This window comes from Bufo gargarizans, chromosome 4 (genome assembly GCF_014858855.1).
Source record: "Bufo gargarizans isolate SCDJY-AF-19 chromosome 4, ASM1485885v1, whole genome shotgun sequence".
In the NCBI taxonomy this organism is placed as follows: Eukaryota; Metazoa; Chordata; class Amphibia; order Anura; family Bufonidae; genus Bufo; species Bufo gargarizans.
Genome location: NC_058083.1, coordinates 41,841,906 through 41,986,084, shown reverse-complemented (window position 1 = coordinate 41,986,084; position 144,179 = coordinate 41,841,906). Strand labels below are relative to the sequence as shown.

At 41.9% G+C, this 144,179-nt stretch overlaps 1 protein-coding gene across 2 annotated transcripts; it reads left to right on the top strand.

Annotated features, from left to right (window-relative positions):
- The first annotated feature begins 31,262 nt into the window (after window positions 1–31,262).
- GATA4 (GATA binding protein 4) lies at window positions 31,263–104,905 on the top strand. Of its 2 annotated transcripts, none has more exons than XM_044292164.1 (6): window positions 31,263–31,394; window positions 78,582–79,337; window positions 97,655–97,821; window positions 99,372–99,585; window positions 101,818–101,930; window positions 102,024–104,905. In XM_044292164.1, exons 2-6 carry the CDS (start codon window positions 78,815–78,817, stop codon window positions 102,174–102,176), a joined length of 1,170 nt encoding a protein of 389 aa, XP_044148099.1. In that variant the 5' UTR covers window positions 31,263–31,394; window positions 78,582–78,814; the 3' UTR covers window positions 102,177–104,905. The 2 variants fall into 2 exon arrangements, with proteins under 2 accessions (XP_044148099.1, XP_044148098.1); XM_044292163.1 differs by lacking the exon at window positions 31,263–31,394 and adding an exon at window positions 74,452–74,573.
- The last annotated feature ends 39,274 nt before the right edge of the window (window positions 104,906–144,179 follow it).

Here is a 144,179-nt window from a genome sequence, read left to right as displayed (position 1 = left end):
CTTCAACTGCTTCCTGAGTTGTGATAGGCAGAGCATGGACACGCCTCCTGAGCTGTGATAGGGAGAGCTGAAACACGCCCTCCTGAGCTGTGATAGGGAGAGCTGAAACACGCCCCCTGAGCTGTGATAGGGAGAGCTGAGACACGCCCCCTGAGCTGTGATAGGGAGAGCTGAGACACGCCCCCTGAGCTGTGATAGATAGAACATGGACACGCCACCCCCCCTAGCTGCAGCAGAAAAGCAACTCCCCTTGAGCTGTCAGCTTCATATAAACCTAGCAGAGCAATGAATGTGGAGATTTCTGGATCCATGTGAGGTACAGGGCTGGTTCTAGCTTTGTTAGAAAGAGATAGTCATGTACTATATCAGGGGCGGACTGACATCTCATGGGGCCTCTGGGCAATAGGAGATTATGGGGCCCCTGTGTCCCTGCCCACCCTCAAGCCACACACACACAGCCCCACCCACACATCGCGCTGCCCACATCACCTACACCTGGTACAGAATTTCTCTTCACTATGTTAAAAATAAATGTTTACAAATTTAAAAAGAATCATGCCCTCCACCACAACACAGATTTAGTGCATCGCATAGCTCCACAGCAGTACAACTCACAGTAATGTGTGATGTGCAAGTACATCGCAGAGCACCTCAGCAATAAAATGCATAGAAAAGTGCAGTGTGTGAGTATCGCAAGCTCTACGGCAATATAAGTCACAGGAATGTGCAGTGTGTGAGCGTATCATAGCCAACCCACGGCTTTCCCATAGGGAAGCATTGGGAGGCTATTGCGCATGCGTGGCTTCATAGAGATGCTTTGAATCAATGCTTTTCTATGAGGAGTGTTTAGCGTGAATGCCAGTGTTGCACGTTTTTTTCAGAAAAGTCAGTATTTACATTAAAAAGCTTGCAGAGACATGCTATAGACACCAGAACTACTATGTTTAGCTGTTGTGGTTCTGGTGACTATAGTGTCCCTTAATATAGAGGTAAAAAAAGAATCAGCACAAAAATATCAAATAAAATGGCTGTATCATTATTCTAAAAATTTAAAAAAGCACAACTTCTGACACAAATATACAGTATTTTGCAGATTACTTTCTTTTTGTTTTTTACAATTTGCAGATAGTACTGTACTATTTACCCCTCCATCCACCCCTCCCTCCCCCCTTCTTCTTTTATTATTCCAACCGGGTACAGTAAAATTCGGGCTGGGGCAGACTCTTGCCTCTACACATAACGCGAAGTGGCGACAGCCGTTTCGCTCTTACGCGCCTCTTCAGGCCACTGACCTCATCGCGTGAGCACGCGCAACTTTTAAGCGTCACTCCATGTGGTAGCCACAGCAACCCTTGACGCCATCTCTTATTAAAACAAAGTAACAATAAATTACACATAACGTTACAACTGATATGAACTGTCGGCATCATATAAACACGCTCAAATCGCATTTAAACCTGTAGCTGCAGTACGAGCCATCCATCTAGACTCCTTTTGTAGGCGATGCCTCTCTCCTCCTTGCGGCATACTTGGAACAAATTCGATATCTGCAAAGCTCAAACATTTGACGTCCCTTCCGTGAACATCGCAAACGTGCGTGATCAGCCTGGGGCAACCTTTTCCTATTCTTTTAGAATTGATGTGCCCCCTAAATCTCTCGTACAGCGGTCTGATTGTTTTGCCGATATAGAAAGTGCCGCGGCGGCACAAAATCGAGTAAATCACATAATTACTTTTACATGTAATGAATTGGGTCACTTTATGATGTATGCCTCCTAGGAAAACTAGGAATTTCTTTAGGTAGTTATATCCACAAAGCAAACAATTCCCGCATTTATAGTTCCCTGTAGGTCTTCTATCTGATAACCAATTACTACCCCGCTCTTTCCTATAGTGACTCCTCACAAGCTTGTCCCTAAGTGTGTGGCATCTATTTTCCACGTATTCTCTCAGACCCTCTTCATTCCTCAAAATGTCCCAGTTATTACAAATCACCTGTCTGATGGTGTCCGCCATAAGGCTGAATTTATACGAAAATGCAAATCTGCCTGTTCCTTCCTTAGTTCTCCTATAAGTCTTTGTCAGTAAACCCTCCTGCGTATATATTTCAGCTTTTTTCATAGCTTCATCCAACATATTTTCCGGGTACCCCCTATTCAATAGTCTGTCTTTTAATTCCTGGCCTTGTTTATCATACCCTTCTCTTGTGCTGTTAATTCTTCTTAGCAGGCATCGAATTCGTTCCAAGTATGCCGCAAGGAGTTGCGCTTAAAAGGTGCGCGTGCTCACGCAATGAGGCGCGTAAGTGCAAAACGGCCGTCGCCACTTCGCGTTCTGTGTAGAGGCAAGAGTCTGCCGAATTTTACTGTACCCGGTTGGAAGAATAAAATACATTTTTTACCGCAGTGGTGAGTGCCGCCTTTTTGTTTATCTACTCGTGCAACGTATGAATTTCCTTGTTTCTGAGGCTGAGCACCATAGTCCCCGCTGATATTGACATAGGAACCCACCATTTACCTGGAGACGTCGGCAGTGCCGCCCCCCTACTTTATTTTATCACACGTATATATACTTGGATTTTATGGGGCAGAGCACGCTGTGATCCTTTTGTCTTTATGTTTGTTGAATGATGGCATCCGAAGATACGGTACCCTGTCTGAACAAGGGCAGAGAAGGGGCGGACGCCTTTTTCACAGAGAGACACTTCTTTGAGCACGAAAGCTCTGGAAATTAAAGTTACACAGTTGGCGGATAAGGAGGTCCAACTTTTTTGGACTGTTAACTCCATTAGGTCCTATAAAGAGAGTGAGGGGGCTCCGCCTTTACAAAGATCTGATGCAATATGAGGACGATGAGACCTTCGTTACTAAATGGAAAGATCTACATGCGACTTTTTCCATGCAAATCCTGTAATTGGTCTTGCAAAGAGATGAATTAGAATACACTACAGTTAGTGAAGCTTTGAAAAAAGCAAAGGATGAATTAAAAAACGAGATTCACAGAAAGCCAATTACAATCGAATAAAAGGTTGGTAAATTACACAAGTTGAAATAAAAGAAAGGAAGAAAGATAAATTCCTAAGAGATAAATTGGATTATGATACTGGAAAAGTATTCGAGTGGAATAAGAAAAAGCAACGGAAAAGGAGCCCGCAAAGAAGGATGAGAAGCGACTTTTGGACTACGGATTCGGATTCAAGTGTGTCGGATGAGATGCCCGAGTGAACAGACACAAAAAAGAGACCCTTTAGAAGTAAGACCAGAAGAGGTGGAAGAAAGAAGAAATGTCAGAAAATCGTCACAAGTCTCTTGGAGACAATGAACTCTGCCTCGGATAATGTTTATAAGGCCTCATGCACATGACCGTTCTGTTTTTTTGCCGTCCGCAAACTGCGGATCCTCAAAACCCTGAATCCGCCCGTGTGCCTTCCTCAGTTTGCAGAACGGAACGGGCGGCCCATCGTAGACATGCCTATTCTTGTCTGCGAAACGGACAAGAATAGGACAGGCTATATTCTTTCTTCGGGGCCAGGGAACGGAGCAACGGATGGGGACAGCACACGGAGTGCTGTCCGCGTCTTTTGCGGCCCCATTGAAGTGAATGGGTCCGCACCCGAGACCTAAAGGGAACATTGTGAAGCTCACTGGGTGGGACTTGTCTCCGGATTGTATCTCCGCCCTGGGATACAGCCCGGTTGAACAGTTTGACACAGTGGGGTTCGAGATAGATTGATATAAATCCATAAGTAAGTTACAGCTGCGTAAGATATTCAATGAATTACACACACAAGACCCCCCCCCCCCCCCCCCCCCCCCCCCAAAACAGGGTGATATCCCTCTGACTACTAATTACCTGGGTTTAAATGTCTCAAAAAAAATATGATGAAACTGAGATTTTTGGCCTCGAATTTCTCACAGACTCCGAGCTGCGAGGTGGAATGGAGGAAGAGGAAGGAAGTAGGTTTAGTGTAGGTGTTAGGTCTGCTTATTGTCCCCCTTTGCCTGCTGGTAGTAGCATCGACATTTTTTACAAACGTGTGCTGAGGGACATCAGGGCTCTGGTGTATCTCAGGACGCAAAGGAATATCAGTAGTTGTGAAAAAGCAGCTTTAGGCTACTTTCACACTCGCGTTTGGTGCGGCTCAGTTTCGTCAGACGGACAACAAAACGCTGCAGGCAGCGTTTTAATGTCCGTCTCCAAAGCGGAATGGAAACGGAACGGAGGCAAACTGATACATGCTGAGTGGATCCTTTTCCATTCAGAATCCCTGAACGGATCTCACAAACAGAAAGCCAAAACGCCAGTGCGAATGTAGACTTACGCTGGCTTAGTAATAATAATGATGTTGTTGTAAAACTGGCGGACAAGGGGGGGGGGGGGGTTCTTACGACAAGAGAGTATTATGTACAGGAGTCTAATAGACAACTTGGGGATAGCCGAGTAAGTGAGTAACTTAGTAGTGACCCAACAGCAAGTATACAATCACAGCCTTAGGCCTCATGCACACGACAGTATTTTTTCACGGTCCGCAAAACGGGGTTCCGTTGTTCCGTGATCCGTTTCCGTTTTTGTTTCCGTGTGTCTTCCTTGATTTTTGGAGGATCACCAGACATGAAGGAAAGTGAAAAAAAATCTAAGTCAAGTTTGCCTTGCAAATGATAGGAAAAAAAAACGGATCACGGACACGGATGACAATCTTGTGTGCATCCGTGTTTTTTCACAGACCCATTGACTTGAATGGGTCCGCAAACCGTTTTCCGTGAAAAAAATAAGACAGGTCATATTTTTTTGACGGACTGAAAACACGGACGCGGATGACAAACGGTGCATTATCCAAGTTTTCAACGGACCCATTGAAAGTCAACAACGGTCGTGTGCATGAGGCCTTAAAGGCGTGTAGAGCGGCGCCCAGGGACCCCCCTGCACTTACTGGTATACCTGGGCGCCGCTCCGTTCTCCGGTAATTGCCTCCGGTATCTTTACAGTTAGGCTCCACCCAGGGGAACCTGCCGTCGGCTCATTCTCCAATGCTGCAGCGCTGGCCAATCACAGCGCTCAGCTCATAGCCTGAGAGAGAGCTGAGCGCTGTGATTGGCCAGCACTGCAGCATGGGAGAAGGAGGCGCCGGCAGGTTCCCCTGGGTGGAGCCTAACTGTAAAGATACCGGAGGAAATTACCGGAGAACGGAGCGGCGCCCAGGTATACCAGTAAGTGCAGGGGGGTCCCTGGGCGCCGCTCTACATGCCTGTATAGTTACTTTAGAAGTTTAATTCTAATGAAAGGTCCTCTTTAAGAAATGTTACAGATATATATATATATATCTGCAGATTTCCTGTCTAGTTATATGATAGAAAAACTTGTACCACTGTACCCCAAGAAGCCTGCGTGGCATTTTTTACCCAAAATCCACAAGTCACTGGCCCAACCCCCTGGCCGCCCTATTGTGGTCAGTGACTGAGCCTTTATCAAAATATATTGATTGGCTTTGGAGACCGCTTCTTAAAAAAGCCCCCGCGTGTCTGAGCGACACCAATAAATTTCTCCTGTCATTGAAGGATTTCCACTGGCAGGAGGGTTTCAATGTGGTGTCGCTGGATGTTGAAAGCTTGTACCCCCGCATACCACATATAGAGCTGTAATGGAAGTTTTAGGCAATACTGATAAGAGCGGTCTTCATCGCCAGTTTATCGAGGAAGCCTTGGAGTTTGTCCTTACCGACAATGCATTTTACTTTGGGGGTCAGTGGTACAAGCAGATTTACGGAACAGCGATGGGCACACCTGTTCTATGTACCTTTGCGAATATCTATTTCGCCACATTGGAGGGTAGATTTATATTCTCCACCAAGAACCCTTTCCTACGATAGATACAGCTCTTTTTGCGCTATGTGGATGATGTTTTCATAGTATGGTCGGGGACTTAAACCCAATGTAGTGAATTTGTGTCGTACCTAAACGAGTTTAATGACACGAACATGCGGTTTACATTGAATTACGGTGGTATGACGTTGGAGTTCCTTGATGTATTGGTGACTGTGGAGGGTGGTACTCTTATTACCAAGGGGTATCGCAAACCCACCGCCACCGATTCGCTATTGCACCACGATAGTTTGCGTCCACGTAGTGTGAAAAAGTCTGTTCCTTATGGGCAGAAGAATTAGCAGCACAAGAGAAGGGTATGATGAACAAGCCCAGGAATCAAAAGACAGATTATTGAATAGGGGGTTTACTGACAAAGACTTATAGGAAAACTAAGGAAGGAACAGGCAGATTTGCATTTTCGTTTAAATTCAGCCCTATGGAGGACACCATCAGACAGGTGATTTGTATTAATTGGGAAATTTTGAGGAATGAAGAGGGTCTGAGAGAATACGTGGAAAATAGACCGTTAGTAACGTTTAAAAGATGCCACACACTTAGGGACAAGCTTGTGAGGAGTCGCTATAGGGAAGAGCAAGTTAGTAATTGGTTATCAGATAGAAGACCTACAGGGAACTATAAATGCGGAAATTGTTCGTTTTGTGGATATAACTACCAAAAAGAAATTCCTAGTTTTCGGAGGCATACATCATAAAGTGACCCAATTCAATACATGTAAAAGTAATTTTGTGGTTTACTTAATTTTGTGCTGCCGTGGCAGTTTCTATATAGGCAAAACAATCAGACTGCTGTACGAGAGATTTAGGGAGCACATCAATTCTATAAGTACAGGAAAAGGTTGCCCCAGGCTGATCACTCACGTTCGCGATGTTCACGGAGGGGACGTCAAATGTTTGAGCTTTGCAGGTGTCGAATTTGTTCCAAGTATGCCGCAAGGAGGAGACAGGCATAGCCTACAAAAGGAGTCTAGATGGATCTCTCGTACTGCAGCTACAGGCCCTCTAGGTTTAAATGAAAGAAACGATTTGAGCGTTTGATGCCGACAGTTCATATCAGTTGTAATATTATGTGTCATTTACTGTTATTTTGTTTTAATAAGAGATGGCGTCAAGGGTTGCTGTGGCTACCACATGGAGTGACGTTTAAAAGGTGCCTGAAGAGGCGCATAAGCGCGAAACGGCCGTCGCCACTACGCGTTCTGTGTAGAGGCAAGAGTCCGCCCCAACCCGAATTTTACTGTACCCGGTTGGAAGAATAAAATAAGTTTTTTACCGCAGTGGTGAGTGCCGCCATTTTGTTTATCTACCCGTGCAATGTATGAACTTTCCTTGTTTCTGAGGCTGAGCACCATAGTCCCCGCTGAGAAGTCGGTGGTGCCGCCCCCCTAATTTATTCTATCACACTTAATTATACTAGTTATATTCTTGTACATAGGAGGCAGTATTAGAGTAATTATATTCTTGTACATAGGAGCAGTATTATAGTAGTTATATTCTTGTACATAGGAGCGGTATTATAGTAGTTATATTCTTGTACATAGGAGCAATATTATACAAACCGGATTCCCAAAAAGTTGGGACGCTATACAAATCGTGAATAAAAACTGAATGCAATGATGTGGAGGTGCCAACTTCTAATATTTTATTCAGAATAGAACATAAATCACGGAACAAAAGTTTAAACTGAGAAAATGTACCATTTTAAGGGAAAAATATGTTGAATCAGAATTTCATGGTGTCAACAAATCCCCAAAAAGTTGGGACAAGGCCATTTTCACCACTGTGTGGCATCTCCCCTTCTTCTTACAACACTCAACAGACGTCTGGGGACCGAGGAGACCAGTTTCTCAAGTTTAGAAATAGGAGTGCTCTCCCATTCTTGTCTAATACAGGCCTCTAACTGTTCAATCGTCTTGGGCCTTCTTTGTTGCACCTTCCTCTTTATGATGCGCCAAATGTTCTCTACAGGTGAAAGATCTGGACTGCAGACTGGCCATTTCAGTACCCGGATCCTTCTCCTACGCAGCCATGATGTTGTTATTGATGCAGAATGTGGTCTGGCATTATCTTGTTGAAAAATGCAGGGTCTTCCCTGAAAGAGATGACGTCTGGATGGGAGCATATGTTGTTCTAGAACCTGAATATATTTTTCTGCATTGATGGTGCCTTTCCAGACATGCAAGCTGCCCATGCCACACGCACTCATGCAACCCCATACCATCAGAGATGCAGGCTTCTGAACTGAGCGTTGATAACAACTTGGGTTGTCCTTGTCCTCTTTGGTCCGGATGACATGGCGTCCCAGATTTCTAAAAAGAACTTTGAATCGTGACTCGTCTGACCACAGAACAGTCTTCCATTTTGCCACACTCCATTTTAAATGATCCCTGGCCCAGTGAAAACGCCTGAGCTTGTGGATCTTGCTTAGAAATGGCTTCTTCTTTGCACTGTAGAGTTTCAGCTGGCAACGGCGGATGGCACGGTGGATTGTGTTCACTGACAATGGTTTCTGGAAGTATTCCTGAGCCCATTCTGGGATTTCCTTTACAGTAGCATTCCTGTTTGTGGTGCAGAGTCGTTTAAGGGCCCGGAGATCACGGGCATCCAGTATGGTTTTACGGCCTTGACCCTTACGCACAGAGATTGTTCCAGATTCTCTGAATCTTCGGATGATGTTATGCACAGTTGATGATGATAGATGCAAAGTCTTTGCAATTTTTCGCTGGGTAACACCTTTCTGATATTGCTCCACTATCTTTCTGCGCAACATTGTGGGAATTGGTGATCCTCTACCCATCTTGGCTTCTGAGAGACACTGCCGCTCTGAGAAGCTCTTTATACCCAATCATGCTGCCAATTGACCTAATTAGTGTTAATTGGTCTTCCAGCTCTTCGTTATGCTCAAATTTACCTTTTCCAGCCTCTTATTGCTACTTGTCCCAACTTTTTTGGGATTTGTTGACACTGTGAAAATTTGAATCAACGTATTTTTTCTTTAAAATGATAGATTTACTCGGATTAAACGTTTGATCTGTCATCTACGTTCTATTACAAATAAAATATTGACATTTGCCATCTCCACATCATTGCATTCAGTTTTTATTCACAATTTGTTTAGTGTCCCAACTTTTTTGGAATCCGGTTTGTACTAGTTTTTTTCTTGTACATAGGAGCAGTATTATAGTAGTTATATTCTTGTACATAGGAGCAGTATTATAGTAGTTATATTCTTGTACATAGGAGGCAGTATTATAGTAGTTATATTCTTGTACATAGGAGCAGTATTATAGTAGTTATATTCTTGTACATAGGAGGCAGTACTATAGTAGCTATATTCTTGTACTTAGGAGCAGTATTATAGTAGTTATTTTCTTGTACATAGGAGGCAGTATTATATTAGTTATATTCTTGTACATAGGAGCAGTATTATAGTAGATATATTCTTGTACATAGGAGCAGTATTATAGTAGTTATATTCTTGTACATAGGAGCAGTATTATAGTAGTTATATTCTTGCACATACGAGCAGTATTATAGTAGTTATATTCTTGTACATAGGAGGCAGTATTATAGTAGTTATATTCTTGTACATAGGAGCAGTATTATAGTAGTTATATTCTTGTACATAGGAGCAGTATTATAGTAGTTATATTCTTGTACATAGGAGCAGTATTATAGTAGTTATATTCTTGTACATAGGAGCAGTACTATAGTAGCTATATTCTTGTACTTAGGAGCAGTATTATAGTAGTTATTTTCTTGTACATAGGAGGCAGTATTATATTAGTTATATTCTTGTACATAGGAGCAGTATTATAGCAGATATATTCTTGTACATAGGAGCAGTATTATAGTAGTTATATTCTTGTACATAGGAGCAGTATTATAGTAGTTATATTCTTGCACATACGAGCAGTATTATAGTAGTTATATTCTTGTACATAGGAGGCAGTATTATAGTAGTTATATTCTTGTACATAGGAGCAGTATTATAGTAGTTATATTCTTGTACATAGGAGCAGTATTATAGTAGTTATATTCTTGTACATAGGAGGCAGTATTATAGTAATTATATTCTTGTACATAGGAGCAGTATTATAGTAGTTATATTCTTGTACATAGGAGGCAGTATTATAGTAGTTATATTCTTGTACATAGGAGCAGTATTATAGTAGTTATATTCTTGTACATAGGAGCAGTATTATATTACATTGGTCCCTTTAAGTTACAATATGAATTGGTTCCAGGTCGACCATTGTATGTTGAAACCATTGTAAGTTGAGTAATTGGTTCCAAAGCCCCGAAATGTCATCTAAGATAAGAGTAAATATAGATTTAAGAAAAATAAGCAGATTACTAAGACAGATAAAACAAGTCCTTACATGTAACAGTCAGGAATACCTGATAACTAGCAACTAATACAGCTGTTTTACTAGAGAAGTGGCCTTGATTGGTTGGATCTGAGTCGGAGGCATTGTATGTTGAGTCTAGTTTCAACTTACGATGGGTCAGAATAAACCATTGTATGTTAAAAATATTGGATCCTGAGGCCATTATATCTCGAGAGATCACTGTAGTTATATTCTTTTACATAGGAGCAGTATTATAGTAGTTATGTTTTTGTATATAGGAGGCAGTATTATAGTATATATAATTTTTTTTCATGGGAGCAGAATTATAGTAGTTATATTCTTGTACAGAGGAGCGGTGTTATAGTAGTTTTATTATTGTACATAAGAGCAGTATTATAGTAGTTATATTATTTTTCATAGGAGCAGTATTATAGTAGTTATATTCTTGTACACAGGAGGCAGTATTATAGTAGTTATATTCTTGCACAGAGAAGCAGTATTATAGTAGATATATTCTTATACATAGGAGGCAGTATTATAGTAGTTATATTATTGTACATAGAGGCAGTATTATAGTAGTTATATTCTTGTACATAGGAGGCAGTATTATAGTTGTTATATTCTTGTACAGAGGAGCAGTATTATAGTAGTTACATTCTTGTACATAGGAGGCAGTATTATAATAGTTATATTCTTGTACATAGAAGGAAGTATTATAGTAGTTATATTCTTGTACATAGGAGGCAGTATTATAGTAGTTATATTCTTGTATAGAGGAGCAGTATTATAGTAGTTATATTATTGTACATTGGAGCAGTATTATAGTAGTTATATTCTTGTACATAGGAGCAGTATTATACTGGTTATATTCTTGTACATAGGAGCAGTATTATAGTAGTTATATTCTTGTACATAGGAGGCAGTATTATAGTAGTTATATTCTTGTACATATGAGGCAGTATTCTAGTAGTTATATTCTTGTACATAGGAGCAGTATTATAGTAGTTATATTCTTGTACAGAGAAGCAGTATTATAGTAGATATATTCTTATACATAGGAGGCAGTATTAAAATAGATATATTCTTGTACATAGGAGGCAGTATTATAATAGTTATATTCTTGTACATAGGAGGAAGTATTATAGTAGTAATATTCTTGTACATAGGAGGCAGTATTATAGTAGTTATATTCTTGTATAGAGAAGCAGTATTATAATAGTTATATTCTTGTGCATAGGAGGCAGTATTATAATAGTTATATTCTTGTACATAGGAGGAAGTATTATAGTAGTTATATTCTTGTACATAGGAGGCAGTATTATAGTAGTTATATTCTTGTATAGAGGAGCAGTATTATAGTAGTTATATTATTGTACATTGGAGCAGTATTATAGTAGTTATATTCTTGTACATAGGAGCAGTATTATAGTAGTTATATTCTTGCACATACGAGCAGTATTATAGTAGTTATATTCTTGTACATAGGAGGCAGTATTATAGTAGTTATATTCTTGTACATAGGAGCAGTATTATAGTAGTTATATTCTTGTACATAGGAGGCAGTATTATAGTAGTTATATTCTTGTACATAGGAGGCAGTATTATAGTAGTTATATTCTTGTACATAGGAGCAGTATTATAGTAGTTATATTCTTGTACATAGGAGCAGTATTATAGTAGTTATATTCTTGTACATAGGAACAGTATTATAGTAGTTATATTCTTGTACATAGGAGGCAGTATTATAGTAGTTATATTCTTGTACATAGGAGGCAGTATTATAGTAGTTATATTCTTGTACATAGGAGCAGTATTATACTGGTTATATTCTTGTACATAGGAGCAGTATTATAATAGTTATATTCTTGTACATAGGAGGCAGTATTCTAGTAGTTATATTCTTGTACATAGGAGCAGTATTATAGTAGTTATATTCTTGTACATAGGAGCAGTATTATACTGGTTATATTCTTGTACATAGGAGCAGTATTATAGTAGTTATATTCTTGTACATAGGAGGCAGTATTATAGTAGTTATATTCTTGTACATAGGAGGCAGTATTATAGTAGTTATATTCTTGTACATAGGAGCAGTATTATAGTAGTTATATTCTTGTACATAGGAGGCAGTATTATAGTAGTTATATTCTTGTACATAGGAGCAGTATTATAGTAGTTATATTCTTGTACATAGGAGCAGTATTATAGCAGTTATATTCTTGTACATAGGAGCAGTATTATAGTAGTTATATCCTTGTACATAGGAGGCAGTATTATAGTAGATATATTCTTGTACATAGGAGGCAGTATTATAATAGTTATATTCTTGTACATAGGAGCAGTATTATAGTAGTTATATTCTTGTACATAGAGGCAGTATTATAGTAGTTATATTCTTGTACATATAGGCAGTACTGGTATAAAATGTATATTTTTATTGTCTTTATGTCTTTGATTTGTACTGTGAGGATATTAGTAAAGATTTGGAAAAAATTTAAAAATTCTAATCCAATAAACCCATGCAATGTATTGTTCCTTGTGGTATAATTTGCTTCTATTGCCCTTTGACCATCGCTGTTTTGTCATCGTACAGTTATATACCGTACTTTAGTCAGGTTGTAAAGTCTGCTTGAAACCAAAGGCCCATGAACTCTTAAAACATTACAACCTGACATTAATGAGGCAGTATCTGATCAGGTATGATATCAATGCTTCTATAACTTGAAGCACCATCCCATAAGTGATCGATTAGATAAGCGATAAGTAGAGCCTTCCAGTTAATCTCAATTTTTTTTCAAACTTTCTCTGTCTATTAATAAGTTCTTGAGGTTCTCCTGAAGTACCTAACAGAACTCCCCATATAGGTGACCGGTGATATCAGCACATGAGGACCACAGAGCAATTCCACCTTCAATTAGACATTAGTTGGTTCCTCCAAAGGGTTAAGAACCGGCTCACCCAATGCCGTTTTTGACATTTTGCAGCTAATATATAGAGATTGGATTGAAAAAGAGCAAAATTGTAAGCAATTTTTTCCCTCCTTTTAGCTAAAAAACCTGCACCAAAACTGAATGAACCTGGTTCTCAACATAGACAACCCCGATTATATTGAACGTCTGGGCAGAGAAGGCTTCCTTCTGCAAAATCAGCAATTTGTTAGGAGCTAGACCAGAGGACTGGCCTCCCATGTAATCATGCCAGATTGTGAACCACCTTTAAAGAGCTCAGAAACCATACAAATAGCTACAATACAGAAATAATGCACATTGTAACATCTTATTATAAAAATAACGCACATAATGATGTCGCAGTATCAGAATAATGCTCGCAGTGACATCTCAGTACAGAAATAATGCACATACTAATTTCATGGCATAATAATAATGGCAAATGAACATCAGTAATAACGTCCTTTTCTTTGGTCCCAGATTTCATTTCCCTTGCTCCCCTTTCATCATCCATACTTTCTACTTACGGCACTGCATCGAGTAAAGATGAGGCCTGATACCCTCTATCTAGGGCTTCATAATTCTAACATAGTAGGACCACAGAGCTTTTAAAGATGAAAATCAAAATTTTAAAGGTACACTTCCATCAGAAAGGGACATTTTTTCAAACTCAATATTCATAGAAAATATTTTTAGAATTTTGGGCAATTTTTTTAAAATTTCGGCAGTACCTTGCCAACGAAAATGAAATACAAAATTTTGTCCATCTTTAGTAGTCACTACAAATGATGAGGCCTCCTACATAGATAAATAATCCATTGTCAGTTTAATGCTACTGTGAGGGAAAAAATGTTAATTGCAGGGTAATCTGTATGATAATAGTAGGTGTAGAATTGGTCTAACAGTATGATAGTTCGGTTGTCGTCTTTAGAGGCCTATATAAAAATGCCCGCAGAAGGACATCGCATTGATTAGTCTAAAGCGCAATGCTCTAATAGAGTCACTACAGAGAGTCTCTCTCTGGTCGGAGTGACTGGTCTGACTGTGAGTTACAAAAGACGGTCTGCCATCCTCAAAGTGCAAACAAAGAGGAAGTTAAAGAGCCAGGACATGAAGCAGAATACATGGAGTGACATCAAAAAAATTATATCCAGAAAATAGTTCATCGGTTGTTTTCGGTTGTTTTTTTTTGTAAAAAAAATATTCACTTATAGTTTGTCAATATGTTAAAAAATAAAAAATTGATGGAAGTGTCCCTGTAACATTAAGTTGTCTAAAGTCTAAACATCTGTACTGAATAATATTCTAATATATCTTAAGAGTATCCAGAACTCAATTTTCCTGATACAGAGCTCCAAATCCTCTGCATAGTTAAAGCATGAAGCAATAAAATTCTAGCTGCCTACAGTCACCACTAGAGGGAGCACACAAGCTTACTGTATACTTCTTTAGTATTGATTCAGTGTATAATGAGCATGCAGTAAGCTCCTGGGCTCCTCCTAGTGGTGGCTGCAGACATGTACATTTTTACAATTTTTTGCTATGTCTATGCAAGGGATTTGGAGCTCTGCATCTGGAAAATGGAGCTCTAATGACTATAACATATATGTCAGGGAGTTAGCACAGAATTTTGGACCTAAAAAGCAATAAAATGGAATTCAGGCGCAGAAATTCACCTTAATAGAATGTAGCCCACGGACTTCATTCAGAGCCTTTAGAATACGGCCACCCGGTGATTTTGTAACACGTGACATGCGGTGTAGGAGGGTTACCATAGGAATGAATGGGGCTGTAACGCGACTCGCACATTTGCTGCAACTGCAACACGGGAATCTCAAAAACCAACCAACACTGCTGGATTTTTTGCAATCAGCGTGTCGCGGTCACAGAAATCATGCGAGTTGTCCTGCATCTCCATTCATTTACTATGGCAGCCCTAGCCCACTGCGATACCTGGTTGGACGACGCGTGTAGCCGTACCCTATTCCCAGTCCTCGTGGCATCCATAAAAGCGGCAGAGCTAAGGGAACCGTCGCATTGTCAGGACATCTGTGCAGGAGAAGTTATTTTTAGATCCTACAATCAACATCTCCTGGAGTAGAAGGTCTGCCAACGAAAAAAGGAGGTGCTGATAAGAAGCTGCACGCACATGTAACACGCTTGTGACTGCCAGGTAGACACCCGCATTCAAGGGCTTCCTGCAAATGCTTCAAACCTTCATTGCAGGGAGCAAGGTCGTGTTTCACTTCGTAGAGAAGCTACAACGCAGCAGATAAGAGCTTAAAGGGCCACTGCGCACAGATATGACCCATTGAAGAGGATCTGCTGAACAAAGCGACAGAACTGTACCGAAACAGTCAAATACACGACATGATACAATTCTGTGATGTGCTTGGAAAACTTTTAAACCGGTGACCAGGATCAACCGTATTACACAAGGGGTTGTCTTGTGAAAATCGGTTGTGGCATTCCAGAGAAATATTTTTTTCATTATTTTTGCAAATGAGGACTTCAGTGCACTGAGGGGTGGGGCCTAGCCCCTTGGTGAACCTCAGCTCCTTAGCTTTCCCAGAGCTGGTCACGTCCCTCAAGGCACTGAAGCCATAATTTGCATAAAGAATAAAAAGTCCTTGTTTCTCGGGAACGCCGCAACCAATTTTCACAAGACCGGTAAGATTTTGATCAGCAGGATAAACCCCTAGTGTAGTAAGATTAATCCTGGTGATGGGTGTAAACGTTTTCCAAGTATATCCCAGGGTTGTTCAATATTGCATAGTATACTGTCTATTGGTGCAATTCTTATGCTCTGTTCTCCTCCAGTGTATCAGTTCTGCACTGAGTGGGTTTTCAGAGAATTTTATACTGGTGCAGTATCTGATTCGACACCAGGAACCCCCACGATCAGCTCTTTGAGAAGGCACCAGAGCTCTCAGTAGCACCACAGCATTTTCACAGCTTGGCCTAATTCATGTGACGTCACATTTATTGGTCACACGGCCAATGGGGCTGAGCCACGATACCAAGCACAGCCACGATATCAAGCGGTGAGAAGGCTGCGGCACTACTGCGAGTGCCGGTGCCTTCTGAAACTGCAGATCGATGGCGGTCCCGGTGGTTGGACCACTACTGATCAGAAACTGGTGACCTATCCAGAGGATAAGTCATCACTATAAAAGTCTTGGAAAACCCCTTTAAATGCTACAGATTTACAAAAGTTCGGTGCCATCTTTTAGGGCATAATAGTAGTGGAAAAGAAAATCAGCCATGAGGTAGCATACGGAAGGGAAAGGAGAAGTGAATGCCAACAGTTTATGTCACCTGCACCATTTTAATACATTTGGCACATGTTTTGTAAACTTGTAAATTTTTGCTAACCGTGGCACTTTTGATGCCCAAGCCCTCCTCATGGCTGCTGGCCGGATACACAGTGATCTGATGCTCTAGTCATTAATTCATTTAGGAGCATTTGGTACTTATACACCTTACTGATGGCACTGTGTTATTTGGTTCTGCTGAGGCAGTATTTTTGGCTGAACTGTGGTATTTGCTTCTGCTACGGTGGTATTTTATGCTGCACTATGGTATTGTTGGCCCACCTATTTCTGTTGGACCTACTTAGTTGTGTTGGCTCACCTTCTGTTAAATTGGACCTACCTACAACATGAGGCCACTTTTTTTTTCCATGGCCACTTTAAGTTCCCAGTCGGGTTCAGTCTTTGGGAACCAGTAGGAAATGGGGCCCTGGGCAATTGTCCAGTTTTGTACCCCTTAAAAACTAGCCTGAATGGTCTCAAGAGTGAACCATTCCTGGTCTGCCATGGAGAGGTGCCTTGGATGTAGGTCTTTCTCACTCATAGGTTTCTTTAATTGCAGAAGCTACAAGCAACAAATTCTACACTAGTTATGTGATTGTGTCTAAACTTACCAATGCAAATCTTCTGATGAAGAAGACACACATGCCTAGTAAGACAGAGATTAAAACGTCAACTGCTTTATCCAGGACCTTATCTGCCAAATCAACAACTCTCTATACTTTTAATGTGAAATGTCATTAGGTGTTGTCTTTTTTTTCCAGGGACACTTTAACTTCCCAGTCCGCCTCTGGATAGGCTGCTCCCCCAAGTGTCATCACATATACATTAAATTGTAGGCCCCCACCGAAATGATGGTTTAACCAGCAATAATATAACCAGAAGAATCAAACCTATTAAACCAGTAATACTTTTTGTTAGGGTTGATCCTGTTAATTCAAATGCTACCTGTTTTGTGAAAATCGGTTGTGGCGTTTTGTGGACTACTTGGAGGATAGAATGACAATCTTAAAGCTTTGCAATGCTCAATGTTTTTGTTGTGGTCGAGACACAACATTCCCCAAAAAACTTTTGCCTCTTGTTAACCTACGGCCCAAATCCACCAGGATGGGAGTTTCACAGAGTGCCTCTCAATTTTGACTCATAGAGGATAGTCCTGATCACCAACTTTACGACGTCCATGTTCCCTATGGACAAATGGGCAACGGTTATCTTCATGAGACAATCCATTTAAACACAAAAAGGAATCAAGGCAAAAAATATTTTTTTTTTTTTATACGATTATAGTTTTAACATGCTGCGTACCAAAGTAGACAAGTCACAATATTCCTTTCAATCTTACTTTGGATCTATTGCAGCTTTTATCTAAGTGCTGTCTGTTAGTATTTTTGGGATGGTATCTGTTTTCTGTCGGTTAGCAATGACAAGGTTAAAAAAAGTTTATGACATTCCTAATAAGGTTCTCGTTAGTATGTTGTACATTTGCAGCCATACAAATTGGGATTACCAGAAATAGCCCCCGTACGTCAGTCCCACAGGACGGCTGATAGTTAACTTGTCCCCAGGTAGAGATGAAGACTCTGCGGCAGATAAGGCTTTTCTTTCTGTTTTGTCGTAGAAGCACATATCACCTTGAAGTCAGAGGAACGGAAAAGGATGAGATGAGGAAGTCTACACAGAAGGACAAGCAAGAAGCTTGGAACAAATTAAGAGACTGTTACAAAATTATCTGTTTCTCTAGTTTTACAATTTATGGGTATATATTTGAATAAAATGAGCAGTTTTGTTTTATTCTATAAACTACTGACAACATTTCTCCCAAATTTCAGATAAAATATTGTATTTCAGAGCTTTTTTTTAGGAAATGTCAACTGGTCAAAATAACCAAACAGTTATAGTAATATCGGACCTCAAATAATGCTTAGAGAACAAGCTCATACTCATTTTTAATAACACAGTATTATTTCAACTTAGATGGAGTCCAGAAATCAATATTTCAAGGAAAAACCCAGATTTTTTTAAATCCCATCTTTCATACATCTTGGCATGCTTTCCACCACTCTTTCAAGTTGCTGTTGGGTAACTATATGGCACTCCTGGCACTGAAATTCAAACAGATCTGCTTTCTTTGATGGCTTATGATTATCCATCTTCCTCTTGATCACATTCCAGAGGTTTTCATTGGGGTTCAGGTCTGGAGATTAGGGTGGCCATGACAGAGTGTTGAACTGGTGGTCCTTCATCCACACCTCGATAAAAATGGTTGTGTGACATGGGGCACTGTCCTGCTAAAGAAAAAAACTGTTGTCAGAGTTGGAGAACATTGTCAAAGCAGAAGGAAGCAAGTTTTCTTCTAGGATAACTTTGTATGTAGCTTGATTCATGTGTCCTTCACAAAGACAAATCTGCTGAATTCCAGCTGAAACACCCGCACATCATCAACGATCCTGCACCAACTTTCACAGTGGGTGCAAGACACTGTGGCTTGTAGGCCTCTCCAAGTCTACAGCTAATCACTACATGACCGGGTGTTGGGCAAAGCAAAAAATTGGACTCATCAGAGAAGATGACCATTCAGTCTTTATGGTCTTTTGCAAACTTTAGCCTGGCTCTTCTTTGCTTCTCATTGATGAGGGGCATTTTTTCCAGCTTTGCACAACTTCAGCCTCTAGAAGTCTGTTTCCAACCATCCTCTCTGTGCAGTGAGGATGTTGTTAAGAGAGATTCGAATGAGGTGGTGGTCATGCCGTCCAATAGAGAGTCCTTTCCACCTTCTGCCAGTGTGTAGCTTTGTTGTTTCCGATGTCCGCTATTTGATCTTGTTCTTATAAATTGCTTTCTTTGAAATTTTAAGGATGGAAGCAACCTGGCACTCACTGTATCCCTCAGTCAGAGCTAGAAACGCTAGAATTGAAACCTTCTTCTCCTCACTAAGAATGTTTCTTTTCAACTCCTTTGGTATGGTCTGTAGTTATTTTTTCATTACACTTATTTTTTAGGTACTACTAGCACTGCCTTTGCCATCTAGCTGGTTCTATAACAATTGAATAGTGATGACCACAGGAGCGTTTTCTATACTATTGTTTGGTAAATATGATTTGATTTGGGTGATAACCTAATCAGCACTTTAACAAGTATAAGTGCTTGAGATGGAATTTACCGAACACTGGAATGGAATGGCTGCCATACATGTGGAGATGCTGGTTAAAGAAAAAAAATGGTATGGTCTCTTATTTTTTTCCATTTTCTTTAGTCTACATGACCATAAGATAAGGATTGGAGCTTTCCATTATTGAGTTTTGTCGTTGTACCATTCTGTATCTTAATCACTTGTCAGTTCTGTTTTTAGTCTTAATGAGGTTATCCAATAACAGAAATACGCCTTACCCCCCCCCCCCCCCCCCCCCACACACACACACACACAATGTCCAGGCCCCTCCTATAGAGGACACTTACCTGGTCCCTGGAACCCGCATTCATCTGGATCGCTGAACAGCCACCACTGCATCTCCCAGTCGCGCGGATCAAAACATCCATTTTTTTTATTTTTTTTCATTTTATACTTTGTGTCCCTCATAAGGTCATAAAAGACATTTGGGGTGTTCTAGTTATATAAAGTTATGCCCTATCCACAGTATAGGAGATAATTATTAGCTCGGTTGGGGTCCTACCGCTGGTCCTGTACCCCATGGAGCTCAACGAAATGAAAGGTGCTGCCAGTCAGGAGCTGTACTTGGCTATCTCCGTAGCTCCCACAGAAATTAATGCACATAAACAAATGGCCACTCTGTTCATTTCACGTGCTTGGCTGAACTGAGCGAGTATAGATGGTGGAGTCGGGAAAGATAGTTGTCAGCAGCACAAGCGTTGAGGTGACAGCTACTGAAGATGTAAGGGCATCTTAAGTCACTGATCAATGGCAGAAGAAATCCAACCAAGTCATTCTTTATGAATCTAAAGAATGACCATTATTCAAGCAAAATTAAAATATGTAACATAGTCCCCTATCTACTATGTTCCACTGTTAACACTGGTGTCTCCTTATGTAGTAGAGGGGAATTTGGGCCTTCTGTATAAGGGCCAGGGTGTGACTGTTACTTTTGCAACTCCAATAGCTACAGTTCTTCTACTGGTTCTTCTCACTGGTTTCCTAACACATGGCCAAGCGTAGCATGCATGTATACAGGACGGTTGGAAGGAATCGCTGTCAGCCAATGAGTGTTTGACTGACAGCCACCTAAGATGTCGGGCCACCTCATTCTACCTTCTCTTACCTCACACTGAGCCTGTAGCCAGGATTCAGATAAGGAGAAGTGCATATTAAATTTGGCCATGCCCGCTCTTTGATTAGGAGTCAGAATGTAATGGCGTCAATCACATACCTTCTGGGGTTTGATTGCACAGAAGATTGGGCTGATAAGTAAAGTGTATGTCAACATTGCTGTGTTGTACCTGGGTGTTACCTGCTGTGATAGTCAGGTTATCTGCTGATCGCTCACATGGTTTTGTGAAGCCTTTATCTGCCCAGTAGGTGTGAAGCCGATAGTGGGCATAAGAATAAAACAATCTGAAAATTAAGGAGACACCGCAATTATCTAGATCATATAAGAAGTGCAAGGTAAGCCCCTATTACACTGCCGGATTACTGTTATAATGATCCCTAACGAGGGTTTGTATGAACGCTCGTTAGCGATCATCTGGCAGTGTAATACTTCTGCCGATTACCCGATGAGCGAGCAAACGATCGGGCAGACCGTGGTGTCTCATAACGATGGTGCTGCAACTCTCCCCCAACAGCAGATGACAGGCAAAAGAAGAGTAAGGCATGTTGGATTTCATCATGTCAATAAGATGGCAGCAGAGATGTCTAGCAGTGGTTTATTATTTCTTCCTATTAAAGAGGTTTTCCAAGAGTTTGATATTGACAACCTATCCTCAGAACGTCTGACTCCTGGCAACCCTACCGACACTCCGGTGACCTTCGTAGCCTCTTCCTAGGCCAATGATGTCACGTTCATTGGTCATGTGGCCTAAGAGCAGCTTAGTCTCATTCAAGTGAATGGGGCAGAGCTGCAATACCAAGCACGGCCACTATACGATGTATGGCACTGTGCATGGTAAGCTGTGAGGAGGCCTCCCAACTCTCCTTCAATGCCAGATGTCAGCCGAGATAAGTATCGGTCATATTGGATTTCAACTTGCCCAATACTTTTTTTCTTGGGGACAACATTCATACTCATTCCAGCCAAGGATATATTTTTAAGAAGGGATTAGGAGACATAGCTGTCTGGTTGAAACAGTTATTGGAGGTCCATAGTAAGCCTAAGATGCACTTGTCGAGATGGGGCAAACCCTTTAACAAAGGTTTATGTGACGGACCTGTCTATGGGTATAATTAACATGATCTGCTGCTGGAAAAGACCAGTGCTGTCAGAAATGTCCAACAAGGCAATGCAAGTATGAAGTTGTCAAGATTTTCTTGGATCTTAGAGATGCTGGCCAGATCTCTTGAGAGTTTAGTGATCTAACTATCTTCAACTAAGAAGAGTAAACATTTCACATGAACTGTACAGTTCTGGACGGTACGAGTTTATAGAAAGAAGCCTCAGACAATTTCAATGAACTTGTGGGTCATGTTACTGTTATTTTGATAATGGGCTTGTTAGGGCCAGGCCTGACCCCAGTGAAGTAAAAGTTCTATTTCGGTTCCTCGTTTATGATATACATGACGACTGTTTTCATTCTAGTTGCTATGAATTGTTTTCAATGCAGCATCCAGTTTGGTTGGTGGCTTAGGAACCAGTGCCCCACCAGCTGGTGACACCACTAGATCTCTATGCTACGGAGATGCTCGCTCTAGTGTAGAGGGGTTTGTGGTACTTATTGCTATGGACTGGCCAAGATGACTGGCTGATTAACCTGGTACTTAATGGAGACAGAAATTTCTATCTAGAAGTAGCATTTTGTGTCTAAGGATTGGTGGTGGTCAGTGTCGCCATAACTGTTGTCTACTGGCGCATGGTTGGAATGCAAGGTGAGGATTCCATCTGTGAAGATGCACAAAGGTCCAAAGAACAAATGTGCCCAGGACTGTGACTTTATGGTGCCCATGGAGTCCCTGTGTCTCCACAACACAGAGCTGTAGCCACTCTGCGTACCGCCATTAAGTGCCATTAGGTGTGTTAGGCTACATTCACATCTCTGGTAACCTGATCAGACAGGCTGAACTGCCAGAGAACAGCCTGCCGGACTTCACCGGATACGGCATTGCCCAATACCACCGTTCACCACCATATCCCATAAACTATAATGGGATCCGGTGGGGTTCTAGCTACTTTCTGGATTGATTGTCAGGTTTTGGCAACACAAAAAACTGTATGGAACCAATAGTTTTTGTCCAGATCCAGAAATAGTCTATGGAGTCCAGTGGGGAACAGTGGGCTGTTCTCTGCCGGATCGAAGATGTGAACATAGCCTTAATGAGGTAAATGGGCGTAGAAGGAAACGTTCTATGGGAGATTACCTCCATAATATGACATATAATGGAACATGCTACAAATTACACAAAAACAATATGGCTTCATAAACTTTTTAGGTGCTGTATTCTGACTCCCAAAAACCAAAGCTTTTATGGAGCCATATAATGGCTGTGTGTGTGAGGTCAAAACACTGAGCACCCGAGCACAATTGAGGTCAAAGGGAGAACCCGAGCATTAAACCAGGCACCCCCTGCTCTGAAGAGGGGAGGGTGTCTGGTTCATATGAAAAGGTCAGAAATTGATGGAAACACCACTGAAATTGTTTTTGGAACAGCATGGAGAAGATGTCTGGATGCAACTTGGACTCCCAGGTCGCTGCTAGGAACGATGTTCTCCGAGAAGTACGCCAATTTTACAGACTGACAATAATACGCACAAAACCGAAGATAAAATCTATTTTAGAGGAAAAATTGTTATAAACCATTCTTTTCTGTATATTTACTTGGATATAAAGTGCAAGTGGTGCCAAAAATTACAAGGAAGAGGCACTCCGATACAACCTGTATATCACATAAAAGAGGGCCTCATTCACATTGTGGTACAATTGTTTAGGTATTGGGACTCCTACACTCATAAAGCCTATGCACTAAGTCAAAGGGCTGCCACAAATTACAAGGAATCGGCACTCTAATACACCATTTATTACACATAAAGGAGGGCATCATACACACCCTTGAAAAATTATGATTGATGGCCTGCTGGTGACCCTCAAAAACATTAGGAGCAAGGGCCTGCTGGTGACCCTCTAAAACATAAGGGGCGAGGGCCTGCTGCTGATCTGACCATCTAATACATAAAGGGCGAGGGCCTGCTGCTGATCTGACCATCTAAAACATTAGGGGTGAGGGCCTGCTGCTGAGCTAACCATCGGAAAATTTATGGTTGGGGGTCTGCTGGTGAGCTGACTCTCTAAAACATTAGGGGCGAGTGCCTGCTGCTTATCTGACCATGGAAAAAATTATGGTTGAGGGCCTGCTACTGAGCTGACCATCAAAAAAATTATGGTTGAGGGCCTGCTGCTGAGCTGACCATTGAAAAAAGTATGGTTGAGGGCCTGCTGCTGAGCTGACCATCAAAACAATTATGGTTGAGGGCCTGCTGCTGAGCTGACCTTCTAAAACATTAGGGGCGATGGCCTGCTGCCGACCAGACCATCTAAAACATTATGGGTGAGGGTCTGCTGCTGAGCTGACCATTGAAAAAAGTATGGTTGAGGGCCTGCTGCTGAGCTGACCATCAAAACAATTATGGTTGAGGGCCTGCTGCTGAGCTGACCTTCTAAAACATTAGGGGCGATAGCCTGCTGCCGACCAGACCATCTAAAACATTATAGGTAAGGGCCTGCTGCTGAGCTGACGCTCTAAAACATTAGCGGCTAGTGCCTGCTGATGATCTGATCATCTAAAACATTAGGAGCAAGGGCCTGCTGCTGATCTGACCATGGAGAAAATTATGGGCAAGGGCCTGCTGCTGAGCTGACCATATAAAACATTAGGCGTAAGGGTCTGCTGCTGAGCTGACTCTCTAAAACATTAGGGGTGAGTGCCTGCTGCTGAGCTGACCATCGAAAAAATGATGGTTAAGGGCCTGCTGCTGATCTGACCATGGAAAAAAATTATGGTTGAGGGCCTGCTGCTGATCTGACCATGGAAAAAAATTATGGTTGAGGGCCTGCTGCTGAGCTGACCATATAAAACATTAGGGGTGAGGATCTGCTGCTGAGCTGACTCTCTAAAACATTAGGGGCGAGGGCCTGCTGCTGAGCTGACCATTTAAAACATTAGGGATGAGGATCTGCTGCTGAGCTGACTCTCTAAAACATTAGGGGTGAGTGCCTGCTGCTGAGCTGACCATCGAAAAAATGATGGTTAAGGGCCTGCTGCTGATCTGACCATGGAAAAAAATTATGGTTGAGGGCCTGCTGCTGAGCTGACCATATAAAACATTAGGGGTGAGGATCTGCTGCTGAGCTGACTCTCTAAAACATTAGGGGCGAGGGCCTGCTGCTGAGCTGACCATTTAAAACATTAGGGATGAGGATCTGCTGCTGAGCTGACTCTCTAAAACATTAGGGGCGAGAGCCTGCTGCTGAGCTGAACATCGAAAAAATTATGGTTGAGGGCCTGCTGCTGATCTGACCCTCTAAAACATTGGGAGTGAGGGCAGCCTAATAAGCATGTTGATATGATGGAGGAGGAGGACGAGAAAAGGAAGATTGAACCATATACCCTTTTTTGTGGTGGAAGGGGTGCATGGGAATACAGTGTATTCAATACACCATAAAATTCACATTTAAAGTGCCTTTATGTTCAGACGCTTTCCTCTGGTGGAGTAGAGAAGTCAGGGGCAATACAGGCCTTGTTCATTTTGATAAGAGTCAACCTCTCAGCATTTTCAGTTGACAATCGGATGCGCTTATCAGTTATTATGCCCCCAGCAGCACTAAATACCCGCTCTGACAAAATGCTGGCATAAAGTCAGCCATGTGTGCCAGAGTCCTAACAGACAAAACTTCGCTGTCCTCATCAGGAGGATGACTCTCAATCTACTCATTCTCTTCCTCCTCTTCGGCCCATCCACGCTGAACAGATGGAATAAACCTGCTGTGGGCACTACCTTCTGTAGCGGACGCAAACATCTCCTGCTCCTCCTCATCATCCAATTCACGCTGAGAAGACGAACGGAGGGTGGTCTGGCTATCACCCTGTGTACTGTCTTCCGCATTTACACCTCTTCCACATGCAAAGCGTCCTCCTTCATTGTGAGCAGCGAGCATTTGTGTAGACACAGAAGCGGGATGGTTACGCTTATAGTAGCATTATCACTGCTCACCTCACAGAGGTCACACATCCATGCCCACTCATTGCTTGTGAAGAGCGGAAGCTGACTGAAAAGGCGATGACCATGTTGCAGCTGGTATTCCACTACTGCCCTCTGCTGCTCACAAAGGCTGGCCAACATGTGGAATGTCGAGTTCCAGCGCGTTCTCATGTCGCACAACAGCCGGTGAGCTTGCAAGTTAAAGCGCTGCTGCAGCATTGCCAGACTGGTGGAAGCTGTCGTTGACACACAGGCACACACGTGGCACACCTTCACCAGTAGCTCAGGCAAATTGGGGTAGGTTTTGGGAAACCGCTGAACCACTAGGTTTAAGACGTGGGCTAGTCATGGTATGTGTGTGAGCTTGCCGAGCTCCAAAGCTGCCACCAAGTTATGGCCCTTATCAAACACAACCATGCCAGGTTCTAGGTTGAGTGGCGAGAGCCACAGCTCAGTCGGGTCCCTTATACCCTGCCACAGCTCTGCAACGGTGTGCTGTTTGTCACCTAAACATATTAGTTTCAGCTCGGCCTGTTGCTGCTTCCCCACTGCGGTGCTACACTGCTTCCAGCTACTGACTAATGGCTGACTGGTGCTGCAAGATGATAATTCAGAGGTGGAAGTGGAGGAGGAGGTGGAGGAGGAGAAAAGGGGGTTGCAGCCATTAATTTAGGTGGTGGGGGAAATCCTGATGGAAGTAGGGCCCGCAATCCTTGGCGTCGATAGCACCTGTGCCATCCCAGGCCCCACAACGTTCACCCAGTGTGCAGTCAGGGAAATGTAGCATCCCTGGCCACAAGCACTTGTCCATGTGGACCTTCCCAATAACTGCGTTGGTCAGGGCATGGGTGATGTTACGGGACACATGCTGGTGTAAGGCGGGGATGGCACACCGGGAAAAATAGTTGCGGCTGGGGACTGGGGCGGAAAGCCTCAGTGTCCACAAGCCTAAATGGCAACATTTCCAGGGCCAGCAATTTGGAAAGGTGCGCATTTAGTGCTATCGCCTGTGGGTGGGTGGCCGGGTATTTGCGCTTTCGTTCTAAGGCATGGGGTATGTACATCTGTACGCTGCACTGGGACACAGAAGTGGATGTGCTAGCTGATGGCGCTTGCGAAGGTCCAGGTGCAGGGCGGGAGGCATCCAGGCCTGCATCTTGGACAGGGAATTGCCCATCACGTAACACAGGGGAAGAGGAGGCAGTGGTGTGACCCGCAGACACTGATTGTGGACCCAGGCGTTTGGCCCACCTATTAGGGTGCCTTGATGCCATGTGGCGGATCATGCTGGTTGTGGCGAGGTTGCTAGTGTTCACGCACTTGCTCATTTTGGTACAGCACAGGCTGCAAATGACAATTCTTTTATCGTCCGCACTTTCCGCAAAAAAGCGACAGACTGCGGAACACCCACCCCTTGGCAAGGAAGATTGCCGCAAGGGGATGCCCTGGGGAACAGTTGTGGGCCTGTTTGGTGTGGCCCACCTTATCCCTTTTGCCACCCCACTGCCTCTTCCAGCCTGTTGCGGTGCTGCGGATCCCTACACCTCTGTACTGCTGTCCTCCCTCAGCTTGCCACTTCCCAGGTTGGGTCAGTGATTTCATCGTCCACGACCTCCTCTTCCACTTCCTCACTCTGGTCTTCCTCCGGACTTGTTGACCTAACAACAACCTCTCTTATTGACAACTGTGTCTCAGCCTCATCATCAACCTCTTGAGACAGTAATTGCCGTTGACTTGTTGGCAACTGTGTCTCATCATCATCATCCACCTTGTGAAACATTAATTGCAGTTCCCCACCGTCATCTTCTTGTGACTGTGGATGCTCAAGAGTTTGGGCATTGGTGCGCACAATCTCCTGATGTCCCTCTTCAAGTGGGCTTGGCGAGAGGCCCAAATCAAGAAATGGCGATGAAAAGAGCTCCTCGGAATATCCGAGTGTGGGATCACTTGTTTGGCAAGACTCTCCATGGTGGGAGGAAGGAGGATCTGGGTGAGGATTCTGTTGACCAGACTCTTGTCTTGTGGAAGACAGGGTGGTGCTTAACCGACTGGAAGCATTATCTGTTGCAATCCAACCGACCACCTGGTCGCACTGGTCTGACTTCGAGAGTGGTGTCCTGCGCCGCCCTGCAAACTGGGACATGAAGCTAGGTATCGTGGATGAGTGTGCTTCTTGTGCTCTTGCAGCAGGCACAGTTTCACTGCGCCCAGAAGCAAGGCCTCTGCGTGCACCATCAGCAGCACAGCCACTTCCCCGTCCCTTACTGCTCGCCTTCTGCATATTAAATGGTATATATGCTTGCAAGTATGTCACACATACACAGGTTTTGTAACTGTATGCGCAAATAAATTAAACTGAATGTCACTGATATTTAGGATGCGCAAACATTATACAGGAGATGTAGCGCAGGTAATGTTGCTGTCACCAGAGGCTAATAAAAAATTACAGGGAATGTCACAGCTACTTGGGATGTGCAAACGTTGTGCAGGAGGAAATGCTCGAAAACCCCAAACACTGTGGCTTGTTTATAACCGGGGCAGCAATTCCTCCGCATGTGATCCGTTGCTAACGGCAAATGCATACAATGGAGGATGTCGGCAGCGGACCACATGCATCACAAAAGCATCTTACACAAGATGGGATAATGTGTGGATGTTAATATAAAAATACATAAATCACTGCGAAAGGTGCACCACAATGATATGCAACTGACAACACTGGCTAATCCTGCAAGCTGATGTAAAGAGCTCAGACTTTAGCAAATGTATTCCTGTCAGGAACACATCAGAGCCCTTTTGCACCACCGTCAAGGTATCTCAGTGTGGCATAGGTTCTACCACCAGACTACCTACGGTGTGTGAACACGGTCTGAGAGGTGCTAAGATACAACCAGTGGTGTGCCTAGGGTTTGGCACCCGGGGCGGGTCTTTTCTCTGGCACAGCCCACCATTTTTTTTTTAAATTGTTCCTCCTTACAGTAGTATTGCCCTCATTGTACAACCTTCACAGTAGTTTTGTCTATATATGTGCCCTCTCATGGTAGTTATGCCCATATTGTACAACTTTCACAGTAGTTATGCCCACGTTGTGCCCCTTTAAAGTACTTATCCCTTCATTGTGCCCCTTCACAGTTGTAATGCCCTTTTTGTGCCTCCCTCACAGTAGTTATGCCCTCTCTGTGCCGATTTCAAAGTACTAATGCCCTATCTGTACCCCTTCACAGTTGTAATGCCCTCTCTGTGCCCCTTCAGAGTAGTTATGCCCTCACTGTGCCCCATAACAGTAATAATGCCCTCTTAGTGCCCTATAACAGTTATGCCCACTCACTTTACAAGAGTAATGCTTTCTGTGCCTCCTTTACAGTAGTAATGCCATCTGTGCTCCCTTCATAGTAGTAATGCCCATTGTGCACCTTCATAGTAGTAATGCCCATTGTGCCCCCTTAATAGTAGTAATGCCCATTGTGCCCCCTTCATAGTAATAATGCCCACTGTGCCTCCTTCACGGTAGTAATGCCCATTGTGCCCCCTTAATAGTAATAATGCCCACTGTGCCTCCTTCACAGCAGTAATGCCCATTGTGCCCACTTCATAGTTATAATTCCCATTGTATCCCATTTATAGTAGTAATGCCCATTGTGCCCCCTCCATAGTAGTAATGCCCATTGTGCCCCCCTAATACTAGTAATGCCCTTTGTAGTAGTATTGCCCTCTGTGCCCCCTTTGTAGTAGTAATAATGCCCTCTGTGCCCCCGTTGTAGTAGTAATAATGCCCTCTGTGCCCCTTTGTAGTATTAATGCCCCCTGTGCCCCCTTTGTAGTAATTGTGCCCTCTGTGCCCCATCCATGGTAGAAATACCCTCTGTGCCCCATCCATGGTAGAAATACCCTCTGTGCCCCATCCATGGTAGAAATGCCTTCTGTTAAATAAAAGAAAACACAGTACCTACTCACCTTGTCCCATTCCTGAAGCTCACAGTGCTCTATCCCTTACAGACACAGATCGCTCTGCAGTACAGTGTGGGCGGAGCTTATGCAGATTTCCATGCTGCAGGCTCCGCCCACACAGGCCGGTAGCGCGATCTGTGCCTGCAGGCTGAATGGTGGAGCGGGGAGAAGTCTTCCTGGTTCACCATTCAGTTCGGGAGAGACAGAGCGCAGGGAGCTGAGTGACAGGACCACAGCACCCTGTGCTCCAGCAATGAACGCTTCCATCTATATTGATTGTAGGTAGGAACCCATACCACACTGAGATACCTTGTCGATGGTGCAAAAAGGATCCGATGAGTTCCTGACAGGAATACATTGGCTAAAGTCTCAGTTCTTTATGTGGCTGTCACCAGCAGCGAAAAAATTAGACTGAATGTCACAGATATTTAGGATGTGCAAACGTTATACAGGAGATGTAGCGCAGGTAATGTCGCTGTCACCAGCGGCTAATAAAAAATTACAGGGAATATCACAGATATTTATGATGCGCACACTTTACACTGGAGATTTACCCCAGGTAACGTGACTGTCCGCAGCGGACACCATCTACGGAAAAAGTACACTGGATGTCACAGATATTTTTTCAGTATGCGCACACGTTAAACAGGGGATATAGCGCAGATAATGTCTCTGTCCGCAGCGTCTATGGAAAAGGTACACTGGATGTCACAGATATTTTTAGTATGCGCACACGTTAAACAGGAGATGTAGCGCAGATAATGTCGCTGTCCGCAGCGTCTATGGAAAAAGTACACTGGATGTCACAGATATTTTTAGTATGCGCACACGTTAAACAGGAGATGTAGCGCAGATAATGTCGCTGTCCGCAGCGTCTATGGAAAAAGTACACTGGATGTCACAGATATTTTTAGGATGCGCAAACGTTATACAGGAGATGTAGTGCAGGTAATGTCACTGTCCGCAGCGGACACCATTCACAGTTCCTCACAATCTACCCGTCTAAATGTGCCGCCGATCACAACAAGCAAAAAGCTCCTTCATCAGGTGATCCTGTCGTTCATGCAGGCACATAAATGATCGTTTCTGGGCAGCAGATTGTGCAGTTCAAACAGCGATCAGCTGCCCAAAGACAGTGCAGCTCTATGAGGGGGAGTGATCGTAATAGCGATCCTCCGTTCTCATACTGTGGAGGTGACCGCTGCATGTAACCGCGTGGTCTCCTTCAATAAACGAGCAGCTGAATGTCAGGAGGGAACGCTTCCTTCCCAACAATCGGCTTTAGCTTGCCCCATGTAAACCCGCCTTAATTCTGTACCTACAAAGCGGGCTTAAAATCTCAAAAGAAAAAAAAAGAAAAAAAACCTTACTAGGATGAATAAAGAGTTAGTGAATTAGAGGCTGGTAACGCAGAGCAGTTTTGTGAAACCCCCTAGAAGCTTGGAGGTTAATAAACCACTCTCTTATCTATTTTAATGTTATCAAATTCCAAGGGAAAGAGCTCAGGGCTGGGAGTTTGCTTTCTCAACTTCCATATGTTGCCACTCAGGAGCAAGCAGACCCCAGCACCGTGTGAATATTTGTCCCCGCAGTCAAAGGTATTGTGCACTTTGTCTTTTCTTTTCTGTATGAAAATGGTTATTGTGGTTGTTTTTGAAAAATTATGCCGGGCAAACAATGACAAGCAGCCATTTTACGGGGAGGAGGTAAAATTATAAAAAAATATATATATTATAAAAATAATAATATAAATAAGACAAACGAATATGAAAGAAAAGAAATAGTACCAGTAAAGCATTTCTAAAGCTGTGATAAAACATTTACAAAAATAGTCTTAAATTATATAAAAATATCTAAGAAAACATTAACAAAAAAAGCCTCTTCGAACTCTCAGAGGTGAATTTCTAGATCAAACATGTTACTATGAAATAGTATTATCATGATTAATTATATATGTGTTGAAAAGTCATTTCAATTGTGCTTCTCCTGTTTTTTTTTCTCATGTGAACAAGAAAAAAAATGAAAAAATCGTTTTAAAAAAATTACTATTTCTTCTTGAAATTGATATTTTTAAAAGTAATCAGCTATTGAAGAAATCTTGAGATTGGTTAGAATTGTTTGGTTCTGCTAGGTTTTTTTTGTTCATTTTTTTTATAAATGTCATAAATTATATTATTATACATTTGTATACAATGTAAGTACAGGATTCAAAATATAGACTTAATTATATTACATTAATATACTCAATGAATTTAATGTTTTAATTGAAGAAAATTTTTCAGGAAAAAAATATACATAGAGTTTTCTGCTTCAACAAAGAACAAAGGATACAGTAACGAAAGATAAAACTAATACTAAAGAATTTGAAGACTGCATTAGAACAAAAGAGAATATAATAGTATTAAAAAACGTAACTGTCAATCAATAACAACAAAATAATAATAATTAAGTGTAATGGTATAATAATAATATGCTAATGTATTAGTATAATATAATAGTAACCATAATAGTCTAATAATATAATGACTATACAATAAATTATTATAACAAGAACAATAACATCATAAATAATAATTAAATGTAATGGTATAATAATTTAATGCTAATGTATTAGTCTAATATAAAAATGACAATAATAAAAATATAATAGTATAATAATAATATAATGATAACATAATAATTTAATATAAAATGAACAATAGCTGTATAAAATTATAATAATATGGTAATGATGATGATGATGACAATATAATAATATCATTACTATGGTTTTTGAGTATTTCATATTCCCACTGTATGATTATTTTCATATAACCATGTAATATTATTTAGTCAGCATTATTTCAAATGTTTAATGTGAAGAAAAAAATTTTAATTGTAATTTTACTTTTAATTACTTATGATACATTACCAACTCATATATTTTAAAACATACTGTCACATTTCTTTCCAAAATTCCAAAATGTGGTAACTTTTTGCAGAGAAAGGGCATAAAAAATGTATTATAATATTAGAAAATAATAATTAATGAATGGTAGTTTGAATCAGAAGTGTTTATTAGCTCACAACTGTAGAGTACAGAACAAATAAGAGATAATGCAGATATCGGGACCTGTTAAGTTACCGTTAAGGAAAGTTCAGGTGTCCTTCACCCTTCCATGTATCTCTGGTTCAATATTTGTGAACTGACAAGCTCCACCAGGGGAGGATCCTTGACATTCAAGTAAAATTTCCTTTAGCATGAGAAGTTTTTGGTGGATTTTTTATTGAATGGGATACAATTGGTTGCATAAAATTGATATGAGACGTGATCCTTGTAGACCTTAGATGAAGTCATCAGACGAAGTGTAGCAGCACAACGGAAAAAAAGATAAATACCGTTCCTTTATGTGGTGGTGCCAGCCGTGTTTGAAGCCAGTCCAAAGCTCCCCCAAACATGAATAAACTTGTAAATAAACCGCAGCACTCTCTTGTCTTCAATATCCAAAGGTTTATTCCCCAATACAGTGCGATGTTTCGACCTGTGTGGTCTTTCTCAAGCAACAGGTTGGATATTGAAGACAAGAGAGTGCTGCGGTTTCTTTACAAGTTTATCCATCAGACGTTCCGACCACTGGAAAATATTTCATCTAAAAGATCTTACCATCTACATGCTACATAAAAATAAAGGGAACTCAAATAGTTGTGGCTTTAGTTTATGTTGGAAGAGACAAAAAAATCTTCACAGTTGAAAAACTAAATAGTGTCAAAGATCAATCATTATGGTCGCAAATAAAAAATTAATCCAATCAACACATCCCATGGAGGCAGACCATCCATGTGACTGTTATGGAGTCCTTGAAGAGAGGGCGTCCAATCCAGCCCCATTTATTTTGTCACAGGGGGGGGGGGAAGAACCGGTTCAGGACTCAGAAGGGTTTTCCAAAATCTGGCGTCATAAGGAGGAGCCCATTTTGATAACTGTTAGCATAAGAAAGTACAAGATTATGTTTTTGGAACACACTAAAATATATATTTAGGTGAAATTTCTGCATATTCTTGGTCAAAATCGGCAGAGAAATCTGCCTCGACAAATCCACATTAAATTATACAGATTTGTTGAATATTTGCCATTGTGGATTTTCCTGTGAAGAAAAAAGGTTTAAAATCATTTGCCAATTTTGCTGTGTATTTATTGGGTTTTAACTTTCCCATTAAAGCCAATAGGGAAAATCCACAAAAAAAGTGGATACATAAATTTCAAAATGTTGTACATTTTTTTTACAATCTCATCTGTGTTACTGCTACAAATGTCATACCATGTGGATGTACGCTTAAGGTGGATTTACATGGGCAGACGAGCAGCAGGTTCTTGGGAAGGAAGCGCTGCTTCCCGACAGATGGCTGCTTGTTAAGTGGAGGTGAAGTGCTGCATTTACATACAGTGATCTCCTCCACAGTATCAGGACGAGGGATTGCTATTGCGATACACCTGCATTGTTTCTGGGCAGCATATCACTGTTTAGACCAGAAAAGATCATTTTTGTGCCTACACTACCGATCGTCGGCGGCACATTTAGACGGGCAGATTGTCGGGAACGAGCGTTTGCAGGAACGTTCTTTCCCTACAATCTGCCAGATTACCTGCCCTTCTAAGTCCACCTTTAAAATAACCGACTCACTCAGCTTGTATGCTAATGGAGGGGGGGGTAACTAACAACTGAACAACTATCTATGGCGACAATAGGTTAAATGCCATTTAGACATAACAGTTTTGGCATAATAGCAGTAAGCAATGAATTCTGACTGAAACATGAATTATTACACCACATATTACATAATGCTACTAATATGTGCTACAGCTACATCATATCAGCAGGGCCAAAGGACAGAGATACAAAGAAGCCGCACTATAGTATTCATTTTCTGAAAGTGGACCTCTTGGCCTTTACTTTGGGATGCGTTTTCCTTCTCCCCACCCTTCTCGTTGGGATCCCTGCCCATTTTTGATAAAGAAAAAGGAAGGGAAAATTGAGATAAAATACACTTAAGTTAATAAGCCGTATCTGTGTGTAGGGACAGTTTTACACTAAGCATGCTGATGATGTGAACTGATCTTTGGGCAAGCCTAAGGCTGGGTTCACACCTGAGCGTTTTACAGCGCGTACGATCGCGCTGTAAAACGCCCGACGCCCCAAGAAGTACATAAGCTTCTTTGGGGTGTCTTGTCGCGCGTTCCCGTACATAGACTTCAGCGGGAACGCGTGACAATAGGTGTTCGCTTGTCTCTGTATGCGCGATTGCAAACGCCCGTACAATCGCGCATACAGAGGGCTCCATCGCGAACGCTCAGGTGTGAACCCAGCGTAAAGGTGCATTTGGAAACACCAATAATTGTCAGATTATCGGGAACGTCTGTTGCTGCAAACGGTTGTTCCCGATCATCTGGCCGTCTAAATGTGCCGCTGTTCATTGGGTGGTCCTGTTGCTCATGCAGGCACCACCAATCATGGCTTCTGAGCAGCAGATCTTGCTGTCTAAACATTGATCTGCTACTCGAAGCCATGATTCTGTATGAGGACCAGGGATCGCTATAGTCATGTAGCTTGTCATGTGTAAACAACTAGGTCAGAGCAACTCTAAAATGGCTGGTTTTGTGAGGATATTCCCTATTAATAGTGATTAGTACCTACCAAAAGGGGTCCAAGAAAGTACAACCAGAAACCAGTGAACGGGGGCGTCTAAGCTTTACTGAACCTTCCATTGCCTTGCTATGAAACATCTACTTAAAATATGCATAGTATCTGATCTTAAAATAACAGGAAGCTCACACTTTTTAGACTTTTGACCTCTAGAGAGAAGGCAAACCACAAGGCCAAAAAAACTGGTTAAACGCCATCTGCAACCAACATTCTTAATTGAAAACACCAGGGATGGAACTATAGTGGGCACTATTATCTCGTTCACAGGAAACCATGGCTGAAGAAGACTGCAACTCTTCTCAGACTTGGTGGTTGTCCTGATTAAATGTAAAGAGAGTGGTAAGTCACTGCTTAGGGATCATGCATCACCATGGGGTCTTTCTGTTCGACCGATAAGACAGGGGTCATTATTGTGCCCCATCTAAAGTAATTTTCGCCCCTTAGATAGCCTTTGAGACTCATTCAGCTGATATTTCACAAGATGCTACATCATTATATTTGACCCAGAGGCCTTTGCTTTTCACAACCTAACCCAGGAGAAGTAGTGTCCTATCAACCTATGTTAGACATTCAACCAGAGGCAAATCTGGAGAGAAGGCTCAGCAACAAAAAACAGGGTATCAATGGGGACCATACACATTAGATGAACTTTGGGACCAATCTCGGTGGGACCAACTGACCATTTATGCATAGAGGATCTCCTGACTACCTTTGGCTGGGTTTACATCTGCGTTGTGGCTCTAGCACTATAATCCGGTCACTGTATCCAGTGTACATGCCGGCTTTAAGCCAGACAAAAAATGTTACACACAAAAATTAGTATCCAGCCAAAAGTTGGAAAGTGTCTGGATTACCCCCGGATCCCATTACAGTGAATGAGGATCCGGCTGTGCCGGACACGGTGAACTCTGACAGTCTGCTCCTCCACCTGAGCAGACTGCCGGAGTTCACAGAGCAGATGTGAACCCAGGCTAAATGGCAGTTGTCAGTGGAAAGAAGGATTGGGCATGTTGGATGTCAACAAAGAGATCCGGTGTTCTCATGAAGATAATCCACTTTCAGAGGTGTCTGGCAGTGCCGTATTCCCCTCTTCCTATTTAGAGCGAGCTCAGACTTGGCCAAACTCAGCATGCATGTGTATGGGATGGTGCAACTGTTGGCCAAATGTTCATCCATCTAAGGTGTAGGGGCAGTTTTAGACACAGGGTTGCAGGAAATCCTAGCTATGATTAAGAACCAAACATATTATTACTATAGTGGTATGAAATGTCCTCTGTCTGTCAATATTGTCCATGTCCCAAGTGAAGAATCACCATCTACATCCTAGCAATTGAGATGAACCACTTTAAAACCACTTAAGATGACTGAAACCACAACTAACATAAAACCCTACAACATATTTCCCTGAAATCCAGCTGTAAACCTCTGTCAGATGGAGATTATGACTTAGTATGGTCTGGGAAGAGTAAGGGAGGAAGACCCAAGACAAAAAATCCTCCTCCAAGCAGATGAGTAATATCTCCTCATTCATCGGTGAGCGCTTAACGACTCTGCTTCATCTCTCAAATCATTCATAATGGTTTTATGTGTAAATAAAAGCGTCATGAGCAGCCAGGATTGGGTACAATTACCCTTTGCATGTTTTATTTGTACTTAAAGTGTCTTAAGGAGATTATTGAAGAGTTAACAAGTAATACGTCAAGTCTTACAGCAGCAAATCCCTTAACCTGCCCTTCACCTAAACAGAGAGTTCATCACAGTTGCAAGCAGTGCAGATACACAGAACAGCCTTGTATATTCTACTACGACTCTTATTTCAGTAGTAGAAATAAGTGCCCCCCTACTCGTAAAAGGTGACTTGTTAAAATAAATGCCTCCCCTATACCAACATTAGTTACTTCTTAAAGGGGATGTCCAGGAGTTAAAAAATAAAAGAAAGGAAACACCCTGAACGATTCCCCATTGCTCCTGGAGATGCCTGCTCAGCTAGTCACTGGCAGCCATGGTCACCCACCTCAGCCAATGATTGGTGGAGCTAACCTGATGAGACCAGACCTAGAAGCAGAGACCAGTGGGACAACCCCTTTGAGTCTTCTGTGTCTTCATTTGCTGTGCATGTAGTGTTCTCTGTTACCTGCTATTTCAGACTAGAGAGAGGCTGATTGGAGCCTCCTCCAATAGGTGCGATGATGTCATCAGAGTGGGCTGACCTGCTGTAAGAACGCCACCTAGGCCTTGATACCCAGCAGTTGCTGTAGGCCACCGCATTTACATATATGTGTGGGTGATATGAAATGGGTGGCCGACCAGATGGTTTCTGAAGCTGAACCAACAGCTTACAAGGGGTTGTTCTGAGGAGCGAGTATTTCATATTTCACCAACTTGCAGTTTATGTTTTTTTTTTTACTTTTTCTGGATCAACACTATTGGGCAGTAGGACAAACCATCTTCTACGGAAGAAGTCTATGCTTCACTGATAACCAGTTTTCGCATTTTCAAACACTTTCCAAAATCCAAAACTTGATTATTTTTTACATACCTGTATGAGGACTTTTTGATGGACGTTATATTTTTAATACTACCATTATATAGTATGACAACACCAAATGTATATAGGTATTTTTTTTTATATTTTACTACTTTTACAAAATAAAATAAAACTTTAGTAAAATACAACAGATAAATGAGTGCTTGTTTTTTGTACATGTGACTTTTTGATCTCTTTTTTAATATTTCTGTATTGCTGTGTATTGTGCCTGCAGCATCATTCTACTACACCCTGCCACTGATGGTAGGCCAAGAGGCCTTTACAAGGCTGCCATGACAACCCCTCAGATGAGGGGGCCGGTTCAGTGACAAAAGCATAGTTACCAACAGTCCCAAGTTTACAGGGACTATCCCTAATTTTCAAAGACATTCCCTGCAAATTCGGGCTGAAAATGGGTGGGACTTATGCATGTTTGGGAGCGGCCTCTATTGGTCCCTAATTTGCGGTAACCAATTACAGCACAGCTTTTATTTTCAGAAAGCACTACAATAAATCTGTGTTGTGATTGGTTTCTATGGCTGCCCATGGCAACCAATCACTATGCTTCTTTCATATTCCAAGAACACAATAGGAAATGATAGCTGAGCTGTGATTGGTTGCTATGGCTTCCCATAGCAACCCATCACAAGACAGCTTTCATTTGCCAAAAGCACTGCGATTGGTTGCTATAGGCAACAAAAACAATCATCTTTTTGGACAGTTTCTATAATTGTACCCCAATGTTTCCATCCTGTCTTCTTTTTTGGGCCTGCAGAGCATTGCTCTGTCTCCATCCTTCTTGGCGCTCGTCTCCATCCTCTCTTTGTTTTAGCTGGATTTTTCCATAATAACATCCAGGTTAGGGGAACATCATAATGGTCACTTTACTCTGCTTGCGGAGACTTGTCTGCCATGCTCTGGGGGGAGGGGGAGTCGTGGATCTTCTTGGAGAGATCTAGCTGATGTCGGCGGTTTTACTGGCAATGCCTACTTGGGATAAATATGCAAATTAGCTTGTCTCCGGAAAAAATGAAAACCCATCCTTTTAAGGCCTCATGCACACGACCGTTGTTGTGTTCCGTTCCGCAAAATGGGGTTCCGTTGTTCCGTGATCCGTTTCCGTTTTTGTTTCCGTGTGTCTTCCTTTATTTTTGGAGGATCACCAGACATGAAGGAAAGTAAAAAAAAGTCTAAGTCAAGTTTGCCATGCAAATGACAGGAAAAAAACGGAAGCGGATGACAATCTTGTGTGCCTCTGCGGTTTTTTTTTACGGTCCAATTGACTCGAATGGGTCCGCAAACCGTTTTCCGTGAAAAAAATAGGACAGGTTATATTTTTTGGACGGACTGGAACCACGGATCACGGACGCGGATGACAAACGGTGCATTAGCCGAGTTTTAAACGGACCTATTGAAAGTCAATGGGTCCGCAGAAAATCACAAAAAAACGGAACAATGGACACAGAATGAAACAACGGTCGTGTGCATGAGGCCTTAGGCTTCTTTCACACGACCGTATGACTTTTTCAGTGTTTTGCGGGCCGTTTTTCACTGATCCGTTGTTCCGTTTTTGTTTTTTTCATTGTGTTTCCGTTTCTGTTTCGTTTTTCCGTTCCGTTTTTCCGTATGGCATATACACTATACAGTAATTACATAGAAAAAATTGGGCTGGGCATAACATTTTCAATAGATGGTTCCGCAAAAACGGAACGGATACAGAAGACATATGGATGCATTTCTGTATGTGTTTTTTTTTGCGGACCCATTGACTTGAATGAAGCCACGGAACGTGATTTGCGGGCAATAATAGGACATGTTCTATCTTTCAACGAAACGGAAATGCGGAAACGGAATGCATTAAACGGGAAAAAAAATGGTCGTGTGCATGAGCCCTTATTCCTTTCTGCCTATAGATGGCACTAGAAAGACCGTTTTCATCCTTAAAGGGGTTGCCCAAGTATTTTTAGAGGGATTTTTCTGGGACCCAGCACCTTTCACTAAGCCACCTTAGTGGCACAGAACACACCTGTGGAAGAAAGTTTGTAATATACATATCGTTCCGAAGTTGCGTGGATCGGCCTTTCGGGAACCCGGTCATGTGACTCTCCTCTTCTGAACATCTTGCATCCGTCAATGTGATGTCCTTTACCAGGTTTCTGGCCTGGACTATACAAGGGATGTCACTTCCATTGTGGATGGGGCCAGAACTATTTCCTCTCTGGCGCATGCGTAAACTGCTGAATCAATCTCATCTGCGCATGTGTCAGGGAGAGGAATGGTTCCAGCCCCGTCATCTTCTACATCAAAGTTCAGACTCATTAGTCCCTTCATCAGAGCTTGACGTTTTTGGGCCCCAATGCGATATCAAAAACAGGGCCCCACCTGCCATGCCCCATTTATTATACTGGTGTCTTCTCATGCGGTAGAGGGGCTTTTGGGTCTGGGTTCAGCTGCTACTTCTTTTCTTCTTATCAGGGACAGACATAGACAGTAGAGGGGCCCCTGTGCACGAATAGCAGGTGGGCCCCATGTTGTTTCAGCTAACTTAGAAAAAGTGAGGGGCTCATCATAGTGCTTATTACTTTGTCCCAGGGACGCAGTGGGAACTTAAAGTGGCCCTGGAAAAAAAACGAAAAGTGGCTCCATGTTGTAGATGGGTCCAAATTAACAGAAGGCGGGGCAACACAAGTAGAAGGGGTCAACAATACCATAGGGCAAACTACCATCCCAGCAGAACCAAATGCCACAGTGTAGCACAATATACTGCCCCAAAAGCTGTCCCTCTGGGGTGGCCATCAATAGCTACCATCTTCTGTCCTCCTCCTCCAGTTGGGGGCTTAGGACGTAAGGCGTGGGTCGCAGCAGTTGAATTCAGGAGGACATGTGCGGTTGACGGCCGGGTACTTGAGTACCTGAGTCTCACAGCGTTATTTACTGCTAAGAGCTCATTATGAACCTGGTCGGCTGCAGTGAGGAGAACTTGGGGGCCCCCTGGGGCATCGGCCCACCGGGAAATTTCTCTGTAGGGTCCCTGCTTTGACCCTCTAGTAGATCCTTCATCTGATGGATCAGTTAGGGTTCATGCACACGGCCGTAGTTTTGGTTCCCATCCAATCCGCATTTTTTGTGGATAAGATGTGGACCCATTCATCTTAATTGGGGCCACAAAACATGTGGACAGAACACCCGTTCCGTGGCCCCACAAAACAATTGAACATGTCCTATTCTTGTCTGTTTTGTGGACAAGGATAGGACATTTCTGCAGGAGGGGAAAAAAAATTGCGGCAGGTTCTCGGCCAGGATCTGTGATTTGCGAACCACAAAAATTGATAGGGTCATGTGCAGGAACCCTAAATCAGTCATTCTGAGCAAAGGGAACCTTGCTGCCCTTTTTTTTTTATTGCAGTTTGGGCCCCTTTCCTATAGGACTCCTGTGCAGCTGTACAGGTTGCACTGAAGGCATGTTCACCCATACCTCCTATAGCTGCAAAAACACTTCATTTAAAGGGGTTATCCCCAAAAAATGTATCAGAGATCATATAGTACATAATAATTTCTTTCTAACAAAGCTAGAACCGTCCCTGTACCTCAAATAGATCCAGAGATCTATGACACCAAGTGTTCTGCTACATTTATTTCAGGCTGGCAGCTCGTTGGGGTGTGTCCTTTCTGCTGCAGCTCTTTCCCTGTAACTGTCACAGCTTCTAACAGAAGATATAGCTGGTGGCAGCTGAAGATTTAAACTGAGCGCGTGCAACCAGTTCAGTGATTTGGACGGATAAATAAGGAAAAGAACAAACAGCAGGTAGCGCTATACCGATACATTTTTTTGATTAGCTTAGTGGCTATATAAAATTTTTACTGACATGCAATTACAAAAGAATTCAGATCCAGGTGCTGGTTTGAAAAATTTAAAATATTTCTCATGGCACAACCCCCTTTAAGAAGTTCTTGAGGTCTCACTTCGGTTGACTGACTGGCCACACGACATCTTTGGACCCGTGTTGATCCGGTGAAGACAAGCCTACAGTTTACTAGCAGGGATGTCAAACTCGTGGCCCTCCAGCTGTTGCAAAACTACAACTCCCATCATGCCTGGGCATACTACGGCTATCAGGGAATGCTGGGAGTTGTAGTTTTGAAACAGCTGGAGGGCCATGAGTTTGACATCCATGGTTTACAGGGTCAATGTACAGAGTGTGAAATCTTGTTATTAAAGGGGCAAAGATTTGCAACTTTCTAATTTATTTTGTCTTTCCGTTGCAGAGATCTCTGCTTGCTGTCGGTGAATGGCAATGTCATGTTCGCACTCAAACTTGTACACATGTAATACGCATCTGAGCTGAGGGTTTGCTTCAACTGTATCCAATCTAAACAATCCTGAACAGGCAGGGCTCTAGGGCTTGTGCAGTTTATCTGCGCCGACACACTGTAACAAACTCTCAGGAGAGGAGAGGGATGTGCGCAGCTGACAGAGGATTGTCTGCACTGCACGGGCCTCCGCTTTGAGGTGCAGCGGGGCTGCGTACGTTTCAGCCTTTGGATGTAAGCAAGCAGAGGTCTGGAAATTGGTGAGCAACTAAAGCATCGGAGGAAGTTGCAGATCTTTGCGTTCTACGTTTTTATTATTACAGTGATTTCCCGGCTCCTTAGAATAAATAGGCCACAAATATGAGATTGGGAGGGGGGGGCCTCTTGGCACGCTGCTGGTCAGCTGGTTAAAGGGGCGGCAGTGCTCCAGTGTGCGCCGTATCCCTTTTATTATGGCGTGCTGCTCTGTACTTTTAGTGGCGCTTTGCCTGATCTTACAGCTCACCTCAGGGGCTTCACAGCGGTGTGTTCAGGTGATAGGTGTATATGTCACATACACCTATATGTTTCATGGCTGTACATGGATGTCTATGTCCTGAGAAGCAATGTACACAATACATACGTAGGTATCTAGGTGTAGAGGAAAGCCACCAGTGTCCTCTTCTCCCCAGGACCTACCTTCTCAAAGTCGCTGCAGGGACCCCCATATTCAATCATCTGGTAGCATCTTGCTGCTGTGTGAGCAGGTAATATATGGAAGTATCCGTACGGTGGGCCCCCAATATAGATTTTACTGGTGGGCCCTAGGAACCCCAGTCCGACACTGCGCTCTGAGAAGCAATGCAGACAATGCACACAATACATATGTTTCCTGGATGCACACAATACGTATTTATCATGGCTGTACATGGATCTTACATGGTGTATATGTCCTTCCTGAGATGAAATACACACACATGTGTCATGGCTGTACATGGAGGTCACATGGATGTATATGTCCTGAGAAGGGGTGCACACAGTACACATATGTGTCATGGCTGTACATGAGATGTACATGGATGTATATGTCCTGAGAAGGAGGGCACACAGTACACATATGTGTCATGGCTGTACATGGAGGTCACATGTATGTACATGTCCTGAGAAGGAGGGCACACAGTACACATATGTGTCATGGCTGTACATGAGATGTACATGTATGTATATGTCCTGAGAAGGAGGGCACACAGTACACATATATGTCATGGCTGTACATGAGATGTACATGGATGTATATGTCCTGAGAAGGAGGGCACACAGTACACATATGTGTCATGGCTGTACATGGATGTCACATGTATGTATATGTCCTGAGAAGGAGTGCACACAGTACACATGTGTCATGGCTGTACGTGGATGTGACATGTATGTATATGTCCTGAGAAGGAGGGCACACAGTACACATATGTGTCATGGCTGTACATGGATGTCACATGTATGTATATGTCCTGAGAAGGAGTGCACACAGTACACATGTGTCATGGCTGTACATGGATGTCACATGTATGTATATGTCCTGAGAAGGAGGGCACACAGTACACACATGTGTCATGGCTGTACGTGGATGTGACATGGATGTATATGTCCTGAGAAGGAGGGCACACAGTACACACATGTGTCATGGCTGTACGTGGATGTGACATGGATGTATATGTCCTGAGAAGGAGGGCACACAGTACACATATGTGTCATGGCTGTACGTGGATGTGACATGGATGTATATGTCCTGAGAAGGAGGGCACACAGTACACACATGTGTCATGGCTGTACGTGGATGTGACATGTATGTATATGTCCTGAGAAGGAGGGCACACAGTACACACATGCGTCATGGCTGTACGTGGAGGTCACATGTATGTACATGTCCTGAGAAGGGGTGCACACAGTACACATATGTGTCATGGCTGTACGTGGATGTGACATGGATGTATATGTCCTGAGAAGAAGGGCACACAGTACACACATGCGTCATGGCTGTACGTGGAGGTCACATGTATGTACATGTCCTGAGAAGGGGTGCACACAGTACACATATGTGTCATGGCTGTACGTGGATGTGACATGGATGTATATGTCCTGAGAAGGAGGGCACACAGTACACACATGTGTCATGGCTGTACGTGGATGTGACATGTATGTATATGTCCTGAGAAGGAGGGCACACAGTACACACATGTGTCATGGCTGTACATGAGATGTACATGGATGTATATGTCCTGAGAAGGAGGGCACACAGTACACACATGTGTCATGGCTGTACGTGGATGTACATGTATGTATATGTCCTGAGGAGGAGGGCACACAGTACACACATGTGTCATGGCTGTAGGTGGATGTGACATGTATGTATATGTCCTGAGAAGGAGGGCACACAGTACACACATGTGTCATGGCTGTACGTGGATGTGACATGTATGTATATGTCCTGAGAAGGAGGGCACACAGTACACACATGTGTCATGGCTGTACGTGGATGTGACATGTATGTATATGTCCTGAGAAGGAGGGCACACAGTACACACATGCGTCATGGCTGTACGTGGAGGTCACATGTATGTACATGTCCTGAGAAGGGGTGCACACAGTACACACATGTGTCATGGCTGTACGTGGATGTGACATGTATGTATATGTCCTGAGAAGGAGGGCACACAGTACACACATGCGTCATGGCTGTACATGGAGGTCACATGTATGTACATGTCCTGAGAAGGAGGGCACACAGTACACACATGTGTCATGGCTGTACATGAGATGTACATGTATGTATATGTCCTGAGAAGAGGTGCACACAGTACACACATGTGTCATGGCTGTACGTGGAGGTGACATGTATGTATATGTCCTGAGAAGGAGGGCACACAGTACACACATGTGTCATGGCTGTACGTGGATGTGACATGTATGTATATGTCCTGAGAAGGAGGGCACACAGTACACACATGTGTCATGGCTGTACATGGAGGTCACATGTATGTATATGTCCTGAGAAGAAGGGGTGCACACAGTACACACATGTGTCATGGCTGTACGTGGATGTGACGCGGATGCATATGTCCTGTACACAATGCATGGCCGGCCGGTGTCTGGAGATGGAGGTTTGGCAGGCGGAGGATCTGATTAGCGGCCTCTGCTCTCTATCTGCAGGAACTGTAAACCTCCAGGCGTCAGTCTGAGGCCGGGATATTCAGCCCAAACGTGTCACCCTGATGAAAAGAAACAGACTAACGAGCTTTTAATTACTGGAAAACGCCTACAAGTCACCAAACACTTCCATGAGGCACCTGTGTGTCCACAGCCCAGGGCTGACTCATTCCACACAGCCCCGGGCTGCTGGCGAACTACACGTCCCAGCAGAGCCTGCCCACCAGAGACAGCGATGCAGCAGATAGGGCTCACAGACCGTGGTGGAACTACAAGCCCCAGCAGACTCTGGCATCGAGCGGAAGCATTTACCAGATGTATGTCTCGGCGCACAGACTGTTGTGGGACTACTACTTCCAGCAGATCATGGCAGCTATAGGCCACAATTCAGACATGGAGCCGATACAGGCCACTTATTCTCCGAGCGCGTAGGAACTACAGATCCCAGCAGATCCTGACAGCTTTAGGGCTCCTTTACATGTGCATATGAAAATATGGATCAGATTCGGATCGTCGTTTTACGTTTTGTTTCATTTTGCTCTAAATGATCCGTTTTTTGTTCCTTTATTTTGTTAAAGGGGTTTTTAAGTTTTTTTTTTCTTTTATCTGAATTTTCCTGAAATATGGATGTAAATCTGTCAGTACAGAAAATATGTTTTTATGTTCAACCCATTGGCTTCTATAGGCTATACACGGCGCCAAGATGGATCCATAGGAACGTGCGGTGCATTAAAAAAACGTGAGTATTAGGGCTCATGCACATGAACGTATTTTCTTTCTGTGTCTGTTCCATTTTTTTTTTTTTGCGTACCATATGCGGAACTATTCATTTAAATGGATCCGCAAAAAACGTTGCTCTGTGATGTGGACCAAACAGTCTATGGGTCCGTGAAAATCGCGGACACAACATGGATGGCATCCGTTTTTCACTGACCACTGATAGAAGGTGCTTTGTAAATTAATTTTCAGCTGGGCAGTGTCCATGGAATACGGATGACACATGGAGGGCAAAAAACGGACACGTGGACCAAAAACGGATCCAAACAGACGTATTTTTCTACGGACGCCGAACGAACACGGAAAAGTGAAAGGGGCCTTAAAAACAGAAATGTGAATACAACCATTATAATTTAAAAAAAATACAGAGACGGAATTAACACGGGCTTCTGTCATGAGCCCTGCGGCGTCCCCTTTGTGGGTGGAGTCACGCGTTACGTTTTGCGGAGACTTTTTGGCATTTTTTGACTGTGTTTTTGTAGGTCAGATGTTACTTGAACGTCTATAGCAAATTATTGGAAATTGAACATACACAGGCCGATCGGGGGAGCACTGCGGCCTCTTCCTCGGCCTGTGACATCACATCAGTAATGTGGCCTTTGTGCAGCTCAGTCCCATTCGAGTGGATAGGACTGAGATGCAATACCAAGCACGGCCACTACACAATGCACGGCGCTGTGCTCGGGGACTGCAGAAATCCATGTGCCAAGCGTGGATGGAACTGATTATCAGTCACTGCCTGTGAATACAGCCCAAATCTGCATCAAAGCAAGACTGGGGGCCGCCCTAGACCTTAGTAAACATACCCTGGGGCCCTGCGGTGCCTCAACATGCCTCTCAGTCCGTCCAGAGAATTTATCTATACTGGACGCTGGATTATGGTGGTCTCCTCCCCTCATCTGCTGATACTATGGGGGATCGAGCAAGTGTCCCCACCAAGAGAATTCGCCAGGACCCAATATTCAGCCCCTGTATACCTCAATGTACCTCATTCTAAAGCCTCTAAATTCACTATTCTACCTAAATATCCGATATACCCCCATATCCAGCCTATGTGCACCCCCGTGTATCATCAGCCCTCATTCTGCCTCAACATACCTCATTACCTAACCCTTGTACACCTCAATAAGCAGCCAACGTTTACCCCAATATCATAATATAGCCCCAGTATACCTCCATATACCTCATTATAGACCCTCAGTATACCTCCATATACCTCATTATAGACCCTCAGTATACCTCCATATACCTCATTATAAAGACCCAGTATACCTCCATATACCTCATTTATATACCCTCAGTATACCTCCATGTACCTCATTATATACCCTCAGTATACCTCCATATACCTCATTATATACCCTCAGTATACTTCCATATACCTCATTTATATAGCCTCAGTATACCTCCATATACCTCATTATATACCCTCAGTATACCTCCATATACCTCATTATATACCCTGGGTATACCTCCATGTACCTCATTATATACCCTCAGTATACCTCCATATACCTCATTATATAGCCCCAATATACCTCCATGTACCTCATTATATACCCTCAGTATACCTCCATATACCTCATTATATACCCTCAGTATACCTCCATATACCTCATTATATACCCTCAGTATACCTCCATATACCTCATTTATATAGCCTCAGTATACCTCCATATACCTCATTATATACCCTCAGTATACCTCCATATACCTTATTATATAGCCTCAGTATACCTCCATGTACCTCATTATATACCCTCAGTATACCTCCATATACCTCATTATATAGCCCCAATATACCTCCATGTACCTCATTATATACCCTCAGTATACCTCCATATACCTCATTATATACCCTCAGTATACCTCCATATATCACATTATATACCCTCAGTATACCTCCATACATCACATTATATACCCTCAGTATACCTCCATATATCACATTATATACCCTCAGTATACCTCCATATATCACATTATATACCCTCAGTATACCTCCATATATCACATTATATACCCTCAGTATACCTCCATACATCACATTATATACCCTCAGTATACCTCCATATACCTCATTATATACCCTCAGTATACCTCCATATATCACATTATATACCCTCAGTATACCTCCATATATCACATTATATACCCTCAGTATACCTCCATATATCACATTATATACCCTCAGTATACCTCCATATATCACATTATATACCCTCTAAAGATGTAGCTTGATAAAGACTTTATTGTCGAAACGTTGCTGCTGTATATTTTGGTGTAATAAAGAACACTGAACCTGGAAGCTATGAGAGTGCCGTGACCTTCTTCATTTCTTCTCAGTATACCACCATATACCACATTATATACCCTCAGTATACCTTCATATATCTCATTATATACCCTCAGTATACCTCCATATACCTCATTATATACCCCTAGTATACCTCCATATACCACATTATATACCGTCAGTATACCTTCATATACCTCATTATATAGCCCCAGTATACCTCCATATACCTCATTATATACCCTCAGTATACCTCCATATATCTCATTATATACCCTCAGTATACCTCCATATACCTCATTATATACCCTCAGTATACCTCCATATACCTCATTATATACCCTCAGTATACCTCCACATACCACATTATATACCCTCATATAAGTGCACTTATATTTTGATCATTTGTATTATTTCCAACACTATATAATACATATACACCCCCAGTATACATACCTCCTGACAGCACACTATACATATACACCCCCAGCATACATGCCTGACAGCACACTATATACATATACACCCACAGCATACATACCTGACAGCACACTATATAATACATATACACCCCCAGTATACATACCTGACAGCACACTATATAATACATATACACCCCCAGTATACATACCTGACAGCACACTATATAATACATATACTCCCCCAGTATACATACCTGACAGCACACTATATAATACATATACCCCCAGCATACATACCTGACAGCATACTATATAATACATATACACCCCCAGCATACATACCTGATAGCACACTATATACATATACACCCCCAGTATACATACCTGACAGCACATTATATAATACATATACCCCCAGCATACATACCTGACAGCACACTATATACATATACACCCCCAGTATACATACCTGACCGCACACTATATAATACATATACACCCCCAGTATACATACCTGACAGCACACTATATACATATACACCCCCAGTATACATACCTGACCGCACACTATATAATACATATACACCCCCAGTATACATACCTGACAGCACACTATATACATATACACCCCCAGTATACATACCTGACAGCAAACTATATAATACATATACACCCCCAGCATACATACCTGACAGCACACTATATAATACATATACTCCCCCAGTATACATACCTGACAGCACACTATATAATACATATACACCCCAAGTATACATACCTGACAGCACACTATATAATACATATACACCCCCAGCATACATACCTGACAGCAAACTATATAATACATATACACCCCCAGTATACATACCTGACAGCAAACTATATAATACATATACACCCCCAGCATACATACCTGACAGCACACTATATAATACATATACTCCCCCAGTATACATACCTGACAGCACACTATATAATACATATACACCCCCAGTATACATACCTGACAGCACACTATATAATACATATACCCCCAGCATACATACCTGACAGCACACTATATAATACATATACACCCCCAGTACACATACCTGACAGCACACTATATAATACATATACTCCCCCAGTATACATACCTGACAGCACACTATATAATACATATACCCCCAGCATACATACCTGACAGCACACTATATAATACATATACACCCCCAGTATACATACCTGACAGCACACTATATAATACATATACTCCCCCAGTATACATACCTGACAGCACACTATATAATACATATACACCCCAGCATACATACCTGACAGCACACTATATAATACATATACACCCCCAGCATACATACCTGACAGCACACTATATAATACATATACACCCCCAGTATACATACCTGACCGCACACTATATAATACATATACACCCCCAGTATACATACCTGACAGCACACTATATAATACATATACACCCCCAGCATACATACCTGACAGCACACTATATACATATACACCCCCAGTATACATACCTGACAGCACATTATATAATACATATACACCCCCAGCATACATACCTGACAGCACACTATATAATACATATACACCCCCAGTACACATACCTGACAGCACACTATATAATACATATACTCCCCCAGTATACATACCTGACAGCACACTATATAATACATATACCCCCAGCATACATACCTGACAGCACACTATATAATACATATACACCCCCAGTATACATACCTGACAGCACACTATATAATACATATACTCCCCCAGTATACATACCTGACAGCACACTATATAATACATATACACCCCAGCATACATACCTGACAGCACACTATATAATACATATACACCCCCAGCATACATACCTGACAGCACACTATATAATACATATACACCCCCAGTATACATACCTGACCGCACACTATATAATACATATACACCCCCAGCATACATACCTGACAGCACACTATATACATATACACCCCCAGTATACATACCTGACAGCACATTATATAATACATATACACCCCCAGTATACGTACCTGACAGCACATTATATAATACATATACACCCCCAGCATACATACCTGACAGCACAATATATACATATACACCCCCAGTATACATACCTGACAGCACATTATATAATACATATACACCCCCAGTATACATACCTGACAGCACACTATATAATACATATACTCCCCCAGCATACATACCTGACAGCACAATATATAATATACCCCCATACACTGTATCTGCACAGGTGTCGGATGCGGCTTCCTTGTATCGGGGAAATGTTACTGTCTGTAGGATGTGTCCACTGGTCGGTGTCTGGGAACGGAACACGGGTGTCGGGGCCCCTCTCTCCCACCTCAAGGGCCCCGCATTATTACCTCCTTTACCGGCGCTGAGAATTCCCGATATTAGCGACATTTCCCCGAACAGATCGTTATCCGACAGGTAGAAGGGGAGGAATACTGGGACATTATTATATACTATTATTACTAGCAGGAGTAATGGTGGACGTGTTCTACTAGGAAAATGACTCATAATAATTATAGTAGTAGAAGTATTATTAGATTAATATTAGTAGTAGTTAGTTTAGTATTATTAGTAGGTGTAACATAGTGGTATTATTACGTTTAATATTCGCATTACTATTAGATGTAGTAGTATTAATACTATTGTTATAATTAAGAGTACAAGTAGTAGTAGGTGAAGTAGTAGTTTTTAGTATTAGAAGTAATAGGAATAACTGAGTAGTATTACTTCCAGTTTTGTTGTTAGAATTAGTAGATGTAATACTAGTAACAATACCTTTAATATTAGAATTAGTAGTAGAACTATGTTTATTACTAGAACTAGTTGTGTAGTCTCCTAGTAGTAGTGCTGGAAGTAGTAGCAGTAGTTATAGTATTACTCATAATAGAAGAATTAATAGCAGTAATAGTAGTATTAGTAATTGCAGTAGTATTTTATCACTAGCAGTGGTGCTTATAGCTTCTGTGTACTGAAAACGGAATTTGTCAGGAAATCACATTGCTAAAATTATTTGCTTTGAAATCAGACAATTTAACCTAATTCCAAGAAAGTAACTGTAATTTTTTGTTAATGCGGGTTTTATTATTAGTTGTTTTTCTAGTACTAATATATTAAGCCATTTTCTGGAATAAATTATGAATTTCATGCTGCCGGTTTTAACACATTCACAACGTAATATTTATATTATACAGTATTCATTCAAATGAATAATATAAAAAAAGAAGTATTTGTATGTAGAATATTCGAATAATCTTTTAGTGACAAAGAATTAATAGAAAAAAAAACATTGCAGTAATTACAGAATTATAATAATAAAAGTCTAAAACATAATAATAATATTTATTATTATTTAAAACAATTCTAATAATCTTTCTGAGTGATTCTTAACATTTACAGAGAACAGTTTTCAAGTATTTACTATATTAATATGTAACGTTATAGTAATATTAGTAGAAAGGTAAAAGATGCTGCAGTTCTTCCTTTAATGTTATTACTAGAGCAGTAATATTCATAGAATAATATTTTATTAGCATTTGGTATAATAAATGGTGACAATAATAATACAATTCCTTGATTACCTTTATGTTTATTTTAAGCTATATTTTGTAAATATATTATATCTTTCTATGATTACACGCAGACTATTACTCTGGCCTGTGTAGTAGGTGCAGGTTGTGTGGTGTAATATGGATGAAGGTTCCCTGTCTGTTCTGGGGATCAGGATTAGGGTACATTCACACGACCGTATCATTTTATCCGCATCCGTTCCGCATTTTGCGGAATAGATGCGGATCCGTTAATTTCTATGGGTGAATAAAATGTGCGGACGGCGTTCAGTATGTTGTCCGCATCCGTGTGTCTGCATTTCTAGTCCGCAAAAATATGAAGCTTGTCCTACTATTGTCCGCACAGATCGGTCCGCAGCCCCATTCAAGTCAATGGATCCGCAAATTGCGGATACGTTTTTGGTATTTTTGAAGGCTTTAATAGTTAATTTTTTTGCGCTCCATCTTTTTTTTTTTTTCTTCAATTTTTTGCTGACCGTAAAAAACGGAAGTCATTTGTTTGCAAAATGCGGACACACGGTTCCAGTATTTGCGGAAAGGATTACACGGTCGTGTGAATGTACCCTTAGGATGGGCAGGATAGGATTACACCCAGCCTTCCCTTTAGGAACATTCTCCCCGTGGATCGCCATAAATAAAATAATACAAATAATAATAAATTTCCTTAGTAGGACCACATTCAAACCGACACGCCGCAGCCGTTTATTTAACAGCCGTCACACATCCGTTCTAATAACAATGGTCGTCTATGGGATTATTCACGCGGCTGTTTTATTTATTTTTTATGGCGAGTGAATAACAGACGTCAAAAAATTGAAAATGTTCTATTTAATTAGCCTCATTCACACGTCAGTGTTCTCCACCGACAGCGCACGTCCCCATTCATTTTCATGTGTTTATTCACACATCAGTTTTTTACCACCGTCCATGATTTTAGCACGGATGCGCGCTCTATTTTGTCCGTGTTCACGGATCCATCACGCCCTATTATAGTCTATGGGTCCGTGAAAACCACAGATGTCGTCCGCGTTTCACTGTTCATTAGGAAGAGATACTTTGAAAATAATTTTTCTGCCGTGCAAGGTCTATGAAACACGGATGACACACGGACAGCAGAAAACGGACACACGGATCCCTCACAGGCAGATTCTGACCATCTTTTTACGGATTTAAGCACGGACGTATGAACAAGGCTTTAGTCTGTGTTCACAAACCAGCCGCCCCCATACATTTGAAAAGGACAGTTTTTAATGTTTATTTCTCAGGAAGGTGGCAGTGAAAAAAGTTAGTTAAAAATGGTCCGTTTTGCTGTTTTTTTATGGTGTGAATGTAGCCTAAAAGTTACGGCCACACGGTCAGTGGTTAAGTCACTTGATGCAGTTTTGGAAGCCAAAACCCCCAAAAAAAAATACATTTGTATCTGATCTTTATACTTTTTCTTTATACTTTTTTCTTTTAACTTTTTCTATACTTTTCTGATCCTCTCCTGATTCCAGAACTGAGCCAGGAGCCCTGACCGTGTGATCCTACCCTAAAAAAATACCACAGTAAGGCTGCATGCACAAGACCGTATGAGTTTTGCGCTCCGAGAATTGACATCCGTATGCTATCCGTTTTTCTTTTGCGGATCCATTGTAACAATGCCTAAAACGGACAAGAATAGGACATGTTCTATGTTTTTTTTTTTTGCGAGGCTACGGAACGGATATACAGATGCGGATATTTTTTGCGGACCCATTGAAATGAATGGGTCTATGTCCTCTCCGCAAAAAAAAACGGAACGGATACTGCTAGTTGTTTTTTTCCTGGAGCCAGAAGCGACTGATCTATAGGTGTGTGCACTTTTAGCGGACAAGTCCGGCCACCGTTGCCTGACCGCAAAAGAATGCCGCGTGCAGCGTTTTTATTTGCCCAATGCTATCTGACTTCCAGCATCAAAACTGATGCCAGGGGTGCCATGAACGATTCCATAGAAACCTATGGGATCAGTTAAGGTACCAGTTCACAGAGGAAAAAGGGTGAAGCTGGGACCCTTTACCTGTGAGGGGCTGTCCCCGCAGGCGGAGAAGCGCCCACCGTGCCGCATGTACAAGTAGTGGCGCAAGCGCAGAGGCTCTGGCACTGTATTGGCGCATGCGCAGTCCACGCTCCAGCGTCTGCAATTGCGACACTACTTGGAGCATGCGCCATAAGGGAATGCCTCTGCGTTTTGAATTCCGTCTTATGATTCCGTTATTTTCCGTTATAACGGAAAGTAATAATGGAATTGCGAACCTGCCCTAACATTGGATCCCACCGGTAATCGTTCTTGACCCTATGTCAGTGGGTGTTCCAGCTCATGACCCCCTTTGTGATCCTGCAGGCTACAGTATAGGGCGGTCGCTGACGTCTGACTCGTCCCTATGCAAGTGGCGGTGTTTAGACTCTGTAGATATGGCATATGTACCTAATACGCACATAACGGCAATGCTGATACCACGGGTTGGGATGGGCGATGGCTGTAGTAGTAGTAACACTGTAGGGATGGCAGGACATGTGTGTGCCCGTGGCTGGCATGTTGTGGCACACCCTTAGGATAGGAAACCATAAATGCAAGAAAAGTTATCCGCCATGGACTGGTCTCGTGAATTTCTCATAGAATATATAGCGCAATCAATAGCCTAATAAAGTGTGTACTTTATCCTGTCTCCGGGATGACGGATGCGGATCAATAGGGTCTAAGGTTAATGTGCAAAATGAGGAACCTCTAGTCGTCAACCAAAGCCACATTCAGGAGACATGACATATAATGTGTGATAAGAAAGGGGGACGTGTCCTCTGTGATGATAAAACGAATAATGCAATTTATATTATCCAATACAGTGGATGGAAATCCCCAGTAATACAGGACGATATCCCACCGCTCCGGGAAGATGTCCTGCAGCGCCTCTGAGATATCTGCCACCTACATACAATGCCCCACAGCTCCAGTAATGATCTCACATCTATATAATATCAGACATCTCCTGTATATTATCCCACGTCTCCTTTATGTTATCAGACATCTCCTGTATATTATATCACACCCCCTGTATATTATCACACATATCCTATACATTATATCACGCCCCCTGTATATTATCACACATATCCTATACATTATATCACATCTCCTGTATATTATCACACATATCCTATACATTATATCACGCCCCCTGTATATTATCCCACATATCCTATACATTATATCACGCCCCCTGTATATTATCACACATATCCTATGCATTATATCACATCTCCTGTATATTATCACACATATCCTATGCATTATATCACATCTCCTGTATATTATCACACATATCCTATACATTATATCACATCTCCTGTACATTATCTCACATCCCCTATACATTATATCACATCTCCTGTATATTATCCCACATATCCTATACATTATATCACATCTCCTGTATATTATCACACATATCCTATACATTATATCACATCTCCTGTATATTATCCCACATATCCTATACATTATATCACATCTCCTGTACATTATCTCACATCCCCTATACATTATATCACATCTCCTGTATATTATCACACATATCCTATGCATTATATCACATCTCCTGTATATTATCCCACATATCCTATACATTATATCACATCTCCTGTATATTATCACACATATCCTATACATTATATCACGCCCCCTGTATATTATCACACATATCCTATACATTATATCACATCTCCTGTATATTATCACACATATCCTATACATTATATCACATCTCCTGTATATTATCCCACATATCCTATACATTATATCACGCCCCCTGTATATTATCCCATATCCCCTATACATAATCTCACATCCCCTATACATTATATCACATCCCCTATACATTATATCACATCCCCTATACGTTATATCACATCCCCTATACATTATATCACGCCCCCTGTATATTATCCCACATCTCCTGTACATTATCCCACATCTCCTATACATTATCTCACATCCCCTATACATTATATCACATCTCCTGTATATTATCCCATATATCCTATATATTATATCACATCTCCTGTATATTATCCCATATATCCTATATATTATCCCACATCTCCTGTACATTATCCCACATCTCCTATACATTATATCACATCCCCTATGCATTATATTACATCTCCTGTACATTATCTCACATCCCCTATACATTAAATCACCCCCCCTGTATATTATCCTACGTCTGCTGTATATTATCCCGCATCTCCAATGTTAACTATACGATTCCGGAGCCAACACATATCTGATATTCATACTGACAAGATGTGAGATACAGATGAAGAGTTGTGTGCGCTGTGATGAGAGTTTGTTATCCTAATTTCCGATGAACAGATACAAAATAAACCAGTGAGACTTCCTGAGATCAACTTGTTCTATTAGATTCCTGGCGGCGAGGGGCTGATAGCCTCGACATACCAGATACATGAGCTCTTGTGTTCCTATATGGGAAAACCTTTTTGTTAGATATTCAAAAAGTGCAGCATTGTTATGGGGCTGTCCTTTCTCTCTTTGACTATCCCTTTAAGGCCTCATGCACACGACCATTCCGTTTTTTGCGGTCCTCAAATTGCGAATCCGCAAAACACGGAAGCCGCCCGTGTGCCTTCCGCAATTTGCAGAACGGAACAGGCGGCCCATTGTAAAAAAAAAAGCCTATTCTTGTCCACAAAACGGACAAGAATAGGACATGTTATATTTTTTTCGCGGGGCTACGTAACGGAGCAACGGAGTGCTGTCTTTTGCGGCCCCATTGAAGTGAATGGGTCCACATCCGAGCCGGCAAAACTGCGGTCGTGTGCATGAGGCCTAAGTCTTAAAGGGCCACTCCATGCTAGAAAAACCTCGACTTAGAAGCTACTCTACTCTGACAAAATCCCAGAGAAGAAATGTCACACCAGTGCTGATGGATTTTTTTTTTCCCCAATTTACAAAGCACCAAGGCCTCGTCGTGTTGGAAATCAGTGGTGGTCCATGGTCCATCAAATCAAATATGGACCTACCTTAGAAAGATAGGTTCCACCTCAGTCCATTTCTACCCCAGGTGTTATGCACCATGCTGTCACCTCCACCTTTCTTCTCTAGCAGAAGACAACAGTAGGATTTAGGGGTAGCTTACAATTAAAGGGTATTTCCATCCACAAATATAACATTGACCATATATCAGAAATTGGATCAGTTGCCAATGTTTCATAATTATTTTTCTTATTTTTTTACCTACAGAGATACTGACATTTTTTTCTTTCCACTTGAGGTGGCCATTTTTTTTTTTTTATAAAAGTGACAACAGGGAGTGTAGCCATGTTGCTCCTCACCTTTGGATTAGCTTCTCAGAAACAGGTGCTCAATTACCATTCTGTCTGTGTGTTCAATCAGAAACAAAGTAGCCGTTTATGAGGAGCTAATTCAAAAGTTACAACAATATGGCTTCACTTCCTGCTGTCACTTTTGCAAATATGGCTGCCACAGCTGAATAGAAAAATGCCAATATCTCTGTAAGGAAAAGAAACTCAATCACCAAACTTTTCGGTTATGGTTCTAACATTAGATGTACCAATATATGGGCAATTTTATGTTTTGGGTCGAAAATCACCTTTAAGGGGAAATCCAGACTATTATATAGATCTCAATTTACAGCTGTAGAGCATAAACTATCCATGTCCTGTATGATGCAGTGTCCCATCTTGTGTCCTTTTATTTAATGTGTCTAATAGAAGAACCTAAGTGGTTTCATCTAAAGCCTTCTAATGCGAGATGTCCCTCCCATCATGCTCCTCACTGGCAGCAGGCCCGTGGGTATAATACAACATGTTGTGTTAAGCAAATTACATTTTGACTTTTCGTATGACTCAGTGTCTGTCACATCTGCCTTGTGTCTCACAGACCGTGTGGCTGTTCAGTGTCAGAGTTGTCACTTGTCACAACTCTGGAATGTGAGTGCTAAGTTCTCCCAAAACTTGCCGTCCTTGAGAGAATTAACATATACCCTTCACCTCTATTAGTTGTGCGCATAGAGCCCTTTCCATACTGACCAGGACTAAGCTTTACCCTAACCCTCTGCATATGGCCACCATCTAATCCTACTCTCTGGGCTAATATTAGCTGACATATAAAAAAAAAAAAGTTGCACAACTTTTTGAAACTTTTTGAGATAAAATTTTGCTTGCATCTAGAAAAGAAACGGCAAGCAAAATTAACTAACGCACTTGACTGATTCTTATGGACTGTCCAGATGTTGAGCATCTGTCATGCAAAGTCACCGTGCAGTTCCACCTGCCTTACCTTAAAATTGTCTTGCTATTCGCTACTTGCTACTTTTCTGCTTACATTTGTCCGAAACCTACATTAGATTTTCACCCAAGTCTTAAAACTAGCTAAGGATGACCAAATTAAAAAAAGCGAGTCAAAACATTACACTTGGTCAGTTATTTATTGAGGAAAATGATCCAATATCCCATGTCTGAGAGTGGCAAAAGTATGTGACCCTTTAGGATTAGCAGATCATTTTAAAGGTGAAGTTAGAGTCAGGGGTTTTCAATCAATGGGATAACAATCAGGTGTGACCTGTTTTATTTAAAGAACATTAATCTGTCAAAGTCTGTTCTCCACAATTTGTTTGTGGTTTTGTGTCATGGCAAGAACAAAGGAGATTTCTGAGGACCTCAGAAGAAGAGATGTTGATGCTCATCAGGCTGGAAAAGGTTACAAGACCATCTCAAAAGGCCAACCCACATTCAGACAGATTGTGTACAAATGGAGGAAATTCAAGACCATTATTACCCTGCCCGGGCGTGGTCAACCAACAGAGATCATGCCAAAAGCAAGGCGTGTAATAGTCTTTGAGGTCACAAAGGCAACATCTCAGAAACGAAAGGCCTTTCTCACATGTTAATTTGTTTAATTTGGTTCTTTGTGAACTTTTAGGACTTTAGGTGTGAAAATCTTAGGAAGTTTTAGGTAAAATATTGTCAGAAATATAGAAAAGTTTAAAGGGTACACAAATGTTCGAGCCCCACTGTATAGCGATGACCACTCCATTCTGAATCATAGCATCCACACAGTCTTTATAAACAATGATCTGACTCTACAAATCGACCTTGGCCTCAATGTATTTAAAGTACATCTATCAGCAGTTTTGTACCTATGACACTGTCTGACCGGTTACATGTGCGCTTGGCAGCTGAAGACATCTGTGTTGGTCCCATGTTCATATGTGCCCGCACCGCTGAGAAAAATGAGCCTCTAAGAGCACCTGCAACAGGACAGACAGTGTGATAGGTACAAACCCTAAAAAATATATTTAGAAAACCTTGAGGATCATAACAAAAGTCAGTAGGAGTGAACACATTCCCACTGGGCTCATCTTATATGGAATGGACTGGATCTACAGATAAAGAAAAACAAACAAAAATTTTCTTTGAGAAATGGTTATTGTTGCAGCACATTGGCTCAGTGGTTAGCACTGGTGGCTCGGTGGTTAGCACTGGTGGCTTGTAGTGCTGGGGTCCTGGGTTCGAATCCAACCAAGGACAACATCTGCGTGGGGTTTGTGTGGGTTTCCTTCTACACTCCAAAGACACAGGGAACTTAGATTGTGAGCCCCAGTGTCAAGGGATATCAAATCTGGGGACTATACAGTGGGGCTCGAACATTTGTGTACCCTTTAAACTTTTCTATATTTTACCTAAAACTTCCCAAGATTTTCACACCTAAAGTCCTAAAAGTTCACAAAGAACCAAATTAAACAAATTAACATGCGAGAAAGGCCTTTAGTTTCTGAGATTTGATATCCTCTGGGGACAGAGCTTGGCTAGCACCTTCCCGGCTCTGTTCTTGGTGTAGGTGCGGGTCCCACCTGGTGGGACTTGCACCTGTCAGGCAATGGGTGCATATCTTAGTGATATGCCCCCCCCCCCCATTGTCTGAGATGGGAATACCCCTTTAAGGTAGGGGGTTGTTTGGATATGTTGATATTTTTAGTGTTGTAGAAAAAATGAAAAAAATAAATAAAATAGGGCTCACAAAAATTCTATGGATATTTTTGTGCATAGGTAGAAATTTCCACCCAAAAAAGAAGAGGGGGATAAAGTGAAAGGGATAGAAGCAACCAATGCATGGGCACCATCCGTGCGGCTGCCGCAGACGGATGCAGACCTTGAATGGATCCGTGATCCGACCACACCGCAAAAAAAATACCAAAACTGCCTCCGTTCCGCACCAACTTTCCGGATTGCGGACTTATTGGAATGAATGGGTCCACATCTGTGATGCGGGGTGCACACGGCCAGTGCCCGCATATTGCAGACTTACTGTTTGCAGGCAGCAATACGGGTACGACCGACCAACAGCCGTGTGCATGAGCCCTAAATCTATACAACCAGTTTCAGTCTTTGTAGCCCTCATCAGAGCAAGACGTAGAAAACATGACTCTTGGTCGTAGGAAATTCCAAAAACCAAGCGTCTGCATTTACCAATAGACATCAGGTGAATGACGGCTGAGCCTGATGACTTCAGCAGGGCCGGCTCGTCATCTGATGTGTATGGGGGTGTCCAGTACCCTCCTCCATGGCAGAATTCGGGGTAAGAAGAATCAGGCATGTTGGACATACCCGGTCCTTTGTTTTCTAGAGAGATAAGCCGCCTGAGTAGTCCGGCAGAGGCTTACTCCTCTCTTGTGAACACATGCATGCTCGGCTGATCTGAGGATGCAGGTGTACGAGGGGCTCAAGAGAAGGACAACTTTGGGATGAGTGGAGCCATCATAGATGCAAATGACTGCTGTTCCCTGGTGACCAACTATTCCCCTTACTGTAAAGATTGTGGCGCTTTGCTGAGTCGTCCATTTGGCTCCACATGGAAATAAAGTATTAAGGGATGGATGCCAAGCCGGCACTTAGGCTGCCAGTGCAAGGCTCTGTTTATTTGTGCAAGAGACACTTGAAAGGAAAAGGCCAGGGACTGTTTATAGAAGAGGAAAACCCTGAGATATCAAGTCACCCATAAGACAATGTGCTGGAGAGGCCGTCACAGGCCATGTCCTCCTGTCAGCAGCAGCCGGCCATTCACCCAGGATCTCGCATTGTTTACCAGGAGGAGAGACTACACCATGGAGTCCTGGGACGCTCCAGATGGTTTTACCACCACAAGTAGCAGCTATGGTCTTAATGGGATGTGTGCACTATATACTGGAGAGGGCGAGGGATCTGGGACCTAGAGTAAAGTTTATACATGTGAAGCCAATTACATCATATACTATGTGATTCCGTCATTGCATGCACCGTAATAAACAGGTATTGGGAAGCAAAGTGAATAGTGATGCAGCAGCTAGTCACAGCACCGCAGAGCAGAGCCGAACAGAAGAGCAACGTTTCATCATTTTCTGAGTTTAAATATGACATCACTTATCCTGTACTAATGCAGAGTAATATCATGTATTATACTCCAGAGCTGCACTCACTATTCTGCTGGTGGAGTCACTGTGTACATACATTACATTACTTATCCTTTACTGATCCTGAGTTACGTCCTGTATTATACTCGAGAGCTGCACTCACTATTCTGCTGGTGCAGTCACTGTGTACATACATTACATTACTTATCCTGTACTGATCCTGAGTTACATCCTGTATTATACTCCAGAGCTGCACTCACTATTCTGCTGGTGGAGTCACTGTGTACATACATTACATTACTTATCCTGTACTGATCCTGAGTTACATCCTGTATTATACTCCAGAGCAGCACTCACTATTCTGCTGGTGCAGTCATTGTGTACATACATACATTACTTATCCTGTACTGATCCTGAGTTACATCCTGTATTATACTCCAGAGCTGCACTCACTATTCTGCTGGTGGAGTCACTGTGTACATACATTACATTACTTATCCTGTACTGATCCTGAGTTACGTCCTGTATTATACTCGAGAGCTGCACTCACTATTCTGCTGGTGCAGTCACTGTGTACATACATTACATTACTTATCCTGTACTGATCCTGAGTTACATCCTGTATTATACTCCAGAGCTGCACTCACTATTCTGCTGGTGGAGTCACTGTGTACATACATTACATTACTTATCCTGTACTGATCCTGAGTTACATCCTGTATTATACTCCAGAGCAGCACTCACTATTCTGCTGGTGCAGTCATTGTGTACATACATACATTACTTATCCTGTACTGATCCTGAGTTACATCCTGTATTATACTCCAGAGCTGCACTCACTATTCTGCTGGTGGAGTCACTGTGTACATACATTACATTACTTATCCTGTACTGATCCTGAGTTACATCCTGTATTATACTCCAGAGCTGCACTCACTATTCTGCTGGTGGAGTCACTGTGTACATACATTACATTACTTATCCTGTACTGATCCTGAGTTACATCCTGTATTATACTCCAGAGCTGCACTCACTATTCTGCTGGTGCAGTCACTGTGTACATACATTACATTACTTATCCTGTACTGATCCTGAGTTACGTCCTGTATTATACTCGAGAGCTGCACTCACTATTCTGCTGGTGCAGTCACTGTGTACATACATTACATTACTTATCCTGTACTGATCCTGAGTTACATCCTGTATTATACTCCAGAGCAGCACTCACTATTCTGCTGGTGCAGTCATTGTGTACATACATACATTACTTATCCTGTACTGATCCTGAGTTACATCCTGTATTATACTCCAGAGCTGCACTCACTATTCTGCTGGTGGAGTCACTGTGTACATACATTACATTACTTATCCTGTACTGATCCTGAGTTACATCCTGTATTATACTCCAGAGCTGCACTCACTATTCTGCTGGTGGAGTCACTGTGTACATACATTACATTACTTATCCTGTACTGATCCTGAGTTACATCCTGTATTATACTCCAGAGCTGCACTCACTATTCTGCTGGTGCAGTCACTGTGTACATACATTACATTACTGATCCTGTACTGATCCTGAGTTACATCCTGTATTATACTCCAGAGCTGCACTCACTATTCTGCTGGTGGAGTCACTGTGTACATACATTACATTACTTATCCTGTACTGATCCTGAGTTACATCCTGTATTATACTCCAGAGCTGCACTCACTATTCTGCTGGTGGAGTCACTGTGTACATACATTACATTACTTATCCTATACTGATCCTGAGTTACATCCTGTATTATACTCCAGAGCTGCACTTACTATTCTGCTGGTGCAGTCACGGTGTACATACATTACTTATCCTGTACTGATCCTGAGTTACATCCTGTATTATACTCCAGAGCTGCACTCACTATTCTGCTGGTGCAGTCACTGTGTACATACATTACATTACTTATCCTGTACTGATCCTGAGTTACATCCTGTATTATACTCCAGAGCTGCACTCACTATTCTGCTGGTGCAGTCACTGTGTACATACATTACTTATCCTGTACTGATGCTGAGGTACAGCTGATATAATACAGGTTGCAGTTTCAAGAAGGTAAATCATTAGAACTTGCAGGCTGAGGAGGGAACACTGAGGGATTTCAGCTCTAATTCAGGATAAATATAATTGATGTAATTACAATGTATTATGTAGATGACTTCCATATAGAAGTTATTAGTATAGCGGATGGTGCAGGGGGCTTATTATAAGCAGTGAGTGGCAGAACCATGTGTAATTTTTAATTCCATGTCTGTGACAGTGCAGACTGTAGTAAGAGGCAGGTGTACCCATCCTGGTGCCCCCGCACCTCACTATATATCACCCATTAGCAGGGGTGGCACTGCCAGGCAGGAGGGGCTCCCAGCAGACAAGTTTACTACAGGACTCACAGACCTGCTGAGAGTTCTCCTCCCACATGGAGTCTGACAATGAGGCCAATTATACATCATCAGCTCTGCTGGCTGCAGTCTGATCTACTAGATCCCACCGTGCTATACCATAATATAACAAGATGGCTAGATGGATAGATATTAAAATAGATATAGATAGATATGGGATAGATATTAGATAGATAGATAGATAGATAGATAAATGATAGATAGATAGATGTAGATACCAGAAAGATGGAGATAGATATTTGCAATCACATATATACATTATTGTAGTATATTATGCTGCGGGGCCCATCCGGTGCCGTCTCCCTGTGATGTGCGGCTCGGGGAATAATCCGGATATTTCTGATGATATTATTAGTATTTTGTACTGGTGTTTTCCCTTTTCTTGCCCCCCACATGTGATATGTGCCGGTATATCCCCTGCAGCTGTGCGATCTCTAGATTGGCCGAGTTCTGCACCTAGACTCCCGGACATGTTGTGCGGACAGTCTCCGGGATGTCTCCATTCCCCCGCCGCCTCCTCCCGGGATTCCGCCGCCTCCTCCCGGGATTCCGCCGCCTCCTCCCGGGATTCCGCCGCAGTCTGTTTCGCGCTGCGGTGATTATCGCGATATGTCGGTGTGATAACCGCTGTGCAGGAGGTCAGTGGTCAGACAGTCTGGGCTCCTGTCGGGGGTCTTCTGCTGTCTCTTTCCTGAGTCCAGAGCTGTCACCTCAGCGCCTGAGAGTCTGACAGAGGCTGCAGGAAGACCCCCAACACAGCGACCCCCGGCCTTACAGCTCATCAATACCGCCTGACAGCAGCCCCGCACACGTGTGTCCACGGAATACACAGAGCGCCCCGCACACATGTGTCCACCGAATACACAGAGCGCCCCGCACACGTGTGTCCACGGAATCCACAGAGCGCCCCGCACACGTGTGTCCACAGAATCCACAGAGCGCCCCGCACACGTGTGTCCACAGAATACACAGAGCGCCCCGCACACATGTGTCCACAGAATCCACAGAGCGCCCCGCACACGTGTGTCCACAGAATACACAGAGCGCCCCGCACACATGTGTCCACCGAATACACAGAGCGCCCCGCACACGTGTGTCCACAGAATACACAGAGCGCCCCGCACACATGTGTCCACCGAATCCACAGAGCGCCCCGCACACGTGTGTCCACAGAATACACAGGGCGCCCCGCACACATGTGTCCACCGAATACACAGAGCGCCCCGCACACAACACCCAGATCAGTGAGGGAAGAAGCGATCACCTGAGAATAAACCTCAGACATAGAAAAATGTACCTACAAATACATAAATAAATTAGATAAATATAATCACTGACATACAACATTTTTAGTTATAAATATATTTGGTGTCTGCATTTTTTTCATTTCTATGATTATATATACATATGTTAGAAAAAAAATAACATTTATGTTTTTTTGTGTTTTCTGGTTGTTTTCAGAGTAACACATTTTATCTCTCTCTATACACATATAGATAACTTACATTTAGATTTTTTAGTTAGAAATAATTTGGATTATTTGATGTCTATTTAAATGTTATATATAAGTATTAGTATTTAGTAGATTTTCAGTCACAGACAAAAAATTTATATATATATATGTGTGTATTGTAGTATGCGGTATTGTAGTATTTTGCAGACTCATACACACATATTATACACATACACTCCGGTATTGTAGTATATTGTAGATACATACACACATATTATATATCTATACATCCAGGTATTGTAATAATTTGCATATACACACATACACAAACATATTATATACATACACCTGGGTATTGTAGTATATTGTAGATATTCATCCACACATATTTTATATATATATATATATGAAAATAATAATAATAATAATATATATATATATATATATATCTACACACCCAGGTATTGTAGTATTTTGTATATACATACACACAGATTATATATATATATATATATATATATATATATATACCCAGGTACAGTAGTATTTTGCAGACACATACAAACATATTATATACATACACCTGGGTATTGTAGTATATTGTAGATATTCATACACACATATTATATATATATATATATATATATATATATATATATATATTATATACACCCAGGTATTGTAGTATTTTGTATATAAATACACACACATATTATATACATACAACCTGGTATTGTAGTATTTTGCAGACACATACACACACATATTATATATATACCCGGGTATTGTAGTATAGTGTAGATAAATACACACACGTATTTTATACATACACCCGGGTACTGTAGAATTTTGTAGATACATACACACATTATATATATATATATATATATATATATATATATATACACCCAGGTATTGTAGTATTTTGTAGATATATTTTTACATGTACACAAGTATTAGATTAGTATTTTGGACATTTTCAGAGGCGTTTTCGCCATAGGGGACTGTGCACACACAGCAGACAGGTAGAAGACCTGCGACCTTTCTCTGAGACTATCCCGTGTTATATGTGTTATTACACCTCTGCAGAGATATCTCCTTGGTTTCATGTGTCGGTAGAATAATCGCATAGATATAGACATTTTAGGTTGTAGTATATTAGTAAAAATGAATACCTCAGTAAAACATCAGGACACCCACAGAAGTGTGTAAAATACCGTCTCATCGCGCAGGCCCCTGTTCACACACAGCCCGGGGACTTGACTAGGAATAGATCGGGGACATGGTGTGATCTGCAACTAGCTAGCTGCACTTCAACTACAACTCCCAGCATTTGGCTTATGCTGAGATAAATACTGACACCCCTCAGCTCATTCCTCAGTGTTGGTCATTATTGTCAGTTGTCAGGATCCACTCCTAGGCTGGGAGTTGTGATACCGCAGCCAGTAATACCGCAGTGTAAGGCTGCCTTCACACGGGGCGATTTTAATGCAGAACATCAATTCCATTCATCTTTTGGCCGAAAGCACAAGGATTTCTGCAGGTTTCATTCAGATGAATAGAACTGAGTCCCAGAAAAGTTCTACATCAGAATTTGTCAGGTGAAGACACACTTATATCCACAAGGCCTTCTCCTCCTATCACTACTACCCTCATCATCTTTGGTTATCTTTCAGGTATTCTTCAAAATCCAGCTCTGCATATCATATACCGTATATCCCTGTACACAAAGCTCTGCATATCATATACGGTATATCCCTGTACACACAGATCTGCAGATTATATACAGTATATCCCTGTACACACAGCCAGCTCTGCAGAACATATACAGTATATCCCTGTACACACAGCTCTGCAGATCATACACAGTATATCCCTGTACACACAGCCAGCTCTGCAGAACATATACAGTATATCCCTGTACACACAGCTCTGCAGATTATATACCGTATATCCCTGTACACACAGCTCTGCAGAACATATACAGTATATCCCTGTACACACAGCTCTGCAGATCATATACAGTATATCCCAGTACACACAGCTCTGCAGATTATATACAGTATATCCCTGTACACACAGCTCTGCAGAACATATACAGTATATCCCTGTACACACAGCTCTGCAGATCATACACAGTATATCCCTGTACACACAGCTCTGCAGAACATATACATTATATCCCTGTACACACAGCTCTGCAGATCATATACAGTATATCCCTGTACACACAGCTCTGCAGATTATATACCGTATATCCCTGTACACACAGCTCTGCAGAACATATACAGTATATCCCTGTACACACAGCTCTGCAGATCATATACAGTATATCCCTGTACACACAGCTCTGCAGAACATATACATTATATCCCTGTACACACAGCTCTGCAGATCATATACAGTATATCCCTGTACACACAGCTCTGCAGATCATACACAGTATATCCCTGTACACACAGCTCTGCAGATTATATACAGTATATCCCTGTACACACAGCTCTGCAGATTATATACCGCATATCCCTGTACACACAGCTCTGCAGAACATATACAGTATATCCCTGTACACACAGCTCTGCAGATCATATACAGTATATCCCTGTACACACAGCTCTGCAGAACATATACATTATATCCCTGTACACACAGCTCTGCAGATCATATACAGTATATCCCTGTGCACACAGCTCTGCAGATCATACACAGTATATCCCTGTACACACAGCTCTGCAGATTATATACAGTATATCCCTGTACACACAGCTCTGCAGATTATATACCGAATATCCCTTAACACACAGCTCTGCAGATCATATACAGTATATCCCTGCACACACAGCTCTGCCAAGCATATACATTATATCCCTGTACACACAGCTCTGCAGATCATATACAGTATATGCCTGTACACACAGCTCTGCAGAACATATACATTATATCCCTGTACACACAGCTCTGCAGATTATATACAGTATATCCATGTACAGACAGCTCTGCAGATTATATACCGTATATCCATGTACACACAGCTCTGCAGATCATATACAGTATATCCCTGCACACACAGCTCTGCAGAACATATACATTATATCCCTGTACACACAGCTCTGCAGATTATATACAGTAGATCCCTGTACACACAGCTCTGCAGATTATATACAGTATGTCCCTGTACACACAGCTCTGCAGATTATATACAGTATATCCCTGTACACACAGCTCTGCAAAACATATACAGTATATCCTTGTACACACAGCTCTGCAGATCATATATAGTATAGCCCTTAACACACAGCTCTGCAGATCATATACATTATATCCCTGTACACACAGCTCTGCAGATTATATACAGTATATCCCTGTACACACAGCTCTGCAGATTATATACAGTATATCCCTGTACACACAGCTCTGCAGATTATATACAGTATATCCCTGTACACACAGCTCTGCAAATTATATACAGTATATCCCTGTACACACAGCTCTGCAGAACATATACAGTATATCCCTGTACACACAGCTCTGCAGATCATATATAGTATAGCCCTTAACACACAGCTCTGCAGATCATATACAGTATATCCCTGTACACACAGCTCTGCAGATTATATACAGTATATCCCTGTACACACAGCTCTGCAGATTATATACAGTAAATCCCTGTACACACAGCTCTGCAGATTATATACAGTATATCCCTGTACACACAGCTCTGCAGATTATATACAGTATATCCCTGTACACACAGCTCTGCAGATTATATACTGTAAATCCCTGTACACACAGCTCTGCAGATTATATACAGTATATCCCTGTACACACAGCTCTGCAGATTATATACAGTAAATCCCCGTACACACAGCTCTGCAGATTATATATAGTATATCCCTGTACACACAGCTCTGCAGATTATATACAGTAAATCCCCGTACACACAGCTCTGCAGATTATATACAGTATATCCCTGTACACACAGCTCTGCAGATCATATACAGTATATCCCTGTACACACAGCTCTGCAGATCATACACAGTATATCCATGTACACAAAGCTCTGCAGATTATATACAGTATATCCCTGTACACACAGCTCTGCAGAACATATACAGTATATCCCTGTACACACAGCTCTGCAGATCATATACAGTATATCCCTGTACACACAGCTCTGCAGAACATATACAGTATATCCCTGTACACACAGCTCTGCAGATTATATACAGTATATCCCTGTACACACAGCTCTGCAGATCATATATAGTATAGCCCTTAACACACAGCTCTGCAGATAATATACAGTATATCCCTGTACACACAGCTCTGCAGATTATATACAGTATATCCCTGTACACACAGCTCTGCAGATTATATACTGTATATCCATGTACAGACAGCTCTGCAGATTATATACCGTATATCCCTGCACACACAGCTCTGCAGAACATATACATTTTATCCCTGTACACACAGCTCTGCAGATCATATACAGTATATCCCTGCACACACAGCTCTGCAGAACATATACATTATATCCCTGTACACACAGCTCTGCAGATTATATACAGTATATCCCTGTACACACAGCTCTGCAGATCATATACAGTATATCCCTGTACACACAGCTCTGCAGATCATATACAGTATATCCCTGTACACACAGCTCTGCAGATCATACACAGTATATCCTTGTACACACAGCTCTGCAGATCATATATAGTATATCCCTGTACACACAGCTCTGCAGATCATATACAGAATATCCCTGTACACACAGCTCTGCAGAACATATACAGTATATCCCTGTACACACAGCTCTGTAGATCATATACAGTATATCCCTGTACACACAGCTCTGCAGAACATATATATTATATCCCTGTACACACAGCTCTGCAGATCATACACAGTATATCCCTGTACACACAGCTCTGCAGATCATATACATAATATCCCTGTACACACAGCTCTGCAGATCATATACATAATATCCCTGTACACACAGCTCTGCAGATCATATACAGTATATCCCTGTACACACAGCTCTGCAGAACATATACAGTATATCCCTGTACACACAGCTCTGCAGAACATATACAGTATATCCCTGTACACACAGCTCTGCAGATTATATACTGTATATCCATGTACAGACAGCTCTGCAGAACATATACAGTATATCCCTGTACACACAGCTCTGCAGATCATATACAGTTTATTCGTGTACACACAGATCTGCCTATTATATACAGTATATCCCTGTACTCACAGCTCTGCAGATTATATACAGTATATCCCTGTACACACAGCTCTGCAGAACATATACAGTATATCCCTGTACACACAGCTCTGCAGAACATATACAGTATATCCCTGTATATAATCTGCAGAGCTGTGTGTACAGGGATATACTGTATATGTTCTGCAGAGCTATGTGTACAGGGATATACTGTGTATGATCTGCAGAGCTGTGTGTACAGGGATTTACTGTATATAATCTGCAGAGCTGTGTGTACAGGGATATACGGTATATAATCTGCAGAGCTGTGTGTACAGGGATATACTGTGTATGATCTGCAGAGCTGTGTGTACAGGGATTTACTGTATATAATCTGCAGAGCTGTGTGTACAGGGATATACTGTATATGTTCTGCAGAGCTGTGTGTACAGGGATTTACTGTATATAATCTGCAGAGCTGTGTGTACAGGGATATACTGTATATGTTCTGCAGAGCTATGTGTACAGGGATATACTGTGTATGATCTGCAGAGCTGTGTGTACAGGGATTTACTGTATATAATCTGCAGAGCTGTGTGTACAGGGATATACGGTATATAATCTGCAGAGCTGTGTGTACAGGGATATACTGTGTATGATCTGCAGAGCTGTGTGTACAGGGATTTACTGTATATAATCTGCAGAGCTGTGTGTACAGGGATATACTGTATATGTTCTGCAGAGCTGTGTGTACAGGGATTTACTGTATATAATCTGCAGAGCTGTGTGTACAGGGATATACTGTATATGTTCTGCAGAGCTGTGTGTACAGGGATATACTGTGTATGATCTGCAGAGCTGTGTGTACAGGGATTTACTGTATATAATCTGCAGAGCTGTGTGTACAGGGATATACGGTATATAATCTGCAGAGCTGTGTGTACAGGGATATACTGTGTATGATCTGCAGAGCTGTGTGTACAGGGATTTACTGTATATAATCTGCAGAGCTGTGTGTACAGGGATATACTGTATATGTTCTGCAGAGCTGTGTGTACAGGGATATTATGTATATGATCTGCAGAGCTGTGTGTACAGGGATATACAGTATATGTTCTGCAGAGCTGTGTGTACAGGGATATTATGTATATGTTCTGCAGAGCTGTGTGTACAGGGATATACTGTATATGTTCTGCAGAGCTGTGTGTACAGGGATATACTGTATATGTTCTGCAGAGCTGTGTGTACAGGGATATACTGTATATGATCTGCAGAGCTGTGTGTACAGGGATATTATGTATATGATCTGCAGAGCTGTGTGTACAGGGATATTATGTATATGATCTGCAGAGCTGTGTGTACAGGGATATACTGTGTATGATCTGCAGAGCTGTGTGTACAGGGATATAATATATATGTTCTGCAGAGCTGTGTGTACAGGGATTTACTGTATATGTTCTGCAGAGCTGTGTGTACAGGGATATACTGTATATCCCTGTACACACAGTTCTGTATAACCTTTAGTGGGTAGACTACGTAGAATTTAGCTAATGTATTTTAACCTGTATTGTTCTTTTTTTTTTTTTTTGTATAGTTGAATAATAATCTATCTCCTATCTATCTATGTATCTATCTATCTATATTTATCTATCTAATTCTTAGCTATTTATTTAAAATATATCTTCCTGTTTTATATCTATGTATCTATCTATGTATCTAAGCTATCTATCTATCTATTATCTATCTCCTATCTATCTATCTATCTCCATCTCCTATCTATCTATCTATCTATCTATCTATTATCTATCTATCTATCTCTCTATCTCCTATCTATCTCTATCTCCTATCTATCTATCTATCTATCTATCTATCTATCTATTATCTATTATCTATCTATCTATCTCTATCTCATATCTATTTTTCTGTCTCTCTGTTTCACATCTATCTATAAAAAGAAGGCAACTTCAGCATTGTCAAAGAAGAGATGGGTGCAGTTCATCCAAGACTGTAAACCCTATAGGTATCCAAAAGGCAAAAACGAGGCACCACCCTTTCTTCTATTTTGGAGTCCTGCCTCTCTGTCTATCTAATTCTTAGCTACATATTTAAAATATATCTTCTTGTCTTATCTATCTATCTATCTATCTATCTATCATCTATCTATTAAATCAAATAAGCTTTATTGGCAGGACTAAATAATATCTATCTATCTAATCTATCATCTATCTATCTGGTATTTATCTATATATCTATATCCTATATATCTCTTATCTATCTATCTGTTTATCTATATCTATCTATCTGTCTATCATTTATCTATTATCTATCTATTTATCTGTTATCTATTTCCTATCTATCTATCTATCTATCTATCTATCTATCTATCTATCTATCTCTGTTTATCTATTATCTATCTATTATCTATCTATATATCTATCTCTCTATCTCCTATTTATCTATCAAGTATCTATCTATTTATCTCTGTTTATCTATTATCTATCTATGTATCTCATATCTATCTACTTACCTCTAATAATCATGTCTTTCTTTAATTTTACACTAGTTCCTTGATATGATGTCTACCATTAGACACTATGGACACCAGTGCCCCCAGCAGTCACGTGACCCCCCTGACTGTGCTGATTGGAGGAACCTCACCTGTGTACAATGAATGGTGCCTCGGTGGTGTGTACCTGAGCAGTTATGGCCTCCAGCCCCAGCACTCTGAAGCCATTACTATTATCATTGTAGGTTAATTAACTGAGCTGGGAGATAACAGGGAGCAGAAGATTCCTGTCATAATGAACTCCCATAAATAAGATCTATTTGCCAAAGTCAAATAACAAGTGCTATTCTCTATCATGGCAGAGAGGTAAATGGCATGTCCGATGGGTTGTCTGGGAGTCCCAAGTGACATCTCTATGAAGTCATTACAGGAGCCTGGCAAGAGGTAATGGCTTTCTAATAGATGCACTCATTCAGGCCTGACATTGCCTCTCCTGCCTTTCTGCTGGCTGCTGTAGCATTTACCCCAGAAGTCTATGGAGGAAATCCTGGGGATGTGAAGTCCCTGGCAGGACCCCCCACCCCATGGACACAGAGATACATATTTGAGCTTAGATACATATTTGAGTTTCCAGTGCTGGAAGCTTTGGACTTTGGCTGCTGTGTTTTGCACAGGGCTGAAGCCTGGCGCCTGCTGATGGTGAAATAGATATTGTAATCCCACGTGATAGTGAGAAGGCAGTCACCAGGAGAGTGCAGAGAGAGTGCAGGAGACAGGGAGAGAGGGCAAGGCTTGGAGACTGTCCTCCCCCGCTGTGTGTGTGCAGGGTGGGATCCATTGCTGCTGCTGCACTGGGAGAAGAGCCTCCAGCTGTCTGAAGGTGGGTCATCTGGAGGGTCCTGCTAATGGCAGATAGAAAGGACTGTCTAGTGGAAAGGTGATACAGGTGGGGTGCAAAGTGAAACAGTGAATGCCCAGTGACAGGGAAGGGTTTAAGGGGCACAGACATGGCAAAAGTTCTCCAGTGTCACTGGGTGTCGCAGAAATGTCACAATGGTGGCACAAGGGGTGAAGAGCACAAATTGTATGTAAGGGTGGCACAAGGGGTGAAGAGCACAAATTGTATGTAAGGGTGGCACAGGGGGTGAACAGTACAGATTATATATAATGGTGGCACGAGGGGTGAAGAGCACAAATTGTATGTAAGGGTGGCACAAGGGGTGAACAGTACAGATTATATATAATGGTGGCACAAGGGGTGAACAGTACAGATTATATATAATGGTGGCACAAGGGGTGAAGAGCACACATTGTATGTAAGGGTGGCACAAGGGGTGAAGAGCAAATATTATTAGTGGTATGGTGGTAGAAGGGGTACAGAGCACCCATTATTTATTAGGGTGGCATGGTGGCACAGAGGCTTTAGTATCTGCTCAGGTAGTACAAGGTCGGGGTGCCTGATGTTTGTAGAGTGATTGATGGCAGGGGGTGAAACATCTGGGTTCACTAATGCCATATATCTTGTCCTATCATTCAGTACGTGGCAATGGCATCAGGGAAGGTGCCCCCAGTGTCTCCAGGCCTGCTGGGAGTTGTTGTAGTTTACCACCTAATAGATGGCCACCTCTGCCCCTCCACTATCTGCTCTTATCTGTCACACACAGTGGAGGGGGTCCAGGTAACAAGTGTCAGGACTGAATAATCCAAGATAACTCCTATCAGATCCCTCACTGAAACCTCGGCCAAGTGGAGTTTAATAGTCACCCCTGTCCTCTCCAAAACAGACAATCCACCGGACCTTGGGGTCAGTAGTAAGTGTGAGCGCCGGGCGGAGGGGTCTTCTCAGTGGTAGGACCGGTCAGCATTCACAACTAGTAGAATGACATTATTATTATTATTTATTGTGATACTATTGTGTCATTATTATTAGATATTATTTTATTATATGTCTGTATATACAGCGTGTGTGAGTTTATATATATAGACAGACGCAACATAATAAATAGCATTTTGTATTTATATAATATAAATAATATTGATAAAGACAAAGAGAAATTAAATACATTCAATAAAGTATAATTAAATAAATAATGAACACTTCTAAAAATTGTAGTAATAATAATAATAACAACAACACCATTCGTCTTGAATATAAACTGGTATATTATTGTATAATTATTAGAGATTTTATTATGTGCGTATATAGGTATCAAATAAGTGTAAAAAATAATGATAATATTACAAAGAACATAAAGTGTAATTAAATACATTCAGCAAAATATAAGTAAATACATACAATAATGGTAATAGAATTATAATAAATACGCACCAGGAAATGCCTAAAACATGTTGAATAATAATAATAATAATAATAATAATAATGAAAAACTTAAAACAAATGAACACGTGTCATATTGTATTCTCCTCTCTAGCTTCCGAATTATTTTTTAGGTCCTTGCTACAAAAAATATATTTATAATGATGATAAATGATAATAATAATATGACATTTACAATGAATTTCTGCTTCACCGCTTTGTAGTAATATAAAGTTTTCATTTGCACATAGACTGGGGAGTCCCTCCTGTGTCACCCGTAACCCTGTGGAGTATACATGTCTCAGATATTAACCCTGTAGAATATACAGGTCTCCTACTGTATATTACATGTTTACAGTGTAATCCTGTAGATAGAATATACATGTCTCATATATTAACCCTTTAGAATATACAGGTATCCTACTGTATATTACATGTGTGTAGTGTAAACCTATAGAATATACATGTCTCATATATTAACCCTGTAGAATATACAGGTCTCCTACTGTATATTACATGTGTGTAGTGTAAACCTATAGAATATACATGTCTCATATTATTATTGCATGTTTACAGTGTAATCCTGTAGAATATACATGTCATATATATTACACGTGTGTAGTGTAATCCTGTAGATAGAATATGCATGGCTCATATATTAACCCTGTAGAATATACACGTCTCCTACTGTATATTACATGTTTATAGTGTAAGCCTGTAGAATATACATGTCGAGTACTGTATATTACATGTGTGTAGTGTAATCCTGTAGAATATACATGTCATATATATTACACGTGTGTAGTGTAATCCTGTAGATAGAATATGCATGGCTCATATATTAACCCTGTAGAATATACACGTCTCCTACTGTATATTACATGTTTATAGTGTAATCCTGTAGAATATACATGTCGAGTACTGTATATTACATGTGTGTAGTGTAATCCTGTAGAATATAAATCTCACTTATTACACGTGGACCCTATGAAGAAGGAAGTGAGACCCTATAGAGCTCGGATGGTTTTTTTTTTTTTAGGGGGGGAGAAGTCCTTTGGCTTCTGCTTCTTCTCAGTGTAGAGACCTCATCAATCTGCTCTATCACTGCTGCCTCCAATCATCCCATTCATTTCTGTCATCCTGTAATTGTCCTCAATAGCTCTCCAGTCCCTCCAACAAGAAATAGATATATACACTGTGCTTAGATGTATACAGTATCTGTATATATATATATATATATATATATATATATAGATATATATAGATATATATATATACCGTAAATGTATGCATATATACAGTCCGTGTGTGATCAGTAAATGCTACTGACATGAAGCTGTAAACCCCCACTATTTATTATTTGCTTGTCTTTTTTTTGCGCTGATTTGTTTTTGCTTTTTAACACAAGTAAGAGATATTATTGCTGCCACGTTTATTATTTGCACTATTGTAGCAATATTATTGATATTGTTTAGTATTATTATCATTTAAAATATTCCTGCTGTCAAATTGTAATACATATTATTAGTAGCAGTATTATATCATTATATGCTAACATAAATCCACTATAATATTACTGCACTTTTATTAGTCTTTCTTTAAAATAGTTTTTATGTAGTAGTATTATATTATTATAATTATTTTGGTTATTTAGTCCTATACTATTTTATTTAGTAGCAGCGGTATGGTTGTTGATACATTGTACTATTTTATTTAGTGTTCAATTATATATATTTAAAAATAATAATAATAATAATATATTCGAATTATTAAGTATTATTGCTGTATTATGCTGTTTTATTATGTGGTAGTTATTAATATTATTCAAAGTAGCTTTACATTATTATTCAGTATTTTTTTTTGTTGTTGTATTAGTATTTAATGATATTATTTTGTTGTAGTATTATATTAAGTGTACTGTATATATTATTGTTATTTAGGATTATTGTTATATTATATATATTTTTAAATTATCATTACATTCAGTATTATTGTTGAATTATTTAGTAGTTAATGATATTATTTTGTTAGGGTATTATAGTAAATATTATTGTTACTTAGGATGATATTATTATTTTTATAATTTTTTATTATCATTGCATCCAGTATTTAATTAATTTTATACTACTACACCAATTCTAATTCTATGGTTGGTGACACTTTCAGACTTACTAGAACCCCACATTTTGTGAGAGGTTTATCTGGATCACATAATTAAAAATAATCATAATAATAAATAAATAATAATAATAATTAGAGCCCATTTTGTGGGGCATTTATCTCACTGCTGGTGACAATCATTCAGGGCTCCACAATAGACAGTTTGGCCCTCTGCAGACTCTTGTCCCATTGTGAGCTGACTGTGTTTTCTCCCTGATTAATCTGATTATATTTGGGATCTGATGTGATTTAAGTCTTGTGTTGGGGGAGCACTAACAAAATAAAGGTCTGGGGGGAGGTGGTGGGACAGGTAGACTCCTAACAATGGTGTCTGTCACCTGCAGAGACCCCTGTTTAACCTCATTATGTCTTCATGTGGTGGCTCATTCTTTTCTCTTTTCTGACTTGTAGGTGTGAGGTATAAATACCCCACCAGGGGAGGGGTCTCCTCACAATAAACTTGGACACAGAAGATAGAGGATGAAGGGGATGGCTCTGCAAGGATATAACCTTCTGCATTGGTGATTGGACTTATCTTTGAGGCCTTCAGAGGAGCAGAAGATCTAGACTAGAAATTGAGGTGGACACATCTTGGATCAAGGGGCTCAGAGAACATCTTTAGGAATTTGGAACCATCTTGAAGGATGTACCAAAGTCTTGCAATGGGTGCTAATCATGGACCCCCATCATATGAAGGGGCTGGGGGCTTCATGCACAGTGCTGCTGCTACCTCTCCTGTCTATGTCCCAACCACCAGGGTGTCCTCCATGATCCCCAGCCTTCCTTATCTCCAATCCAGTGGTCACGCTCAGCAAGGGAGTCCAGTGTCAGGCCATAACATGTGGGCACAGGCAGGTGCAGAGAGCTCAGCTTACAACCCTACCACCCCTCACCAGCCTGTGTCACCTCGCTTTGCCTTCTCTTCTAGCCCCCCTATCACTGCAGCCTCTTCCAGAGAAGTCTCCTACAGCAGCCCCCTGGCCATCACCAGCAATGGAAGAGAGCAATATGGCAGAGGCCATCTCAGTGCCACCTACTCTAGCCCCTACCCTGCCTATGTCACCCAGGACATGGGTGCTGCCTGGACTACTTCTCCATTCGACAGCTCCATGCTGCACAACCTGCAGAACAGGGGGGGACCCGGAACCCCAAGACACCCCAACATAGGTAAGTGCCTACTCCTCTTATATATCATATGCATGTTTAATCAACCTGAGGATCAGCGGAAAAAAGGAATTATGTACATGTATCTCATATCTATCTACAGTATCTATCTCATATCTATCTATAGTATATATCTCATATCTATCTATCTATCTATCTATCTATCTATCTATCTACAGTATCTATCTATATAATCATTTATTTGAAAGCCATTAACTCCATGGTACTGTACATCTAAGAAGGCGTTACACATACATCATATAATACAACACAAGTACAATATACATGACCTTAGTAACAGACTGGTACAGAGGGGGAGAGGACCCTGCCCGCCAGAGCTTACAATCTACAAGGGAAGGGGAGAAACGCAGTAGATGAGAGTAAAATCCGGTTGTATGCAGGCAGCATGCTTATTGCAGATGGTAGGCTCTCCTGGAAAGTTGGGTTTTCAGGTTACTCTTGGAGGTTGGGGGAGATGTGCTGGGTTAGCGATTTCCAGAGTATAGGGGATTACTTGCGGGGATGTATCTGGAAAGCAGGTCGGAGATATAAGATATAGTATTTTGAACTGAATTTGCTGGGTAATGTGGAGCCAGTGAAGGGAGAGGCAGAGGAGTAACAGGGTGAGAGGTGGATTAGTCAGGCAGCAGAGTTGAGGATAGATTGGAGGGGTGCAAGATTGTTAGAAAGAAGGCCACAGAGGAGGATGTTACAGGAGATCTATCTATTAGGGATCTTATATCTATCTATACAATAATCTATCTCATATCTATCTATCTATAAAATATTCTATCTATTATCAATCTAGCTATGAAATAATCTATTATCTAGCTATTATTTATTTATTTAATGCACTTATATAGCGCTACTATATTCCGCAGCGCTTTACAAACATTAGAATCCCACTGTCCCCAATGGGGCTCACAATCTAAGGTCCCTATCTGTATGTTTTTGGAGTGTGGGAGGAAACCCACGCAAACACGGGGAGAACATACAAACTCCATGCAGATGTTGTCCTCTATTAGTAATATTATTTAATTAATCATTTACTGAGGATTAATGCTAATCTATAATAATCATACTTTTTTAGAGGGGTCAATGGACTTGGAAACTGTCTCTATATACCGTAATATACATACAGTTTTATATTTTTAAAACATGTTTTCTTTATTCTATTACTCTACCTATTTTCATAGCACGTTTCTGTAAGCTGATATTTATTCGCTTTATTATATCTACAGTTTATTATGACATGTTTATATATCGTTTCTTACTATTCCAGTGATTTAAAATAGATCGGAAAACATATGTCGTCAATACGTTACGTTCATACGTTGCCAATTGTGTTTCCTAGAAAAATCTTTGACTGTGTCTTCTTCTGTATATCTACTAAACCATGGCCGTTACCCTGCATGTCTTTCCATTTACTAATCTCTGTTAATATATAGGCAGCAGTTTTTATCATTTGTGTGATTATTCTATACATAAATGATCCCTGATGAATGGGATTCAAAATATCAAAGAGGGCATATATGACGATTTAGGCCGGGCATGCACAATATATCAGTTGTGTTTGGCTATCTTTTTTTTTTTGCCGGACATATCTGACCTGTGTCCAGTCCGGCGTCCGCAGCCTGATATTGGCGGTCAGATAAATGCTGTGTGCTATGTTTTTCTGTCTGGCGCTATGTCCTGTCCTTTCTGTACTACACCGGATGGCCAGCTATATGTGACCATGGCCTTATAGATGACATATAGTACTGTCTTCCATTTCCAGGCTGGGGGCTATACACTTGTGCTTAGGAGTTTGTACAAGGATCCAAGTGAAAGTTTACCCCCTCCCCCATGTAAGTGACGTGTTACAAGCCCCCGGTAGCTCCATTGTTGGGTAAAGTTCATGCTGACAAAGGACACTTTCACCTTCCCTAATCTCTGGCCTCTATACATTTAGATATTATTATATACCGGTATATACATGATTATGTAATGATAGAAAATTAACTAATATGGCAACACTGCAGATTTTTCGGGCGGTTCCGGGGCGGTGGTCGCAGCAACTTGCAAGTCGCACAGTGACCCCATTCAGTTTAATGGCTGCACTATTACACAGTGACTTATAGGTGTTACAGCAGAGATCACTGTGTAGCCCCGGCTGTTTGGGTTACTTACTCATGTTGACAATATAGGGGTTTAATGATCCCCCCCCCCCAAGCTGCCCCCCCCCCCCCACTATAAAAGACCCTTCTTCATCAGCTTGTCTTCAAGGGACCTGAAAAGTGAGCAGGAGAGGAGACGTCATAGGTTTATATAATGGAGGATCTGACAACTGCAACGGTGCCACCTATCTGGCATTATGTGTAACTGCAACCAGTATAAAATAACTGCAACCAGAATAAAATAATTGCAACCAGTATAAAATAATTGCAACCAGTATAAAATAACTGCAACCAGTATAAAATAACTGCAACCAGTACAAAATAATTGCAACCAGTATAAAACAACTGCAACCAGTATAAAATAACTGCAACCAGTATAAAATAACTGCAGCCGTAATAATTTATTATACTCGCTTATGTATAGCGCTGACATATTCTGCAGCGCTTTACGGATATTATCATAACACTGTCCCCAATGGGGCTAACAATCTAAGGTGATAATAGTACAAATCGAAAATTAAATAGAGAAATACCGTAAGTGAAAATCGACTTACAGAGGTTGGTGAAATTCGTAAATGTTGATAATCAACACATTCGATTTCGGTCCCATGGAGATTTGTTCCGTAAGTTAGAACGTTTAGGAGATGAGTTTAATTTTACTGCTATTATACAGCAGTTACTAATGCGGCATTTTTTAACAAAAAATTCAGCCTAGGACCTCTTGCACATGGCACAGAAATTGTATAGAAGGACCTGTACGGCTCCAGTCATACAATAGTCCATGGGACGCCATATAGCGTTTATTGAATGTTGTATGTAGACACCTACAATGCAGGAAATCGGAGGCACCATATACACTCCATACGCTTTTATGTGAGCCTATTTTACTAATGTTTGATTGCATCAAATTTCCAGTTTTTTTTAAAAAAAACAAAAATAAAATTGCTGGGATTTTACCTTATCAAATAGCGACATTTAAAAAAAAAAATTTGAATCATTCAATTACAATCATTTCATAGCTTCAGAATCTAAAAATAAAATATTTACGGCCTAATCAAGAATATTTTTTTCATAAATTTTTTTAAAATTTTTTAAACATCAAATGTCAAACGTATAAAAATATTCCGCAGCCTTTATGGTTATTTTTCAAAATTTTTTTTTCTTGGCAGAAATGTATTTTAACCCTTCACATGACGCTCGGCCTCTTACTGTGTTTGCACTTACTTCATGTACAGCATATCTCTATCTAAGAGGAGGTCAGACTTGCAGACGTCTTGACTGAATGTACAAAGCAATTTTTTTTCTTGCCGTGTGCAAAATAAGTGTAAACAAAATGCAAAAAAAAGGTTAACAAAGGGCGTGTAACCCAGACAAAACTTTCTCCGGGCTATAGATATCAGGGGCTGACACCTTGATGGATTTTTTTGTGACAATGTTAATTGTTTCAATAGTGTTTCAATTTTTTTTTATTCAGTTTTATTTTTTATTTTTACTACAACTTTTTACTATAATTATATATATATATATATATATATATATATATACATACACACACAAATATATTACATTTGGGCACTATGGGTAAAAGCGGTTTGTGAACTGAAAACTCTTGTCTGGATATATTTTAGAGCCACTGGTAAATATACCTTTAAGGCTACTTTCACACTAGCGTTTTTGCTGCATCCGTCATGGATCAGCAAAAATTCTTCCGTCGTAATAATACAACATGAGCGGATCCGGTTGTATTATCTTTAAAATAGCCATGACGGATCCGTCAATGGAGGACGGATCCGTTTTCTATTTTCCTGTGTCCGAGAAAACGGATCCGTCCCCATTGACTTACATTGTGAGTCATGACGGGTCTGTCTTGCTTCGCATCCCTGGACGCATTCAAAAACGCTGCTTGCTGCGCTTTTGTGTGCGCCATGGGAACGCAACCAAACGGAACGCATTCTAGTGCATTCCGTTTCGTTCAGTTCAGTTTTGTCCCCTATGACAATGAATAGGGACAAAACGGAAGCGCTTTCCTTCGATCATATGACGGAAAATGCTTGTGTGAAAGTAGCCTAATACCCTATGGGCTTCCTTGTAAATATGCACACTCGGCTGAGCTAGTGTGTCTTGTTAAGATCTACCATCATGGAGGGTCAGGACACCACCATATAGATTAGATGTTCATTCAGCTGTCTTCCTTCTAATATGTATGGACATCTTCGTATCACGTCCATTTTTTAAGCTGGCCATATAACATCGGTTGGACTGAACGCTCATATAATTTTTTGAGGTACTCCCAGCTGTTGTCGAGAAAGATATGGAGTGGGCTGTTGGATTTCAATATGCCTGATCCTTTTGTTGTCAGGGAGATGAGGTGTCTGGCAAAGACTTTCTCCCTTGTCACCATTCTGGACACATGCATGCTCTCCGAGCTGAGTGGACATGCGTAGAGAGTGTCTGGAGAGATAGCTGTAAGCCGAAGGTGTGTTCTTCTGACAGGTATCTCCTGTGTATGGCCGGCTTTAGCCCTGTGAACAAGAGCAGTTAAGCAAATTACATCTTCTGAATCATTGTTTTATGCTGGCAGCTCGGGGATTAATGGGGTGTGAAAGTGGCCGGGTTGTCCTACTTTCAAAGGTGAAGAGACAATATAAGCTTATTGTAACAACAAGTCTACTGAAGTCTCTATCAATGTCTTTCTTCTCCGGCAGGCCAAGTGTAAAGAGAGGCCACCTCGGGTCATTTGGATAATTGTTGTGTATTGTTGCAATCCACAAACAATGCCAGTTAAATCTAATTATGTTAAACTGGGGCCATTTGCAAGAGAATAGACGCTGTGTGGTGGGTCTGGTAAATCAACATGTGGCTTTTAATAAGCGTTTCTTACACGACTTTGTGACATTAAAAATTTCACAAAGTGCATTAAATGCAATAGAGTAACAAATGAAAAACCTAAACATAACCATAGACAATGATGTCACCCAAACCCACCAATTTGAAGGAGGGAGGGGGAGAGCTGCCGACCATCTGAAGCATATGGGAGACTCCTGACTTTGCTCAGTCGTTTTGTTCTCAGGAGAGATAAGCCGCCGCCAGAAGTGTCTGTCAGCAGCTTATGCCCCTCTCCCCATTTAGAAAGTCACATGCTCCGCCAAGCCCATTTCATGTGCATGGGGAGGTTGGAAGGAACATTTGACGAAAATAATCCCATAGTTTCCATTGAGTCGATTTGGTGTTTGGTGGGATCTGACTTGCAGCTAGAAATCTGCATGCACACACCCATGTTTCCAAGCCTTAAGATGTTTTTCAACATTAAAACATTTGATAAATGTCATACATCTTCAACCTTCTGCCTTCTGAAACTACAGCTCCCAGCATGCACACTTATTCTGCTGTTCTTGTCACTCTTATAGACGTGAAAGGAGGATTCTGGGAGTTGTAGTTTCAGAACAGCTGGAATGCGGGAGGTTGCTGATCGTTATCCTACATTGATTCTCAAAGGATCCAACACCAAATTAAACCATTCCTTGACTTTAGTTTACCATCCAGAAAATGTTTTTTTTTGTAATATTTGACTTGCAACCATATTAACAGAGTTCTTCCAGAACATCCCATCTTTTTTGGGGGGTCTTCATATCTCATAAAGGTATATTCATAGCTTCTGTGATTGTCGCCATCTTGTCTCTGTCTTTCTTGTTATTTAGTTAAAGCCTGTGATAAACATTCAATAGCTATCTCTCCTGACTCCCTCTCGACCCTCCATACATAAATACACGTTTGGTTTGGCCAAACATGTATGTGTATTCATGGAGGAGAGGGGAGAAAGCTGCTGCTTATTTTGTAGGAGAACCAAAGCATTGTGAAAAATTATTCACTTTGCTTGATTCGTCTCTCCCCCAAGTCTCGACATCATCTGTCTGGGGAAAGTCAGGAGCTCCTGACGATCATTAGACTGTTGGCCACACCAGCCAGTCTGGGCGGGTTCACCGGATAGCACACTAATGTGCTCTCTTTTAAACGTACTTGTTCTTGAGTGGGATCTTCTCATAATGCCTTTTACTGCTTCAGTCAGGTCACTTGGTTCTCATGTGTTCATAGTTAGGATTAAATTAGTAAACTTGCTTGTCCTTGGGCTTCTGGAAAGGCCGGGCTGCTCTGTTCATTTCAGGAGGCCAACAAGGGGTAGGGGGCCCCGATTCTCATGATCTCCATGGGGATAACTTCATAGAACTGGAATACCCCTTTAACCTTAAATTAGTCATGGCTTCACTTGCTTGTTCTTGGGCTTCTTGAAAGCCTTTGCCAATCCAAATATTTATAGTTTTAGCGTGAAAAATGTAGAATAAATTAGAGAGTGTAGAATGCCCCATCTTCTTGTTTGGTTTTCATATTTCTCAAAGGTGTCCTAATGGTTTCTGTGATCATCTCCATCTTGTTGTTGGTCATTCTCGTTGACTGTTCAACTCTTCCAAGCATAATTGTTCTTGAGCTGGATCTTCTCATCAGATGACCAATATTTAGAGCTTCAGTAAGGTCATTCATTGAGGAAAGTTAAGGCTAAATTAGTCAAGGCTCATTGTTTTTGTCCTTGGGCTTCATCAAAGTCTTTGTCAACACAAACATTTTTAGTTTCAGTGTGAAAAATGTAGAATAAATTCAAGAAGTTTGAGTTTAGATACATTTTCCCTTATTTTAGGGTGTTAATATTTGTTCTCATGTTTGGTAACCTTTATGTGATAAGTTCGCTATGAGAATTGGGCAAAAATAACAACTTTCCATCAAGGGTGGGAATGAAAAACGGAAAACAAGCCCTGGGTTGTTTGTTTCCTGGTGTATTATGGCATGGTATATTATACAATAATTTGGCCCCATGCACTTTTCGTCAGTTTGTGTAAAGGTTGGTTTCAACTAGTTTCGTCATTGATCAGTGCTCATTATGGCCTGGAGTCGGTTGTGTAAAAGGACTCCTAATGACATAATGTATTAGTTATGATACCAGTCTGTAAACTAGTAATCTGAGGAGGTTCTGAACTCTACAAACCTTAGGGTTCCCACAGCAGCTCATGAATGTATACACCTACCTATACGATCAAGGAGTGCACCTTATCATGTATTGTTTATCAATGCTTGAGCCATAAATCAATTATAATAACAAGGAATGGCCTCACTGATGGTTTCAGTGTAGACTCATTCAGTAGCAAAGTGCACAATTCTATGTACAATGAAAAAAAGTACATTTTATGCTTTATGTTGGAACAGATGGTTGTGAAGTGCAAACGTTGCATGACATGGTCAGCTGCTAAAAGGGGTTGTCCAGCAAAAACGATTTTTTGGGTAAAGACTTAACGATGGTTTTAGTCAGGAAGATTATGGCACAGATTATCGGGAACAAATGTTTCTGCGAAAGCTCGTTCCCGACAATATGCCCCTTTAAAAGTGCAGCAGATCACCCGAAGAATGAGCAAAACGCTACTTCATCAGCTGATCCTGTTGTTCGTGCAAGCACCTAAATGAGCTTTTCTGGGCAGAAGATCGTGCTCTCTAAACAGTGATCTGCTGCCCAGAAACAATGCAGCTGTATGAGGGCAAGTGATCACAATAGTGATCCATCATTTCCATACTGTGGAGGCGATCGATGCATGTAAATGCAGAGCTTCACCTCCAATGAGCGAGCAAAGAACGCTTCCTTTCTGGCAATCTGCCGCTGCTCGGCACGTGCAACTGTGCCTTTAGAATGGGATAAAAAATAAAAATAAAAGAAGCAATATTCACGTGAATGTTCACACGCAGCTCCCATTCCGATGCTTATCAGGTCAGAGCTGGTAAGGGTACTTTCACACTTGCCGCAGAGGATTCCGGCAGGCAGTGCCGTCGCAACCTTGATGCAAATGGATGCATTTGTGAGACGGATCTGGATGTGGATCCGTCTCACAAATGCATTGAAATACCATATCCGTCTCTCCGGTGTCATCCGGAAAAACGTATACGTTATAATTTTTTTTTTGCATTTTTAAAGCTGGATCCGAACACTTCAATGTAAATTAATGCCGAATCCAGCATTCCGGCAAGTGATTAGTATTTTTGGCCGGAGACAAAACTGCAGCATGCTGCTGTATTTTCTCCGTCCAAAAAACTTAAGAGGGACTGAACTTAAAGCATCCTGAACGGATTGCTCTCCATTCAGAATGCATTAGGAGGAAACTGATGAGTTTTTTTCCAGTATTGAGCTCCTGTGACGGAACTCAAAACCGGAAAACAAAAACAGCTAGTGTGAGAGTACCCTAACTGCAGCACTGCTCTTATTGAAGTGAATGAATGGAGCTGCCTAGTTCCAGTGTCTTCTTCTGGGACTGGTCCTACCCTGAAACAGCTGATCACTGAGGGTGTGGGGTATATGACCCCTCCAGATCCTGAGGATAGGCTATCAATTTCAAAATCCTGGCCAAGCCCCTTAAGGGTTATAACTAAACCCAATCTCAACACTGTAGAACCAGAGCTCCATCTCTGATCGCTGTAAGTCCAGTCACTCATTTCTCATGAATTGTGCCAGGCACAATCATGTCTAATTCAGTGTTTCTAGGCAGGGAAGAGGTTATCTGCACACTTTGTCCGATCAATAGACAACTGCACTATTTATCCCTGTGTATTTATTAGCCCGAAGCCCTGTCACATTCACAGCAGATCGATAGCAACTCGTTGTGGGTTAATTATAATCGCTAAATAAACGCAGAAGTCTCAAAGTTCAGCCCGGCTCTGCAACGTTTCAGAAAACTTCAGAGGGCAAAGCCAGGGAAGTTTCATTGATCTGTCCAGGACAGGTGGGAGTTTGAACCTGTCCACAGAGTGATTGTACCCTTCTAAATGAGGCTCTTATCTGACGCTCTGCCTATCTAATAATGGATGTCATTTAAGATAAAAGGTTCAACCAATTGATTCGGAAAACGCCTGGAAGTATTTTTTTCTAATACCTTCAGAAGTCCCAAGTCAAGTCAACACCATTGATTTTTGTGTTTTCTAACATTGGCAAAGTTATTGTGTTCACCATAACTTTAGTTGGTTTCTTGATAATAAAAAGTGTTAAATACGATAGATCGATAGATAGATAGACATATATAAGATAGATAATTAGAGAGAGATAATAGATAGAGAGATAGAAAGAAGATGATGGATAGATGGACATATATTAGATAGATGATAGATATGGTATGAATAGATAGACAGACAGATAAATAGATAGATATACGATTGATGTGATGAATAGATATGAGATTGATAGATGACAGATAGACATTAGATGGGTAGATAGATATTAAATAGTCAATAGATAGATAATAGATATGATATGGATAGATAGATATGAAATTAATTTGGATAAATAGATAAAAAGATAGATAGATATGAGATTGATAGATCACAGATAGATAGATAATATATAGAAGATAGATGGATAGATAGATAATAAATCTGCTGATATATACCGTAGATATCACAGCCTCTTTAAAGAATTCCCCAGCTCCCTTGGCTATCAATGGACAACCACCTCTCGTCAGCGAGTCGCTCAACCAGTCTTCCTATTGTTGCTGGTCCGATTGGCTGCCTTGTTCTAGTACATTGGAAAGCCCAGATAGAACATTCCGACACCACCGTGGCTATATTATAGAATGGCAGAGTTGGTCAGCGCAATAGGCATGAAGGAATGCTCCACAATGTGTGTGGGCACCTACCTTCTGCATACACTCTGATAAGGTACACCATTATCTTACAGCCAGGGCATTAAGGGAGCATGATTGACGATGATGTAGCCAGTCTAATCACCATCACACGAAAAGAACAGAAAACATAAATTTCTGTTGATTTACAAGAAAGGGGCCGCTAACATCATGACATCTGCAAGTAAACATTTTTAGGAACTTGTCGGATTTGAAGATGCTAGATGGAAAGCTGCTGTTTTTGAGGTTGAAATCAATACTACCATCAGAATTCCACCGCGTAGAATACTACAGACAGATAGGGGGTCATTTACTATCAGATATACGCCCGTTTTTGCACAGATTGCGGTGACAGGTCTAGAAAAGGGTGCGTGGCCAGTTTTAGGTGTAGAAAATGGGCTGAATTTAAGCCAGCAAGGAGGCTGGCTTACATCTAGACCGGCGGTGGATGTGCCAAACTTATATAGAAATGCCGGTCTTAATAAATGACCCCCATATTATCTATAGTTATGTAGGAGCACATGGACAAAGCTACCAGTGTACGTGACAAAGCACGCATGGGGCCCAACAATTATCGCACGCATGGGGCCCTCTCTCCTCTCATACATAAGGAGTAGTGATGGCTATGGGTGATGGAAAGGGGTGTTGCTTTTTTCATTATTCCTGTGCCGTGACATCATGCTGACATCATTATATTTTTCTTTCTTGTTCCGTGACATCACTGTGTTTATTATCCCTGTCCTGTGACATCACTGTGTTTATTATCCCTGGACTATGACATCACTGTGTGTATTATCCCTGTACTGTGACATCACTGTGTTTATTATCCCTGGACTATGACATCACAGTGTGCATTGTCTCTGTATTGTGACAATTTGTGTAATTTTCCTGTACATTTTTAAGACTAAAATAACTATATTATGAGCTTGCTGCTGAAGTTAATCATCCCGACGGATCCCATTATAGTGAATAGGGATCCAGTGGCACATGGTGGTATTTGGCTATGAACTTCACCAGAACAGACGGCCAGAGTTCATAATGCAGATGTGAACGCGGCCTTAGGCATTAATATTCTCTTAACTCTTTCATACTTGCTCTTTATGTCCTGTTTACCTTGAGTAAACATGGCCACTGTTGCATGTGAATATGCAGACATGTATTACGAGTCTGTTGAATGGTACCAGATAGCAAGGACACTATGGGAAGTGGTTATCTAAAGTCTCTGTTGGCAATCTAGCTCCAATAGTTTATCAGATATACAATACAGCTCTCAATTAGTATGAGATTATGACAAGGAGACAGCAAGGACATGAGGGACTCTTTTTAAAGGATATCTACCATGGAAACAAAGTAGCTCTAATTTACAACTATGAGATTTGTGATAAAGAACTAGGAAATCGGAATAATATATGTTTTTTCCCGAGCAAAGAAAGACCTTTGATTTTAGAGTCCTGCCCTCTTACCATATTACCGCTGAAGAAGTTACATAATACATTATAGTAACCATGGCAACTTACTACGAAGTTATTCTTAAAAGAATGATCCATGCTTCATTGCAATGAATGAAACTGATCTGTAATACCACAACAAACCCGTGGACAGGTGTGGCACTGTTTATGAGAGAAAGCAACCATGGTTCCTAATCCTGGACAAACCCAAACCTGTTTACGTGCTCCAATCATGGAGATCATGGTGACTGTAAGGCTAAAATTGTTTAAGTAGGTGGGATAACTCTACCAGCAGAGAAGACAAAATTCTTTTGCTCTTACCTACTCTGAAATGTCAGAAAATTGGGAAGATCTTTTACTGAGATGATCTGTCCATAGTTTTCACAGATTATTTGTTGAATTTGTGAAGTAGTGACAACTACTGTATTTTTATAAGCCAAAAATATGCTCAGAGTAGTTGTCACTTCAATTCCCCACATTACTTTAGGGGTAACAGTGAGCACAGGAGAAAGGTCCTCCCGTGGAATATGAAAATCTGAGCTCCATCCTGAATCACAAATTAACGATTGCTCATATCAATCAGCTGTGATGGTTTTCCCTTCGTATTATTGGTTTTAATGTGATATCCCAAGTTGCAGCTGATCCTGAGATGTAGTCTTTGGGTTAGGGTTCTTCAATCTTCTTCTAGTCCTGTTCATGACTTCTGTGGTTTTCTCCACCCATTATGCTTGTAGTTGCCCTTTTCCTCGTTTAGCTCTATCTCTTCCCAACATAACTGTTATTCACAACGAGTAAGGTCTTCTTATGATAAATCCAAAAACAGATTTCAAAATGTGTGCTTCAAGAAGAACAATCCTGTTTGTTTCGAACAATCTTCATGGTATTAACAAAATTTTTCATCTTCACCAAAGTTCAAAGGTGCCAATATTTCCTTTGTTGCTCGAGTTGGTTTAGAAGATAAAAAGGAAGGAGGGCTGACTTTCAGATCAACACTGATGACAAACAATATTTTACTATTTTACTTTGATGCCTTCAACCCAATATCCTTATGATTGACCTTCAGCACATCCAAATCCAAAACCCAACTTTTTCTTTGAGAAGTGTTTGGCTGTCTCTCAGGGCATTGTAGCATTCATGGCTGGGAAGTAAACTGTTTCTGTAATGAAGCACAAAGAATTTTGGTTCTTGTAAAGGAGCAAGACAAAGATGGGACACTCACAAAGTGTAAACAGAATATATTCACGTTAAGATAAAAGTGGAATAGAACTCCTAGATGAATGCTTCTGACATAGTAGAATTTTAAACATCTTACAAATGGCTTTCGGAAACGTGGTAGATGTTGCGTGTATAAGTAATGGTTGGTACCTTCTTTGTTTGTAAGGACTTCCAGGACTCCATCGATGTGATCACTTAGCTGAGGTGATATGTTGATATAACTTTTCTTGGCTATGGTATACAAACAGCTTGTCAGAGGCTTAATGGACTATACTTTCACTAAGGGCATGGAGAGGCAATGTTGAAGAGTGAATGTAGCATGTTCTATCCCCTCAGGCTTGATTTATTGTTCTGTGTTATAAATGTTCAAAGGCAAAATGTATTTCATTCCTGGAAGGGTTGTCTATGATTAAAAACTTAAAAAGGTCTATATAAGCAAGAAATACTAGTATAGTCCAAAACTTTAAAAACCCTTAAAGGAGTTGTTTGGTTTGGGAACCTCTCTAAAGCGACCACATGCCTCAAAAGTCCCCTTGTAAGCACCAGATATAGTAGGGGGAAGCAGCTGCTCACTGCTTTCTTCTCCTATAACCTTAAGATCCTCATACATATTACTTTAATGCTGAAGGCTCAATTTCAACCAAAACCTTTGTTTGTTGGGCGCAACTTAGCAATGAACGATCATTTTAGCCAACCGATTACGACCATAATCGTTTGGAAAGGTTGGTGGTGTTTGAAATTTTGAACTGATAGTTGGACAAAAGATCTTTCTTTTAAAGTATGTTCCCTGAAAGTTTTTTCGCCCATCACCCAGTATCATTATGGTCTAAAATGTGTATGACGATGGTGTTAAAACCGATTGTTCTCCAGATCATTGCATTCTCAACTGCTGTTAAATGAGAAACCAACTTCTTTCCAATGTGTATGGTCTCCTTCAGGCTGGTCATAGATTATTGACCAGTTGTTCAGCTGTTCCTTCTGACTTTTCAGCGCCCATTGAAATTAACAGATCAATTTCAATGCAAATCAACAACATAAAATTCGATTGGCTTTCATTTTTACATGTATGATTTACATATTATTGGCAGCACATTTACCTGGAGTGATGTGCAGTTAACACAAGTCCCAATTACATAGACAAAAACAGTCTTCAAGAAAAAAACATTCTTTGAAGCAACTCCCTGTTTGTGCTAATACATGCTAGGGAGGGTTTCAAAAAAGGGTCATCCTTAGTGGCCAGTCTGTTGTGGGCCTTAATTACCATTTTTCAGCATAAATAACATTATAACTTAATTTTCTGGGTCAGTACAATTACCGCAATACCAAATACATGTAACTTTAAAAAAAAGGAAGATGTGTTTGCATCACGACATCCCAAGACCCATAACCTGTTATATTTCATTCTACGGAGCTGTAGAATGCTTGATTTTTGCAGGGATGACTTGGACTTTTTATTAGTATTATTTTAGGGTATATAGCATTTTTTCATCTCTTTTTATTTTTTATTTTTGTGTGGCAAAAAAGCCTGCAATTCTGACTTTTTTTTTTTACTGCGTTCACTGTATGGGTTCAAGTACATGATTACTTTGTAGTGCGGGTCATTATGGATGCGGTGATACAAAATATGTGGAGGGGATTTTATTTTTCTATTTTATTAGTTTTTTCAATTGAAGTTTTTTTTTTCATCCGAAAAAAGGTGTATTTTTTAAATTTAATAAAACTTTAGAAACCTTTTTTTTTTAACCTTTTACTAGTACCACAAGGGGACTGCAACAGGCGCCCTTTTGATCGCTTAATATTAATGCATTGTATGGCTTATGCTGTACAAATGCATTACACTGTCAGTGCTATACTGACAGTCACCAGAGAGGCACAACCTGATGGGAAATACTGGAGGCAGACCTGAGGCCCTGCACAGACATTGGCACCCCACAATTTTATCTGTGGGGTGCTGATGGGAAACAGAGGGAGTCCTCTCTCCCTCTATAACCGCTTACATGCCATGGTCGGTATTGACCGGCGGCATCCAAGGACTTAAACACCATGGATATCTGCTTCTGCCAATCTTTCCTTGCTCTCCACTGCACAGTAGAACCATGCAACAGCACCAGCCTAGGGCCCCTTAGTGACCATCATAAAAAGGACTATGTTTGGTCACTAAGGGATTAAAAATAGCCATCATAACTCAACCTTAAGCTTACTTGAGAAAATCTATCCACAGTTTACGCGTGTTATTCATGTTCTGTACCCCTCGTGAATCCAAATAATCAGTCCAACAACAACATCTATGGCAAATTAGGTACTCATCAAGTAACAGTCCTGACACCCTTCCGAAACACCATCACAGGTCACGTTTAGCCTCCCAATGGATTGTAATCATTCCCGAACCTTCAAACTTGACCCAACGTCTCCATCCTTTCCCGAAACTTGATTACCTTCCTTTGGACTGATTCAGGAACACAATCTGTGTGCTGACTGTTTTGAAAGAACACCTAATAATTTAATGTCGTTGAGTATCGAAATTATGAATTTTTACTACAGACAAAAATATAAATTATGCTTAAATTAAAAGTAATTGATTCAATAGAATGTAATTAATCTGTCGTTCCTGTATGTGTATGTAGAGTACAAGACCTCCATATAACAGTAGCTGAAGGAAAATGACCCGTATGTCGCCACAATGAAATCCAGGATTAATGATGTCCCGTCTTTTCCTCTTATAAAGCTGATCTGTCCGTCAGAGCATTCAGATCCTATTAAAAGGGAAATTGTTGCACTTATGGTTTGGTGCAGCCGTAGACTGACCCCCGGGGCCCTATTGTTCTAAAACCCAAGGGAGATGTCCAGGCAATTTGTAGTATATTGAACAGTTTCCTTCCCCGTCTGCTGCTTGTATAATCATAGCAGGAGGAGGAGGAGGAGGCGAGGGAATGAAGGAGAGGAACGTGTCAAAAAATCCCATAATGGCAGGATTTAAAGCCCTGTTAAGTAGCTGAAAGCCGTAAAGATCCTCACAAGAGGCAGACTCAATCCTCGGCCCTATTAACAAAGAAAATGTTAGTACAGGCAAAGAAACTGCTACCAGTCTGTGTCAGGCCGGGGGCTACGAAAGAGGACACTTCATGTTTGGTTTCTTGGTGGTGAATCATATAGCTAGCGTCGTGCTGTGCTGCTATATTAACATTGCTCCACCATATACCATGGCAATGTCAAATATAATTTTAACTCTTTGACCTCTGTAAATAGGACATAGGGATATTATACAGGTAGTCTACACCCTCAAGGAGTTGGAGTAGATTAGATTATCTACTCAAACTCCTTGAGGGTGTAGATTTCCATAATATTAGCACCACAATAATTAAGAGATTTGCGCCGCTTATTAATTATTATTAATTGTGGCGCATAGGATGGCAGTAGATTGTGACCGCCATGTAACACGTCTGTCTTAAATTGTGTTTATGGTACAACGGTGATTAAATCCCACTAAGGGTCCATTTGTACAGGGAGATAAATTGTCTGAAACCAGCGCCGATCTTCACTTGCTTTTATGGGTAACAATAATTGTGTCTTTTTTTTGTACGTAAGATTGTTTGTGCAATCATTTGTCCCTGTGCTTCTATTACAATGAAAATCACATATTTGAAGGGAAACTATGACATTAAACATGGTGTCTGAGCTGCAGGCAGCAGGTTATAGAGCAGGAGGAGCTGAGCAGATTAATGTATAGGTTTATGGGAAAACACCCAGTAATACTTGTAGTTCATTAATTATGGCATAAAATGTAGTGGGTAAAGCGGTAAAAACATTCCAAATGTGGTGGAATTGGAAAGAAAATGCAAACCCACCACCGTTTTATGGGTTTCGTTCCCACTGCATTTTGTTGACGGCAAATCTGACCCATGCCCTTCATTCTTTATGTGTAAATAGTGTAAAAATAAATTTAAACTTTGAGATTTTTTTTTTACATCACCATATTCTGACATATTATAACTTTTTTATACTTATGACTACTGAGCTGTTTAGGGGCTCATTTTTTGCGGGGACAATTCATAGCTTTTATTGATACCATTTTGGAGTGTGCATGACTTTTGGATCACATTTTATCAAAAAAAATTTTGGTAAGAGAAGCAATGAAAAAATGGCAAATTGGCCATTTTGACCCTTTTTCCGTTACGTCTTTCGCCGTATTTTTTTTATTTTATATTATGGGCATTTTTGGTCGCGTCGATAACCAGGATGTTTATATTTATTGTTATTTAGGTATTTTTATTTTAATTATACGGAAAGGGGGGTGATTTTAAACTTTTATATATATTTTTTTTAAATAGATCAAAATGATAGATCAAATATATAAATTGATAGATCAAATATATAGATCAAAATGAAAAATTCGAAAACATCATTTATAAGATCATTTATGAGCCTTAAAATTATCATGAAAAATAAAAAAATTTTCATGATAATTTTAAGGCTTATAAATGATCTTATAAATGATGTTTTCGAATTTTTCATTTTGATCTATAAGCGATAAAAAAAAAAAAGAAAATTTCTTTGCATTTTGCTAATTTCTTATGTTGGCCTGCCATCTGGTGGCCAAAATTTGAATTGCAGCATTAATGCTCTGAATTTCTTCATAGAGATTCACAGCATTCAGTGCATGTACTGAAGTCCCGATTGGCCGCACAGGGCTTCAGTACTAATCCGTGTTTTTGCGCATTCAGGTGCCGTGATCTCACTTGATCACGGCATCTAAAGCATTTAATTACCGCGATCGGCATTATTGCCGATTGCGGTAATTATCCAGCCATGACGACAGCTGCACACGCGAACGGCGTCATGCTTGCACATTACGGCGCTGGTAGCGAAAGGGTTAAAAGACAGAGATGGTTGACCAAAAATTGGACAGGCCAAGTCCACCAGATAAAGAACCACCTTTTGAGGCTCTTCACCATGGCTTATTGTGAGGGTGGTCTTAAAATCTTGGTTGTAATGAAGAAACAACCCCTTTAATTAAAGGAGTTTTATGGGACCTAGATATGGATGGCCTATCCTCAGGATAGACCATCAGTATCAGATCAATGCGGGTCTGCAACCTGGAACCTCCACCGATCAGCTGTTTTGGTCAGCCACCGGTGCCGGAAACTATATAGTAGACGGAGGACTCTGTCTAGGGTATTGCTGCTCACTCGAATGAGATCGGAGCTGCAGTACCACGGCATGACTACTGGACAGTGGACCGAACCTTCTGCTTCAGGCTCCTTCCGATGAGGTGGGGTGCCGGATGTAGGACCCCCACTGATCTGATACTGATCATCTTCTTGAGAAGTACCAAAAAGGTAGCTTGGTGATAATACTGCATTTTGCACTGCCTTGTAGTATAAACCTAAGGGAAAGAAAATACATTAAAAAAAAGACTATTACATACACAGTAAAGTCACCAGCCGCACTGGCTGGACCATTAAACCTTATTTGGTTTTGTTATTACTGTTCATGCACAAAGCGTGTAGCGCGTTTCATTCGCTACAGGTTTTAATAGCGATGTATTCTAAATATTTATCCATAGTATTCTCCGGAGGGCAATAAATGAGTGATTTACAGCTTTTTTGAGGAGCTATCACTTTACACAGTGACTCTCTTCCACATAGAAGTTGTTAGGAGCATATTCGGTGGCAAGGAACGTAATAATGGTGTCCATTCCTCGAGGAAATGTTAACGTACTGTCTAATATTCAGTCTGTGTATGTGGATGTAATTCTTCACTTTTTAAAAATTTCAATCTCTAATCTTCCTTTTTTTCAGAATTTTTCGATGATTTCTCAGAAGGCCGAGAATGTGTCAACTGTGGAGCAATGTCTACCCCTCTTTGGAGGAGGGATGGTACAGGCCACTACCTATGCAATGCATGTGGGCTGTATCATAAGATGAATGGTATCAACCGCCCGCTGATCAAGCCCCAACGAAGGCTGGTAAGGATTTTAGGGAAATACGAAATTGTCCCCAAAAAATTCTACTGTTGTTTTGATGCTGCACTCTAAGGCCCGATCCTCCCATGGCAGATATGATCAGGATTTTGAAGCCAATATCAGGTCTCATGTGTAGCAAACATTAATTTGACACCTAACACATTAAACATTACCAGCAAACTTTAATGGGGTATTCCAAGATTTTTATAATGTTGGCCTATTCTCAGCATAAGCCATCAACAGGTAACTGGTGTGGGTCTGATTATCAGTATTCCCACTGATCAGCTGTTCAAGGAGGCTGCGGGGATCTGGTGAGCTCCATGGCCTCCTCGCAGCTTACCAAGCACAGAGCCGTCCATTGGATAGTGGCTATACTTGGGATTGCAACCACCCACTTATAAGGGGGTTTTCAGAAATTTTTCAGGTGGGGGTCCAAAACCCAGGACCCCTGCCAATCAGCTGTTTGAGAATGTACCGGTACTGGCAGTAACGCTGCAGACCTCTCATAGCTTTGCCTAGACCAGGCATGCTCAACCTGCGGCCCTCCAGCTGTTGTAAAACTACAACTACCACAATGCCCGGCTGTAAGCTGTCCAGGCATGCTGGGAGTTGTAGTTTTGCAACAGCTGGAGGGCCGCAGGTTGAGCATGCCTGGCCTAGACCATATGACCATGACATTGAAGTGAATTGGACTGAGCTGCGAAACCAAGAACAACGACTATACAATGTACTGTGCTGTGCTTGGTGAGCTGAGAGAAGGCTGTGGCGCTATTGTAAATGCCGGTGCCTTCTCCAAACAGGTGATCGGCGGGGGTCCCGGGTGTTGGACCCCCACTGATCAGATACTGATGACCTATCCAGAGGAAAATTTCTGAAAACCCCCTTAAAAGTAGGACTTTCTCAATAAAGATTGGATTGCTGCAACAGAGGGGTCCTTGCATTCAGAATGACCAACCCTATCAGGCAGTATGCCTGGTTTGCTAGGGTTGATCAAGCTGACAGATGCTCTTCAATGCATTAAGTGTTAACATTTGCTGCATCTGTATAAATCTGCCCATTAGAAACCATTTCTGGTTTTGACAATGCTGACCAAATCTCTAATGTGAGAATGGGACCTAAAGGTCACCATACATCTTAGACAGCTGCTGGGCAGCTGTAGTAGTAAGGAGCATTTCAATGGCAAGGAACATATTCTTGATTGATAACATGGATCTATCAATAATTTTAAAATTGCCCCAATTTACTTTAGAGGGGTTGTCCGGGCTTTTACTATCTAACTTTGCCATAGATAGCAGTGATGAACAAGAAGAGAGACGCGCGCCGTCTTTCCAAACAGCTGATCAGCGGGGGTGGCAGGTATCTGACCTCCGCCGATCTCAATATTGAAAGCCCGAATAACCCCTTTAATTGAAAAGTGATTGCATGCTCGCAATATATCCCATTCTTTACATTTACAGCTCCTAAACCTTCAACAGGTCCATCATTGACATATCCTGCCACCTAGTGGTCAATCACTAAAGGACACTATTAATGCTCTCTTTTCTCTTGTGCAGTCCGCTTCCCGCCGTGTTGGCCTCTCCTGTGCCAACTGCCATACAACCACTACAACCTTGTGGCGTCGAAACGCAGAGGGAGAGCCTGTATGTAACGCCTGTGGACTATATATGAAGTTGCATGGTGTTCCTAGACCTCTAGCAATGAAGAAGGAGGGCATCCAGACAAGGAAACGAAAACCAAAGAATCTGAGCAAGTCTAAAACTCCAGCAGGTACAAAGAAGTCCAAAATGAGCCCCATTTAAAAACTCAAATGTGTTATACATAAACTTTAAGGGATTGACCACCCTTAGAAAAACATGGCTGCTTTCTTCCAGAAACAGCACCATGTCTGTCCATGGTTTCTATCTAGCTTGGCATTGGATTGACTGAAGTTGTAATACAACCTGTGGCCAGGTGTGGCACTGTTTTTAAGAAGCAAGCAATCATGTTTTTCTCAGTTTGTCACCAAATATGGTAAAAGGTAGCTAAGATCTTTTGACACTGTTTGTGAGATATCTCCGTGTGCTTGGGTGATTTCCTGTTACTTGAAGGACACCAGTGTCAGCAAGTTTTTCTACTTTTGTACAAACATTCTTGTAGCAGAGGACAATTATTTGAAAGTTGCTTCAATTCAAAAGTATATAAAAAGGGCATTATTCATAAAATATAAAACAACCCGACATCTAAATCCAAACCAAAGGAGAAAAACATTGCAGTTCCTCATGAAAGAAAAAAAGACATCAAGGTGGAGCATATGACCAAAATTTTAAGAGTTTCTCCACTTTTGAACTTTGTTAGAAGAGTCCCTTGACAATAAGCTAATCACAAAGCATCCCCAGGCCAGGACCCCCAGGGATTAGCTTTGATATGTGGGGAAACCTGGTAGTAAGTGTTCAGTTTCCCTACAGTGACCCCAAAGCAGAAATGAAGCATTACACAGGCTCAATGGGTTGTCTAGGTAATAAATGACAAGACAGATTCTCCAGAGTGATGCTCTTTGCATCCAATCCTTAACAGAGGACCTCCTTTTCCGTTTACAGACTCAGAATTCAATAATTTGGTCTATGACAATGTCCTCCTAACATATAAACTTCATAAAAAAAATTATGGAAGCAAAAAAATTTCAAGAAATACACAATTTTGGTGTTGAGTGTTAGCTCCCATCATCTTCTTCCAGACTGGTATCCAGCTGGTATCTTAGTGATGGCGGCATGGACACCCTTTTCATAATTACTATGGTTAGTAGATCCTAAGGCCTCTGTCAGACGGGCTAGTTTTCCACGCAGATGCGATGCGTGAGGTGAACACATTGCACCCGCACTGAATCCGGACCCATTCATTTCGATTGGGCTATGCACACGAGCGGTGACTTTCACGCATCACTTGTGCGTTGCGTGAAAATCTCAGCATGCTCTATTTTGTGCATTTTTCACGCAACGCAGGCCCCATAGAAGTCAATGGGGCTGCGTGAAAATCGCAAGCATTCGCAAGCAAGTGCGGATGCGGTGCGATTTATACGCACGGTTGCTAGGAGTCGATCGGGATGGGGATCATTATTATTTTCCCTTATAACATAGTTATAAGGAAAAATAATAGTATTCTTAATACAGAATGCTTAGTAAAATAGGGCTGGAGGGGTTAAAAAAAAATTGGTAACTCACCTTAATCCACTTGTTCACGCAGCCCGGCTTCTCTTCTTTCTTCTTCTTTGAGGAAAGGGACCCGTGGTGACGTCACTGTGCTCATCACATGGTCCATCACATGAGCTAGCGCATGCGTAGTTTGTTCCCTGTGCTGATGCCAGCACAGGGAATGAACTTGATGCCGACACTGCGCATGTGCTAGCTCGAGCATCGCGAGATTTCGGCGCTCCAGCTCTGTGACGTCAGCCAGCAAGGAGGAGATTCGGAGGACGCGGGGCGGTGCTGGGCTCCTTTCATCTCCAGATACAGGACACATGAGGTTCATTTGCATATGGATCAAAACTTTTTTTTTAACACAATAAAAGCACACAGAGCTATGGGGACTGGGTATTGCGGATGTGCTAGCGGCCATCTAGCAGCCCATGTCCCCAGCTCTATGGCCAAAATCCTGGTGACAGGTTCCCTTTAAGAATGCTATTATTTTCCCTTATAACCATGTTAATTACATCTACACAACCTTGAACCCAAACCGGAACTTCAGTGAAGAAGTTCGGGTCTGGGTACCACATTCAGTTTTTTATCACGCGTGTGCAAAACGCATTGCAACCGCGCGATAAAAACTGAACAACGGAACGCAATCACAGTCAAAACTGACTGAAATTGCATTCCTACTCACGCGGGTTTGCCGCAATGCACCCGGGACGCATCCTGAGCCAAAACGTGATGCCCGTGTGAAAGAGGCCTAAGTGTTTTAACTCTTCTTGCATTTTTTCTTAGTGATGTATTTGTTTTTATAAGCTTTTTATGCTTTTCATATCAGGACCAAACGGCACTGAGAACCCCACTCCATCTACTACCACTACAGAAGACATGCGCCCCATAAAAATTGAACCCGGACTGTCGCCTCCTTATGGACATTCAGCAATATCTCAGGTACTACAATGCTGGTGCTTCTCTAATGCATAAAATGGTCTGCTTGACAATATTTAGGTATGTACTCACTACTAGTGTTTTTTTCTTTTGCAGGCATCAGCTTTATCCACTATCACAAGTCATGCGTCATCTATTCATTCGATGATGGGTCTCAAGCTATCTCCTCAATCTTTTCACTCTTCAGTCAACACATCTCCTCAAGCCAGCTCCAAAAATGACTCCTGGAATAGCTTGGTCTTAGCTTAATTCAACTCTCCCTCTGGCCTTCAGCACCTCCAGTCATGGCTTGAACATTCGGTTTATCATCCAAAGGATTTGGTCATTGTACATCATAATAAAAAACTGCCAGAGGAGATGTCGCTGAAAAATAAAAAAGTAAAAAATTCTGGGCTCTCGAGAGTGAGAGAGTTTCAGCTACTTTAGAATTGAAAGGAACTTCTAGCAAAGTAATTTAATGTTTATTCTTATAGCAAAAGACTTTTATACATTGGACGGTATTTAATGTGAATGGACAGAAAAGCTGCTGGAGAAAAATCAATGTTTCTCCGTACCAAAATCATGCTTGCCAGAAACCGTTTAAAAAACGACAGCAAATTTTGAAGGGGTGGGGGGGGACATTGTACATTAAGGAGCAACACTGGAAGTGTCTGGAAATCTTTCAGCTTCATTTGCATTTATCGTTATTGTTGTGGAAATCAGTGCTAATGAAATTCAAAATAAGAAAAGGACATTTTGTTCTTCATCAAGAAGGGGGTGCTCCCAAACGCTACCACTGCTGTAAGCCTTTTTTTAACCAGTTCCGAGGTAAATCGGTTACTTGTTCTTACGTTTATCCAAGCAAATGGCAGAATTGGTTCCATTTTAGTCTCTCCCTTTCCAGTGGGTTCTTAAGTAGTTATGGTGCACGTCTTATTAACATGAAAATTTGCGCAAATTTAAGAACTTTGTAATAAATCCATAAGTGTTGGTGTTTCCTTATCCATGCAGGAAGCCACCAATTACCCTGTAAAAATCAGATCCACACAGTGAAGTTTGGAAAAAAAAAGTGTTATTTAAGCTTCGTCAATCTGTAGTTTTGTAAAATGCTGAGTAAAATGAAGCTAGAATTATATTCTGCAGTTTATTTAAATATGACTTTTGCATACATTTCATCACATCGACTGTTATGATGCCCTGTTTTGAGGGTAGTTGACTGCTCATTCGAAGATCATCCCAGTCATAATCTGAGCAAATAACCACACTCCATTCAGGTTGGAAAAAATGGATGGAATTGCTTGCAGCTTGTATATTAAGTGGTGGGAATAACTTTTTGGAAGAAAAGATCAATTTCTCATAGAATTTTGCTTAGTCCACACCAAGGTGGCTGCCTCTAATTCTTGTGGATATCAGATACGGAACATGTTTGGTTCCTTTGTACACTTGATGGCTTGTCTTTTTACAAAGAGAAACAGTCACAACAGACTCTGTCGTATGGGAAAGTTCATGGCCAGTGTCAGTACCAGGTACATCTAGCCAAATGCAAGGATGCAATGGATTTGAGGGACCCACGGTAATGTAAATAGATGGGAAGACAGAGGGCAATGAGTTTTTCTGTTAGAGAGTTTGACACTTTTGAAGACAGAATGGACATAAGACTTCTTTATCTTTGGATCTTTTCTACTTAAATTACAACAATCGTGACCATTCTTTCAGAAGTCAACATGATCAACCATTTGTGATGCCAATGGCAGATAGTTTTAGCCAAAATGTGATCTCTCAGGTTGAATTCCACTAGTTTTTAGCTCCTAGTATTTAGACTCCCATGTTGATGGTCCGATCATGTGTACAGGTGATTAATTAGCCACTCTCTATAAGATCATGATCTTATTCGAATAGCCAGGTGTAGGCATATAGGAAACCTCCTTGCATGCTTGCCATTTTTCCTGCCAAGGTCCTGCCCTGAATCTTTTTCCATACAACCAACCAGAAATGCGGAAAGGAGAGGTCATCTCAAATAAGGGTCAATATGTGCATAATATAGAGGGAAATGAAAATCAGCCACAGAAAAATCTGGTCTAAATGAGGTGTGGTGTTCTCAAGAAGTGTTCTTTTGATGAGGTTTAACCAACGTCTTACTGAACTGACAAAAGATACATAGAAGGTTCCCATTCCAAAATGTAAAACTCAAGATTCTGAGATATCTGCAGAGACATTTCTACATATAGTAAAGTTCTTTGCCCATGACAATTATCTTTAAAGTTTCATAGCACTCCAGAAATAAATTTTGCCTTTAAAAAATATCTGTTGTTTTACATATATACAGCAAGAATTCTCAAAAAAATAATTAGCTTTTCACCTCAGCTCTAAGCACTGGGTAGACAGAGTCCCACCAATATGGCAGCCTGAGGAATGTAGTCACTAGTGAAGGCAGCCCTTTCGGGTCTTAATCTGTATATACAAAAATTTTGCTAGCAAATTATCAGATTTTCTTAGAATCATGTCAACAGCTCCTTTTTGAATTTTCCATAGTCATGGCTCTCTGCAGACAACCATCGTGTGGAATAATCAGCTATGAAAGGAGACAGGGAATAATGACTGGCTATGTGCTTTTTGTTGTCTCTCCATGCCCTGACATTATTGTGATTGGACAGGAAGTCATAAAAAGAATGTCCAGGTTTCGAGGGTAATGAATAATAGCGACTTCTGTCATAACTTCCACCATCTTCTAAACATGCAATTGCAAATCAATGTACATGATTGATGAGAATGTATGTCATAAAGGTAACTTAAATTCAATGACTTAAGGGTTTCTGATGATGATAAATGTTTTTCTTATTATTGAACTTGTGAAACTAAAAGTTTTACTCTTCCTTTATTGAGTTGATTTATAAAGCGACAAAAGGCATAAAACACCAACACACAGGTAAAACGTTCCAACATGAAGTGGTCGCAAACTACTTCTAACAACCATCCAAAATTCAGAAAATAAAACAGACTAAAAAAAAACAATTTTGCTGTCTGCTTTTTTCTGTAAGGTCCAGAAATTTTTTATTTATTGGTGAGGGTATAGTGCAGCTACCCCCTGAGGAGCTGGACCCTGATGAAGTGTTGTGTCACGGTGTACTCCCTCAGGACGATCCTCTCTATGGATCAGTGCAGTGGATATATAGTATTGAAGAATGAGGCGAGAGTTAAACGTAACAAAGTCTTTTTTACTAAATGCAAGATAGAAGTTTTAATACATAAAGTAGCAGCAGGGTTTAAGTGCAAACCAGTAAGGATATGGAGGTGGGTTATTTTATGGCAATTTGACACTTGGGTGATCCTGGCCTACTGGTTGTTTGGTGATGGGTGTCTTGGCTGTAATCCCACACCTAGCAGCAATGTCATCAATGCTGATGGTAGCAGGCCACACTGCTGTCTGGAGTCTCAAGGTTTTACTTGAAGAAATCAGGAGCAGGAGCTCTGCAGGTTGCTTCCTCTCCGTGTCTGCTCAGGAACTCCTCCTCTTGGCAGGGAGCAGGTCAAGCCAATTGCTTCCAAGATGGGAAGAACAAAGTGGTTAGCTCTGTTCCTTGTCAACCTTTGCCAATCATTCCCTGCTGGCAGCTACCGACAGAAGCAAACAATAAAATACATAATGAAAATCAATATACAATTTGTAGTACCCCCTGAGGTACAATAGGGCATATAATCATAAATAAAGGTTCAAAACATAACATCATGCCCAGTAGTATATGGCAAAATGACCGTAGATGTAAAATACTTTTAATAACAAAAATACTGCTGGTTTCCCTCACTGGTGTGGCATCAGAAATATGTGCCAGGGTGCTGCTGAAGTACAGCAATTCATTGAGCCACTGGGCCAGAAGACAATTCCGATATGCCTAAAGGTATGCTCTTAAGCCTAATTATATCTGGCATATGTGTTGGTGCATACAGGTCCATAGACCCTCGTAGCCCACCAGAGACCAAAATAATGTAATATTGGCATCCTGATATACATCGGTATACTTTTTTTTATTGTGCTGTATAGACAAGCATTGTCTGCTATGTTTTCCTATAGTCATCCTTCACAAATCCAAACATAAAGAAAAAAAAAGATATGTGGACACAGCTTTACGTAAAACTGAAGATTGCTGCAATGAACATACGTAGGGAATCATGGCAGGATGAAATCAAACAGAGGAGCCATGGAGGCATACAGAAAAGGTGAAATGATCAACCTAACAAGTCACCTTGGATATTTCTTAGGACAATGTTTAAACTACCTCTTACCAGCCAAACCACACAACTCCAAAAGGAAAAGACTTACTTCAAGAAATGCTCATAAAACTGTTGTCTGCAGATGGGTGTCTGTATGCATCTGCAGACAACAGTTTTATGAGCATTTCTTGAAGTAAGTCTCTATAAATTGCTGGATCGCATCATGGAGAACCAGAACCTCCCACCCAGCTGCACCAAGGACATCCTATCCAGCTGACAAATACCCTACTCTGTACTGATGGGGAGCAAGAACACCAAAACAGATGTCTACAAATGGGTCGCTCTTCCTTTTGGAGGAGTCTCTAGTATGGCTGATATGAGAAAGTTTTCTTCCTTTCGAAGGGGAGCTAATTTGCATATGAGCTCATTCACACGACCGTATGATTGGGTCCGTTTCCGTTCTGCAATTTTGTGGAACAGGTGTGGACCCATTCAATGGGGCTGCAAAAGACCATGTGCTGTCAGCATTTGATGTTCCGTTCCCGCCTCCCGCAAAAAAGATGTCCTATTCTTGTCTGCAATTGTGGTCAAGAATAGGCATTTTTATCATAGTGCCGGCCAAGTGCAGTCTGCAAATTGCGGCATGCACACAGGTCAGTATCCGTGTTTTGCGGATCCGCAAATTGCAGACCGCAAAACACTACTGTCGTGTGAATGTAGACTATGTGTTAGTTGAGTCCAGGAAGCACCTGTGGACTGGTTCAAGGAGGCTCCAAACCATCTTCTTGAGAACAATATATACAGTGTCCTGGAAGCCCACTGCAAAGGGTAAATGCACTGTATTTTATGCACTGTGTAAGGGCTCATGCACAAGACCGTGGTTTTTGTCAGCATCCAATCCGCATTTTTTGCAGGTCCGGTGCCAACCCATTCACTTCAATAGGCCTGCAAAAGATGTGGACAGCACACTGTGCTCCGTTTTATGGACTAGGATAGGACTGTTCTATAGAGAACAGTACATTTTGTCCAGCAAAATTCCGTAGGGTACAGTCATGTGCATGAGCCATAACTTGGAGGTTGTGTATGGAGAGTAGGGAGTTAGTCAGACAGCTCCTTAGTTACTGTATCTGGGTAAGGCTGGTTCCACCCCTCTAACTAGGAGGCTGTGTGTGCCAGATAGGCTGTCTGAGAGAGTGCAGCAACAGACAGGAAAGTGAATCAGCCTCCGAGGGAAAAGTAAACTTAACTAGAGATTGTACATGGTGTATTACAAAGGCGTGTACTGAAGAATACAAGAAATTGAAAACAAAGCCTACATTTAGGGCTATGGACTTCGCTGCCAATTGGTGGTCTAAAAGTTTCAGATATCCTGCCCTAATTAAGAAACAGCCTGATCACATGTTATAATCTGCCCCGCAGTGGGAACTGTAGAAATACTTATTTAACTACCTGGGCATTGATCTGCAACCTGAGAAAGAACCCATTTTGTCATCTAGGAGACGCTCCATGGTTGCACAGAAAAAATGTGATAGCAAAGAAAGCTGCAAGAGACAGACAGAACCTCTTTGAAAAAATGTGAGCAGATTTAGTAAATTATAGAAAAGCTCCAATGCTTATCTGTAAAGAAACCCAGAGGAAACTACAAAACTGCCCACTCTCCTATACACAGAACCTTGGAGTAAAATGCCTAAAACTTCTGTTAAAATTGTCCTGACCCTTACTGGCCTCCTCATTGTCTTCACCAACATCTGCATTGTATTGCAACATTCCAGGACTTTATCTTGCACCCCAAAACCTATTCACATCAATGGCACCTCAACTACCAAACAGGGCCCCATAAACAGAGTGTGTCCCGAGAGAAGAAATGGTGCGCCCTCCTACCACTGAATGTCCCAGGGATCACCGATGTGAAAGCTGCCGTTAGTACAACTACTACCATCCTCCACTTTCCTTGCTGCAGATTTTACAACCCAATAGTAATTTAATTATAGCATTATAACTTTTCCCAGGATTTCTCCACTTTGGTCGAGATAAGTAGTTTCATTACAGATTTTTCTACCATAGTTTTCTCTGATGTAAGCCAGCTCAGGCTGATCTCTTGATCAGAAGGCATAGAAGAATATTGTCAGAAAAAAATGGATATGTCTATGTAAAAAATGTATTCATATAGGACGATTTCCTTTGTGGGCAACTTGTTTTATTTAAAGAACAGGGATCTATGAAAATCTGATCCTCACAACACATATGTGGAAGTGTATCATGACACAAAGAAAGGAGATTTCTGAGGACCTCAGAAGAAGAGTTGTTGATGCTCTTCAGACCGGAAAAGGTTACAAAAAAATCTGTAAAGAGTTTGGGTTCCACAAATCTGTCAGACAGATTGTGTACAAATTGAGAAAATCCAAGACCATTATTACCTTCCCCAGGAGCGGACTACCAAAAAAAAAATCATGCCAAAAGACAAGATGTTCTGCGGTTTCTGCTGTGAGTTTTCATGTGGACACACTCTAGGTTTAGCTCCATTGAATGGATTTAAACCAAAAGCAGTCTCCCACTGCAGCTTTATGAGGGGTCTGCCCAGTGACCGCGGCAAGAATGGACGTGTACATTTTTGGCACAGTCTTGAAAACATGAACTGCGGCACAGCCTCCCATTGAAAACAATAGGAGGCAGTTTCAGTGCAGATTTGATCTGGTTTTTGATACTGAATCCGCTTTGAAACCCGCGCTCAAAATCCTCCGCCTGAATATACCATAAATAGTCCACAAGGTCACAAAGGAAGCCAAGGCCACCTCTAAGTAACTAAAGGCCTTTCTCACATTAGCTAATTTTAATATTCAAGAGTCCGCTTTCAGGAGGACACTGAACAACAATGGTGTGCATGGCAGAACTGCAAGTCGCGGCTCTCCAAAAATAACATTGCTGCTCATTTTTTTTAGTCTGCTAAAGATCACCTGGACAAGCCAGAAGGCTATTGAAACAATGTTTTGTAGACAGATGAGACCAAAATAGACCTTTTTGGTTTAAATGAAAAGTATTATGTTTGGAGAAAGGAAATCATGCATTCCAGCATAAAATTCTCATACCATCAGTTCAACAATGTTACAGTGGCCTCATGGCCACCACACTAGTCTTCAGCTCCCTGGCTCCTGCAGTCTGGTGGCTAGGACCCACTAGTCGTCTTCTTCTTTTTCCCAGTGTTTCCAGCCACCATAGTAGCAATCTTCTTACACTTGAAGACAGTAGGGCTGCTTTCTGCCAGCAATGCTTCTTGCTGTGGAACACAGAGAGATCAGGCAATAACATAGTCAGGGACAGGAGGCTCAAGGTCAGACAGGAGTCAGGACAGGCAGTAAAGAATTGAAATCCAGGAAACAGACAGAAGTCCATACACAGGTAGACAAATGTGAAGCAGGACACCTTAGAAGGAACTAGCGAACTGGAACCTATTGCTCAGGAACCCTCCCACAGAGGAGGGTGCCTTAATGGGGTTGGCCATTTTCTGGTTACTGTTGATCAGTTTGTTTGTAAGATGATTATTTGGCACTAATATAGCCTTTGTTGATATTCTGTGCTATTTTCTATATTTCATATAGTATGGCCCCTTAAAGGCTGATGGAGGATCATATGACCAGGCAAAAATAACTTCAGACATATCACTCAGCTTTCTCCACACAAATACACTGCACCCACCATATGCATTTGCAGTGTTGGGAGTTTAGTGCATGTGCAATGTGTTTGAATGGAGGAGGCTGGGTGATGTGTCTGGCCACATGACTGTCCGTCAGTGGCCATCTTACGGACAAGACCTCTATGCAAACAGTACAGAAGATTTACCCAACCCCATCATTGCTTATGAAATACAGCAAATGGCACAGAATATCAGTAAAGGTTGACTAGTAAGTGCCATATAGTCATCTTACATACACATTGGTAACAAGTAGCCAGTAAGTGGTTAACCCCTTTAAGTATCCTGGGTAACCAGCCATTGATTGGGGGAAGAACAGGGAAGATTACACCTTAATCTTCCCCAGCCAATGTCTGGTCACTCAGGGGTACTTAAGGGTAATTAAAGGGGTTATCCCATGACTAATGTAAAAAATGAAAATCAGACATCATATAGTCCATGACAATCTCTTTCTTTTTTTTTTTTATGAACAATAATTTTTATTAAGATGTTTTAAAATAATAGGTTACATAGCAAATGAAAAGCACTACAAGTGCATCGAGTAATAGGTAACATTATGGCATAAATGTAGCTAATATACAGGTACATAAATTTTCACAGCATACAGTTGCAAATGTTAAGCTTGGAAAAGGTAGAGGGTTGTACGGGTACAATTAAAGGCTACGCAGGAGGAAGATACAGAAAAGGAGTATTTCCTCGGTGAGACTATAGCTAAAATAGTCATAAATCAAGAACCTTACATTCTAATGGAGGCACTTTGAGGTAAGTTACAACTTTTGTGGTTCAACCAAACTTCCCATCTTTTCAGAAATGTAGTTTTCATATTATTAGAAGATGCCCATAGACCTTCATATAAGCAGCTATTGTCCAAGGATCTGCAAATCCTACTAAGATTGGGAAGGCTCCCAGATTTCCAACAAGCAGCTATTTTCAAGCGAGTAATAAAAATTAAGTGACCAGCTACGAATCTAAAGTGATACGGGAGGTCTAACAACCCCACAGACAGTAAGGCCATCTTAGATGAAGGTTCAACGGGGTAGCAGGCTAATGCCGATATAAATTAAAAAATTGAGATCCATAAGACTTTAACAGTTGGGCAGTCCCACCACATATGCAAGAAACTACCTAGGTTATGGCCGCATCTCCAGCACTCTGGGGATGAATCGGGAAAAATTTTGTTAAGATGCACAGGCGTTCTATACCATCTATAGAGTATTTTTCTCGACCCTTCCAAATGATCAGAGCATTTAGACAATTTGGATACAGAGATAAAGGCTTCTGACCACTCTGATTCCGATAGAGAAAAACCCAATTCGTGATTCCAAAGGTCTAGGGTGTTCTGTAAGGGGTTAGCGCATGACTCTTTCAGTAAGGTGTACCCTTTAGTGATGCCTTTGTCCAGCCTTTGGGTCAAGTGTATCCACTGTAAGAAAGCTTGATTGTTTGTATTGTATGAAAAACACTTTGGGGATTTCAGTAAGTGTCTTAACCTTAGATATTTGTAGAAATCTGTATTGGGAATGTTAAAGTTTTTATTAAGGTGGGCAAATTCTACAAACACCTTATCTCTCCATAGTTGTTTGACTTCAGTAATGCCCAGCCCCACCCAATTGTCTAGACTAATGTCTGGAATGGCTAGCTCACAAGCCTTCAGGGGCAAAGTGAAGATAGAGGTACTAACTAATTTATCTACTCTAGCAACAGAATACAAAGTGTTTAGCATTGTTGTCAAGGTTAATAAAGGAGAGTTAAGTCTAGTACCAAAAGCCGCCACGGCAGAAAGGCGCATTTCTATATTATAGGGACCCAAAATAGTTTTTTCTAGTGCTACCCATTTTTTTGTGGAGTCATCTTTGAGCAAATATCTCAGTTGGTCAAGGATAGAAGAGGCATGATAATGCTTAACAGAGGGTACATTAAGGCCACCCGTTTTGAGTGGTTTATTAAGTATGAGGGTTTTCACTCTGGGTCTTAGTTTACCCCAAATGTGGCGATTAATTAGTGATTGGAGCTTAATTATGTATCCAGAGGGAATAGAAATAGGGATATTGCGAAACAAGTAAATAATTTTGGGTAGAATAACCATTTTCACAGCGGCTATTCTCCCTAGCCAAGAAATAGAATCCATCTTTAAGCTGTTCAAGGAGCTATTAATTTTATCATATAATGGCCAAAAATTGACCTTAAATAGTTTGCTAGTTGGAAAGGCAAGCTGAATACCTAGATAAGTCAGGGACTCATGTGCCCAAGGAAATTTATATAATCTGGAAATTAAACGTTTAGTAGAAGGGGGTAAACCCAAGTCCAGAATTTGAGATTTATTAACGTTTACTTTATAGAAGGAAGCTTTACCAAATTTTAAGATGATGTCATTAATGGCAGGCAAAGCTATGGTTGGGTTTGAAGTAATAATTAGGACATCGTCCGCAAAAAGACCTATGCGATGGTCTACTTCTCCTACTTTTATCCCTTTAATAAGCGAGGAGGATCTAATATGCTCTGCAAAGGGTTCCATTGCAAGCGCAAATATCAAGGGTGACATAGGACAGCCCTGTCTAGTTCCGTTGTTGATATTAAAAGGGGCGGAAAGAAAGCTAGATGAATATATAGAGGCACTTGGATTAGAGTATAGAGACATCACCGCAGATAAGTAAAAGTCTCCAAACCCTAACTTTTTCAGTGTTGCTGAAATATAGTCCCAGTGTATTCTGTCAAACGCCTTCTCTGCATCCAAGGATAGAAGCAGAGAAGGCGTTCGAGTATAATGTGCCACATCCAGTAAGTCTATAAATCTTCTAGTACCATCTGACGATTGTCTATTAGAAACAAACCCTATCTGGTCATTGGATATTAGTGTGGGTAGGATATTGGACAACCTTTTTGCTAGTATTTTTGCAAAAATCTTAATATCGGAATTTAAAAGTGAAATGGGTCTGAAATTAGCTGGAGTGTCTGCTGGTTTACCAGGCTTTGGCAAAGTTATGATCAGTGCACTTAACATATCTTTTGGGATTGAGTTTTGAGCTGCTATTGAGTTGAAGGTTCTGTTTAGGAAGGGATTTAAAATATGTGAAAGAGTTTTATAATACTCATTTGTGAGACCGTCTGGACCAGGGGATTTGTTATTTTTGAGGGAATGGATTGCTTCTGAGATTTCTGAAAGCGTAAATTCAGCATTTAGAGCTTGTTTTTGACTTGATGATAGTGAAGGGAGGGAAACGCCATCAAGGAACTCGTTAATATAATTAGATGTGGGCTGCAGAACGTCCGTTGAATTTCCTAAGTTGTATAAACTTGCATAATAGTTTGCAAATTCATCTGCTATTTGTTTAGGGTTGAATAGTTTTTTGCCTTGGGAGTCGTACAAAAAGGGGATTCTAGATCTAACTTCTCTCTTTTTTATTCTCTTTGCTAGGATTTTTGAAGCTTTGTTGCCTTGTGAGTAATGGTCTGCTTTGATTTTCCGTAAGTGGATTTCATGTTTCTCATGCAAGTAAAGATATAAGTGGTGTCTAGCCGTTTTTAACTTGCTAAGAATTTTCGGGTCAAGAGAGGATTTAAATGTATCCTCAAGGGACTTAATATCAGATAATAGATTATCTAAGGTTATCTTTCTATTTCTTTTTTGGATGGCCGCGTGTTTTAACAGTATCCCTCTTATGAACGCCTTGTGTGCACTCCAGAGTGTAGTATCTGATATCAGGTTATTATCATTAGTCCTAAAATATTCTTTGAGCGAATTTTCCACATCCACACGGATACTTGAATTCTGGAGTAGTGAATTATTAAGTCTCCAAGGGGAGTAAACTCTATTGTTGTACACATCGTCCAGAATAAGGGTTATAAATGCATGATCCGACCATGTTATATTAGATATGGATACATCCAATACTTTCTGGAGAAGCCATTTATCTGAGACAAACAGATCAATTCTAGAGTATGTATTGTGTGGATGTGAAAAAAACGAAAAGTCTTTTTCATTTGCATGGTGTACTCTCCAAATATCGTGTAGACCTTCTTGAAAAAAAAAATCTTGTAGACGGGAGGACTTATTGGAGGGAGGATGAACAGGGAGCCTATCAATTGAAGAGTCAGGGCACATATTAAAGTCCCCACAGACAAGCAGAGAACCTTGTTTGGATTCTTGAGCCAATCTAATAGTGCGTTTGATAAAATTTATCTGATCAGAGTTGGGAGCATAAATATTTACTAACGTGTATCTGGTATTATTTATGTCACAAATGATTATAATGTATCTACCCTCCTTGTCTAATAAGATATTGTGGCACTGGAATGCAATAGTGTTTTTAAAACCTATAATCACACCTCTCTTTTTTTTCGAAGCTGGAGACATAAATACGTGTGGGAAAGAGGGGTGACAGAACCTGTGGGAATCCTCCTCATTAAGGTGAGATTCCTGAATGCAGATAATGTCAGCTCTCTGTCTTCTCACTTCATTCCAGTATGTGGAGCGTTTATAGGGGCTGTTCAAACCTTTAACATTTGTCGATAGGAACTTTATGCCATTATTAGCCATCTTGGATTGTCAGATGAAGCAATCCTGTTGAAAACAATATCCTGAGGAAATTGAAGAAGAAAAAAGAGAACAGGTAATGCATAGTAGAGTACCCCAATATTACCATTGTATGATTGAGGGGACCGTGAAATATTTCTTTGTTTTCATATTCATGACGAGGTGAGAATAGACCCCCTATGTGTAACCTTAAAAAATAATAAATCAAAATGTAAAACATAACATAGATAATACATAACAATAACATAGTAAGGGTCTAACAGTGACCGTATAAATAGTGATGTCTATCACTTAGTGTAAGAGGCGTAAAGTGAACAAAGGATTAGGGATTGTGAACACTTAGATGGAAAAAGTGTCCTGAAAAAATAAGGTAGCAGGGCGTGGATCCCCGCAAGGCTTGTAAAACAAGCAATTTAGACAAAGGGAAAAGTAGCTATATTTACTGTCCCGGAGTGAAGTCATGGTGGGGTTCTTCCTACTCTTGTCCATTCTGGAGTTAGGTTGAGATGACTCTTATCAGCAGGCGGTTTAGTAGGGGAAGCAATCGTAGCTTTAACTTTGTCTTTGGTGCCCTCTTGTGGTAGAATAATGTTCCATTTGGAGAAAGCTTCTGACGCCTCCTGAGGAGAAGCTAGGACATGTGATGAGTTTTGATGTCTCACAATAAGTTTGACAGGAAAGCCCCACTTGTAGGGGATATTGTTATCCCTTAACGCTTTAGTATATATTTGAAACTCCCGTCTCCTGCTTAGTGTCGCTGGGGATAAATCTGTGAAAAGGAGGACATCACTGAATCTATCAGGAATATCTTTCTTCTTTTTTTGAGCTTCCCTCATCAGGGAATCTTTCAAGTGGTAAAAGTGGATCCTAGCAAGGACGTCTCTAGGAACAGAGGCAGGGAGAGCTTTGGGTTTAGGAACCCGGTGTACCCGGTCAATGATTAGCTCTGACTCTGGGGTATCTGGAAGATATGATATAATAAGATCTGAAATAAAATCTTGCAACTGAGAATCTGAAACGTTTTCAGGGATATTTCTAAATCTGATGTTGTTTCTTCTGGAGCGGTCTTCCAGATCAGCAATTTTAAGCTTAATGGCCGCTATATCATCCTCGACCACGTTGTGGTTGTCCACTAATGAGTTGTGAGCTGTAACAAATTCCTCCATTTTTTCTTCTAAATGCGCCGTTCTCTCTCCTATGGCTACTATATCAGCATGGATAACTGAGATTGTCTCTTTGAAATCTCCATGAATGGATCTTTTTAAGTCTGTCAGCATGTCCTGCATTGCATTGACAGTGAGTCCAGGGTCTATGCCTGGTGAAGCAGGGTAAGTATCAAGGGGAGGTATAAATGTATGTTGCTCACTCACCCTTTTTTGTTTTTTAGGCTCCTGTGAAGCTGGAGGGCTGGAGCCTGCTGAGGAAGGAGACCCTGAAGAGCGCTGGTCCGGAGTCGCTGCCGGAGATGCACGGAGCGCTCCCTCCGTGTGGCGGGAATCGGCGCCATTTTGGGTCGAGCCAGGAGCCGGGTGAAAGAACGCGGTCATTTTCTGTGGCTGCGATCCCTTCTTTTTCCCCCTCGTCATCATCAGAGGAGCTGCGGGGGACAAGGACCGTCCAGAGGCAGGTAGGTCGAAGTAAATGCTTGTTTTTTTTTCGCTTTAGGCCGCTGTATGGGGATCCACGGACGGAGCTCAAGCTCTAAGCGTCCTCTCCTCCCGGCATCCGGCCACGCCCCCATCTCTTTCTAAGAAAGCTAGAACCAGCCCTGTACCTCACATGGATCCAGAGATCTCCACATTCATTGCTCTGCTAGGTTTATATCAAGCTGGCGGCTCAAGGGGAGGATATTTTCTATTGCAGCAAAGAGGGCATATCCATGCTCTCCCTATCACAGCTCAGGAGGCAGCAGAAGGATGGAACTGAGCATGTGCGGCCATCTCAGTGAGCCGGACAAAGAAATAAGAAACAAAACAAACAGCAGGTGGCGCTATACAGATAGATTTGATTGAATAACTCAGCGGCTATGCAAAATTTTTAATTACATGCAATTACAAAAGTATTCATATCCAGATGCTGGTTTGAAAACTGGAATATTTTTTTGTGGGAGAACCCCTTTAAGTTCACTACTTACTGCTAAAGTGTGCTGCTTTATATTTGTCTGCACATGTACTGAACTCTGCCTGTTTCCTGGAATTTTACTCGGAACTGTTTGACTTGACCTATGCCTGATCTCCGTACTGACCATGAGCTGCCTGCCCTGACCTTCAGCTGTTTACTGGATTGCATGTACTCAGTCTGCCCTGACCCTGGCCTCTCCCTGACTACGATTTTTCCTGATCCCTTACTGTTCTGCACTGGTATCTCTTGACCAACAGCAGTTACTGTAACATAGACTACTCTGAGAGGTAGTGGTCTGGTGTTTCCCCTGCAACATAGTTCAGATCCTTGTATTGTGTAAATACTGGGGGGGGGGGAGCACTAACACAACTGTCACGCTGTCATGGTCTGGTGGTAGTGGACCGTGACACTTTTGCTGTGCATGCTTGTTGCTGGTGGCAACGTGTTGTTAGCATGATTTTACACTTCCCTTTTAAGGCTGGTGTTCCTTCCCATTTTGGTTTGTTTAGGGTTAAAGGAGTGTGCAAGGTGGAGTTGTGAGCTTGAGATTAGTGGTATGTCTGCCTTTGTATGAGCTTTGCTCCTCTCTGGATGTGTCACCTGTCCGTGAGGGCCTCCTTGTGGAACATCAAAGTCTTAGGCAATATCATCTCAATGTTTTCCCATGTCCCCTTACCTTCCTCACCTGTTTATGATGTTTGGTTGTATGTCATTTAGTGTTCCATGTCTGGTCTATTTGGTGTTTGTAGTCCAGCATGGTTGTTGGACAGTTCCCCTGTCTGTCTGTGCCTGCAGAAGTGGGCTCCATGGTTTCCCGGAGGGGTGAATCACAAGTCAGCAAGTTGTAGTTGTTCCACCCAGTCGTTGTGGCAGGTAAGTTGTGGTTGTTCCAGTGCGTGTCGTTTGCGCTGGGCTCTTACCTGCCGTTATGTGTTTATGCTTGCTCTCTGCTCTCTGCTCATTCCTTGTTGCTAGGCCTTTGGGAGACTCCGGTTCTTCCGTATCTTGGAGGAACCAGTTGTCTCTTTCTCCTTACAATACTATCAGAGATCATCAGGGCGAATTAGGGTCCTCAGTTCCAGGTATGAGCCCTCCCACCATCAGGGTTGGCTCATTCAGGAGGTCAGAGATTGTATTTAGGGATGCATAGGAGGTAACCTTCTCCCTTATCCTGGCTTCCAGGCCTAGTGGCATGGTCTTTATTGGCATTGTGCAGTGTTTTTTTCCCCCCACTCCCCACGTGACAACAGCACCCTTTAGAGTAGCCCCAAGCCAAATCCCTTCAAGTGACTCAGTGGATCCACATTCACTGGGTAACAAATACAGTGGTGGTAGTATGGTTTGGGCTTGTTTTGCTACATCTCGGTCTGGGCAGCTTGCCATCATAGAACAATGAATACTGAATTATACCTGCAAATTCTAAAGGAAAATATTGGGACATCTGTCCAAGAGCTGAATCTCAAGAGAACATGGTGCTTGTAAGAAGGCAACAACAGGAAAGATAGAGGTATTCATTCACCATAATCAAAGCGGTGTAGATCAGTGGTAGAATGCACACTTTGCATGTGTGTGGGCCAAGCTTCTTTCCCTGGCATCTCGAAGTTTTAATTAATGTAGTCAAGTTAAACATATTTCAGATACCAAGCCTAATATGAAAAAAAGTATTCCCCAGACCAGGGATCAGCAGCCTTAAGCACTTCAGCTACTGTGAAACTATAACTCCCAGCATGCACACTTACTTGCTGTTCTTGTAACTCCCATAGAAGTGAAAGGAGAATTCTGGGAGTTGTAGTTTCAGAACAGCTGGAGTGCCAGAGATTTCTGATCAATGCCCTGGACTCTGGGCACAATATTATGTCACCCATGTCCCACTGTAAAAGAATGTACTGTACACCACACTGAATAATTATTTCCGGAGGCGCACTCTGTAGGAAAGTGCAGTCTGCTAAGCTTTCTTATACAGTAGACCAGGGATGCCCAACCTACCGCCCTCTAGCTGCTGCAAAACTCCAAGCATGCCTGGACAGCCTACTGCTATTAAGGCATGCTGGGAGTTGTAGTTTTGCAACAGCTGGAGGGCCGCAGGTTGAGCATGCCTGCAGTAGACAAACATACACCGGCCCGACTGAGACCAAAAGGGCCCTCTATTGTGTCAATTTAACCGGTGAAGGCCGGGTGTTAAATCGATGACAGCTTCTGACAAACACAGGGATTGTACACAGTGGGCACCGAGCCTAAAATATTCATTGTGAAGCAACTAGTGATAATTTTACATTTTTCATTCCTTTTGTAATTTAATCTAAAATGTATAATTACAAATTAAATTTTTTGCATTGAAATAGCATATACGTTTAAAATTTGCTGCATAGGTCATCAGTATCTGATCAATGGGGGTCTGCCACCCGGGACCCTGGCCGATCAGCTGCTTGAGAAGGCACCGGTAGGCACAGTAGGCAAACCAAGCACCGTACATTGTATAGCGGCTGTGCTTGGTATGGCAGCACAGTCCCATGCACTTCAAAGGGTCTTAGCTTTGCCTAGGCCAGTGATGGTGAACCTTTTAGAGACCGAGTGCCCAAACTGCAACTAAATACCCACTTATTTATCGCAAAGTGCCAACACAGCAGTTTAACCTGAATACCAATATAGTATATCTTCCATGTACTTTATCATTTAGCTATAATAGCTTAATAGCCACATTCAGTGCGCTGCCTGTGCTGTTCATAGTGCGTCCTGTGCTGATGAATGGCAGGAAAAGTCTAAAGCATATTAGTATGCCATAGACTTTTTCCAAGGCGCGGGTGCCCACAGAGAGGGCTCTGAGTGCCGCCTCTGGCACCCGTGCCATAGGTTCGCCATCACTGGCCTAGGCCATGTGACCGATGGCGTCATATGTTGTATGAAAAACTGAAGAAGGCCACGATGCTAATGAGAGTGCTGGTACGTTTTCAAACAGCTGATCAACAAGGGTCCCGAGGATAGGTCATCAGTGTATATCTCAGAGAAAGTCCCTTTAAGCTGGCATTACAGTGAGAATGTATGAGAAAAATCATCTGACAATCTAAAGCCATAGACACTAGATGAATATTGGCTGAACCTGCTGACTTGGACCAGTTGAGCACAAGATACACATGTGAAATGTTCCTAGGAGGCTCCAAACCTACTTCCCGAGAACAATATATTTTCCCCACACCCATGACTGCACCCATGCGACTAGGACCTCCCCTCCAGGACAGGAAACCTAAAGAGATAAAATGGTTCACACGCCCACCACACCTCAGTTCAGGTTTCCTGTTCTCCGATATATGGTACCTGAGGAGCTCTTGCTCCTTTCTTACTTGGTTCTTACCTCTGGGGGCTGGGGAAGGTCCGGATCTACAATACTGTAATGGGACCTATCCCTGGTGGCATAAGTCTCCTTGGAAGCCGTTGCCTAAGTGGGGAACCGCTGTGGCCGTGTTCAGGCAGCTCCTAGTCCATAGTGGTGCTGTGGCCCGCATCCTGCTTCCAAGATGGCGGCGCATGCTTCTGATGCGCTCTGCGCATGCTGCGGTCATTCCTGGCAGCACTGGCTGGAAGGGGGAGGGCACCGCCTTACATGGATTAGGCGTATTTGGGTCTAGAGTTAAAAGGAGCTGATGCGAGTTACAAGTCGGCAGCAGGAGTGGACAGACAGCCTTGGTGCGCACACAGTGCTGTGCAGGATCTAAAGTTTTCCACGGGCATGTCTGAGCCAGGTGATGACGGATGCGCCAATCCCTTGGAACCCTCAAGGCCCTCAAGCCCGGTATTGGACCTGAGGAGTGGGGAAGCTTGACTCTACAGTTGGTGAGATTTATCCTCTCCTAATAACATTGGGTGTTGTTTGCTTTATTTTTGTAGGTAGAAAAAACACCAAAGAAATTTTCCGGTAAAACTAAACATAAAGAAAGTGGAGGATGTAGAGTAGCTTTATCAGTTTAGTATGTTAAACCACTATGTCAAGCTTGTATAGACAAGTTAGTTATGGAAGAATCCCATAGCTTATCTAAAAACATTAAGGCCTTGATACGGTCTGAAGTTAAATCTTCCATTAAGTCCTTCGGTCGAAGCTGTCCGAAGTCACCAGAAAGGCGTACCTATAATATGGACTCTGATTCATATTTTTCTGGGGAGCATGAGGAAATAGAATCCGGCCAGGTCTTATCTTCTGAATTTTTCTCTTCAGCGGGGAAGACTCTATTCCCACTGGAAGATACCGAGCCTTGAAACCTCTATGCAATTAGAGGATGTAAAACAGCCTAAAACTATTGCTGACCAGGTCTTTGAGGGTCTCGGTCCTAAACATCATAGAGTTTTTCCCGTTCATAAGAACATGGAAGCACTTATTGGGAAAGAATGGAAAAACCCTGATAGGAAATTTTTAATACCGAATTCTGTTAAAAGAAAATATCTATTTGAAGAGTCAGTGGCTAGCGTATGGGACAGAGATACTACCGTAGATGCCCTTGTAACTAAAATAGCCAAGAAATCTGCTCTTCCTTTTGATGATTTGGGCTGTTTAGGAGATCCTTTAGATAAAAAAAAGCAGACGTTTATCTTAGACGTGCCTGGGAATGTGCCTCAACAAGTCTTAGGCCGGCCATTGCCGCCTCTTGGGTCTCCAGGTCCTTAAGGCTATGGTTAAATCAACTAGAGTCTCATATTAAAGACAAAACCCCTAGAGAGGATTTACTATCTTCTCTCCCTACCTTTCTTAAGGCAGCAGATTTCCTTGCAGACGCTTCTACTGATGTGGTCCGTTTTTCTGCCAGAGCAGCTGCCATGTCAAACGCAGCAAGGCGTGCTATTTGGCTTAAATTGTGGAAAGAGGATCAAGGTTCCAAGTCTAGACTTTGCTCTCTCCCATGTGAAGGTTCTAGGTTGTTTGGTTCCTCTCTTGATGACATCCTGGAGAGAGCCTAAGATAAAAAAAAAGGGTTTTCTGGTTCCCCAAAAAACTTCTTTTTTTCGTAAACCCCAGGCCAGTTTTAAAAGACAAAGGGGTAGGCAGAGTGATAGAAGAGAAAGGGAAAAATCTTTTTTTTTTTCAAACGTCATGACAATAGACCAAAAGACAAACCACAATGATTCCAGAAGTCAGGTGGGAGGAAGACTGTCTCAGTTTTTCTCCGAACAAGTGGATCCTAAGTGTAATAGAAAACTGATTCCAGCTGGAATTCCTTTCTTGTCCACCAGATTTTTTCACTTTTTTTCACAGTTCGTGCCAAAAATCAGGAAAAAAGAAAGGCTTTGGAATCAGAAGCTTTTTCTCTCTTAGACAAGGGAGTAGTTGTAGTTGGTCCAGTCCCCAAGACAGAGAGGGGCAAAGGGTTCTATTCCTCTTTGTTTTTGGTGAAGAAACCAAATAGAATGTACAGAGATATTTTAAATCTAAAAAATTTAACAAATCCCTAGTCTACAAGAAATTTTGCATTGAGACGATAAAATCTACTGTGAGTCTTCTCTTCCAGAATTGCTGGATGGCAAGCCTGGATCTGGAAGATGTGTATTATCATGTTCCAATCCATTCTTCCTCCCAAAAGTTTTTAAGAACAGCAGTCTGGGTTCAGGGGAAGTTGATGCATCTCCAATACAGGGCGCTTCCCTTCGGGGTATTTTAGGCTCCAAGAGTCTTCACCAAAGTGGTAGCAGAATTAGCGGCTATTGTAAGACTGTCAGGAATTACTCTGGTGCCCTATCTGGACGATTTCTTTATAGTCTCTCAGTCAAAAGAGGGGCTACAAAAAGATATAGAATTCCTCTGCTCCACTTTAGAGAACTTAGGATGGATAATAAATTGGAAAAAATCTAATTTGATTCCTTCTCAAGTTTGCGTTTTTTTGGGAATTCAGTTAGACTCCTGTCTGCAAAGGAGTTTTCTTCCCTTTCCAAGAAGATTGTCAATCAGGGAACAAGAATGGTGAGTCTTCCTTTCTTACCAGTGTTCTTTCAGGGAGGCAATGGCGGTGCTCGGGAGATGACATCAGCGATTCCAGCAGTACCTTATGCACAGATCCACTCCAGAGATCTTCAAGCAGACATCCTAAGATCGTGGGATGGCTCCCCTTGTTCCTTGGATCAAAATTTCCACCTTTCTTCAAAGACAAGACTCTCCCTGTTGTGGTGGAAGGTGCCAGAAAATCTATCAGCAGGAGCTCCAGGGACATTTGCAGACCAGACTATAATTACCACAGACGCCAGCCCTTGGGGTTGGGGAGCCCACTCCCAAAACAGGTACGGGCAAGGGAGGTGGGATTTTAATGCGAGGAAAGCATCCTCCAACTTCAAAGAATTAAAAGTAGTAGAGATGGCATTGAAGTTGGCTCTTACGGAAATAAAAAACAGGAAGATTGTTTTCTATTCGGACAATTTAACAGCGGTGGCCTACATTAACCGTCAAGGAGGAACTAAGGTCTCTTCCCTTTTCCATCTATGACAGGAGATCTTTATATAGCAGAAGAAAAAATGCGTTTTCTTTTAGCGGTGCATTTGAAGGGGAAGGAGAATGTCATAGCAGACTTCCTCAGTCGGGTTTCCATAAAACAGGGAGACTGGTGTCTGAACAAAGACATTTTTTTTTACAGATAGTCCAAAAGTGGATCTTTTTGCCTCAAGAGCCAACAGGAAGGTAGAGAGATTCCTCTCCTTAAATAATTTGGACAGCCCATTAGCAGTGGACGGGTTAGCACAGGACTGGAGCCAATAGTTAGGATATGCCTTCCCTCCATTTTGCCTTATCCCACAGGTGTTGAAGAAAATAGAGAGAAAAGGAGACGCTGTTATTCTGAAATCTCCAAAGTGGCCAAAGAGGTCCTGGTACTCGAGTCTTCTGAGGTTGGCATTACAACCTTCATAGACTCTGCCATTGAGAGAGGATCTTCTTTACCAGGGTTCTTTAGTTCATCCCAGCCCAGAAGTTCTTCATCTCTCGGTGTGGATTTTTAAAGGGAAGTCTGGTTGAGAAGGGGATTGTCTGACAAAGTGGTCTTCACCTTGCTGAAAAGTAGGAAGGCGGTTACCTCTAAAAAATATATTAAAGTTTGGAATATATTTTCTACCTTCCTAGGTCATAGCCCACACCCCTTTAAATCTCCAGAAATACCAAGGATCCTAGAATTTTTGCAAGCAGGGCTAGATAGGAATCTTAAGGCATCCACATTAAAGGTGCCTAGACGTCAGAAGATGTCTAGTGTTTTACCTAGATTCCACGTCACCTTGGAGGATAGATGAGAATCTCCTTATCTAGTTTCAGGGTAAATATAGGGGCCACAAGGTTTCTACTAGTGTTATTGCTAGATGGGTAAAGAATGCTATTTCCCCTGACTATTCTTTCCTTAGCCTGCCTCCTCCAATGGAGTTTGGGTCTCATTCTACCAGGGCTATGGAGACCTCTTGGGCGGAGAGGGCAGATGTTTCTCTGGTCCAGATTTGCAGAGCTGCTACTTGAAGCTCTCCCCATACCTTTTTTAGACATTACAGACTGCACCTTGACTCAGATGCGGCCTTTGGGAGGAAAGTGCTACAAGCTGTAGTCCCTGCCTAATTTTGTCTTATAGTTTATTCTCGCATGGGTGCCATCATGGGCGAGGGGAAAACAATAATTGCTCTTACCGGTAATAGTTTTTCTTGAAACCCATGACGGCACCCCAAAATTTCCCTCCCTATATCTAAAAAATATATAGTAATTAGTAGAGTTACTTTCCTAAAAAGAATTAGAGGAGTTACCGTATTGGTTCTCTTCTTTACCACTTTGCGTGTTGTTTTCTGTTTTCAACCTTTTTGTTCTTGGTGGTTGGCACACCATCGGGGGCGTAACTAAAGGCTCATTGGCCCTGGTGCAAGAGTTCAGCTTGGGCCCCCCTTCCATCAGTGTTTTCTGGCCAGGGGCAGGGAAGCACATAACCTTCGTGCTGCCTAAGAAAAAAATTTAAACCCCCCACCCCATGCCAAATTCTTGACCTAACCCCTTCCCTCCAGCCAGAGATGTAACTTGACCAGCATGCACTTTCTATAATACCGGTATCTTCTTATGTGGCACAAGGGTCTTTGGGCCCCCTCAGGATCCTGGGCCCAGTAGCGACTGCTACCTCTGCACCCCCTATAGCTACGCCCCTGACCGGAGGTCTGTTTATTATAATTACTGAGGTGTGGTGGGGGTTTGAACCATTTTATCTCTTCAGGTTTCCTGTCCTAGATGGGAGGTCCTAGTCGCATGGGTGCCGTCATGGGTTTCAAGAAAAACTATTACCTGTAAGAACAATTATTGTTTTACGACCCAATAGCAATTATATTATAGCATTATAACTTCTCCCAGAATTTCTCTATCATACTATTCTCTGACGTATATGCCAGCTCAGGCTGATGTTTGGACTGCTGTAGTATTCATATAGCACCAACAGAGGGCAGTGTTGTAAAAGAATATTATCTGGAAACACAGAAATGTCTATGTAAAGAATCAGGGGGTCATTTATTAAGAACGACATTTTAGCTGCTGGTCTTAATAAGCCCCTGAGCTGGCGGTAGATCCGCCGAAGTTATAAAGAGGCGCCGACCTCTACATAACTTCGGCGTATCCAGCACCGGTCTAATTGTAAGACAGCTTCCTAGCTGTCTTACATTTAGACCATTTCTACACCTAAACCAGGCATAGAAAAAGATGATAAAAAATAAATGAAATAACCTTTGTGCCGCAATCTGGGCCAGAAATACGCCTAATATAGGTGTATAGGCGTAAGTCACATCCAAAGCTGAGTCAAAATCCTGCTGTTACATAATTTCTTAGACTCCAGTCACATCCAAAGCTGCAGCCACCATGCTGCTACCACATCATGCCTTATAATAGAATCACATCCAAAGCTGCAATTAAAAACTTTAAACAGCATGTATTTTGCTTCGATCACATCCTGAGTTGAGGCACAACACGGTTGTAGCATAATGTCTCATACTCCAATCACATCCAGAGCTGCAATAAAAAGCCTGCTGCTACAGCATATCTTTTTCATCAGTCACGTCCAGAGCTGCAGTCACCATGCTGCTACTACATCATATCTTATACTCTAGTGACATCCAGAGCTAAAATCTAAATCCTGCTGCTTATGCTCCAGTCACATCCAGATCTGCATTCAAAATCCTGCTGTTATGGCATATATTTTGCACCAGTCACATCCAGAGCTGCAGTCACCATGCTGCTACTGCCTCATATATTATACTCTAGTGACATACAGAGCTGAAATCTAAATCCTGCTGTTAAATCTCGTCTTTTTCTGTAGTCCCATCCAGAGCTCAGGCACAACACTGCAGTTGCATAATGTCTTGTACTCCAATCGCATTCAGAGCTGCAATCAAAATCCTGCTATTACATCATAGCTTTTGCTCCAGTCACATCCATAGATAATGCTCAAGATTGCTGTTTTGTCATGTCTTATGCTCCAGTCCCATCCAAAGCTGCAGCCACCATGCTGCTATAACATGATGCTTTATACTCCAAATTCTGCTGTTAAATCATGCCTTTGTTCCGCAGTCACATCATGCATTGTTTTATACTCCAATCACACCCAGATCTACAATAAAAATCATGCTGCTGCGTCATCATATCTTTTGCTCCAGTCACATCCAGAGCTGCAATCAAAATCTTGCTGTTACATATCTTTTGCTCCAGTCACATCCAAAGCTGCAGCCACCATGCTGCTTACTACATCATGTCTGTTACTCCACTCAAATCTAGATCTACAGTCAAAATCCTGCTGTTGTATCATGTCTAATGCTCCAGTCACATCCAGAGCTGCAGGTACCAATCCGAAATGAGTCTGCCGAATACTAAATGTACCAAGATAAATCCCCCTTCTTATTCCTAAATAGTGCCACAGTGAGGCAGAATAGCCTTTCAGGATCCTGGGAAAGCTGGGTTACCATCATGTGGCACCATAATGGACTGCCAATATACAAATAGAAGCCAAACAGCAGTTTGTAGTGACAGTGAGGAAAATGTCAGTTCATCTGTAAGAAATCTATGAGATCTGCGTGTAAGGTTGTGTTCACATGACATTTTTGTCCTACGTATACATGAGACATATACTCTTCAGGATAGCATCTGATAGTTGAGGGTCCGACACCCGGGACCCCCAACAAGCTTCTCGTAGCTTACCAAGCACAGCGCCGTGCATTGCATAGTGGCTGAGCTTGGTATTGCACTCAACCCCATTAAAGTGAATGTGCAACACCAAGCACGGCCACTATACAATTTACGGCGCTGTGCTTGGTAAGCTAGGAGAAGAAGCACCGATGCATTCTCAAACAGCTGATCGGCTGGGGTCCCCGGTGTCGGACCCCCGCTGATCAGATACTGATGACAAAATCCCGCTAAACCCCTTTAAATGGCTGCTTCAGATGTATGTTGTACATTGGCATCTGTTGAAGATGCTAGAAAAATTAACTTTTGTCAGTTGATGCCGGAGATCAAGAGTCTGGATACATGTTTTTATTTTAATTTTTTTAAAGAGGACAGAACTACAACTCCCAGCATGTCCAGACTGTTAAAGGGGTTGGCCATTTTCTGGCTATTGTTGCCCAAAGTGTATATAAGATGAATATATGGCACTTACTAATATAGCCTTTGTTGAAATTCTGCACCATTTTCTATATTTCATAAGGTACACAAAGTCTTTTTTGCTGTCCACACAGAGGTCTTGTCCATAAAATGGCTGCTGATGGAGGGTCATGTGACCAGGCAAATCACCTCCATGTGGGGTCTCCTCCATTCAGACACACTGCCCCACCATCTGCACTTGTTCTGTTTGGAGTTTAGTGCAGGTGCAGTGTGTTTGGATGGAGGACACATCACATGGAGGTGATTTGCCTGGTCACATGACCCTCCATCAGCAGCCATTTTATGGACAAGACCTCTGTGTGGACAGCACAAAAGACTTTGTGTACCTTATGAAATATAGAAAATGATGCAGAATTTCAACAAAGACTATATTAGTAAGTGCCATATAACCATCTTATATACACTTTGGTCTAAAATTACCAGAACCCCTTTAATATGAGGCATCAGTATACATTATAGGGAGAGGGGTATAAGAGGAAAGAACTACAACTTCCAGTGGCCATTACATGGAGATGGATATGAGCAGGGGTGCACCTAGCCTTTCCGCTGCTTGAGGCGAAAACTGAAACGGTGAAAGCGCTCACTGCCCATGGCCCTTCCACTGCCCCCCTCTTGCCCCTTCCTGGTGCTGTCTGAGGCAATCGCCTCACCTGGCCTCATTGGTGGTGGACTCCTGGATATGAGATAACTACAACTCACAGTATTTCTAGGATGTTAATATGGGCTGTCAGAAGACATTACAGGGAGTGAGAAGGAAAGAACTATAACTCCTAGTATTTGATAACTTGTAGGGGGAAACCACTAACCTGTTACATACACAACACAGGAGCTCTGCCCACATTGTGACATCACCAAGGTCCTTCACCCCTTCTCTGCGCCATAGGTCCAAACCATCTGGCGGGACAGTCCGTTTTTTCGCCTCTGTCCATGGCTACTGACTCCATGTCCCGCTATGCCAGCCTCTCCCTTCGTAAGACAGCTCTGCAGACAACAGCCATTAGCAAGAGCTGACAGACCTGTGGATGTCGTGTGATCAGTGCAGGATGGGCAGAGCTCAGTAGTAAAGAGGAGAATAGGTAGTAAAGGACCTGTGATGACATCACCATTATGTGATCAAGATGGGCAGAGCTCAGCAGTAAAGAGGAGAAGGGTGGTAGTGAAAGACCTGTGATGACATCACCATCATGAGATCAGTGGAGGATGGGTGGAGCTCAGCAGTAAAGAGGAGAAGGGTGGTAGTGAAAGACCTGTGATGACATCACCATCATGAGATCAGTGGAGGATGGGTGGAGCTCAGCAGTAAAGAGTAGAAGGGGGTGGTGAAGGACCTTTGATGATATCACCATCATGTGATCAGTGTAGGAGGGGTAGAGCTCAGCAGTGAAAAGGAGAAGAGGTGGTGAAGGACCTGTGATGATGTCACCATCATGTGATGAGTGCAGGAAGGGAACTGTATGGTGAACGGACACCACTGTACGGCATCAGTCTGAGGCATCTGTTAATGCATACATTTTTGGTATGCATTAAATGGATGACAAAAATAGGATGTGAACCCAGCCCTAGTGTCAGAATAAGCGCCAGTACACAGCGGAGCAGCGTGGCGGAGAGGGGAGGCCGCTATGTACTGATAGAGCGCTACCTGGTCCTGGTGGTCAGGGATGAGGACTGTGTCTCCCAAGGATCGATTTCTACTGGGAAATACAGGGCACAGTATAATACACTAGAATCTATATAATATAAAGATATTAGCCCTACCCCCGAATAATAATACAATTAGGTGGTCATTTATTATATAGAAATATGTCTATGTTAGGCGTATTTCTGACACAGATTGTGGCACAAAGGTCCTTAGCACCGCATACTGCATATTTGTCCCGCTCATGCCAGGTCTAAAAAAGGATGGCGTGGGCAGGGAAAGGGATACAGTTATGGCCATCCAGTGATTGGATACCGCCACCATACATTGACCGGATAACACCTCTGTACAGTGACAGGATAACACTGCCATACCGTGACCGGATAAAAGGGTATAAGAGGGCACAGTACAGGGAATGACTAGGGGCACTGTACAGGGTATGGTAAGAGGGCACAATGCAGGGTATAAGGGGGCACAGTATGGGGTGAGGGGCACAGTACGGTGTGGGGGGCGCAGTCACATAACCCTGTGACATTAGAAGGTCCTTATGGTGAATGCGGTTCATATGCCACCATAATGAGAGGCAGAGGAGTGAGACAGGGGTGTGATTATGTTGCTAGAGATATAATATGTAAGTGTCGGCCAGTACAGGCCCCAAAAATTAGGCAATAGGCATTCACCTGACATAAAAGGCCTTTTATGCCACTGTACATACATAAGGCAAGGACCATTCTTTGTCCCTGGTGGTGGCGGATATGTGTGAGCTGGCATGAGGAAATTCAATTACATGTGGTCATCACAGGTGTTGAATTCCTCCGAGATCCATGCCTCATTCTTTTAAAAAAATGTGAGGTAGTCCACATTGTCGTGAACTAGGCGAGTGCGTTTATCGGTCACGATTAGTGATGGACGAAGATCTGATGGGGCGGTTCGCGAACGCCATCGCTCAAACTTGTTCAAATGTTCGGGTCCCATTCATTTTAATGGCAGGCGAACATGAAAAACTTCCAGGTCATATTTGCAACCACAAAATAGTTACTAGATGTGCACACATAGTCCCACAACGTGGACACTGACATACCAGAAGTATTGAGCGAATCTGCGATCGACAAGCATTCCATTTTCATCTGCGAAATTTCAGCAAAGTATTAATCGCAAGAGCGCATGCGCTCGGAAGGCGTGGCCTACAGCAACTGGTTTGCACCGACTAGAAATGAGATGGATGCCATGGTTGGAACCAAGTTCAACGACGAAGAGGAAGAACTTCTGGTGACTGTAAGTGATCTTACATTAAAGTAGTGAGTCGTGTATTTGATTACATTTCACCTGCATGTCTGAACAATCGCTTTATATGTATAAATCGCCAGTGCGACCTTCAGCGATTCAAATTTTTCTTAAGTGCACAAAACTTCACATTCTATAAGGTCTCACTAGATATTATTGATTTTTGCACTAAGTATTCCTGTTACATCACAACCAGCATATTTGTATGGAAAGCAGAGAAATATATTTAACATGCACATTGCACATCCATTGTCAAGCCGCACACTATATACCGCACACACACTATATACCGCACACACACACTATATACCGCACACACACTATATACCGCACACACACTATATACCGCACACACACTATATACCGCACACACACTATATACCGCACACACACACTATATACCGCACACACACTATATACCGCACACACACTATATACCGCACACACACTATATACCGCACACACACTAAATACCACACACACACACTATATACCGCACACACACTAAATACCACACACACACACTATATACCGCACACACACACTATATACCACACACACACACTATATACCGCACACACACTATATACCGCACACACACTATATACCGCACACACACTAAATACCACACACACACACACTATATACCGCACACACACACTATATACCGCACACACACACTATATACCGCACACACACTATATACCGCACACACACTAAATACCACACACACACACTATATACCGCACACACACACTATATACTGCACACACACACTATATACCGCACACACACTATATACCGCACACACACACTATATACCGCACACACACTATATACCGCACACACACTATATACCGCACACACACTATATACCGCACACACACACTATATACCGCACACACACTATATACCGCACACACACACTATATACCACACACACACTATATACCGCACACACACTATATACCGCACACACACACTATATACCGCACAAACACACTATATACCGCAAACACACTATATACCGCACACACACTATATACCACACACACACTATATACCGCACACACACTATATACCGCACACACACACTATATACCGCACAAACACACTATATACCACACACACACTATATACCGCACACACACACTATATACCACACACACACTATATACCACACACACTAAATACACTATATACTGCACACACACACTATATACCGCACACACACACACTATATACCGCACACACACACTACATACCACACACACACTATATACCTCACACACACTATATACCGCACACACACACACTATATACCGCACACACACACACTATATACCACACGTACACACTATATACCACACGTACACACTATATACCACACACACACACACACACACACTATATACCACACACACACTATATACCGCACACACACACACTATATACCGCACACACACACTATATACCGCACAAACACACTATATACCACACACACACTATATACCGCACACACACACTATATACCACACACACACACTATATTCCGCACACACACACTATATACCGCACACACACACTATATACCACACACACACTAGATACCGCACACACACACACTATATACTGCACACACACACTATATACCGCACACACACACACACACTATATACCGCACACACACACTACATACCACACACACACTATATACCACACACACACTATATACCGCACACACACACTATATACCACACACACACACTATATTCCGCACACACACACTATATACCGCACACACACACTATATACCACACACACACTATATACCGCACACACACACACTATATGCTGCACACACACACTATATACCGCACACACACACACACACTATATACCGCACACACACACTACATACCACACACACACTATATACCACACACACACTATATACCGCAAACACACACACTATATACCGCACACACACTATATACTGCACACACACACTATATACGGCACACACACACACTATATACCGCACACACACACTACATACCACACACACACTAAATACCACACACACACTATATACCACACACACACTATATACCACACACACACTAAATACCACACACACACACTATATACCGCACACACACTATATACCACACACACACTATATACCGCACACACACACTATATACCGCACACACACTATATACCGCACACACACACTATATACCGCACACACTATATACCGCACACACACTATATTCCGCACACACACACACTATATACCGCACACACACACTATATACCACACACACACACTATATACCGCACACACACACACACTATATACCGCACACACACACTATATTCCGCACACACACACTATATACCGCACACACACTACATACCACACACACACTATATACCGCACACACACACACTATACACCGCACACACACACACACTATATACCACACGTACACACTATATACCACACACACACACACTATATACCGCACACACACACACTATATACCACACACACACTATATACCACACACACACACTATATACCGCACACACACACACTATATACCGCACAAACACACTATATACCACACACACACTATATACCGCACACACACACTATATACCACACACACACACACTATATTCCGCACACACACACTATATACCGCACACACACACTATATACCACACACACACTATATACCGCACACACACACACTATATACTGCACACACACACTATATACCGCACACACACACACACACACTATATACCGCACACACACACTACATACCCCACACACACACTATATACCGCAAACACACACACTATATACCGCACACACACACACTATATACTGCACACACACACTATATACCGCACACACACACTATATACCGCACACACACACACTACATACCACACACACACACTAAATACCCCACACACACTATATACCACACACACACTAAATACCACACACACACACACTATATACCGCACACACACTATATACCACACACACACTATATACCGCACACACACACTATATACCGCACACACACTATATACCGCACACACACACTATATACCGCACACACACTACATACCACACACACACACTAAATACCCCACACACACTATATACCACACACACACTAAATACCACACACACACACTATATACCGCACACACACTATATACCACACACACACTATATACCGCACACACACACTATATACCGCACACACACTATATACCGCACACACACACTATATACCGCACACACTATATACCGCACACACACTATATTCCGCACACACACACTATATACCGCACACACACACTATATACCACACACACACACTATATACCGCACACACACACACACACTATATACCGCACACACACACTATATACCGCACACACACACTATATACCACACACACACACACTATATTCCGCACACACACACTATATACCGCACACACACACTATATACCACACACACACTATATACCGCACACACACACACACTATATACCACACACACACACACTAAATACCGCACACACACACTATATACCGCACACACACTATATACCACACACACACTATATACCGCACACACACTATATACCGCACACACACACTATATACCGCACACACACTATATACCGCACATACACACTATATACCGCACACACACTATATACCGCACACACACACTATATACCGCACACACTATATACCGCACACACACACTATATGCCACACACACACTATATACCACACACACACACTATATACCGCATACACACTATATACCACACACACACACACTATATACCACACACACACACACTATATACCGCACACACACACTATATACCGCACACACACTATATATCACACACACACTATATACCGCACACACACTATATACCGCACACACACACTATATACCGCACACACACACTATATACCGCACACACACACTATATACCGCACACACACTATATACCGCACACACACACTATATACCACACACACACACTATATACCGCACACACACACACACTATATACCGCACACACACACACACACACACACTATATACCGCACACACACACACTATATACCGCACACACACACTATATACCACACACACACACTATATTCCGCACACACACACTATATACTGCACACACACACTATATACCACACACACACTATATACCGCACACACACACTATATACCACACACACACTATATACCGCACACACACTAAATACCACACACACACACTATATACCGCACACACACTATATACCACACACACACTATATACCGCACACACACTATATACCGCACACACACACTATATACCGCACACACTATATACCGCACACACACACTATATGCCACACACACACTATATACCGCACACACACACTATATACCGCATACACACTACATACCACACACACACACTATATACCACACACACACACTAAATACCACACACACACACTATATACCGCACACACACTATATACCGCACATACACACTATATACCGCACACACACTATATACCGCACACACACACTATATACCGCACACACTATATACCGCACACACACACTATATGCCACACACACACTATATACCGCACACACACACTATATACCGCATACACACTACATACCACACACACACACTATATACCACACACACACACTATATACCGCACACACACACTATATACCGCACACACACTATATACCGCACACACACTATATACCGCACACACACTATATACCGCACACACACACTATATACCGCATACACACTATATACCACACACACTATATACCGCACACACACACTATATACCGCACACACACACTATATACCGCACACACACTATATACCGCACACACACTATATACCGCACATACACTATATACCGCACACACACAGACACACACACAGAGTCTATAGATTATAGTTTGTATCCTGTTGGTCAGGACTCCACCAGTATTTGCTGGTTCACTTAGAGTTGCCTAGGGTGCATCCCGGGGAGGCGAACCAGCTGTACACTCCATAACATACCGTCACTTCACTAGACAGGTACATATCTGTCGTAATACAATTCCATCTTCTAACCGTAACAGTAAGGCCGCATGCACATGAGCGTGTTTTTTCAGAACTACTTACCGTACAAACCCGTCCTGCAGAGTGGACGAGCGCACGGCGTCATTGGTTGCTAACTCGCTATCAAGCCGTGCGCTTCTTGCCGCCACCGCTGTACATTAATACACAGGTATAGATCAGACAAGTGTATCACAGTACAGCGGTGGTGGCCGGAAGCGCACGTCGTCATAGCAAGCACTGACGCGGTACGCTTGTCCACTCTGCAGGACAGCAGGACCGGTTTGTACGGCCTGTGTGCAGGCGGCCTAAATCTAATATTTCCACCTCAAAGCATTAAATACTTTTTGCAGTTTACTTGAGTAAATTATTTTCAATACTATTATTGTAAAAAATTGGGATTATATGCTTGCATTTTTCTCTTGCAGCGGATGTTAGGGCGGGAATATGACCGCACCCGGTCCCACGCCGAGAAGCAGCGGATTGTGCGGGAGCTGGCCTATGAGATCTGGCGCCAAACGGGTTGCAAACACCGCCGTCTGGCAATCATACAAAAAATGGTCAGACATGAAGCGAAGACACCCCCGGTTTATAAAAAAGAATCCGGGACGAAAAATGCCCAGGTAGATGCGTAAATAACTTTTGTATGTTTTGCCAACACTCTGTAATGTATACAGTGCTAAGCAAAAGTATTCACCCCCCTTGACTTCGTTCTTTTTTTTGTTGCCTCACCCCCTGGAATTAACATGGATTTCCATCATGTAATTTGTAGAACATGCCCTCAACTTAGACCTTTTTTTAAATTGGTTAATTGTAAAGTATACAACTAATGGGACAAAATAACAGAAAAAGGTCAATGTGCAAAACTATTCACCCCCCTAAAGTCAGTACTTTGTAGAGACACCTTTTGCAGCAATCACAGACCCAAGTCGCTTTGGATAAGTCTCTATGAGCAGTTGCCACATCTTACCACTGGGGTTTTTGCCCATTCCTCCTTGCAATACTGATTCTGCTCCTTCCAATTTGATGGTTTGCGCAATCTTTTAGGGAGCATTCACACGACCGTGTCTTTCCGCGTCCGTTTCACAATTTTTGCGGACAATGCACGGACCCATTCATTTATATGTGTCCGTGAAAATTGCGGAATGCCTTTTATTTTCATCCGTTCCATGTGTCCGTTCATTTTATTTTAGAACATGTCCTATACTTGGCCGCAAATTGCGGTCCGTGGCCCCATAGAAAGTCATTGGGTCCGTGAAAAACTGATAGCACACGGAAATGCATCTGTATGTCATCCGTTTTTTGCGGACCCCTGGACTGAAAACATTCTAGGAAACCCCATTTCAGTCACATGTGGCTGCACCTAGGACCAGGAAGTAGAGAAAGGAGGCTGCAAGAGAATCATGGCCATCATCAATGTTGAGAAGCTGATCATTCTTGTACAAGAACGGCCCCTATTATGGGACACCAGGTCAGAACTATACCATGACCGTGTCCGAAAAGATGCGGCATGGGAGGAACTAACAAAGGAGCTGCATCCCGAGGAGTAGGAGAAAGCAAGCAAGGTCCAGCGAAAGAGCATGGGTATGTGTAGACCTGTAATTTTACCATGTGCACCCCAAAGCATGTGACAACACTAAGTGCACCCCAAAGTCGCATTGCGATTTCAACTTAGCACTGCTATATTCCATATTCGTTAACTTCGTTAATTCTAGCAAGCAGACCCATTAGAAACACAGCTCTAAGTTGAAATCGCAATGCGATTAATATAACTTAAAGTAATTGCATTGCGATTTCAACTTAGACCTGGTTTACTATGGTTGGCTTGGTAGAATTAGCGAAGATGAGGAATATGGAGCTAAAACGAAGATGGAGAATATTTTGTTATCTTCGTTTTGAGGAATATGACGAATACATTCGTCATATTCGTCATCTTCGCTAATTCTAGATATCAAACCAATAGGAAAGTTGCCTTAAGTTAAAATCGCATAATAATCGCGATAACTAGAATAATGACGAATATTCGATTTCGATGAATAGGAAACGAATATTTTAGCGAATATTAGCGAATTTCGTCGAAATCGAATATGGCACCTCCCGCTCATCACTAGTTACAACACCAAGTGCACCCCAAAGTATGTTACAACACCAAGTGCACCCCAAAGTACGTGCCCCCCCAAAGTATGATATGCCCCGAATGTACCGCAAAGTATGTGACGCCCGCCAGTGCACCGCAAAGTATATGACAACATCAAGTGCACCCCAAAGTATATGACAACACCAAGTGCACCCCAAAGAATGTGACACCCCAGATACATTTGGATGAGACCCAAATAGAGACTCAGAAATCACCGGATGACGCCACAACAAACCCACCAGAGATGTCACAGCAAATTCAGACATCAAGTGGTCCAGAGGAAACACCAGCAGAGATCCGTCCAGCACCAAGACGCCCGAGCCGGAATCCTCCTGTGCAAGCACCAACAGATAATCGTGCTGTCATAGATAGTCGAGTACTAGACTATCTAAATAGAAATCAATCAGAGAGCCCTGAGGAATTAATGCTCCGATCTCTGGCTCCATTCCTATCTCGTGTGCCAGAAATGCGTTGGCCCGTGTTCATGTCTACCATGAACCCGATCCTTGATATCTTCTCATGGCCCCAAGACCCCGCAGAATTGGTACATATAATAGAGCAATACAAATGGAGAGTAATTGGAACACCATGAGTTCCAGTAAGCACCCCTGGGCCTCGTCCATCTCTGTCCAGATGCCCTGTTACTGCCCCACCACTGTACAGCCATAATTTGCCAGCAGCCAGCAGCTCTTATACTGGCCAGATACACCGACATGAACATGAAGAGGGACGGGCCATCTCCACAAGGCCTGCAGGCCAATTTACTAGGGAATTATTTGACTTGTAAAATTTTTTTTAACTTTTATATATGCCTATCTTCAGACATAAAGTTTATTTTGGTTCTAACGTATTTGTGCAATGTATTTTTTTAAAAGGGATGTGAAACCTCTAATTTTTTTAGTACAGTAAGGAGCATCTATTAAGGCTCTTTCGCACAAGTAGATGCCATTCGAGTAATCCGCTGTGTGAAAGAGTGCGATACCCCGTTCCCTGTGGTAAGCACGGTGATGTAACCGCAGGTCCTGCAGAATGAATATAGAGAAACCTATCTCTGTACATCCAAATGGTATATTTTAGCTTCCTATTACATCAACCTCATAGGTGACATAGTACCCGGATATGGCCCCAGTGTATGATAGGTATGTATCGGCCGGGTGACACCAATACCTATCACATACTGGGACCATATCATGATTATATGCCCCCATCTCATACTTTGCGGTGCACTGGTTAGAGGGAACTATAAACCATGATTTTTTGGTTGAGTTTATAGGCCACATCTTTCCTATTCCCCATTAAAGTTGCATGGTATGAATCCATAAACGCAATAAGGGTTAACTCTGCTCTGAGACTCCCAATGACTGTGTTGGTTTATTTGTCCCTTTGTTCTATTGTGTTAGTGATGGGATTAAGAAGTAGCCGACTCTGGTGTACAGAAGTAGATCATCCTATGATTCACTCAGGAGATAATCCCATCCCATGGGTCTCCTCTCGCCCTATTGTTTCATCAAGACACTGTGGAGGGAATGTCTTTTTTCATACTGTTAATTTTTGATTGAGTTATGCGTCATAAAGCTGGCAGCCACTGCAATTATAACTATTTGAATCTTTCTTCTTTATTACTGGTATCAGCACTCCTCCCATTCGGCACAGGTGGTTTTAATCACAGAAGTCTGCATATAAGTGGTCATTGACCTGTAGCTCCTGATAGCAATGGACATGTTGTGTTAGACAACTATTCACATGGTGCAGTACTGTGTGGTGGCCTTTGTTTTTGTGGTGCTGTGCTGGTGGGTTGGTGGAACCAAGTGCCATGGGTGGCATTGTCATACAGCAGAGGTGCTGTTTGACTCCTGGGTCCCACCGCCTACTAGGGCAGTGCCGCTTTGTCACCGCACTGCGCTGTGCCTTTTTGTCAGAGTAGGTCCCACTAAAAGAGGCGACCTTGGCGTGGTGAGTGGGCTTATGCCTTTTGATCAAAATGTACACTAATGCCTCTTCTACAGCATGTAGTATGGGGGGCTGTACACTTTAATATAGCGCTGAGAATCGAGTTAGATCAAAGCATAGCATTGTGGATGTGCGATCCAGTTCTGTTCTTCTCCCCCAGATAGCAATTATATATAGATCCCGCCATATTGGAATTTCTTTATATCTAATGTTCTTAAGATTTTGGAGTTGTTTATCTAATATCTGAACATTCTCTGATAACAGAAGTTCCTATTCCCTCCATTTGGAAAATGCAATCAGCGGAGGTTGTGGAGGTTGAGGAGGAAGAGGAGGAGGAGGCCGGACCCTCCCAGCCTATTGAGCCACCCCCACCAGATGTGGGAGAAGTGAAGGAGGTGGAGGTGGAAAGTGCTGTACCCTAAAGCACCACCCCATCTCAGGACTCGGAGGAAGAGGAGGCGATCACGAACCCCCGCCAGGAGGGTAAATATGTGCACATAGCAATATGATTATGTATCCATAACATGTACATAAACATTAAAAGGGACAACAATGAGGCGACAACATACACTATAGTAATACAAAAAAATATATAAAAATATCCTATGATCTAACCTCTCCGGTGAACATAAAAAAATAATAATTTAAAGAAAATATAAAATTTTTCAACCTAACATCACTAAAAGTGCAACACCAAGCTATCAAAAAAGGCATATGCCCCCCCCCAAAAATGAGACCGTACCATTAGACAATAGTCCCTTATGGCGGGAGCCATGTGTGCGAGTCCCTTTTGGCGGGAGCCATGCGTGCGAGTCTCATATGGCGGAAAAAAGTATCAGGTGGCCGTGCGAACTACAAGTGTCGGTGCCAATCGTGAGGTCCTATAAGCGAACAGCCACTCGGGCGAGCCTCTTATGTATTTTTTTATTTTATTATACCACTTATGCAGCACCAGAATGCCTTGGGGACTCGCATAACCATGACCCCCTCCAACAGCAAACCTGGGACACTAACCAGCCTACAACCATGTCGTACCCCTAACAAACAAAACAAAACATGAAAAACGGTCAAGAGGCCCCTGGAGCCATGAGGCCGGATCAATCATAGGGCCCCCGACCAGAGGCCCCCCAAGCCAGAGGGATGACGTTGCGGTGACGATAAGTAATTAAAACGTAAGCCGGACCTGATAGGATATGCAGAGGCTTGAATGATTGGATTGGCTAGAAGGTGGCCTAAGGAACATAACTGCCAACAGGCGCTGAAAATCCGAAGCACGTGCATACATAAAACACTAACCACCGCGAACCATAAAACGTAAACATGAAATTGAAACAGAGATGGGAGAAAAACAAGAGCCTGAGGCATTGCAAGTTCGCTAAGAGAAGTCTCTTATCGTGACAAACAAATGAACAGCTTGTGAAAACATAGCAGGAAACTTACTCCTATTGGCCGACTGACCTCCGCTGAGGAGCTGTTTGGTGAACTGGGGCAGGAGACCAATCTAAGCAAATACGAACCAGAAGTAAAAGGAGACCAGTCTGAGTGAATATGAACCAGGATTAAAGAACCAGAGCGGTGAGTGCAGACTGCCCCGGTGAGACTATTGAGTAAAACCATGACGTAGCAATGAACAGGAGAATGCAGCTTTGAGTGGAAGCAGAGTACAACACATGATGTAGCAACAAATGGGTGAATGGAGCTTTGGATGTGAGTGGTACCTAAAAAACATGGTATGGGCGCAGCTCCGAGTATGGGTAGCGCATGAAAAGCATGGTATAAGCAGACGTATGAATGCAATTTGAAAGTGAGCAGAGTATTGACGTGATGTAAAAGCAGACATGCGGACGCAGCTTTGGATGTGAACGGAATATTAACTTGATGTGACAGCAGACATGGAAAGCGGCTTTGGTGAGTGGGGTATACGACCTGGTGTAGCAGTATAAGTGTAAACACAACTTTGGGTATAAGCAGAGCATGAAATTTGGTATAACAGCAGCTCTGGTTGTGAACGGAACATAACATAGATGTAACAGAGACATGAATGCAGTTCTTGAAATGGGCCTGGAAAGAACCTGTAGTAGTATAGGACGTGTAAACGCAGCTCTGGGTGCGAGTAGAGTAAACACGATATGCCGATAGAGTGGGGTATGGCAGAGACTTATTCTAACAACAAAACATGACATATAGCGTAGTATCAGCAGCGGCTGAACCTGAGGGTCCAATTGTCACCCAACATTTAGCTTGTCCTGGGCGGTCCAGGTAACAAGACAAATGACATAGCATGGTAGCTGAAGTAGCTGAACCTGGGCGATCCAGGTGACATACAACATTTAACGTGGCCTGGACGAGCCAGGTGACATACAACATTTAACTCGGCCTGGGCGATCCAGGTGACATACAACATTTAACGTGGCCTGGACGATCCAGGTGACATACAACATTTAACATGGCCTGGGCGATCCAGGTGACAACATTTAACGTGGCCTGGGCGATCCAGGTGACATACAACATTTAACGTGGCCTGGGCGATCCAGGTGACATACAACATTTAACTCGGCCTGGGCGATCCAGGTGACATACAACATTTAACGTGGCCTGGGCGATTCAGGTGACATGCAACATTTAACGTGGCCTGGGCGATCCAGGTGACATACAACATTTTACTTGGCCTGGGCGATCCAGGTGACATACAACATTTAACGTGGCCTGGGTGATCCAGGTGACATACAACATTTAACGTGGCCTGGGCGATCCAGGTAACACATAACATGTAACTCGGCCTGGGCGATCCAGGTAACACAACATGTAACTTGGCCTGGGCGATCCAGGTAACAAGACAAATGACATAGCCGGTATCTGCAGTGGCTGAACCTGGGCGATCCAGGTGACATACACCATTTAACGTGGCCTGGACGATCCAGGTGACATACATACAACATTTAACGTGGCCTGGGCGATCCAGGTGACATACAACATTTAACTCGACCTGGGCGATCCAGGTAACACAACATGTAACTCGGCCTAGGCGATCCAGGTAACAAGACAAATGACATAGCCGGTATCTGCAGTGGCTGAACCTGGGCGATCCAGGTGACATACAACATTTAACTCGGTCTGAGCGATCCAGGTAACAAGACAAAAACATATAGTATCAGCCGTGCCTGAACCTGGACGGACAAGGTAACATGCGGCCTGTGCACCTGAGAACACACGCCTGTGAGTGAGGCTGTGGCTCGTATATAGGAAGAGCCTCCGCCCCTCCCACAAATGCAGGCTGACTAATCAGCCTTACCAACGTGTCTAAAAATATCATACTAAATAACCCCTCAGGTGGACACCTTTTTAAACAAAAACTTAAAACTCTCCAAAAAGGCAATTTTTTGGACAACTTTTATCACAAAAAGGTGTAATAGCAAGCTATCATAAAGTCAGATGCACCACAAAATAAAGGTTTAAAGGTTTAATAAGAGTTGCAAATAATGTTCATATATTTCTTTTTCAAACAGGAATGAAGACACTGAAGGCCAAATTGGCCAAAATGCAAAAGCCATTCAGGAGCGCATGAAGGCCATGGAGGAGAGGCAACGTCAGGCCATGAAGGGGGTGCCGAAGATGATCATGCTTTTGGAAAAGTTGCCATACGTTTTTTTTTCCAAATAAGTTATATAAATCGTTTATACAGTTATAACTAGAGTTGAGCGAACACCTGGATGTTCGGCCGAACTTCCCGGAAATGTTCGGGTTCGAGATCCAAACCCGACCCGAACTTCGTCCCGAACCCGAACCCCATTGAAGTCAATGGGGACCCGAACTTTTCGGCACTAAAAAGGCTGTAAAACAGCCCAGGAAAGAGCTAGAGGGCTGCAAAAGGCAGCAACATGTAGGTAAAACCCCTGCAAACAAATGTGGATAGGGAAATGAATAAAAATAAAAATAAAATAAATAAAAATTAACCAATATCAATTGGAGAGAGGTCCCATAGCAGAGAATCTGGCTTCACGTCACCCACCACTGTAACAGTCCATTGTCAGATATTTAGTCCTAGGCACCCAGGCAGAGTAGAGAGGTCCCTTAACAGAGAATCTGGCTTCATGTCAGCAGAGAATCAGTCTGCATGTCATAGCAGAGAATCAGGCTTCACGTCAGCCACCACTGTAACAGTCCATTGTCATATATTTAGGCCCAGGCACCGAGGCAGAGGAGAGAGGTCCCGTAACAGAGAATCTGGCTTCATGTCAGCAGAGAATCAGTCTGCATGTCATAGCAGAGAATCAGGCTTCACGTAAGCCACCACTGTAACAGTCCATTGTCATATATTTAGGCCCAGGCAACCAGGCAGAGGAGAGAGGTCCTGTAACAGAGAATCTGGCTTCATGTCAGCAGAGAATCAGTCTGCATGTCATAGCAGAGAATCAGGCTTCACGTCAGCCACCACTGTAACAGTCCATTGTCATATATTTAGGCCCAGCACCCAGGCAGAGGAGAGAGGTCCTATAACAGAGAATCTGGCTTCATGTCAGCAGAGAATCAGGCTTCACGTCAGCCACCACTGTAACAGTCCATTGTCATATATTTAGGCCCAGGCAACCAGGCAGAGGAGAGAGGTCCTGTAACAGAGAATCTGGCTTCATGTCAGCAGAGAATCAGTCTGCATGTCATAGCAGAGAATCAGGCTTCACGTCAGCCACCACTGTAACAGTCCATTGTCATATATTTAGGCCCAGCACCCAGGCAGAGGAGAGAGGTCCTATAACAGAGAATCTGGCTTCATGTCAGCAGAGAATCAGGCTTCACGTCAGCCACCACTGTAACAGTCCATTGTCATATATTTAGGCCCAGGCACCCAGGCAGAGGAGAGAGGTCCCGTAACAGAGAATCTGGCTTCA

Coding starts and splice junctions, on each gene's coding strand:
- GATA4 (XM_044292164.1), top strand. CDS start 78,815: ATGTACCAAAGTCTTGCAATGGGTGCTAATCATGGACCCCCATCATAT. Junction 79,338..97,654: donor CCCAAGACACCCCAACATAG/GTAAGTGCCTAC, acceptor CCTTTTTTTCAG/AATTTTTCGATGATTTCTCA. Junction 99,586..101,817: donor CAAGTCTAAAACTCCAGCAG/GTACAAAGAAGT, acceptor TTTTCATATCAG/GACCAAACGGCACTGAGAAC.